The sequence below is a fragment of the Eucalyptus grandis genome, chromosome 11 (assembly GCF_016545825.1).
Source record: "Eucalyptus grandis isolate ANBG69807.140 chromosome 11, ASM1654582v1, whole genome shotgun sequence".
NCBI lineage: Eukaryota > Viridiplantae > Streptophyta > Magnoliopsida > Myrtales > Myrtaceae > Eucalyptus > Eucalyptus grandis.
The window spans coordinates 33,274,157-33,414,062 of record NC_052622.1 but is presented as its reverse complement, the minus strand read 5'-3'; the positions used below and the strand labels follow the sequence as shown (position 1 = coordinate 33,414,062).

The 139,906-nt window shown below is 40.4% G+C and overlaps 12 protein-coding genes, 1 long non-coding RNA gene and 2 pseudogenes across 24 annotated transcripts; 10 read left to right on the top strand and 5 right to left on the bottom strand.

The window, feature by feature from the left end:
- Nucleotides 1-2,666: 2,666 nt before the first annotated feature.
- Nucleotides 2,667-5,811, bottom strand: LOC104426143 (squamosa promoter-binding-like protein 13A). 6 transcript variants are annotated; one of them, XM_010039093.3, is made up of 4 exons: nt 5,623-5,811; nt 4,357-4,910; nt 4,026-4,159; nt 2,667-3,374 (listed from the first exon to the last, which is right to left on the bottom strand). In XM_010039093.3, the coding sequence occupies exons 2-4, from the start codon at nt 4,764-4,766 to the stop codon at nt 2,827-2,829; spliced, it is 1,092 nt and encodes a 363-aa protein (XP_010037395.1). In that variant the 5' UTR covers nt 4,767-4,910; nt 5,623-5,811; the 3' UTR covers nt 2,667-2,826. The 6 variants fall into 6 exon arrangements, with proteins under 6 accessions (XP_010037395.1, XP_010037397.1, XP_039161654.1 ...); XM_010039095.3 differs by having other exon boundaries at nt 4,357-4,886; XM_039305720.1 differs by lacking the exon at nt 5,623-5,811 and adding an exon at nt 5,096-5,612 and having other exon boundaries at nt 4,357-4,886.
- Nucleotides 5,812-9,230: 3,419 nt separating this feature from the next.
- Nucleotides 9,231-12,807, top strand: LOC104426142 (SUMO-activating enzyme subunit 1A). Its single transcript, XM_039305421.1, has 11 exons — nt 9,231-9,387; nt 9,532-9,628; nt 9,837-9,888; nt 10,032-10,227; nt 10,342-10,421; nt 10,544-10,660; nt 11,190-11,240; nt 11,515-11,581; nt 11,945-12,048; nt 12,160-12,264; nt 12,364-12,807. Exons 2-11 carry the CDS (start codon nt 9,546-9,548, stop codon nt 12,478-12,480), a joined length of 972 nt encoding a protein of 323 aa, XP_039161355.1. The 5' UTR covers nt 9,231-9,387; nt 9,532-9,545; the 3' UTR covers nt 12,481-12,807.
- An 829-nt stretch (nt 12,808-13,636) lies between these two features.
- Nucleotides 13,637-16,362, top strand: LOC120289989. Of its 2 annotated transcripts, none has more exons than XM_039305423.1 (2): nt 13,637-14,380; nt 16,345-16,362. In XM_039305423.1, exon 1 carries the CDS (start codon nt 13,713-13,715, stop codon nt 14,376-14,378), a length of 666 nt encoding a protein of 221 aa, XP_039161357.1. In that variant the 5' UTR covers nt 13,637-13,712; the 3' UTR covers nt 14,379-14,380; nt 16,345-16,362. The 2 variants fall into 2 exon arrangements, with proteins under 2 accessions (XP_039161357.1, XP_039161356.1); XM_039305422.1 differs by lacking the exon at nt 16,345-16,362 and adding an exon at nt 14,687-15,786 and having other exon boundaries at nt 13,638-14,380.
- Nucleotides 16,363-28,206: 11,844 nt separating this feature from the next.
- LOC104426139 (heavy metal-associated isoprenylated plant protein 7-like) lies at nt 28,207-30,687 on the top strand. Its single transcript, XM_010039088.3, has 5 exons — nt 28,207-28,557; nt 28,650-28,866; nt 28,997-29,202; nt 29,352-29,442; nt 29,848-30,687. The coding sequence occupies exons 1-5, from the start codon at nt 28,549-28,551 to the stop codon at nt 30,369-30,371; spliced, it is 1,047 nt and encodes a 348-aa protein (XP_010037390.1). The 5' UTR covers nt 28,207-28,548; the 3' UTR covers nt 30,372-30,687.
- A 9,851-nt stretch (nt 30,688-40,538) lies between these two features.
- On the top strand, nt 40,539-42,044 carry LOC104426138 (HVA22-like protein e). The gene is made up of 4 exons (XM_010039087.3): nt 40,539-40,702; nt 40,839-40,865; nt 41,480-41,608; nt 41,733-42,044. The coding sequence occupies exons 1-4, from the start codon at nt 40,656-40,658 to the stop codon at nt 41,881-41,883; spliced, it is 354 nt and encodes a 117-aa protein (XP_010037389.1). The 5' UTR covers nt 40,539-40,655; the 3' UTR covers nt 41,884-42,044.
- A 2,214-nt stretch (nt 42,045-44,258) lies between these two features.
- Nucleotides 44,259-46,971, bottom strand: LOC104427794 (11-beta-hydroxysteroid dehydrogenase 1A). Its single transcript, XM_010040829.3, has 6 exons — nt 46,735-46,971; nt 45,986-46,178; nt 45,794-45,879; nt 45,476-45,607; nt 45,032-45,196; nt 44,259-44,739 (listed from the first exon to the last, which is right to left on the bottom strand). The coding sequence occupies exons 1-6, from the start codon at nt 46,969-46,971 to the stop codon at nt 44,443-44,445; spliced, it is 1,110 nt and encodes a 369-aa protein (XP_010039131.2). The 3' UTR covers nt 44,259-44,442.
- A 7,994-nt stretch (nt 46,972-54,965) lies between these two features.
- LOC104427793 lies at nt 54,966-57,031 on the top strand (annotated as a pseudogene).
- Nucleotides 57,032-58,126: 1,095 nt separating this feature from the next.
- Nucleotides 58,127-60,301, top strand: LOC104426137 (11-beta-hydroxysteroid dehydrogenase-like 4A). The gene is made up of 6 exons (XM_010039086.3): nt 58,127-58,355; nt 58,450-58,642; nt 59,152-59,237; nt 59,370-59,501; nt 59,630-59,758; nt 59,865-60,301. Exons 1-6 carry the CDS (start codon nt 58,167-58,169, stop codon nt 60,072-60,074), a joined length of 939 nt encoding a protein of 312 aa, XP_010037388.2. The 5' UTR covers nt 58,127-58,166; the 3' UTR covers nt 60,075-60,301.
- Nucleotides 60,302-66,201: 5,900 nt separating this feature from the next.
- LOC104426136 (protein DEK) lies at nt 66,202-74,059 on the top strand. Of its 4 annotated transcripts, none has more exons than XM_010039084.3 (11): nt 66,202-66,960; nt 67,065-67,098; nt 68,766-68,845; nt 70,608-70,667; nt 70,870-70,983; nt 71,069-71,149; nt 71,243-71,320; nt 72,023-72,527; nt 73,233-73,330; nt 73,423-73,453; nt 73,529-74,059. In XM_010039084.3, the coding sequence occupies exons 1-11, from the start codon at nt 66,529-66,531 to the stop codon at nt 73,672-73,674; spliced, it is 1,659 nt and encodes a 552-aa protein (XP_010037386.2). In that variant the 5' UTR covers nt 66,202-66,528; the 3' UTR covers nt 73,675-74,059. The 4 variants fall into 4 exon arrangements, with proteins under 4 accessions (XP_010037386.2, XP_010037387.2, XP_018721169.2 ...); XM_010039085.3 differs by having other exon boundaries at nt 66,203-66,960; nt 70,873-70,983; XM_018865624.2 differs by having other exon boundaries at nt 66,204-66,960; nt 73,230-73,330.
- Nucleotides 74,060-86,098: 12,039 nt separating this feature from the next.
- Nucleotides 86,099-95,664, top strand: LOC104426135 (protein MICRORCHIDIA 7). The gene is made up of 20 exons (XM_010039082.3): nt 86,099-86,771; nt 87,088-87,162; nt 87,257-87,291; nt 87,387-87,465; nt 88,426-88,518; nt 88,603-88,687; nt 89,306-89,381; nt 89,660-89,788; nt 90,226-90,324; nt 90,407-90,508; nt 91,841-91,999; nt 92,079-92,174; nt 92,758-92,809; nt 92,886-92,997; nt 93,074-93,147; nt 93,285-93,667; nt 94,625-94,674; nt 94,776-94,863; nt 95,055-95,177; nt 95,295-95,664. Exons 1-20 carry the CDS (start codon nt 86,405-86,407, stop codon nt 95,379-95,381), a joined length of 2,364 nt encoding a protein of 787 aa, XP_010037384.1. The 5' UTR covers nt 86,099-86,404; the 3' UTR covers nt 95,382-95,664.
- A 1,425-nt stretch (nt 95,665-97,089) lies between these two features.
- Nucleotides 97,090-100,497, top strand: LOC104426132 (TPD1 protein homolog 1). The gene is made up of 4 exons (XM_010039080.3): nt 97,090-97,196; nt 98,078-98,408; nt 98,811-98,912; nt 99,801-100,497. Exons 2-4 carry the CDS (start codon nt 98,273-98,275, stop codon nt 100,142-100,144), a joined length of 582 nt encoding a protein of 193 aa, XP_010037382.1. The 5' UTR covers nt 97,090-97,196; nt 98,078-98,272; the 3' UTR covers nt 100,145-100,497.
- A 1,015-nt stretch (nt 100,498-101,512) lies between these two features.
- LOC104426121 (membrane-anchored ubiquitin-fold protein 3) lies at nt 101,513-104,367 on the bottom strand. 2 transcript variants are annotated; one of them, XM_010039073.3, is made up of 4 exons: nt 104,210-104,367; nt 103,810-104,026; nt 102,384-102,554; nt 101,513-101,910 (listed from the first exon to the last, which is right to left on the bottom strand). In XM_010039073.3, the coding sequence occupies exons 2-4, from the start codon at nt 103,937-103,939 to the stop codon at nt 101,855-101,857; spliced, it is 357 nt and encodes a 118-aa protein (XP_010037375.1). In that variant the 5' UTR covers nt 103,940-104,026; nt 104,210-104,367; the 3' UTR covers nt 101,513-101,854. The 2 variants fall into 2 exon arrangements, with proteins under 2 accessions (XP_010037375.1, XP_010037374.1); XM_010039072.3 differs by lacking the exon at nt 104,210-104,367 and having other exon boundaries at nt 103,810-104,203.
- LOC104426122 lies at nt 104,150-109,682 on the top strand (annotated as a pseudogene).
- A 2,344-nt stretch (nt 109,683-112,026) lies between these two features.
- Nucleotides 112,027-113,258, bottom strand: LOC104427792 (bidirectional sugar transporter SWEET12-like). The gene is made up of 6 exons (XM_039305284.1): nt 113,207-113,258; nt 113,067-113,103; nt 112,773-112,989; nt 112,543-112,701; nt 112,288-112,407; nt 112,027-112,182 (listed from the first exon to the last, which is right to left on the bottom strand). The coding sequence occupies exons 1-6, from the start codon at nt 113,256-113,258 to the stop codon at nt 112,027-112,029; spliced, it is 741 nt and encodes a 246-aa protein (XP_039161218.1).
- A 16,384-nt stretch (nt 113,259-129,642) lies between these two features.
- LOC104426124 lies at nt 129,643-131,617 on the bottom strand. 2 transcript variants are annotated; one of them, XR_721772.3, is made up of 5 exons: nt 131,468-131,617; nt 131,203-131,319; nt 130,217-130,485; nt 130,012-130,121; nt 129,643-129,809 (listed from the first exon to the last, which is right to left on the bottom strand). It is a non-coding gene; the product is annotated as an uncharacterized LOC104426124 (long non-coding RNA). The 2 variants fall into 2 exon arrangements; XR_005547724.1 differs by having other exon boundaries at nt 130,031-130,121; nt 131,468-131,616.
- Between the last annotated feature and the right edge of the window lie 8,289 nt (nt 131,618-139,906).

Sequence of the window (139,906 nt, the reverse complement as noted above, 5' to 3'; positions counted from 1 at the left end):
TCTGTTATAAATTATCATCCGTGACTGCTCCTGAAAGGTCACAGCTCAGAACATACTCGTTCGGACTATGGAAGGTTGGTTGGTGAAGATTCCTGATGCTAAAGCTAACTCTATTATTGCATTGGATTGTGGCGGCCAATCAAGTTTCAGCTAACCCATTAGATTAGATTAGATTAGATTAAGATTAGATTAGATGTATTGGTATTTCGTGGAGGGCCTTCCGCAATTACCTGGTCGGTACGTGCTCCCCAGTGGTTGTACCCAATCGGAACTGCCTTTTCCGTAAGCGAGAGCCATTCGGATTCCACTACGAACGTATGCTGTCTCCTACATCTCCCAGAACTCGTCGTGATTCGAGTCTTGACTTGTGAGTGGCTACGGCAGAGAGAGGAAGGAAACTAAATAAGAAGATACAATGATGGAAAGATTACAGGAGTTTAGCAGATCTTTTGGGGGCAAATTGGCAAGACCCGAGGTGCATCTTTTTCTCACGCCAATTTGGGAGCAAATCTCCATCGTCCTATTTCCTTTTGGTTGGACAGGGTCCTATGAGCTGACTCCCTTTTCCTGCCAAGGTGGGCGAAAGCGACCGCCAGGGTGGAAATAAATAATTAAATCCCGTCTTCTTGTGGAAAGTCTTCGGGCATCTAAATTTGCGAATCGAAATTTCGGTACCGGCAGAATTTTGTTTTATGGGGTTACTTGCAAACTTTCGATTTCTTTTTGTTGACGTGATCGATCTCCTTCACTTTCCAACAACTCTCCTTGGCACGCTCCTGAAATGCGATCCAACCTTTAGTGATTATCGGCGGGGGACGTTGCGAACTTAATAATAGCCGGTCCTCGTCAGAAAAAAGAGAGAGAAAAAAAGAGGCGTGATAGCTAGATCAAACCATCATCTCAAGCTTACGAGTGGATTTAGTAATTTGATTTAAGTAGGCTCCAAATATACCTGAGCTCCCAAAGTGATTGTCCGGTCGACAATGTAAAAGAGAATGTCCAATGGAGGCAGGCCGCGCCTCGTGATTTATTACGTGAGAGAGACAAATCGAACTGGTCAGTCCGCGCGATTCAATAACCGCTTACATCTATGATGAGCTGATGGTTCTCCTCCCACCACGTGAAATGCGTTGGGGGAAAAGATCGGACCTTGAGTGGCCGGGGAGGGATTAATTCGTCAAAATAATTTCGTGGGCGCAAGAATGATAGTGAAGATTTGGTGAAGGAACCTTTTTTTTTTGTGCGAGCTTGTTGCCCCACCTTATCGACCACTGAGAGGAGTTTCCCAGGAGCTAATTATGGAAATTATTTTAATCCTCCTTTTCTTTGCTGAGGTCCTCCCAATGAATCAAGCAACGATTTTGACATCCCAACCATTCACATTTCGTGCAGGCCGGAGGAGGAAGGAAAGGGTGGGGGCCTTCTCTCTTATATAAACCGTCCTCGCTTTCTGTTGTAGACATATGTATTATATCTATACACCTCAACTTCATCGATAAAACTGCGGCCATCAGAGATTGTCGAAGAGGCTCGCGGTGAGCCCCATGTTTGGTGCATCAATCTGATCCTGGTGGTGCAGGTAAGTCGAGGTTCGTGACGATGTTGGAATGGCTCAATCATATCAAATCTCCCAAGTGTCGAAATGGGTCCTTTAATCTGATTGAGCCGTGCCAATATCTTCACTTATTTTGCTTCTTTCCTGAAATCATCCGCCATCTCGCTTGTCATGCGTACCTTGGTCGAGCATGCTTGTTTTTTTCTTTTCGTCTTTCATTTTGTTAAGGCTGAGGATGATTCCTAGTGATTTCTCTGGTTCCCGTTATTGAGTTTGTTTCTACTGCAGTGTTCATAATGCGGAACTGCCCGTGTAAATTACAGTAGAACAGTTTGCTCAATCATGAAGCCATCTGGTCTTATGAAACCGTAGCCATGTAGTTTTAGATATCGCCGGTTGTGAGATTGGCAACATTGACTTTAGGTGGGTCAACAATCAATGATCGCTTGAACAGGGTGAATGCTAAATCCCCTAGTACCATGCTTAATCTAAGTACAGCATCTGGAAGTCGTGCATAGCTAAAAACATTATCGGAGGAAGGCAGATTTCAGCTCACAGAGCTACGAGATAACGATACAAATGGATTCAGGGAAGCAACTAGATGAGCGATTCTTTCTATCTTTTCCTTTACATAGCAGATTCTGACATTATAAGAGTTAGCAGTGGGAACCCATCTCAACTCTCTTCCCAGAAAAGCCAAAACTACAAGTAACGATGGGAGGTCAATTATGTGATCATGAAGATTGAATGCTTAGAAGATTCTACAGGAAAACGAGGATAACGAACACATATGGATTGAAGGTCAAAGGGCTAACCTGAATGCACTGGACCGACTAAATGTAGGAGGAATCATTGTGTTATTGCAATATAGAGGTATAACAACATTTAGAGTTTGTTGTTTCCTCTCATTTTAACTAATGAGTCGCTGCTTAGGATGAAAAGCCCATAATGCCGTACTTATCTTTCTTTAGTATCAGTTAAATCATATCCAAGTGATAAAGCATTTGAGATGTGGAGTTAACTGGGTAAACAAACAAGACTCCAAATGGGAGTCCTTTTGACTTTGCCCAAGTATAACATGTATCGTCCTTGATGGAGAAAGAGCGCAATCACCGAATCAAAACGGGAGGGCGATGTAGTTAATACTCTGAATTAGAACAGTTCACCAAAACACAGTTTACATACGAGAAAGAATACCACGATAATCTCTACATGAGAATGAATATGCAGTAATTATGCATCAGGAAATTCGGGAGTGAGCTTATAGCTTACTAGTCCCAGTGAAAGGGAATTACTTGAGAGGCTTCATTCCTTTGCCGTCCTTCAGATCCTAAGTGGAACAATCCCTGGGAATTGGTATTCCTTCCGCTGCCACTGGAAATGCGAACAGAGTCCAAGGGCTCTGAGCTGTGATTACCGCGGTGGGAGTTTTGGTGCGCCAGATGGCTGAAATTAGTTCCTGAAGTCTGCATCTGTGGTGATGACAGAAGAGAGAGAGCACAGTCCGATTCGCTGACTAGCCGGTCATAGAACATATTGCGGCCAAGCCCACCACTATCAGACGAAACAATTGTCCTAGGGAGCTGCTGACATACAGAAGATTCGGCAGACATTTGGCTGCTCAACACGGGATTATTCCCTTGCAAGAATTTAATTTGTTTGCCTCCCCCATATATGCTAGAGGATGACCCATATAGGTGTTGGTGGCGGGCATATAGAGCAGCCTCCTGTTCAGGATTGACAACTCCGGCCCATGTTGGGTTGCCAACAGCAGTAGTGGGATATACCTGTGAGTTAGATAGCGGTACTAATTGGGGACCTGAAAAAGATTGAATGAAGAGTCAAAGAAGCATAATAACCGACACAAATAGTCATGCTAGTATGAGGAGTCATTTACAGACTTCTCCTGCACTTATAAAGTGATCAATAGGACCAATCTGTCTGCTCATGGTAAGCTATCATTGGCAGATGGAAATTTGTAATAGAGAAGCCAGACCATCTAAGCAAGAGGCTAAAATTGCCAAGAATTGAAGATCTAGAATTTAGTTATTTCTGTTGGAATGTATGAGTATTCAACCAGCCATCATATAACAGATGGAAGAAGACATCAGGAATACTCAATTAGTCACTGGTTCTAATAACTAAGCTCATTCCTACCCAAATTGAGCTCCCTCAGAACCACTATTCTTAACGTGATCGAACACAGAGCATTCCCAAGTTCTTCTGACGGGATATCTCCTGTGGGCAGGACTAATAGGGGGAAACATACAGGTAAACAATAAAGTAGAAAGAGGTGGTCATTCCACTCCAGAAAATAAATCCCCTTGCAGATGCAATTTCTGCATGTATGGATCTTATGCCAGCTCTAATCAGAACCGAGTATTTATGAAATTGTCCTAGAGCCTGCCACGTGCTGGCATTACACATGGTACATTGGAGCTAAGAAAAATTACTACAAGCGGATCTTCACCTCGAAAACTGGAAAAGATGTCTGCTGACCGACTTAGTGGATCCGGCTGAGGTTTTCTTCGCCTTCTGTTATGTCCATCAAGGCGCTTCCTGCAACTCCTTTTGCCCTCATCAAATTCCTCCAGTGAATGGAACCTACAAGACCAGATATTGTTTAAAACATAATATTAGCCATTGTCGACTCCCATTCCTGTTGTTAGGAGCAGTTTCCATTTAAACAATCCACTTCAGACCGTGAGTATTATTAACAATGACGAAGCAAAACATTGGGTTTGAAGAATACGTTGAAGCATTGGTAACGATTTGAGACAATCAAAAAGCATGGTCAATACCTGCTGCATTGCTGACAAAACCTTTGTTTTCTACCATTAATCGTCACCTCGGGAGTCTTGGAGTGAACTTCGCAGACCTTGTGGCGCCTATGGTACTCTCTACAGTTACTAAGGTCCGCATTGCAACCGTCAACAAGGCAATGTACTGCCTGACCCCCACTGCTCGCCGATCGAGCCCTCTTCGACGACCCCGATGGAGACGATGCCATCTTTGAGACACCAGAGTCCTTCCACATATTTACCGGTTCGTTCACTGTGTTACTCATTTGACCCAGCTTCAAATCAACCGAAAATTCTCCTTTTGCACTAGGAATCCCATAGCTATTCGGCCCATCAGCTCCATGGCTGCCTGGCAGGGTTTCTTGGCCAAATTCAGTCAAATCCCAAGGAGCTTTCAGATTCCAATCCATTAAGCCTTCCACCACTTCAATTAAATGAGATTGTAGGCAAAGCGACTCAGAGACCTTTCCTCACCCAGGACGACCGAGCTTCTCTCCTTTTGCAAGATTGAATTCTTTTTTTGTCCTCAGCTGCATCAAACAGGGAGCAGAAAACTAAACAAAACAGTATCATCTAGCCAAATCAAGCACTCGAGATTTTCGTCTTTCTAAATTGCTGACGAACATAAAGCAGAAAAATTTCCAGTCGGCTGCTGGGGAAAGGAAAAATCTTTCGTGAGCTAGAAAGGAGACATTAAGGAAAGAGTTGCACAATGGGCAGCTCGAGGAGTAATCATTACCTCCAGTAGCTCTTTGTGATGTCTAAGTTCATGGAAAGCGTAAAAGAAAAAAGGACATCACAAGAACCGTTGGCAATAACTACAGGTCTACAAGTACGGTACAATAATGCTGCGGAAACGTTTCCCGGGACAATCGGAAGATCAGAGGAGAACGTACTAGGCAGAGATCAACGAACACATTTAAAAAAGAAAAAGAAAAAGACTTTCCAGGAAGAAGAAAGCGAGTAAATTTAACAAAACAACCTTGACTAAAATGTCCATCAACTCCAAGAGCGAGGAGTGCAAAAGAGTAGAGCAGTTGCGCACAGGAAGTCCAGTCCAGGATTAGAAAAGAAAGAGACCGAGCCCTTCTCTCTAACCATCCATTCCAGGCATAGATTCCACAAAGACCAGCACAATAAAGAATCAACCCGGAAAAGAAAGTAAAAAAAACCCAACCCAAGAAAACCCAAGAGTGGAAAAAGGTGAAAAAAAGAAAACAGGGGGGGAAAACAGGAGCTTTTTAAGGAAGAGTCACACCCACCCACCTGTTTGCTGCTAACAGAAAGCCATCCCAGCCCTCCACTTGAAGGGTTGCTCTTGGTTGCGCAGAAAGAGAAAGGGGGGATGATGGGAGTGAGTTGTCTTCAGTGATGTGGAGAGAAATCATTGAAGGAGAAGTTGGAGGAGCCAAAAAGGGGGGGCAGGGGGTCAGGGGGCAGGGGGCTTGATTTGGCTCTCCCCAGTCCACTTCAGTTGTTATTATATTATTATCTTGCATTCCATATGTAGGGTTTTTTGGTGCTTGGAAATGTGGCTCTTTTGCCTGGTGGGCTAATGAAAGCCGAGAGGAAGGGGACAAAACCCCACTGTTTTGTACCCTCTCCCAACGCTCTCTTAAAGAGACGCCAACAGTGAGAGAGGAAAGAGATGGCAAGGAGCCAAAAGAGAAAAGGAGGGAAAGGGAAAGAGGGGAAACAAAAGGCGTGCAGCGGATGATGGACGATGGGTTGTGACAAAGCGAGTGGCTGTGGCGTTGTGTTTCACATTTTATGGCATGTCTTCCTTTCGGTGTTCCTTTGCTTCAATCCCTTTCATCCGCTCCCTACTCATCCGTGTGAGTCCGATCCATCACGAGTTTGGATTTTGATGAAATCCGTAACGGGACCGGCAAAATCTAAAATGCAAGGATCCACTGAACATCGTGTCGAGGGACTGGGCACTCTAATTTTTGGTTTTAACCTTACTTGTAACCCTTTACCTGATGGTCCATTTTTCTACTTTTTCCTCACTAGTTTGGTCCTAGGTAAAGATGCTCGAATCGTACCGTGACATAAAAAAGAAGCGCTTTTATGTGTTTGGATTGCCGCGAGTGCCTTAATTTCACATTCATTCCCAAACGATATATTTTATCATGAGAATCGCCAATTCCTTCCCGATTTAGCTGCATAGAATGATTGTTTTTCACAAATTAAGAATATGCCGGCGGGAAAGTAGATGTACGGTGCAATCAATCTTGACAATACGATGTTGGTAATTTGATCCACTCTGTATCAAGTTGTGCCCTAAGCGAAATAATTCACCACAGTTTATATAAACATCAGTCGCTTTGGAGGTAGTTCCATGGTTGGCCAAAGGAAAGAACGTCTTTGCTCTTGCTTAACCTTTCCACCCGTTGATTCAGCACCTAAGGGTGAGTAGGCTGGTTGGTTGGTGGTCCCCCAAGGCCTACGGTTGCTTAATGCAAAACCAGACATTCTCATTTTCCTGGCATACCTCGCTTTAATCTATTAATTTTTTCTCTTTCTATTATAAGTATGCTTCCAGAGTAATCTAACCGGATCATCAAAAAGTGCGTTTCTGAGTTTAAGCACGCTTGCATTTTTAATGAAGACAAGACACCCCAGGCCCATCCTACCATGCCGCAGTCTTCTCTGTTCATCAAAGCATGGTAATTAAATTAATCAACATAAATTATAACTAGAGACAATAAAATTAATCTCGCCGACTTAATGGTAGCCCATGTTTGGTGACTACTTAGCCTGTACCTTTAGAGGAGTGATTCATATAAACGGGATGTTCTTACTAATGTAACCGATAGAGTCGATTAAAAGGATGTAAAGATTATGTTGCTCTAATCGATTTCTTATCACATTCGCTACGTGTTCTCCTCAATGCAGTTCACAAGGCACGATTAATTTGTGTAATACGATAATAGCATATGGGGAGCGAGCATGATACCCCTTTTTAAAACTTCGCTTGCAATGTGTTTGGAAAAAAGAATTAAAATCTTAGGGAAAAAAGGAGGTCGTCATTATTTTACAAGTAGGGGAACGTATCACGATAATTGTCTCTTACTACCGGGCGAGAGCTAAAGAAATTACTAAATAATCAGGAGCATAGACCCTCCTCTTGCGTGATTGCAACGTTGGAAAAATCAAATCAACTGATTCCACTGCATATCTCTACAAATCAATTATTTAGCTCGGTCCAACTTGATCAAGTCGAGCATTTATAAATCTAGCACAATCTTCGGGACTATGATGCCGCGTGGCAGCACCGCATACACTTAGGTCCCACATAAGTGGAATTCATGTCACATTAAGTTGTGATTAGGGATTATTTTGTGAGAGAAGTGAGGATTTTTGGAGGGTTGATGATAGAAACAAAGTTAATGCAAAGCCCAACCACCAAAACTAGGGGAGGGGGGGGGGGTGGGCAATGAAGATTGTTGTTGAGCCTGTCAGTAGGTCCCCAGCATTATATGACTTCGATGCTCTCTTTCCCTGACTTTGATTGCTCTTGTTCGACGCCACGTGTCCCCCTCGTAAAACTTCTCAGGAAATTCCCACATATGAAGCTGTCGGCAAACTATTCAACGCCCGGTTTCCTGTCTCTCGGTCATTTTCCCCCCCACTCCTCCAAAATTTCTGCCTTTTTAAAGCTTTGAGCGATTCCTTTTCCCACGATCAGACCAATCATTCGGGATTTCTTGCCTCCAAACGTTAATTTTCATTTCTCGGAAAACCGACGTGGGTTTTGGGTCGCGGAAAATTAGGACTTGATTAGGAGAATCTCCTCCCCTTTCTCGTGCCGGCTTTTATGTGGAAAAGTTAGGCCAAACTCAGTGGGTTAGGGCTGGAGTCGTGGGCCTAAATAAGGAATTGGTTTGCACGTGAAAATGTAAGAAATCGAGCATCCGAACCATGCACATGAATCCTTCTATTCATTTAGATTTTGTTTGTTTCGTAAAAATTAAATAATTCAAAAAATACTTTTTTCAATAAAATTCTTTTCATTGTGCAAACATAAAATCTTTATATTTTTAAGTGACATGAACAATTTGATTTTAAGTGGATTTTTCAAAATGATTCCTTCTTTGCGAAATAAAAGTCACTTTCACTGGCGAAATCAACAAAAAGAGAGGGGGAAATCGAACAAAGTTATGCAGGGAGCTAGTAAAGGCCGTGGATTTTCCACGTCATGGGAGCTCGTGTGACGGTCCAAAACTCCAAAAGGATGGCGGGCAAGGCAACACGGCATCTCTTCTTTTTTTCTTTTTTTCCACCACGTGCGGAATGACTCTCGGCGCACTCCCAAGAAAAATCAATCGAGCGTGCCCCCTTCCCACCAGAGCCAATGATCGGAAAAGGAAAGCAAAAAACGAGGGGTCTCATTCCACCGCACGGCCGAAGCGGGGATTTATTCTTTTCTCCGGGAAGCTTTCCTCAAGAACCGATTCTCCTCCTTCCGCAACCGGACGTGATTATTCCTGTCTTAATAACGCATTAACCCCCCTCTTTACCGAAATTAATCCCACTTAGATTTCACCTCAGCGCCTTTCATTTCTCGGGAAAAACGTAACATTTTTTTTTTTTTTTTGGACGATGCCAAACCGCGGCCGCCGCGGGAAGCGCCGCCGCCGCCGCTGGTCAGAGAGGATGCCCTTCGATTCAACGTCACCGTTTAAAACATGGTCCTTCTCTGGTGGACGGTTCGCGGTGCAAATTCAAGATCGATCCCCTCTTTTTCCATGGTAAAAATATACGCAAGGCTCGCCTTCTTTCGGGGCAATTTGGGCCGTCGTTACTCGGAAAGCCCAACAGGACAAGAAGGCCCAGGCCCAAAAACGGAACTTTCTCTGGTCAATGACAATGGCGGGTTCCGGTATTCGCTCCGAGCAGGAGAGAAGGAGAATCTTCGAAAAGGGAGGAGAACTGCAAAACCGTGAGCTCGGAGCCAAGTGGAGACTCGGAGATCCTTCGATTCGCTTCGCGTCGCGTTGGGAAATTGGGATTCCGTGCAGCATCAGTGTGAGCTTCTAGGGTTTCATTTCCGGCGGAAACGCTGCTGTTCCTCTTCTTCTTTTTTCTGGTCGCGTGAAATGCTGAGGTTGTTGTATGCGCACATTCGAACTTCGAACTTAGGAATGGCGTTTTTGCCGCAAATTTGTCCAGGTTGCAGCCAGGGGATGGACGGGGAGGAGTTGACGCAGCAGGAAACCGAACTCTACGATCGTCAAATTAGGGTTTGGGGCGTTGATGCCCAGAGGAGGTTCTCTTCTCTTTTTTGCCCCCCTTTTTTAACTGCTCGTGAGATCTCGAATTGTTTAATTTCCGTTGCCGTTTCTATGGTTCTGCTCGCGGGGCTTTTTTGAGGTCGATGACGGTGAAGAAAGTTGCCGTCTTTTTTGGTTCAGTGTTGATATCTCTGTTAAGATGTGTAATACTAGAGGTGATCGAGGTTGTTGTCCTATTTTCAGGTTGAGCAAAGCCAATGTTCTTGTCTGTGGAATGACGGGAACTGTTGCCGAGGTAAAATCCTTGCATTTTCTATTCAATTAAGCAGCTGTTGTTTGTTGTTCGCCGTGTCCTGTCGAAACTTGTATCTTTGTCGAGGCCATCTTTTTCCAGGTGTGTTACTTTGTGTTAATTGTCTATGGTTTTTTGGGGAGCAGTTTTGCAAGAACATTGTGCTAGCAGGAGTTGGGAGTGTGACCCTGGTGGATGATGGGGTAGTCACTGAAGCGGCATTGTCTGCCAATTTTCTGATTCCTCCTGATGAGAGCGTGTCTAAGGGCAGGACTCTTGCCGAGCTCTGTTGTGATTCTCTCTTAGAGTTTAATTCTATGGTCCGTGTATCGGTTGAAAAAGGTTGACTCTTACTAGACAGTTGCTTGTAGGCTTCCTTTTCCTGTATTCACGCTGTGCTGAGTTCTGAATAGCTGAATGGTGCTCTGTGGTTTCTCTATTTGGATACATCACTAGGTGATATATCGAGCTTTGGTGAAGATTTCTTCTCTAAATTTGACGTGGTTGTCATTAGTTCATGCTCACTGGCTACTAAGGTAAGAAGCTCTGCCCATTCAAACTTGAATCCTCTTGAAAGAATTTGAAAGCTCGGTTCATCAAGTATCAATAGGCAATTGTTGTTCTTGTTTAAAAGCCTCTTGTATTTTGTATATTGCAGAAACTGATTAACGAGAAATGTCGGAGATTGTTGAGGCGCGTGGCATTTTACACTGTAGATTGCAGAGACTCATGCGGAGAAATTTTTGTCGATCTCCAAAATTACAAATACACAAAGGTTGCAACTCACCCCTATATTGATCATGCTATACATTAGCAAAGTATATGGAATGGCTGTGCAATTCACCAAAAGCCTTACAAATTTTCATTTGAGTCCACATGGTACAGTTTTAAATGGTTAAATGCAGTTGGCCTTATTTAGTGAATTTGCAATATCAGCTAGTGGCAGGGTAGGCAATGAACATCGATATTTGTTTGGTAAGATGTCAAGCAGTACATTTTCTAATTTGTTTGGAGATTATACAGGGTTGGTTATTATGCATGATAGGGTGGAACAGGTGCACTTATGACCTTGTAACTTTGTGGAATTTGGTCTTAGCAGCATGAAGTATTGCCTGTGTTAATCGTCTTCTTGTTATTGCTAGCCTTGTACGTGAATTGCTTCAGTGGCATGCCTGAGACACACTTATCAAACAATGAGATTTTTGCACTAAACTTTGCAGATATGAGTTGCTTTGCTATATTCAATAATATTGATCATCAGAAATATTGATATCGTCACTTTGTTTTCTTCTCCTGGATGGCAGAAAAAAGTTGATGAAGCTGTTGAATTCGAACTAAAGTATCCTAGTTTTGAGGTATGACTGAATCATCCTAATCAGATGAATTGATGCTTGTCTCACTCTATTTATTTAGAAAATGTTATGGTAATGATGCCTATAGTAGTTAAAAGGAAAAGAAATAAACAATGATTGAACAAGAAATGCTTGTGAAAGCCTTTTCAGACTACTAATCGTGGATGATCTGTTACATATTGAACTGTGCTATCACTGGGTGTGATTTTGAAGTTATAAACAAGCTTTGAGAAATGTATGCAAACGTTGAGCTGTTTTTTCCCCCTTTATCACACAGGAAGCAATTACAACACCTTGGAAAAGGCTACCCAGGAGAATGGCGAGGCTCTATTTTGCCATGAGAGGTACATCGAGGTTATCCAAATTGCATTTAATCTGATTTTTCCTTGGGAACTAATGTATTTTGTTATTGGCCAGATGTGTAAAATGGTTTCTTTTGTTTACTGAGCCTAGTTGTCGTTCTTATCAATTGGCAGATGTTTTTACATTTCTCTTTCGTTGAGTACTAATACCCTTGTGTGTGTTGTCATATAAGTTCCTGTAGTCAGCGATTCCTGTGCATTTATTCAGTTTAGAAATTAGCTAATGTGCAACCTCTCTGTGCTGGTTACCTGATATTTCCTTTTATCATTTAAATGAAGAATGAATACTGTAAGTCAATTGTTATTTAATACTGCCAACTCTGTCTTCTTTCCCTACTTTTGCAGTCATCGAAAAGTTTGAAGAGGCAGAAGGGCGTAAGCCTGGCGAAACTTCGATTCTTGATTTTCCTGGTGTTATGAAGAAGAGACAGGAACTTTGCGAGGAAGAGGTGGGTTATATGGAAGCTGCATGTGCCATATGATTTTTTCGCAGGGTTCTCTCTCATATGTTTGATATGATAATTTTGTGTGGTTCTCCTCGTTACTTTGTGACCATGCAGTCATTCAATGAATCTCAAATTCCGGATTATCTACTAGAAAGATTGGTGGTTGGTACGAGAGAATTTCCACCAGTTTGTGCAGTCATTGGGGGAATTCTTGGACAGGTGCTATTCCTGTTAAATTTTTTGCATTCTGTTGCTATCTTAATGTGTGAGTGATTTCCTTATGCCCTTTCAACATATTCTGCCAATGCAACCATTTAGGAGGTGATAAAAGCGATATCTGGGAAGGGAGATCCTCTTAAGAACTTTTTCTTCTTTGATGCTTTTGATGGCAAAGGGATAATAGAAGACATATCAAATCCAGATGCTGCAAGCTGACCCAGCCTACATGAAAGGCTCTCTGGTTACTTTTTTCTCCTTTCTTTATTAGTGCTAGGAGTAGAGTTGGAATCTGAGGGCTATTATCAACTGTAACTGCCATTCCACCTAGGGAATTTGGAACTGCAATGACTGCTGTGAGGGCTATTTGACAATGTTGTTAGCCTATTTTTGGTCAACTAACCTTGGATTGCTGATGAAGGTAGTGACAAAGCATCATCTTCATCTCTGATGTAAGGAACCCGCCATATGTTTGAATTCGATTAGTAAACCCAGGGCGTTGTCTTGGTCTTTTACTATTCGAGATAACTGGAAACTTGAGAAGCAGTGCGGAATGTGGCAATCGTTATTGATGCATCAATGTGACTGTGGGGGGCCATGCTGGAATTTCTGTAGACGAAGGCAAAAGCAGTTATTTGGAACGTAAGGCTGTGGGTGAATTCTCAAAAGGATGGACATCATTTGAAGAAGTCTGTCGGTAGGGTTGCCTAAAGCCTCATCGTGCGGGAGGAGCTGAATGACGATGACCGTGTTACCCGCGCTGTGGGTCTAGATCATGATTCTGGAAATTTGTTGGTGGGGGATGCCGGGCCAGCAGCCAATTTTTCCACCAAAGTTTGAAACTTTAATAAAGCAAAACGGGGGGGAGTCACTTTAATATCCTTAGCAGGACAATTGAAAAGGGAAAAAATGGAATTTTACGGGAGAAGAATAATCATGAAAGTTTCCTTTCGACTTTATGCTGTCGGTAAGTTTAAACGTCCAGTGCCTCGCGTTAGCCAAAAATTTAGTTTAAGAGTAAGGGAAAACATGTCGTCTCAAGAAAATATGGAAGAGTTGAAACGTTCAAAGACTTAAGTTGACCAGATGATAGCTCGATCGAGCTGGCCGTCGCCTAGAATAATCGCCTGCGCGCAGATTGAGATTCTCAAGCTTTCGGTTTTAGTTTAGATTTACAAGATCGTAATTTATCGTCTCAAATGTCAAGGGGCGATCTCAGCGTGGATGATTCAGAAGATGAACTGAAGTCAGTTATGTAGTCGACAAGTCCTTCAGATTGTGCACGAGGGTTTTCAAAAGCCGAGCATGGATCAGTTAGTTTTATGCCGCTCCTATAACCCCGTTCCTCCACATCCCACGTTCGAAAAAAGATCCCCTTTTCTTCACCGTCACAACTCATCATCATCCGGAACAACTAATAAAGCAGAGAGACAGACCCCACAAAACCATGCATGCTTCGAGTGCAGAACCAAAAGGAAAGTGCCGACACCCAACTGTACCTCAAGTTCCAGAAGTTTGAATCAAGAGCGGAATCCTATAAACCATACGACCTCCGCAATGCCAATAAAACCCCGGTCCAAGTCATTCGGCTCCTGAGGAGCAACTCTCCACGAGTCCTCATGGCCTCACTTCAGCACGGATTTTGTAGGTTACCACCGCCCTGGAAGGGAATGGCAAGGCGCTACGACTCAGCTGCGGAAGAGACGGTGAGAGAGAGACGAGCCGCCATCGAGAGTGGCAGGTTGAAGGGAAGGAGATTGTTCGACATGCCGGACTCGGGAGATGGAGAAGCGGAGACATGCAGTGGGTTAAGTGGTGTAACTGATGGTGACAACGACGACGACGACGACGATGAAGATGACTGCTGTGATCAGATCAAGACAAGTGAGGAAGTGGTGGCAGCGGAGGATGGTGGTCGCTGCTTGTCATCATCGTCATCGTCTTCTTCTCTAGGCACAGGGGAAATAGAGAAGAAGAGAAAGATGGTAAGGGGGTTGATGGCGGGCGGGAGATGGATCGGGATGGTTTCGGTACTGCTCGTGGTTGCCGTGGTCGCCATGAGAAGCTGTGCAACTGGCCATGGAGGCGACGGCTATATGAATCTCGTCCCTACTTGACAGTTAGCATCTCCTTTCCATAAGTTTCCAGCTTTTGCTGTTTATGCTATAGTTCCTTTTGTGCATTGCATGCTGATGAAATCATAGTCACTGCCATACTTGCTGGGTTGCTTCTATTCTGGGTTTGTGGTCACCCTTGATTCGCTTCTCATGTTTCTCGTCTGCTCCCGCTTATTTAACTATCCAATCACAGTTCGTCAGATCACTCGGTAGATCAGATTTATAAAAATAATGTTAGATGCGCATGTGGTACTATATGATGGAGTCAATTCGATTCACAATGGAAGCACATTCCACCTTCAATTCAGGACGAGGAGGGAAGTTCATGAAAACGGCCGTACGCTGCTCAATTGACGGCCCAATTCGGCAAAAGCCTTCAATTCGAAATCAATGTTACTAGATGAAATGGAATGGACCATCTTCAACTTCGACTTCAAGCACCCAATTGGAATTGGGGCCATCTGCATCTGGAAAGCTGCTACAAAAAGCCCATCAAGAAGCCCAGCCCGTATAGTGCTCGGGTGAGCAAGACCCATATTCAACTCGGGGGCCTTCGAAAAGGATCACGAGAAAGGACGATGGGGAACGTACTCCCCAGCTGCACATGACCCGACAGCATCCTCGGATTTGGATTAAACTTTGCGGAGATTAAGGTTCATTCCAAAACATAAAACGTACGTAAACGCATATAATCAGCCGCATCTGCTCTGCTTCTGTTAATATTCCCTGATCACGCACTTAAAAACTGTTAAAATAACGGGTGTGTCCCCTATTCCTCGCACTATTCTCCATCTTCATTTATCTTGTAAGTAGCTTTTCACTGATAGGCGGGCGAGGACTAATAACGGGTGTTTATATTCCCGTCCGGGCCTTTCTTTTCATGTTGCGACTTTGATGGTGCGTGCATGCTTTGGATCGCATTGTATCGTATCAGCTGCGAGCGGGGTTCTTTCTTTCTGCATCACTCTCGCACCCCGTGTTTTTAGGTCTTCTCGTGGGGTACCACGATGTGTCACCGTGAAGCCACAATGATGTTACTGGGAGGGGTGGGGTCCAGGCTCTTGAACGGAGGAAATCATGGCGTGCATGGCCAATCAATCAAACCGACGTTTACCGTCGTGTGTTGTGCTTTACTGGTGCATAATGTGACGTTTGAGCTGCTTTAAGGTTCCATTATTTGTACGGTCCGATGGGGCTTGTTGCCCTAATCTGGCGTTGCAAGGCATGAGAAAGTTCGTCTTTTGGGTCTAGGATTCTTTTTAATCACGGGTACGACAAGAGAAGGCATCGACACGTTGGGTGCGTGTATCCTCTGGAATATAAGTTGGTCCAGATGGACTTGCGGATGGGTCGTTCATGAGTGAATATTTGTCATCATTATAACATGGATTTAACTTTTTTACCATCATGTCGAGGCCATCTTTGATGAGAACCTAATATTTCTGCACTGTCTTCTGTAGAAGATCAAGAAAAAAGGGGAAAAACGTTTTTACCATTATGTCGTGGCCATCTTTGATAAGGAACCTAATCTTTCTGCACTGGCTTCTGCAAATAGAAAAAAGGAAAGAACATAATGGTCGACATTATGTTTTTCTTCTTGTGCAAACCCTAATTTCATCAACCCCCCACCTGGACCATTGCATGTTTCCGTCGAGCCACGCGTGGGGTCTAAATTTGTGATCCTGAGATTCGCGGTAGCTTTCATTCTCAAAAGTGCCTCCTTCTCATTTCCTCTGAAGAGTGGAGATTTTGCTTCCTCGTGATATGTTTGGTGACTGTCCTCATAGGATGATATTGACAGAGAGAAAAATGACAAGAAATGAAAGATACGACGGTAATTTCATATTCGCAACTAACTGTCTCGTGTTTGAATCTTTGATCCTGAATGTTCTCCTTTCTCACTCTTCCTTTCTTATGTGATGGGAATCATTCTTTAGTTTATAAATGTCGCGTTTGTCTATTTCAGATTCGCGTTATCTGTCTTGCCCGCATTTACATGGGGAGAAGTATTAAAAGCAGCAAAGTGAAAGGTGAATAGGTCCTCCTTCAGTGGTTTGAACCTCTAAAATTATAGGTCCTGTGAAATCACTTCCGACCATTCCAAAAGTTCATGCCATTTGACAACAGCGTGGTTTAATTATCAAATTATTCTAACATGAAAGTTGCATATATAATGTAGCTAACAATGTCTTGTTCGTCTTAATCCGTTGGGATAACATGTAGTTTAAGTCCTATTATAGGAGAAAGTTACGGATGTATCATGAACCGTGATTCTTCCATGCTCTTGTACCTTTGTGAATGGAACTTGGTATCGTTGGGGACAAGAGTGAGTGATGTAGAGGGATGATATAGCTAGTTCGTGGGAGTGGCATCATGGTGTTTGTGCTAAATTTTTTAAGATAGAATGATTATATCTTTACAAAGTTTTGAAGGCAAGATTGGCCTCTCATGCACAAATTGATCAGGAGCTAATATCACTCTCCCGATGAGGTCACGGCATGTTGAAACCATTGTTGTACCCAAAATGTTTTGCGTGTCCTGTTTAAGGGACTAGATATTTGAGTTAACTTGGGTGTAGTATGATTCAATACTAGAACGTTATTCACTATATTGTTCTTTGGAACAATTGTAGAGTGAAGCTTGGCTTGGTGTTCTTGACTCATCAAGTGCCGCACGAGTTGTTATGTAGCCAAAGAACTGCTAGGCGGTGAAAGATGGTATTAGAGCGGGATCCCTTTGATAGGTGAGTAATTTGAGGAAAACATGTGATCTATCTAGTCTTATGAGAGCAAGAGAGCGATTGTTGGGGCCAAGAGGGCTTGGACAATGTGGGGCTCTCAATTAACTTTTACTATGGCAACGGGGTCATAGGAAGGAACCAAAATGCTCACTGAATATGGATGACATTCCTAGATCAATTAGTGAACTCAAGAAGTGGTTTGTTATCCCATTTACAATAAGGGGAGAACCCTTCATTAGTTTGCTAAGATTAGGATAAGCTTAGTAGTCATAAGGAAGTGTTGTTAAGGAAATGTAGTTGGTCGTTTATGCCACACTTGTCGGGAAGTATAAGTGACCGGGAGATTCATGAATAGCTTTGATCGGGAAGCTATTAGTGGAGTGGAGTGGCCTTTTCTATTGGGCGAGCGGTGCAATTCATGTAAGTCCTAGGGAGTGGATGTTGATGGTTGAGAAACACAAGGAAGCAATAGAACAGTTTGCAATGAGGGCGTTGTGGAAATGAATGGGAAAGAATGTCACGAACCGTGATTTTCCCGTATTCTCGTATCCTTCTGAGTGGAGCTTGGTGTTATTGGAGAGAAGAGTGAATAATGTAACTAGGATAATATAATTGGTTCATGAAAGTAATGTTAGGGCGTTTGTGCTAGGAGTTCTAGAATAAAAATATTTTATTTCTACATACCTCTAAAAGCGAGGTTAGTCTCCCCTATACAAACTAGTCAGGAGCTAATACCACTCTTTTAATGAGATCATGATAGGCTGAAACTAGTTGTTGTGCTTAGAATGTTCTATGTGTTTTGCTTGAAGAATTGGATGTTGGAGTTAAGTTGGGTGTGATATGATTTAATATGATAATACTATTTACTATATTGTTCTCTGGAACAATTATAAAATGAAGGCTGACCTAGTTTTTCAATTCACCATGTGCTACACGGGCTATTCCTTGGCTAAAGAATTGCTGGCCCGTGACGAATGCATTGATTGCACGACCCGCTTATAATGTAAACCGGCGCCTTCATTGTTGTAATTATGGTTAATGGATCAACGAATGCCAATAAATTAAGATACGTCTTTTCTATTCACGTATCTCTTTTGGATTCATGAATTTCTTAAACTTTTCTGTTCATGTATCTATTGAATTCATGAATTTTCTAGATCCATGTATCTTTAGTTTATGTATTTATTGAGTTCACGAATCTCTTGAATTCACGTATCTCTGGATTCGTGAATCTCTTGAATTCATGTATCTCTTTATTCATGAATTTCGTGGATACATGCGTCTATTTAATTCATGTATCTCTTTTGTATATGAACTAAAAATATCTATAAATAGATGGGAGCATAAGAGCTTCATAATGGTTTTTTGGTTTTTCGACTCGATTTCAAAAATGCTCGATATACTTTTCTACTCTTCTGAATTTTCTGAGTGTGTTGGTTCAATTGAACGGTTCGGCGAGTTACCGTTTTGCATAGTGCTAATCCAAACAGGTTCGAGGTGTTGTATCTTGGGAGGCATAGTTCGTGAATCTGCGGAGCACCATTGGCGGAACTAATTGCCTTAAGGAGATTCGGCTATCCGTACCTCACCTCCAATTTCATGTTCCGATTGCAATAAACAGTTTGTGTTTTATTTTTGGATTATATTCCAACAATCTTAAGGCAATTATTCACTCACTTTGTTTGTTGTTCTTGTCGGATTATTGAGATGGCTGGAAACAACCAAGTGCCCTTCAATGTCCCGAATGTTTCGGAGACGTTCCTATGGTCGATTCGACCGATGCTATGGAAGATGTTCAACCCTCAAGGTCTGAATTTGTAGCAGCCAATGCTACGGGCCCTTGGGCCAACACCATTTTGGTGGTGCGGGGTACAAGTCATATGACTGGTATACCTGGATCGTTTTGAACATAGGCCAAATGGCTTTTGGCTGCATTTTCGGAGGGGTGGTTTAACGAACCTTGCCTACAAGTGATGGCAACGCCTCCGATTCAGCTAATGAGAAACCGGAGAAATTTATCGGAGTGGGCTTTAAACAATGGCGTAGAAGATGTACTTCTATTTGACCATGCTCAATCGACGAAATATTTATCGGAGGTGTGCCCGATAATTAGTCCAAATGAGCAAGATGTCACGACGCTCGGTGCGTTGGAGGCTTGGAAGCATGGGGACTTCTTATGCCGAAATTATATCCTTAACTATTTAGTGAATTCTCTTTATAATGTTTATTGTAATATTGAATCTGCTAAACAATTATGGGAGTCCTTAGAGAAAAAAATACAAAACCGAGGATGCTTTGGCACCAAGAAATTTGTGGTTGCCAAATTCTTGGACTACAAGATGGTGGATTTTAAATCACATGAGTCGGGTTCAAGAATTGCAATTAATCGAGTGACATCTCGGCTGAGGGAATGATACTTAGTGAATCATTCCAAGTGGCAGCCATGATTGAGAAACTACCTCCGGGCTGATCGGACTTCAAAAATTATTTGAAGCACAAACGGAAGGAGATGAGCCTTGAAGATCTCATTTTGCGCCTCAGGATTGAGGAAGACAATAGAAGGAGTGCGAATCCTTCTTCGAGCCAAAGGCCAACGTTGTGAATCTTCCAAATCCAAGCAAGATAGAAAAAGGAAGATGTCTTTTCAAGGAAAAGGCAAGCAAAAGGAGCAGTTCGAAATTCCAAGGGACGTGTTTTATATGCAACAAGCACGGCCATCGTGCTAAGGATTGCAAGAAGCGCCCGAAAAAAGGCAAGAACGAAGGTGCAACCCAGAATCGAATTTGACAGAGCATGACAATATTGAGAGACTGCTCTGTGGTAATGTCTCGAAGCATCTCTCGTGTCGAACACTAATGGCTGGTGGCTAGACACGGTGCCACAAATCACATCTATGCAGATAAACACATGTTCTCATCTTATGAGAAAGTGAAGAAGATGAGAAGCTTTATATGGCTAACTCGCATCGGTAAAGATCATGCCGGAAGAGGAAAGGTGATCCTGAAGTTTACATCTCGGCAAGGAGGTCGCCTGTGAATGTCTTTGCATGTACCGGATATTCGGAAAAATCTAATTTCTGGCCCTATACTTGTCAAGAAGGGTTTCAAAGTTGTATTTGAATCGACAAGTTTGTACTTTCAAAAGGAGGGATGTATGTGGGGAAAGGGTACTTATGTAATGACCTGTTTAAGGCCAATGTGGCTGTCATTGATGTAAACTCAAAGTATGTGTACCCAAAGGCTATTAATAAAGAAAAGTCTTCGCCTTACACTTTATTGTGTCTCCTTATCTATGGCATGGTAGATTAGGACATGTAAACTATGGTACAATGAAGAGAATAGCAAACTTGGGGTTAATTCCAAGATTTGAGTTGGATGCCCGTTACAAGTGTGAGACTTGTGTTGAGGCCAAGTTTGCCAAGAAACCTTTCAAATCCATTGAAAGAACAAGTGAACCTCTACAATTAATCCATAGTGATCTATGTGATTTAAAGTTTGTAGAAAGTAGAGGTGGAAAAAGTACTTCATCACATTTGTGGATGATTGTACTAGATTTTGCTATGTTTATTTACTATCTAGCAAAGATGAGACTATGAGCATGTTTGTCAAGTATAAAACTGAAGTTGAAAATCAACTTGATAAACGAATCAAAGTGCTTAGGTCTGATAGAGGAGGAGAATACAGTTCAATCAATTTGAAAGAGTTTTGTGCTAGTCATGGAATAATTCTCCAAACGACTGCACCTTATACTCTACAACAAAATAGAGTTGCTGAACGATTGAACAGAACACTAAAGGAGATGGCTAACGCCATTCTTTTGAGTTCAGGTTTACCTCGAACTTGTGGGGGAAGCGGTTTTAACGCAAATTATATTCTTAATAAAATACCCCACAAAAAGACGGTAAAACTCCATACGAGTTATGGAATGGAAAGTTGCCATCCTACAATTTTCTAAAAGTGTGGGGTGCTTGGCCAAGGTGGCGATTCCTCCTCCGAAACAAACTTGGTTGGGACCTAAACGGTGGATTGCATATTCATCGGTTATGCTCAAAATAGTAGCGCATATAGATTTTTGGTTCATAAATCTGAAAATGCGGAAATTCATGTCAATACAATCCTAGAATCAAGGGATGCTGAATTTTTTGAGGATATATATCCTGCAAAAAGAAATCAAGGAGAACTTTCTCGAAAAGGCTTAGAGAATCGAGAATGCGAGAATGATGAAGTTGTGGCCAAAGAAGCCGAACTTTCGAAGGGTAAAAGGTCTCGAATCGAAAAATCTTTCGGACCTGATTTTCTAACATACATGTTAGAAGGTGAGCCCCAAACATATAAAGAGGCAATGTCATCTCCGGATGCTCCTTTCTCGGAAAGAAGTTGACAATGAAATCCATTCTATCCTAAGTAACCATACTTGGGAATTGGTTGATCTTCCACCGGAAATAAACCAATTGGATGTAAATGGATTTTCAAGAAAAACTAAAAGCTGATGGTTCCATTGATAAGTACAAAGCTCGGCTTGTAGCCAAAGGGTTTAGACAAAAGAGGGTCTTGACTACTTTGATACTTATTCACCGTCACAAGAATAACATCGCAAGGATGTTGATTGCTATAGCTTCGCTATACAATTTGCAAATACATCAAATGGATGTGAAAACCGCATTCTTAAATGGTGATCTCGACGAGGAGATTTATATGGAACAACCTGAAGGGTTCAAGGTCAAAGGACAAGAACACAAAGTGTGTAGACTTGTCAAATCATTGTATGGACTTAAACAAGCTCCTAAGCAATGGCATGAGAAATTTGACCGGGTAATGATTCAAAATGGGTATAGAATCAATGAGTGTGACAAATGTGTGTACACTAAATCCACTACGAGTTGGATATGTACTTATTTGTCTATATGTTGATGACTTGTTAATTTTTGGAGATAACATTGAGGTCATCAAAATCACCAAGAACATTCTCAAGAAGAACTTTGAGATGAAAGATTTAGGTGTTGCGAGATGTTATACTCGGCATCAAAATTGTAAAGAATTCGATGGCTTAGGTTTAACACAATCTCATTACATTGAAAAGGTATTTGAGAGATTTAAAGGATTTGGCATTAAAGATGCAAACAATCCTTTTCTTCCACACCTAACTTTAAGAAAGAACACTGGAAATAGTGTTAGACAGCTAGAATACTCTCAAGTAATTGGCAGCATCATGTATATCATGAATTGCACTAGACCTGATTGCGTACTCGGTAAGCAACCGAGTAGATATACCAAGAACCCGAGTCATGAGCATTGGAATGCTTTGATGAGAGTATTAGGATATTTGAAAAGGACAAAAGACTATGTTCTACAATATGACAAATATCCGGCTGTTTTGGAAGGTTATTGTGATGCAAAGCTGGATTTTAGATTCGATGAATCGAAATCGACTAGCGGATATGTGTTCACGCTAGGAGGTGCTGCAGTGTCATGGAAATCCTCTAAACAAACTCGAATAACACGCTCTACAATGGAATCGAGTTTGTTGCTTTGGATAAAGCTGCTGAAGAAGCGAAATGGCTTCGACATTTTTAGAAGATGTTCCAATGTGGCCAAAACCTATGCCTACAATTTGCATACACTTTGTGACAATCAAGCGGCAATTGCAAGGGCACATAATGTGATTTATAACGGTAAGTCTAGACATATTCGTTGTAGACATAACACCGTAAGGCGCTTGCTCTCAAATGGAATAATTTCTTTAGACTTTGTAAAGTCAAAGGAAAATATTGCGGATCCGCCGACAAAGGTTTGTCAAGAGAGCGTATAAACTGCGCATCGAGGGGAATGGGTTTAAAAGCCTTAACCCAATAAAGAGATTCCGGTGGAAACCTAACCTATGCGATTGGAGATCCCATGGACTAGGTTCAATAGGACAACACAAATTTTGGAAACTCTAGTGTAAGTATCTTGTCTCCCATTCCTAAGATGCAACGGTGCTTTCCTACGAGCGTTATTAAGGGTACGCTATGCGTTTAATGATTCCTATAACTTGGGATGTAACATCCAAGTAAGATATGGTAGGATATCTTTAATAGGAATGCACCTATATGCGTGGAGCTGGCCGACTCTATGAAAATCTTTAAAGGCTAGATTTTCTAAAGCACACACGAATCCCGAGAGGTTCAGGGCCGAAAGAACGAACACAACCGAGAACCAATCTTGAATTGGAAATACTCCGTGTGAGGTTTATTGTCTAGGCTTACACAAACAACGCGATTCAAGGCTTAGTCCATCGACTAGTTAAGTAAGTCCGATAAGCTTTCACTAAAGAAGGTTCAAAGCGAAAGCTACCTATCTTGATGCGGTTTATTTCAACAGCATGCTCGATTCCTTCGAGTCAAAAATGTTTTGTTGATCCATTAATGTGGGGATTGTTGTAATTATGGTTAATGGATCAACGAATGCCAATAAATTAAGATACGTCTTTTCTATTCACGTATCTCTTTTTGGATTCATGAATTTTTTAAACTTTTCCGTTCATGTATCTATTGAATTCATGAATTTTCTAGATCCATGTATCTTTTAGTTTATGTATTTATTGAGTTCACGAATCTCTGAATTCACGTATCTCTGGATTCGTGAATCTCTTGAATTCATGTATCTCTTGATTCATGAATTTCGTGGATACATGCGTCTATTTAATTCATGTATCTCTTTGTACATGAACTAAAAATATCTATAAATAGATGGGAGCATAAGAGCTTCATAATGGTTTTTTGGTTTTTCTCGACTCGATTCCAAAAAGGCTCGATATACTTTTCTACTCTTCTGAATTTTCTGAGTGTCTTGGTTCAATTGAACGGTTCGGCGGAGTCTGTTTGCATAGTGCTAATCCAAACGAGGTTCGAGGTGGTGTATCTTGGGAGGCATAGTTCGTGAATCTGCGGAGCACCATTGGCGGGAACTAATTGCCTTAAGGAGATTCGGATATCCGTACCTCACCTCCAATTTCATGTTCTGATTGCAATAAACAGTTTGTGTTTTATTTTTGGATTATATTCCAACATTCATGTATCAGCGGCATACGATATGATTGCATGAGAATAACTTCTCTATGTAATAATAGACTAGAAAGGCAATCACAGGACGTGAAAATGGGAAAATAGCTCACGCGCCCATCTTTGACGCTTCGCCAGATGCGATGATGCTAGGGACGGACTGAGACTCCTCATCGCCAGGCGGAACGCGTCTGGGGAAAACCCACTTCACATGCCAAGCCAGAGCAGAGGGGAACAAAGGCCTAATTATCAGGGTCGATGAAGAGCACGATCAGCAAGACAAAAGAGGAAAATTCGGATAAGGTGGAGAACCGCTCTTGGATCAGAGACGCCCACCCAGTTCCTTGCTGCCCTCGATTGTCTCGATAAACACGGACATGGTGATCTTATGGAGAGGACCCAATGATTCGAGTAGGGTTTTGGACCATGAGAAAAAGATGCACGGACAGAGCTTGCAGGCTCCATGCACTCCAAAGTAGGGAGAAGGCCGTCTCGAGTCGGTCGGCCATGCAGCAGGCTTTTATGTGGCTCTCCGTTGGCGTTAGGGTTTACCTCCAATCAAAACAGGGCCGTGATTTGACGATTCTGCTGAAAATGCTCCTTCGCTTCCCATGCACCACCTTCCATCACTAAAAATGTCGTCTCGTTCCCTAATCTTTGTCCCCATTTTTGGACCACACTTCTGCTGCTGGATAGAACCAAAAGAAAATACTTATGGGCCTGAAGGTTCAAGACGATTCATAACGCATAAACAAACTCATGCTACCATAAACTTTTTGCCAACTAAATTTGGGGGAAATTGTCCAAAAGTTATAATCTACTGCACTCTTTACCAATTCAACCTTAAAACTTTCAATTTTGTCAATTAAATTTTAAATATTTTCATATTTTATCAATTGGATGAGTCCAATCAATTTTGACCTAAAACTACATAGCACAGTTGGCGCTAACACTGACATTAAATTATTTTTTAGCCTTAAACTAAATGGACTCAATTGACAAAAAGCAAAAAGTTTTACAACTCAATTAACAAAAAGCGAAAAATTTTAGGATTAAATTGACAAGAGTATAATGGGTTTAGAACTTTTTGAACATGTTTTCTCTAAATTTGTATTTTAGCCGATATGATCACGTTGCGATTGCGCCTTACTATAAATATACATAAAGGAGCATAAGCAGATAATCTTTCTTTCTACACGTATGGTGCCGATCGGTGTCATGATCCAGAAAAGAAAAGGCAAGGATTAGCAATCATATATTATTCTTAATGATCAGATCGGTGATGAATAACTAAAGAAAAAAGAAGGGTTGGTCTTATCCAAGTTCCTAATGTTCCACTGTAGCTGCGTAAAGGGCTCTAAATTATATAAGCCTTTCGAACAATCTCAGAGATCGTTGCACTCGTATATCTCATCCTCAATCCTCCCGATAATTAAGAAAATTATTTAACCCAAAATCAAATCAGGTCATATCACCAACGTCACCCCACCCCCTCACAAAACCATATCCTTATACGTGAATCTGACCCAACAACGTCCTTTTTCTTATGATCCCACTTTGCACCGTTTTCGTGACATATCACATCTACAAATATTATCCAATGTGAACTGAGACGTCGGCAACTCGCCCTTTCTATCATCGTTTCTTGGAATATTGATAAAGTACACTTGAAATTTAATCCTCTTCGTGTTTCGCTGGGATGAATATGGAGTGAAAATAGCACGAATAATTTCCTAGCGATCTCGAATTTTAAACAAGTTCTTAAAAGGGTTTATATCAACTCTCGTTTGGATTTTGAGATCCCTTAGATATAAAACACTAAAAGGGTATTTTTTTTTTCTCCTAGGACGCCACTTGCCTAGTCTGTTACTGCATTTCGAAATGTTGGTAAATGCAGTTGAAGTTCGATCCTCTTCCCTTTTCGTTGGGATGGAATACGGGGTGGAAATGAAAATGATTGATCTTCCTCTCGATCTCTCTAACGCTTTCATTCTAGAGAGATCGTGAAATATCGAGCTTAGGGATGCCCCAGTCACCTATGCCATGGCCGAGTCTAGACGACTTGTTTCACATCTTGATAGGAATTGTTTGATGATGACCTGTGTGGCTATTTTCGATGTATGACGAAGATGATAGATTGAAAGCTGCGCACGTTTTCTAGCTCCTAAGCTGAGGTCCAGTTGGCTCATAGCTTGAATTGCAAACCTAGCTGAATAATGAATGTCCTATGGTCTGTGGTGTCTACGTAGCTCGAATGATAGGAATTATAGTTCATCTAAGCATCAAACACGTCTGGTGGCGCATTAGAACCAAATCTATCATAACTAAAAGTCATTGTTCCCAGCAAATAAAAGGAAAAGCAAATAATTTGTTAAGAAAATATCCTTCATATATCGATGTCTTTTCACCTCATAGAAGATTGCCAGAGGTTCATGCACTAATCTACGATCGACTTGCAAGAGTATGTGAACTTTTTTTCTTGATGAGTTTTGCTCATTCATTTTCACGAACACGTACCCTCTCCAGATAGTGACGTCCATTCCTTTGATTTCAGGTTTTGATTCAAGTGTATTTCTCTTGATAACCAGACAAAAGTAGGTAACACTTATCTTTCTGCGAGAAAAGAAGATGGGATCGCATTTAAAAGCAGACGACATACCTTCTCTGGAAAGGGAAAAGAAGGCAAGAGAAGATCATCATCGGAGATACGTAGAGAACATGGTCGAAATTGACAAGTGATTACACTGTTTTAGCATTTGTAACGCGGTGGGTCGAATTATTGAACACTTCCAACAAACTAACGATGGCGGTTCGAAAGTTTTGATGGAATTTAACTTATACAATTGCAGTAGGCAGTTTAATTACAACTCACTTATTGAAAACCAGGATGATATTATGTTGATTGCATCGTACTTAAGGAAATCTGAAGCAATAATTGCTATTGCTATATTGCAGAGCTAGGGCAATTAATTGTCATTCATAAACCGAAAATAAAAAAACAATTGCATTTTGCACTGAATTTTCGTAAATAGGGAAACCCTACAGATAATGCGAAATGGTTGCTCTTCATGTGCTAGAAACTTATGACATGCATTATGAGTAGTGTAGATGAGACCCATTTCCGCGATTGTCGCTAGAATATGATAAAGCAAGGAAAATTATAAATGGGCCATACAACTATTATATGTCGTTATTTTCGGGAATAGATGGATGTGTTATTGCCGAAATGCTCTTCTCGCCCTTCCACGAATTATGAACGTTACACATGTGTAATTGAGGTCGCATCCATCCCATATACAAAGCAAATGCATCTACACTTTTCAATTTCAACTTTGTACGCAGTTTCATCGTCGCCCATTGGGAAAATAATTAATGCGAAATAATGGTCGGACCAATACCTAACTTTTTTTTTTTGGGGGGGAATGAATGATGCCAAGTAATCTTAATTGCCCCGAAGAAAAATTACCGATATCCTAACGCAGCAAAAACCCCAAGGCAGCGGTTTCGGAGTCCCCCCCGTTTTGAATGTCCGTTTTGTCTTTGACCCGGTCAAATCTGTGGATTTTCATTTCCCATGAGCATGAAGTCGAAACAACTCGAAGTCTCTCTCCAATTGCTGCTTAAAAAACGATAATTAGATCATACCCTTCGGAACTTAGATTCTCCAAATCCCGAATCCCATGAAACTAGCCGCTTAATTTAACCACAGGCCCACAATTAACTAGTGGGGTTGACCGTGGAGTCCTCAAAGGTCAAGAAGAATCGAGTGTCAAATCTCGGCCGTTGATTGAAGAAGGCGAGTAACCGGGAGATGCAGTGACGGTCGAGTTTTTTTTTATTAATTTCTAGCCAGCTAACGGGTGATTTATTACGTAACTTAGAAATGGGTACATTATAATTCCTAAGGTAGACCTTTTGAACGTGAGTAATTATTAGTTTGAAATGCGAAGGCAATTTTTCCATCCAACGAATCCCACTAATTTCTAGAGGTTGCAGTAATAGGCACGAATTTTACTTCCGAAGTTGCTTTGAACCTCGGGGAGATGACGACCCAGGGGGGATGTAACCTCCGGGCACCATGTGTCTCAAGCGCATTCACCCTGCGGTGCACGTGCCCCCTTATATAAAGCCACGTAATCGGGCGGAATGGCGAGCCAGATGCTGATGTTGGTGGTGTTCGTGGTGCTGGCGATGGTGGTGGGAGTTGCGAGCGAGATCTAATGGTCCTGAGCAATTTCTGGTAGCCACTGCAGCAACACCAGAAGAGAGAGAAAGAAAGAGAGAGGCTCGAATCTTATCTCCACCCTAGCCCCAAGTGTCTCCGTGCCCTTCTTCTTCTTCTTCTTCTTCAAGTCTTTTCGTCTGAACCAGGGTTAAACAGAACAGCCCCAATGGGAGAGGTCTTCTTCTTCGCTTTCGAAGCTCTGCCTTCGCTTTGCTGTTTGTGGGTTTAGTGCGCTGATTCCTTTTTGGTCTGCGTGGGTTTGTGCAGGAGGAGAAGAAGCCAAAGGCTCAGGAGGAGGCCAAGAAGCCGGAGGAAGCGAAACCGGAGAAGAAGCCCGAGAAAGCGGCCGATGAAGAGAAGGGAGAGAAGAAGGCGGAGGAATCTAAGGACCCGCCTCCTCCTCCGCCTGAGATAGTGCTCAAAGTGTACATGCATTGCGAGGGCTGTGCTCGCAAGGTCCGCCGGAGCCTCAGCGGCTTCGATGGTCAGTTCTCTGAAGCTGCCGAATCTGTGATTTCGACCAGTGCTCTGCTTCTGAGATTCGAATGTTTCCTTCTTTCCGTTCGACTATTTTAAGGGGGTGGTCTTTTTGGTTTTGATTGATCTTTCTGTAGGAGTGGAAGAGGTGACGACGGACTGCAGGACGCACAAGGTGGTGGTGAAGGGAGAGAAAGCAGATCCGCTCAAAGTGTTGGAGAGAGTGCAGAAGAAGAGCCACCGACAAGTGGAGCTTCTCTCCCCTATTCCGCAGCCACCTGCTCCGGAAGAGAAGAAGCCTGAGGAGAAAGAAGCCCCCAAGCCCGAAGAGAAGAAAGAAGAGGTCCGTCTCTTTCTGTTGCGTCAAAGGATTCAGCTTTCTGCGACTTTGGGGTGTCTTCGCTTTTCATTTGATTTCTTTCTTTCTTGTTCCCTGTTCTTGCCATTGTTCTTTTCCTGATTCTATGTTTCTGGGCACAAAATGTTGCTCAGCCGCCGCAGGTGATCACGGTGGTGCTCAGCGTTCACATGCATTGCGAGGCCTGTTCTCAGGCAATCAAGAAACGCATCCTCAGGATGAAAGGTGTGAACTTTTCCACCTCCGACGTCATTTTTTGTCATGCTGTCTGCGTATTTGACGATTTCGTAATTTGATCGTTGAAAAAGAAAGAGAACGCTCCTTTCTTTTCTAAATAAAAGTTCTACGCTTTACTTTGAATCTCTGTAGAAAAGGAGTTCGCTCTTTTCTTTATCTATTTCCAAGATCGATCAGAATCCTATTATATTTTCAGATTCAGGGGAACACCCGTTTGATTGGATTGAATAGTGCGTCTCTTATTCAAATTGGCTTTCCCCTTATGACCGAATCCATGTAATTAAATATCTCGACAAGAAATTCCTCCAGTCAACTCTGTATCGACCCTTCTCTGCACTCGTCAATCCAAAAGCCCGATCCTGACCATAACAAAACGGGTCCTGGTCGTTTCAGGGGTGGAATCTGCTGAGCCAGATCTGAAGAGCTCGCAGGTGACGGTGAAGGGGGTTTTCGAGCCACCGAAGCTGGTGGAGTACGTGCACAGGAGGACGGGGAAGCACGCGGTGGTAGTGAAGCAAGAGCCAGAGAAGAAAGAGGAAGAGAAGCCCAAAGACGCCAAGGAAGAGAAGAAGGCGGAGGAAGGAGGAGGGGACAAGAAGAGCGAGGGAGAGAGCAAAGACAAGAAGGAAGGCGACGCCGCCGCCGAGCCCAAGGCGGAGGCCGCCGAAGAGGGCAAGGTGGTGGAGATGAAGAAGCAAGAGTACTATTACCATCCACACTTGTACTCTGCCCCGAGATATATGCCCATGCCCATGGATTTCTACGCACCTCCGCCTCAGCCTCTGCCCCCGCCTCCGCCACCATACTATTACAATCAACCTCTAATGGCTGCACCGTACAATCCCTACGCTCAGACGTACCCTCCCCCTCCCCAGATCTTCAGCGATGAGAACCCTAATGCCTGTTCTGTCATGTAAAAACAGGGACACCCCGAGGGTAGAAATGGGAAATGAACCTTCCCCATCCCCCCCCTCCCCCCAAACCTTGTCCTGGTCCATGCTCTGCATGTGCCCTGTCCCCTGTCCTGTGTTTAAAGGCATAAAATCTACAGATTAAGATGTAGAGTTTTGTTGTACTCTCTTCTTTTTGTACTACCCTTTTCCTTTCTGCCCCCTCCCTCTCCCTCTCTCTCTCTCTCTCTATATATTATAAAAAGAGAAGTTAAATGTCATGTTAACATAGAAAAATAATAGCACCATGACATGAAATACAGAATTCTGAACCTTTTTGGGACTCGGTTAATCCTTAATGCATTCCGGGCTTCTGTTTTGGGATGGTTGATGTATTGTTTAAGTGTTGAGATTCCTAGGCGGGTCTTCACTCGTCACGCACTCTGTTTGGATCGGGGCAAGTGGGTTTTGGGTGGTTGCTTGAGCGAGGGAAATGAGTGAAACATGGACTTCAAGGTCCCAAACGCAACACATGTTTCGCCACTCACCAGTACTGGTTTGGTGTGCGTGTGGTGAGTGGTGGATAGATGCACAGTACATGTGCCCACCGAGATCACGTTGGCAGAATTTTTTTTTTTTTTTTTTTTTAAAAGTCATTTCGATAGTCGTTCGTCAATCGTTCGGTTGAGATGAAACTTGGAGCGTAAAAAGATGTCGGCCACTTTATCGCTTGTTAAGATATGCCCGGCCTGTTTTAGGGATATGGGGAGATGAGACAAATCAGGTGGTGGGAGGTCAGACATTATTGGTGAAGAAACTGTTGGAGGATTGAGATGTTTAAGCAACGGGTGAAATGTAATCGTGTCCTCGTGAACTTTTTCGCATTTAGAAACTATTGCAGCGTGTACCAACTTGCAATAGCTTACAAACACCTTTTGAGAAGCCATGTCCTCTAAAGTCTAATTGCAATGTAGTTTTTAAGTCAGTGCATTACTACGTCTATGAGTTGACATCATTTCGCCACACTTACATCTGTAACCATAGCTTCAGCCACAACAGATATCAAATGCATTTTCATTCTTTCTGGCAATGCTCTCCGCTTTGTGTCGAAACACTCATAAACCGCGAAGAGATGTTTCCAAGGAGACTTTCTTCATTGGTCTCCACGTCGTGAAATTCACCATCTTTAAGCGCCCATATTGGTAAGCGTAATCCGATTTCGCTGGGGTCATCTTAGAACACCGGAGCTATTCCTCTTTGCCTCGGTCTTTCATGCCCGTGACCTAAATTCCACTTTATGCCCGGCCTACTGTTCATAAAACAGGGTACTGACTCGATAGATCCTTAAAGCACAAAAGACATATAAATGCGTCTGCCACATGCATCATATCAGGATACATGCGATAAAGATATGGAGGGGGGTAATGCAATAGAAAAGAGGAGTGAGAGAGGCCTTTTCCTTTCTACAGGGCAATAATGGAGGAGTGCCAATTACAACTGCGAATGCTCAGAAGGCCTGCACTGGCCATCTTATACGGTTTGGGGCAAGCAAGGTGACGTAGTGATGACTCTGTACGGGCTCGTTTCAGGATCGAATGCCAAAGATTTGTTCCGGGGGTCAGTGCTGGTGAAAGACATGGCCACCGTGGTTAGGTGAAGGCAGTAACTTCTCGGTTTTGCAGTTTATACATTGATTGCGGCTTTGTCGAGTGCCTGTCGCAACAGTCCTCGTACGCCCCCTTCATGCCTCGTTTACGCAATTCGTGTATCCGATGGAAAGATCGAGGGGTCCATCGTGGATCGCTCGGCCATTTCCTGAGAGATTCGCCCCGTCTGTTTTCATTTTCTTCCCTTCCCCTCGTTTCAGCTTCGGCCGTGTTTAACTGTTCTGTCGAAATCCATCAGTAAGCTTAAGATCGATATTTGACTGTTTGCATGTATGTATTTGTCAATGTTTTATCCCCTCTATAAGTGAAGCTTTGAAGGTCTCGACACCCGACATAAGATCATCCTCCTGACTCTACCAAATGTCCATGCTCAGAGACGTCGTTAAGAAGGGGTGATTGGCATACATGTTACGGAACATAGTTGCCAGCATCATATGACACGACATATCACTAGTCCTAATCATGACGGTATGCTCGTACTGTACATGTTTAGGTTTTGGGTTATGTCCAAGCCACTTTGTTGACCTTTTGGGATTCGATGAACGTACGAAGATGAGTGTCCAGGGAAGCTTGTATAAAGAATGACGTGCTAGAGGCCATTTAGGATGAAAAGGTGGACGAACACCGTACTTCATGGTTATCCTTATCCCAAGATGGAGCGAAAATACCCGCAAAAAGATAATGGGTGACAAAACTGCTGAATCGATAAGTCAAATGAAAATGAAATGGAAGATGATGTAGAGCGTTGGCTAGCGCGAGAGGTACCAATGTCAATTCAGCTATGACTTGGAACTTAGAATTTATCCTAATATCAATTCCCAACTTTTTAAAACCTAAAATTGACTCTGCATATTTTGGAGTATGAAATCTATTTTGTCACAAATTTTAAGATTAATTTAAGAGTTTATCAAAATTTAACCTATACTTTAAATTGAATAATTGCAATGAATCATTATTTATTATGATTATTATTTGAAGTTATAATTTATTAACCACAACTCATATTTAGGTACACGGAGAATGTGAAATTTTAACAAAGTAAAATTCTTATTCATAGATATATCAAAAATTGAAGTTCAAATTAATGATTCCGGATTACGTGCATATTATTTGATGCCATAAAATACAGCGAAAATGCAAGATGACTTGTTATAGGTTCTAGCATGTTGAAACGATTTACCTTAATTTTGAAATGAACCTAAAATTTGTCTATCCTAATAAGTTGTCTAATTTTTCGAACCTAAGGTATGTCTTGAAATCTCAAACAGGACCGTTGTCATCAATCCGATTTTCTGATTTCCTATTTTATCATGAAATCATGTTCACTCCTAGTACTGGCCATTTTGTGGAAAGATGAAGCAAGGCCAGGCCTTTCTCTCGTTTTCATCAAAACCTTGCGTCACCTCCCACCCTCGTTTTGCTTTCTCCACATCTTTTCTCGCTTTTGTCCTCTCTCTGAAAGAGAGTTTTAAAACTTTCATACCACCGTCATCGTCACCATCATCATCGTCCTGTACAAGGTTAACCATGAGAACTGGAGAATGAGCAATGATATCATGTTGAAGCGGCGAATGCAAAGAGACAAGCCAAGGGTGGCGGTGTCGTTCCAACCAAGAAAGCAGAGAGGGGTCGCATTCTGCTCCTAATTCTCGTCCTACCCAACGCCACGATCCATTATAAGACCAAACGGAGGAGGGGACCCATTGGCAGGTTTCGCCTCCTCGCCCCTGGACCACCTAATCTCCTTTTTGCAAAAAAATAATGCCAGTCCATTCTCGAATCTTAGGTCTCCCCCCATATCCATCGTGGCGAAAGAACAAAGGTTTCTTTTTTACCAGAAGGGGTAACTAAACAGCTGGTGGATATGCTCGATAATATATAAAAAAAAATTGGTTTCTAACTATTGATTGCTCAATATAAAAGAAAATGAAGTATGGGTTGGACAATATGTATTTTCTTGATTTGATTTATTAATGAATATGATTAATATTAACGAAAAAAATTTAAATTTTACCTACTACGATACAAATATCACGAATTTTTTTATCATTAAAATTTTTCCTAAAAAATTTCGAATTTATAACATCATAAATATATCATTTGTGAAATTGAAATAGATGGTATATATATATTATGTTTTTTTCGTGATACAGAGACAATTTTAAATATTTATATTACAGTAGGAAAAGTTTTTTTTTTTGGGGTTGTTTGCGCTAAAGAATATTACAAAATTAAAGATTTTATTGGCGTTTAATGAACGTAAGGGAAGAAAATTAAAAGAATTGGGAAAAGGGGCAAATCCCAAAAAGGAGTGGCCAAAGTTATCGTAATCACACACAACGAGGAGTCTCGAAAACGTTGAGACCGAACTCCAAAGCAAAACTCCAACTCCCTTTTCTTAAAGCTTTTAGATTTGCCAATCCAAACCATCCACCTCTTGTCTTCTCCCTCTTCTGCTTCATTTTTTTAATTATCATTGTATCAGAATAGCAAATATTCTCTGAATTGGACCACTTCAAATTTCGGGGCCCTTTTCCCTTCGACCTCTTAAGGCGCGATCCATCACTAACGAAACGAAAAAAATTTCATATTAACGGCACGTGCCGATGCGGGCACTGTTTGCGACTCTATAGGAGGAGAGTGTGATTAGGGTGAGCTTTTGAAATTAGAAGAAATCGGCTTGGGTGAATCTATAGCATAGAGTAAATTAGGGGTGAGCATGATTTAAGGATAAAATTTGAAACATAAAATCGGAACCTGTCCCATTTCACGTTTCAAGGTTTGCATGATAGATTTCAGTTTTTAAAATTCGGGCAATCTATTTCGATGGATAAAATTTAGATTCCTTATAACTTAGTATATGAAATAATTTTTATAATTTTATTGGTTTATATCATCGCGCATTCAATGATGAGTATATAATCTGTATCATTAGTTAGAGCTTTCATTTTATGATTGAGACTTTAATTTTGTTAATATTTAATATTTTTTGTGTGTTCAAATATAAATGATACGAAGCCAGGCCGAGGACTTGAAGTTTCGGCGCTGCGGCCGTGGCCCCTCGAGCGGGAGAAAAGCCGGGCCGTGTGACCCACCTTGGCTCTGTTACGACGGGAATTGTAAAGTACGAATTATTCAATTTCACCTGAGCAGAGGAGAGAGAGAGTGGGGCCGCCACCCACTAAATTCGACTGACAAGGCTTCACGGCTCCACTTTGGATTCACCTCGGGGGGGATGATGGCGAGAACCCCAAAAAGAGGAGAAGGAAAAGGCTGATCTTCCCTCGCCCTCTCTCTTTTCACTCGCCCCACTTACGACGGTGATGATGAGGCGGTTGATGGCTATGAACGCTTTCAGGCAATAGCTTTGCTCCGCTCTAGCTCGTTTTTTCATGTTGTCTCCCCTCCTTTCTTCTCATTTCCAGGAGAAAAAGTAAACTAATTAATATCACGAGAACCACCGTAGTGACCGTGATGATTTGTGCTTTACTACCTCATCGTTAAGAGAATAGGTTCGAATCTTCAGGCGCTAACATAACTTAAGTGAGGGTCCCAGAGGTGGGTTATTGGGCCAACTCTCCCGAGAGCTAACAAGTATTGACGGTTGGTTCGGGTGTATCGCACACTTTACGGGCTTGGTGGGCTACCTAGCTTTGTCCTCGATTACCAAAATAATAATAATAAAAATAATAATAATAATATCATAAGATTTATATTTATAATAAATTTACTCAAAAATTTTAATCCCAAAACACTCCAAATTGATATAGTTTTAATAAATATATTTATTCGATAAATTTACTCTCTATTAATTTATATTAAAATTTATTATTAAATTGCTAAGTTATATAACACGCGATGGTTGCCTATATATTAGGTTTAAAATTTTACTCTCCACTTATTCCAATTATATCATTCTTTTTGTATTAATCAAATTTAATGAATGATATTTAATTTAGAGTTTTTTTTTTTGAAAAATTTATTATAAGTATATCAATTTAGAGATATTTGTGGTTATTTAGAGTAAATTTATCATGGATGTACCGGTTTGAGATTTTTTTAGTTAAAAAATTAATTCATAATAAATTTGTTATAAATATATTAGTTTGAAATTTTCGTTATATTAATTCAAAAAAAAAAAAATAGTATCCCTCGTTCTCGCGATGAGAAGCATAACCCTTCTTCTCAAATATGCTTTTTTTAGAATTCATGAATTTTATGTAGGTAGAATGGGTTTGAGTTTATTGTGTCAAGGTCAGCTTGCGCCGTTTGATATTAGACGTCTCTCGACGCACTTAGACGAGTTTGATTCTTCGAGATTCTCTTGATTTACTGATTAACCTTTTGATTTACTTATAACTTAATCGACACAATAATTGTACCGGATTCTGAAGAATGCATGTGGGGAAGTGGCGGAATACGAAAACAGGTACTGCAGCCCATTTTAACGTGCCTCAATGCACTTTTCTTTATGGGGAGTAAAAAGTCATGAGAATGGGAAGTAGTGCAAGTGGAACTGTTTAGGAATATCGTTAAGTGGTGAGGACTAACCTCGAGTAACTTATTATTAGACTTGTCAAAAGGACGTGTTGGGTCAAGTCAAAAAAGTTGGACGCGAGTTAACCCAATTAATTTATTTTTATGCAATATAAATTTAACGATTCATGATCAATTGAATTATATATAACTTAACCAACTTAACCCATAGAAAAAACATATTCAAACTACGGCGAAATATAGAATGAGCGAGTGTGATATCGAGTGAGGACGATTGAAAGTGAATCATAGAGGTAGATCAAAATAAGTTGAGAACTTATTTAATATCCACATGAAGTTCATTCATTGAACATAATTAATCCAAATAATAACATAATCTATCAAATATGAGTTAAGAAATGGATTGATGAGCTGATTCATTTTGATAGGTCTACATATTACACTTACTTTAGAAATTGGATCTTCAATGTGTCCAGAGAGTTGGTGAATTTTATAAATGGCCCATTCTGCGCTTTTACCTTGATTGTGAAATGATAGGCGGGGGTCCCCGCCCCCCAAGATTTTGCTTGAGGGGTCGAGCCCACGTGCTTGGCCTCCATCGTATTTATCATACTTCGTTTACGTACAATCCCCATTTCCGACGTCGTACTCTTCGCGCACGAATCACGACAAAGGGCCAATGAAGGTGGCGAACGGTCCAGGAGGGAAGAGGAAGGGAGATTATGAGGATCTACCGACCAGTACTTGCTCATTTATTACTCCTTCTCATTCTTCGATCCAAAAGACACTGCGAGCGCGACGCGTTGCCTAGAGATACAGACCTGGCAACGTACGACTCGTTGAACGTTCGCCTCGGAGCTGCGTCGCTCTCGCCGAGGGCGGAGCTCTTATCGATGTCGGAATGGTTTTGAGGCAGCAGCAGGGGGGGGGGGGCATGTTCTTGGACTTTTAACGTGACGTGAAGGATAAAAGAAATGGTGGTGCTGAGTCAATGCCGAGTGGATTCTTGGGGGAGTTTGGGGGGTGGTTGCTGCTGGTGGGGCGTCACGTGGTGAGTCTGGTGACACTGATTACGAATTTTGTCAGGCCTACCGAGCCCGCCATCCTAATTTTCAGCATCTTCGTACCCGCCCGCCTTACTGTGCATTAAAGTATATGTTGGGTATGCATTGCGCCGTCGCTGTCTCGATTGCGTGATGCGAGTCATGATAAGAATGAATGGAAATGGAGGATTTGGATTTGGCTTTTGGTCCCTCACCAGTTGTCCCCGGGAGCTTAGAACCCTCGACTGGGCTGCTGTGGAGAACGCTCCTCTCGACTGTGGGGACATGCGCAGAGGAATCGACCCCTGGCACCGTGCAAGCCGAGTCCTTGTCCAAGTTCACGCGGGCTGAGCTGACGATGGGATAGAGCTGATGAATCGCTGCGTACGAACCAATGACTGAGGGAGACAAACGAGGGAGTGGCACAATTGATGCATTAGGCAAGCCGATAAGGGGATGATCAATAATTGATGTGTGCGTACCTAGTACAGCACAGTGAAACAAACAGGTGCAGAGAAATCACATATATGTAAATAGCATTTAAAAGATAGTTTAATGTATTATTTAAAATGAGAGGGATGACGAAACCAACCATATCTATTCATATTTGAAATGATTTATTTTAGGGTAAATATAACCAAAAATTCTAAATTTGTCCACCATAACACAGATGCTCCAAACTTTTTTAAGACCAAAACCTATATATCTATACCCTCTATTATAGTTCAATCCTAGGTGTATGTGTGACACTAATATAAGTTTTGAGTTTCATAAAAAGTATTTATTTGTGCCATAATGAATAAGTTTATGATTTTTAGTAACAAGAGAAAAAGTTTGAGATATTTAATGTTGGGTATAGTTTGGTTTTTTTATTATATTAATACTTTAGTTTATAATTCAGATGGCGGAGAAATGAAAAGGTATTTTGCAAATCTAGGTAATTGTTATTGATGAGTCTTTATAAGAACTACTTTAGTAGAATGTGACAAGTATGATGCTACATCATTACACAGAAGATAACAAAGGTGAAAAGACTTTAGTTTATAATTCAGATGGTGGAGAAATGAAAAGGTATTTTGCAGATCTAGGTAATTGTTATCCATGAGTCTTTATAAGAACCACTTTAGTAGAATGTGACAAGTATGATGCTACATCATTACACGGAAGATAACAAAGGTGATAAGACTGCGCACGAGGCTTAATACACATTTCTTTTCGCTCCCCTTTTCAATTATTTTTTGAATTTGTCGACAACCGCTACTGTGAGAGAGAGAAGAGTTATGTACATTCTCTCTCAAATCATTTCGAGTCACATGGGATCTCAAGCTACGGTCGAGAATGAGAATGAGAATGACGGATTGAGATTTAGGTGGGCGAGGCTTGATCGATTCCGTAATGCCAATGATCATCCTTTTATACTCTACCTTCCCTAGTTCCCTTCTTTTCATCCCTCTCGTTTTTTTTATAGGCACCAAATCGCTGGCTTCCTCTCATGAAAAAGGGGGAATTCCCTATATTCCCTGCCATTACATCGACGCCGGTCTTCGACGGGATTTTCTGGTCAAAGTCCCCTCCAAACTATTGTTGACAATTATTATCATTGCATGTTAGCGGATGGATCGTAGGACGTGAAGGAGAGACGCCCACATGGAGTGTTTGTCGACCGAGAATGCATGAGATTGGAGGCATCACGTGGTTGGTTCCATGCCAAGGCCCTCGCGAAACAGTACGACCGAAAAGATGTACGCAAGACAAAAGTACTCCTATGTAGATCTTTTTAGGGTCTTTGATTCTTTTTCTTTTTCTTTTTCAGCCTCTTCGTGTGGCGGACATTTGTGCCTCTCCTCGTTCTCTGGTCGGGCCATAGGGGCAGGTGGCCCACGGAATTAACGTGGACCATCCGAAATGGGTCGGCACTCGATAGCTCCTATGAATCTAAAAGATCTACAAAAGGGGTTGTTGACTTGATGACGTGGAATCGGGCCGGTACTTTTGTCATCTTGTACTGGGCCGATTTCTATGTTTGATTTGTCTTAGAATGACCCTTCTGGGCTAGTCCACGATGGGCTCCGTCCTTCAGCATCTGCGACCAAAGGGCTTAACCAAAAGCCTATCGACTTCTTACCTTTTCTTTGAAGAATATTTGGCGCTGACCATGACAAAGATAGAACCTACGGCCTACGGCTCATGTCTCGTGTACTATGAAATCATGACTTACAATTCTGTAGAAATCAGTTGATAACCAAAAGATGAATTATTCGAGAGTGGGAGCGAACCTCTAGAGCGTAGGAACCAAATAAGTGTTGCCAGAGGTGTAAGAATAATTACAGCCCACGTGACGTTATTTATTAATGGTTTAATAAATATATAATCGCTAAAATGTATTGGCTATAAGAAATTACGATCTAATAAAATGGTACAATTTTCATTAAGAAGTTACTGCTCTCTCGAAAATGTGTGAATTTTATGAAAGTTAAAATGCGCTTTAATGAAATGCGCCTCTTAATAGCATGCATAAATAAGAGTCGGCTCTTCTCTCCACAAACGACGTGAAAAAGAACGTTGTATTATATCCTCCATTAAATATAATGCGTTAAAAAAAGCATGGGTCGAGAGAGAAATTAGATTTCTTCATCTTTTCAGTTTTTCCCGCAACAAAGATTTCCAAAGATTTTGCTATAGATAAATGTAATCTTCATCCCTTTTATCATGAAAATCAAAGATTCTATGTTTTTGAATTTTCTGCATTTCAGAATTACATTATTGCTTACACGAGGGTGGAGACTTGAGGAAAGAGCAAAGGCAGGGAGAGAGACAGGGGGAGGCTTGAGAGCTGAGGAAAGAACAAAGGCATAGTTGTTGCCTGTCCGAGAAGATGACGATGCATCTTGCATGCGCTCATTCACTTTCGTGGGCTACTTTCGTTCGCGCGATCAAGGCAGAATCCGATACCAATCTCTCTCGCTATATATGCATCACCATATCACCACATCTTTTGTCCTCCAGTCCTAACTTTCTTGACCACGAAATCGGCCTGCTCAGGTTCATCAAAACAGAGAAACGAAAGCAGAGAGAGAGAGAGAGAGAGATTGAGAGTGAGAACAATGGGTCAGTTGTGGACAACGTACAAAAGCTTCCGTGCACTCGCAGGGTAATCTGGCGCCTCACTTAAGTTGATCCACATTGATTATTTACAGATTTTCTTCTTGTTTTCTTAAGTAACTGTCTCTGACACGTACTTTCTTCCTTGTGTTTTTTCTTGACATCGATGGGAAAAATTCATCCAGACCAGTAATCATGCTGTTGTATCCTTTGTAAGCAAGTCCCTCTCTATACTATTCAGTTATTTCATGATTCTTTTATATAAAGAAAACAATAGAATCAATAAGACTACTTAGTATAAAGTAATTAATACTAAGTACGTTGTTATGGATTCAAAATTTGATTCATGAAGTAGTAAGACAAATTATCAAACAGACAGTTATGAAAATAAGGTCACGTTCAGTTGTGTAGACATTTTTTTGGCCCGACTAGGCCTAGAATTTCTAGGATCAATGTTTAAGAATTGATTTATATTGAACTAAATCGTGGTCAACATGAAGGAGGGTTACATAGAAATCTCCAAATTTCAAGATAGCTCAATGCCTAGCGCTTGAGTGCATTTTGAGTCTCGAAATCACCATGTTTCTTCCTAATTTAATGTTTAATTAGGTTCTTCAACTTTTTTATGACTTCCTAGAGTACCTAGTGAATTATCATGTTCTTCAACGTTAATATTTTGTGTTTAGGCTTCTTGGGCACACGTCTAATGAACAGATTTTGCCACATCCTCTACGAATCAAAGTTGTAAACGATCTATTTTGATAGACAAAGCATGAAACTAACGACTACTTACAAACGTACGTGGGTGTGGAAAACGCCTTTTCAGACAAGCATCGGTAATGGCCATAGAGAGCAGACCGATGAACGTGGCAGAAAATGAGCAGTGGCTCGCTTACTGGATCCTGTACTCGTTCCTCACCCTCATGGAGATGCTACTCCAACCCCTCTTGCAATGGTACCTCTTCATTCTCTTTCTGCATCATTGGATTTATTATTTTCCGGTGCGGCGATCACCGATATTGTAAGGGCTAATTGATGATGCCTGTGTCTGGTATTTGCATGCTCACCTCACTGTTTAGGATACCGATATGGTACGACGCGAAGCTACTGTTCGTGCTGTGGCTGGTCGTTCCTAATTATAAAGGGGCGGCTTTTCTTTACGACAAGATCGTGAGAGGGCATCTGCTGAAGAAACTCGGACACTACACAGACCGTTACAAGTCGTTCTGATGATATTTCTTCTACTGACACATTTCTCTCCCTCTTTGCTCCAAAGTTATTAATTGTGTACTTCCTCATGATTTGGCAAGAAACTTATCAAATAAAAAGGGTTTGGCTTTAATACACTGAAGACCAATATCGATTATCAAATAAAGTAGACATTTGCAGAACTCCTCCAGTACATTTTTCCTTTTTACTTCATCGTTGATCCTATTCTTGGGGATTTGCTCGTTTTTAATTGGGACTAGAATTCAGCCAAATCAAATAAGGTGTTGAGGCCGAACATGGACCGAATAAGCATTACTATGTACATCAGTCATTGCCACTTCTTCCTCTAACTCACATCATGCGATCCGGTCCCTCTCCTTACATATTCGTATGCTATTTGATTATCCTAGCACAAAGCATGGTCATAGAATAGAAATTTTTGTTAAGGGTGTCCTCTCAACATTTGCTGAGTAATCAACTACATAAAATTCTCACTTTTCAAATAAAAAATCAGTTAATCCACGCATATCTCGATAAATGAGGGAAAAAATTGGTCGAAATACACTATCAACAATTATAGAATTATCAATTACAAACATCATATGACTGCTAATCGACCGAAGTAATAAGTCCAATCATTGAAGCAGGATGAATACCATTTTTTTTTAAGAGGGTCACGTCCATCCGTAGTTGGGGTTCTCTAATCATGTCTCTAATTGGTTGAAAATACATAATGACTTCTTATATTAGTTAAGTTTGTATGCGAGCAATATTCATGACGTAACCCACCAATCATCTTCCTGATTGGAGAAACTACAACCTGATAGGAGCTCAAAGAGAAAGGCATATTTGAACTCCTTCATCGTTTGTTGGCCAAAGAGTATATTATACTCATGCTTTTACTTGAAATTGTGAAAATTTAATACGTGTTTATAACACATTCTACTCACTAGATGATATCTTTTTCATCACTCAAACTTCGTCTATATAGATACTACCCCCTTTATGTTGGAGATCAATCACCAACGCCCAAACCCGTTTACTTGCTATTTTCACCACTTCATGGATACCACAAGATGGTTGAGAACTTGAGATTGTCTCCATCTCAAACTCAAGACGGCCACCCTCTTAGACCTAGATCCAATAGTGTGTTGCCACCACCTGGTGGCGTCGCCCCCATTACCCGGTTGTTTAGACGCGCATAAGTAATTAAGAGAGAGTAAATTGGTTTTTCAAGAAAACACAAGTTCTTGCCGTGGAACAGGGGCAAGCAGAACCAATGTCGACCTCGCTCCTTCAACAATGATGATTATCTTTCTCAAGACCCTACTATCTTCCTTCAAATTATGATTCCCTCTTTTCAACTCAGAATTGACTTTGTAAGCTCTTTTCAGTTTATGAATTATCTTGTCAAATGCATCTTGGAAATTCTCACTGGTAGGTGTAGAATTAGTAAATGTAAATTGCTCCCCTTAGCTTCCCCACCGTGGACCATCAAACATGCATTTGCAACTTAAGCTTCATTCTCACTTGATCAACTTTCAATGTACTATACGTGGACATTAGGGCCTTTTTGCCTTTCATTGATTTGCCGAATTCCGTCTTGCGCAAAGGGCATTTGGACTTCACGTGGCCGGTTTGATTATCCTCGAAGCGTGTAAGGTTTCCTCTCTTTTCACCTTTGAATGTTTGTCTATTTCCACTTGAGCGGTCATACGAGTTGTAATTCCTTCTTCTCTAACCTTTCCTTTGAAGGAATTCCTTGAATTTGTCAGTAAGCATGGCTACATGTTCTTTGTCCTCCTTATCCGTTGCTTGAAAAATCTTTCTCGATGCCATTATCGACCTTTAAGACGATTGACCTGTTCATTTTTCTGATCAGAAGAATTTAAAGAGACAATAAATTGTTCCAAGGTCAAGGTAGTGAGACCACGTCCTTCAAGTATTGCAATCCTTTTAATAATGTTGTCCGTGAAAGGGAGTGACCATCTCCTCCACTAATTGTCCCAATAATACAAGTGCCGCATTGTTAAAATGTAGAGCTAGCTGCGGCATAGAGCTGACTTCCTCCTACGACAACCCTTCTATAGACTTAACTATCCGACTCTCCATAGTCATTTCACATCACACCTTGTATGCACAACGCAATAGATCTGCCCTCAAACTATAAGCGACCTCGAAGGTTTACATCCCCGTCAGTTCAAACATTTAACCGAGTAAACTGTATCAGTCTTTTGGGAAAGTAGATTACTAGATTTATGGAAGGACTAAAACGCACAACAAAATCCACTTTCAGATCAACAGTGAACTGTTGCGCAACCTCATCCTGTGGTTACTCCACATGTAATTTGAAGGGCTATGAAAGTTCTCTGAATTCCATGCAGAGCAGAGACCGCAGAGCAGACACAGTGAGCCAAAACCACAAACTTCACGAAACACAAGCTATCATAAGATTGTGATTTCGTATGTACATATGCTTTTTCGACTAAGATCACAGAATTCACAGGCATGAGTTGACTTTATATGCTTTTAAACACTTAGTCTTGTCCACATGTTGGATGACATAGGCAATGACCTGGTCTAGCGACTTGTTTCGGTGAGGTCCGGGAATTGGACAGATGGAGGATAAAGGAATGGCTTTAACCCGGTTAGCTCCAATATTTTGAAGCTGAGTGCATTCCTCTCAGAGATCTCGGTTCCGGCCACCAACAGCAACCAGTTGCACCATTCAAGTACCTCGGGGCAAAACACCTTCCAGTAGAAGGTCGACTTCACCCACGCCGGTTCCGTCAGGTAGTTGTCCCCACGGCATGCCCCTTTCACTATTTCCTCCGCCGCCGCTCCCACCGACCTTATTGGCATCACCCCGATTTGCACCTAAATAATAACATGAATACCCACTTACATTAACTGTTTTGAGCAGTCGGCACACATGATAATGACGGAGTGATTGAACTTGGATTAATCAAATCAAATGATGGAGTAATTGAACTTGGATTAATCAAATCAAATGATGGCGTAATTGAACTTGGATTAATCAAATCAAATCAATTTCATGAGACAGAGAAAGCTCATCCCATGCTGGTTCCGTTTAGGCAAGGTTCTGATTGAAACTGCACAAATATCTTAGATGATATAAACTCTATGATTGTACGCGAGAAAACCTTACATCTCTCAGTTGAGGATCCAAAACCATGCGGCCTTCTTTAGAAAGGAACTTTCCTTGAGTCATTTCCGATTCAATCAAGCCTGGAGTCACAATGGTTATGGTAATCTCCGATCCCAATTCAGTCCGCAATGTCTCATAGAAGCTTATTAGCGCAGCCTTGCTTGCCTGAGGAGATCCACTAGATTAGAACAATGAAAATCACAACCTTCCTAATGAATTCCCAAATTTCACAGAACCGCTTGAGTTCAGTGTTAAAGAGTTAAGCAACGGATAAGGAGACAGTACCTTTCTTGCTGTCAAAGCAAAAAATTCCAAAACCAAAGTGGCTTTTAAAGCGAACAAGTTATAAGTAATAAGAAAAGGCTATATCATAACAATTATAATTTGACTGATTGAGGAATGCACATGAAGTGATCTTGCCATCCTAATTAGTCAGTGACTTACATTGTAGAAAGACATTCTTGGGGCCGGAAGCCACCCTGCTGCCGAAGCTATCACTACAATCTTTCCTCTGCTTCTCTTCAGATAGGGAAGAGCAAAGTAACTGCTATACACCGAACCCCAGAAATTTATATCCTTCGCAAGTCACACATCAAAGGCATGCTTATCAGATTTAAGTTCCCAATTCCCAATCTTCTTTTTGTCTGAAGAAAAACTTGAGCTATGTATTGCAGGATCAATGGTTGAAAATGACTTCGCTTTACTGTAATTCAATCAGAAAGGGAGATCAATTGATGGACTTATATCAGATATAACTTATACCATCACAGGGGCGAGCTTAGTGATGTCAGGGCAGTCTTCAAACATGCACATGGGAGATACCCCAGCATTAGTCACCAGGTGATCCACTGTCTCGACATGAACCAAATGACATCAAATCATTCGCTAGTATCAACTCAATGATCAACATATTATTACCAATGAAAAGATTCTATAAAAAAGTGACGTGCTTACAGCGGCCAAAATGGTCAATTGTTCGATTGACAAACCTCTCACAATCTTCGGCCCTAGTCACATCTCCACGGATGACAACCACGTCAGGAGAGCCCAATTGATAAGCTATGTTGGCCACATCAGTCAAGCGGTTCTCCCTTCTCGCAACCAGTGCCAAGCATGCCCCTCTCTTTGCATACGAGTATGCGAGATGCTTAATCCACGAGATTAAGTCACAGAGCATTAGTAGCAGATGCAAGACTCAAAATATTCTAAATGTTACTCTTAAAATTGCTATGCTAAGGGATGCGATAATTCTACAAATGGACATTTAACCAAATACCGCATACCGCATACAGAAGCTGATCGTACAATGCATTGTATCTCTCTTGTATTAATGGGCCGAGATGCACAAATTTTTCAAAGGGCTAAGATCCACACGATCTAAGGGTTGGAGATGTTGGAACAATTACCCCACTCATTTTTCGATGACCTACTAATATATCTTAAGCTTTTATTTTTAAATTTTGCCCAAGAAGAATTAAGGAAAAAATACAAGAGAAGCTATCATCCACATTTCCTTAATTTTTGTCCATAATTAAGAAAAATAATAGATAGTCGTGCGGTTATCAAGAAATGATTTGTTCACATACATATTTTGAATACAAAAGGCCTAAAAGTAATTACTTAGATTAATAAGATTTACAGAAACACATGATTAATTATTAACTGTACTCCCACATAAAAAGGGTCCTAGAGAAGAGACGAACCTCGCCGATGCCGGAGGAAGCTCCAGTGATGAGGACGACTTTGCCGGCAACGTCCTCGCTGAAGGCGGAGCGGAAGGCGAAGAGGAGGAGCTTGATGAAGAGGTAGGGCGGGAGGATGAAGAGGAGGGCGGCGGCGGCGAGGGGAGGGAGGCTGCGGTTCAAGTACGCGTGGATCGCATCCGCGGCTCGTCCCGTGAAGAAGTGGTATAGGAAGGTGGCCGCGGAGATGATGTCCATCCTTCAGCTTGACTTCGGAAGCGGGAGTGCCTCTGCGGTTCCTAAGATGAGCGAGCGAAGTTCTGGAAACGTAGCGATTTTGCATGGACTGGACTCGACACGTGGGCTTTGGTCGTCCCCCGGTCCTCTGTCACAGCAGGAGAACGAGACACGGAGCTGACTTGGGTTAGTACAGAGACGATGACGTCGTAATTTTCAGATTGTCGTTGTTTCTCAAATTTAGCAAGTGCGTGGTTTCTTCAAGGGCTAATCGGTTCCGATGCGGTCCAGTGCGATTCCGTCTTGAAACGAAATCAGAACCGGACCAATTGGTCCTAGAACCGGTGATTTGATCCGATTTTGGTTTAGTTTAATGGAACCGGTCATTTTTTTCTTATTTCTTGATGTTATACGTTATAAAGAAATTTTAAAAAAAATGTTACTTATTTTTTTGAAGAAGTAAAAATATACATAATCAGTCTTATCTATTCTCTTTTGGAATCGAGAACCGAACTATCGGACACCGATTCCACTTTTAGGAATTAGAAACTGGACTCAACTAACTGATTCAGTCTGATTCGGGCAGTTATCAATTTAGGTGGTCCATTTTGCACACCCCTAATTTCTTCGTCCCTAACTCATTAAATAAGTGAGTTGAGCTGAATTTGGATCCGGTCAATAATGACTAGACTCAAAGCGACATATTTATAAATAATACAAATTTAACGATCTATATTTGATCAATCCTTTTTTAGCAAATTTTCTTGTTACACTCTTGTCACTGGAAAATGAATGGCTTATCGAGTTAGTTAGAAAGCTTAGGAGTTAGATTATGGATGAGAGTATGAATATGAGGTGAAAGTCCGGCCTCATCCATAAATTGTAGGAAAAACTGATGAGAACAAATAAATTTGTTTGAGGCGTGCAAGCGTAAGCACTGTCCTTAAGGATAATTCCGCCCCTCGGAGTGCGAAACTTGGTGCGATAGACTTCTAACGGCTATCCTCCCAAGATACAACAAACCTTCTTCTATATTCCGCACTGAATATTAGAAGGAACAAAGACAACGTCTGTGTATAACCCAACAAGGAAAAGGAAATGAAAGATTTCAAAAAGAAAGAATATTTTCTGTTTCATTCAGTGTGTATTTTTAATATTGCCTTATAAGATTTTATATTCAGGCAAAATAGAGTCGTTAAAAGAGCCGTTGTAAAATAATGAAGGATTTATTTGAAAAATAAATTAAACGTTACAAAATGATTGAAAAGCTGTTATATGACCGTTAAGAAACCGTTATGTGACCGTTAAAAATAATGATGGTCTTCAATGCGGTCATAATTTTTATGGAAGTTATTATTGTAAATATTTAAAAATCTTATTGAAATATCCAACACTCCCCCACATATTTCAAAATATTTTGAAAATAAAAAATTAATATGATGCTGGGTTATTGGAGTGCAATGCATTAGAACCGGTGCTTGTTAGGCTATAAACCAGCCCTAGAAAAAATGAAATATAATTCACGAAATTTTGGTGAAGTTTGAAACTTCTATGAACCAAAAATTTCTTTTATGAATTATAATTTTCATCAATCACATTGCACTTCCACAAACTTTGTTGTTCAACGCAGTTTTGCGCTAATAAGCCATGCGCGTGCTTGGTTTATTCATAAGTGTTTTAGAGAATTTCATAAAAAATTCTCATAGGAGCGGCCCCACTCCACACTTATATAGGTGATTCCATCAAGTGTATTTCGCAGCTTAATACACCACCAATAATGACTATGGAATTTCATTAAGAGCTTAGCTCAACCTCTTTTTTCTTTGCAATTTTGCACCATTCTCATCTTAGAATGGACAATAATTTTTAACAATGCATCACTAAAACAACAAGTGACTTGTTATTACTCAAATGAACCTAATTCATGGGATCGCCAATCACATAGGTTGGGTTACCATCACTGTTGCTTTTCCTCAATTGGCTTAAGTCCCATTCCCCTCGATGTGTCATAAATTAATTTTATTCCCAAAGGATTGGCCAAATTCACTTCTGACTTTACAAAATCAATGGATATAATTCATTCTTTAAGCAACTGCTTTACTACATCATGTCTCAATCGAATGTATCTATTTTTACCATTGAAAGTTCTATTCTTTACAATGGCTATTGCCGCTTGGCAATCACAGTGTATGACACAGAAGGTGTCGATTTCATTCCCAAAGGAATATCCACTAAGAGGTTCCTTAACCACTCAGCCTCATTGCCAGCCAATTCTAGAGCCACAAACTCTGACTCTATGGTGGATTTAGCAATTATTGTTTGTTTGGCTGACTTTCAAGTTACAGCACCTCCACCAAGGGTGAAAACATATCTACTAGTGGATTTTGTCTCATCCGAATCCGAAATCCAATTAGCATCACTGTATCCTTCTAATACAGCGGGAAATCTCCATATAAAATATCATAATTCATAGTTCCTCTCAAATATTTCATTAATTTGCTCAAAGGAGTCCAATGATCATCATTGAGATTTTGTGTATATCTACCCAGTTTACATACAGTATAAGCTATATAAGGTCAAGTAAAATTCATCAAATGCATCAAACTCCCAATAATTTGAGCATACTTAGACTGAGCCACACCATCTCCTTTATTTTTCACTAATTGGATATTATAATCATAAGGAGTAGTCACAGGTTTGACATCAAAATGATCATATTTTTTAAGTAGTCTCTCCACATAATGCGCTTGAGTAAGCATTAGACCACTATCACTCTTTATGATTCTAACATCCAAAATAATATTAGCTTCCCCCATGTCCTTCATATCGAATTTAGAAGTTAAAAAACATTTTGTTTCATTCACTACATCAATACACGTACAAAAAATAAGCATGTCATCAACATATAAGCTAATAATTATAGATTCACCATCAATAGTTTTTGTGTATACACATTTATCTACTCCAATAGAGAAAAATCCATTACTAACTAGAACATCATTAAATTTCACATACCATTGCTTTAGTGCTTGCTTTAAGCCGTATAAGAATTTAACAAGTTTACAAACTCTTTTTTCTTGGTTAGGAAAAATACAGCCCTCAGGTTGCACCATGTAAATTTCCTTTTTCAAATCACAATTTAAAAAAGTTGTTTTAACATCCATTTTGTGAACAATAAGTTTGTAAATAGAAGCCAAAACAATTAGAACACGAATTGATGAAATTCTTGTAACTAGAGCAAAAGTGTCAAAATAATCAACATTTTGTTTTTGAATAAAACCTTTTGCAACTAATCTTGTTTTATATTTATCAATAGAACCATCAAGATTATAATTTTCTTTTAAAAATCCATTTACAACTGATTGATTTTGCACCGGATGGTAAATCAACTAATTTCCAAATTTGATTTTGTAAGATAGAATCAATCTCAATTTTTATAGCTTCTTTCCAAAAATTGATTTCTAAGGAATATATTGCTTCAAAATAAGTCAAAGGATCATTATCAATAAGATAAGTATAAAAATCATTCCCAAAATAAATTTCTTTCCTTATTATTTTGCTCCTTCTCAGTTCATCATTTGAATTTTCAAAAACGTTTTTATGAAAAGGTGCAGGAGAAATATTATCAACACTTAATGGAAAAATATGCTAAAAAATTCTGCATTTTTTGTCTCAACTATAGTATTATTATTAAGCACATCACTTTTTAATACAAAAAATCTATATGCGGCACTATGTTCAACATAACCAATAAACATGCAATTAGATGATTTAGAACTTATTTTCATTTTCTTAGAATTAGGAAGCATAACTTTAATAAGATACCCCCACATTTTCAAATAATTTTAAATTAGGACGATAACCTTTCTAAAATTCATAAGGTGTTTTACCTGTTTTCTTATGAGGTATTCTATTTTGGATGTGACATGCAAATAAAATAGCTTCACCCCATAAATTATTTGGAGCATTAAAACTAACAATCATAGAATTCATCATCTCTTTCAAAGTCCTAATTTTTCTTTCAGCTATGCCATTAGATTCAGGGTAATAAGGAGGCGTAGTTTTATGAATTATTCATTCATTTTCACAAAATTTGTTAAGCAATATATATTCTCCACCTCTATCGAATCTAATTCTTTTTATCTTTTTATACAATTGGCTTTCTATCTTAGCTTTATACAAAAGGAACATATCAAAAGCTTCATCTTTATGCCTAAGCAAATAAACTTTAGTAAATCTAGAATAATCATTAATGAAGGTCACATAATATTTTTGACCTCCTCTAGTCATAGTTTGTTTCAAATCTCTTAGATTAGTATGAATTAAACTCAACAAATTAGATTCTCTATTTATAGAAATATAGGGCTTTTTTGTTAATTTTGTTTCGGCACATATTATACATTTATTAAAACATGGGTTTTTAATTCCAGAAATTAAACATTGTTTTTGCATTTTTTTAATATAAGAAATACTAACACGACCTAATCTACCATGCCATAAATCAACAAATTCAGCCAAGTAAGCAAAAGCAGTAGCATTTTCATTAATAACATTGGAAACGTTAAGAACAAAAAGTCCTTAATTACAATAACCATTTCCCACAAAGACGTTATTTTTTGTCATTACAATCTTATCAGATTCAAATGACACATTCACGTCAACCTTTCCTAAAAGCGCTACTGAAACCAAGTTTGCTCTTATATTAGGGACATGTAATACATCATTTAGTGCCAAAATCTTGCCATAAGTGAGCTTGAGAAGAACTAAGAACTTGAGTTGTTCTTGAATCACCGAGATAAATAATTTCTTCTCCCCTATTGGTGTGTAGGAGGAAAAGGCATTTTTGTTTGCACAAATATGCCTGGTAGCACCTGAGTCTACCACTCACTCTTTCACATTGGTCACAACATTGGCTTGGGAAATAATCGCAACAATTATATCATTAGAGTCATATGCTTTAACCAAATTGACTTTTGGTTTAGCAGAATTATCATTTCCCATTATTCTCTTTCTGTAGTGCGCTGCATAATGACCTAGTTTTCCACAAACAAAGCAAAAGCCTTTCTTTTTTAAGGTGGGGTGAGCAACCTTGGTTTGTAATCAGGTTTTTTGTTATAATACCTATTTTGGCGATATTGAAATTTACCTTACACCAAATTTGCCCTGGTAACAATTTCCTTAGCTTTGGCAGCTTTGATCTCCTTGCGAGTTGTATCCTCAATGATAATATTCATGATCAAATCGGCTAGTGACAATTGCTTGTCCTCGTGCTTGAGTTGTTGCTTATAGTTATTCCAAGACTCAAGCAACTTTTCAACCAACAGGCCCGCAAGAAATTCTTCTTGTAAATTGATGCTTTCTACCTTCAAGTCCTTCACTAGCTTGTGATATTCATTGATTTGTGTCTTGATCTCCTTATCATCGGACATTTCCGATCGATAATAATTTCCAATTACAAATGTTTGCCCACATCTTCGGCAGTGTACTTTGCAATCATGGAGTCCCATATTTGTTTCACTTCCTTGTACGGACAGTAGATATCAAACAATTCATTAGAAAAAGTACTAATAATTGTGTGCCTACGTATCTTATTAGCGTGTATCCATTGATCTTGAAGCTTGTTATCAGTTGGTTCGGCCTCCGTAAGTGCGAAAGCCACACCATGCACATCTACAATAGAGAAAACCCTTTCTTGCCACCTTTTGAAATTGTTGCCATTAAAAACTTCGATCTCGATATGTCGGGAATGGTTTGGTATAGGACATATGTGGTAGTGGTGGTAGTACAACTAGACTGGTGGAGATTGAGGCATCAGCAACAGTATCAACTTGATGCTCTATGGGATTTATCCTTAAGATTGTAGGAAAAACTAATGAGAACAAATAAATTTGTTTGAAGCTGCAAGTACAAGCACTGTCCTTAAGGATAATTTCGTCCCTCGGAATGCGAAACTCGATGCGATAGGCTTCTAACGGCTATCCTCCCAAGATACAACAAACATTTTTCTATATTCTACATTGAATATTAGAAAGAACAGAAACAAGTTTGTGTATAACCTCACAGGGAAAATGAAAGGAAAGATTTCAAAAAGAAATAATATTCTCTATTTCATTCGGTGTGTATTTTTAAGATTGTCTTATGAGATTTTATATTCAGACAAAATAGCGCCGTTAAAAGAGCCGTTGTAAAATAATGAAGAATTTATTTGAGAAATAAATTAAACGTTACAAAACGATTGAAAAGCCGTTATATGACCGTTAAGAAACCGTTATATGACCGTTAAAAATCATGATGGTCTTCAATGCGGTCATAATTTTTATGAAAGTTATTATTCTAAATATTTCAAAATATTATTGAAATATCCAACATAAATCATTGAACGGATTGGGCTTTGAGTTTTTGCTCATACGAGGGAATAATCGAGCAAATCCTCCATCAAAGCAAGAGGAACAAAATCTATCTCGCAATCTAGATCTCGATATATTGGGCTTGATGAAAACCCATACTAATTCATTTTTTTATTATTATTTATCTTCCAAATTTACATACTCAGTTGACTTTGTCGCTCTTAACGCATTGAGCAATTATTGCACCATCAATTAGTGCATCCACGAATATAAAATTGAAAAAGGGTAACACGTTGAAGGAGTTGTCATTCGATTGAGTTGGCCGAATCAAAAATTTGTGGCAGATGACCATTATGATTGTGTGAAATGGACAATAATTGAGACGCCGGAGTTGAAGCAGGCCAATCTTCATCACCATCGTCATTATAATAGATCCAAAGATCAAGAAGCCTAGGCCATCTGCTGGAATGGCGAGGATCAAGCCTCATCGGCAATGGAAAATGCCTGACCTTGCTAGAAGCCGCAAGGGTGGCGTCACCTAAGCCACCTACTATATTGGTGAGGGTCGAGCCTCGCCGACCCTACCTTTGGCGGATGACTGGCTAGAGGAACAAGGAATGAAAAAACAAAAAAAGAAAAGAAAAATTAAAATATTATTAGAAATTATTCATGTCAATACTTATAGTGCTACATAAAACTGTTAGTATTCGAAAAAATTACCAAAATAGTTTTAAACCTGTTGCAATTTATCCAATTCAATCCTAAACCCATTTTTTTTGTCAATTCAGTCCATTTAACCAATTTTGGTCGACCAATCAATGCTAAAGTGGATAATATTTTAATAGTATTTTATTTTTTCACCACCAGCTAGGGGGAGGAGGAAGAAGGAGAAATTAAAGAGAGAGAGAGAGAAAAGGAAAAAATAAAAAATTATTAAAATATTTGTTTATGTTTGCATCACCGACCAAAATTAGCTAAATAAACTGAATTGGCATAATTGCAAATGTTGTATGACTAAATTGGTCAAATAAAAAGGATTTTGATTGAATTGTAAAAAAATTGTAATAAATTTAAAACTCTTTTGGTAATTTTCTTATCGGCATTCATGTCGACACCGCCACCAAAATTAGTATGATGAATTGAATTAATGCAAATATAGAAAATTTATAACTCATCAGGCAAAAAAAAAGGAGTTTATAATCGAATTGATATAATTATAATAAGTTTAGGATTTTTTTTAGATAATTTTTCATCGTGTATTGAAAATCAAAATGTTCATTTTTTCTATAATGAAAAATACTTGAGTGGCATCACAGAGTCACTTGTCCATGTAAAGATACAAACACGCGGCATGACATAAGCGGCCATGCTATTGAGTATGAAAAGAGAGAGGGCGGCGACGTTGACGTTACCCTACCCTCGACTCCTTAAATTTGCTTGAAAGAGGCTCGAGGCTCTTCAAAGTTTAACAGAATTGCCTCAACCTCAACCCTCTTGTAATAGCTCAGCTGATAGCTAGATAACCGAAACCCAGATGGATCTAAATCCACAAGATCTTCAACCTTTTGTTCCCTCCGCTCGCGATCCTCGCCCTTCTCACCTGGTTACCCGTTCACATCGCCTTCATATTGCTCGGGCTCATCAAGAGATGTTTCGTGCATGTCGAGGATGACGTCGCCAGAAAAGTCATGCTCATCACCGGAGCAGCCTCAGGGATTGGCAAGGTTGTTCAGTCCGTGCTCTTATGTGCATAGAGACTCGGTTATTAGCTATCGCATTGTGATTTGATTTCGAACTGTACATGAATGGTGTTTGCAGCAAATAGCAAATGAATATGCGAGCAGAGAGGCGTGCTTGGCTCTGGTGGACAAAAGGGAGGAAGGCCTCGGGGTGGTGGCTGAGATAGTGGGTATGCTCGGGTCTCCGGACGTGATCACCAGCGTTTCGTTTAGCACACGGTGAACCACTTTGGCCGGCGTAAGTTGTCTCTGCTTTGCCATTTTACATTTTGTTTGACCTTATGAATAGGCTATACGTCAAATAGGCAAGGATTACGAAAATCCACACCAGTTAGTAGGGGTGTGCAAAATGGAACACTTGGACGGGACCAAACTAGCCTATCAGTTTCTATTTTTGAGAGTGTCGGTCCGGTTCTGATTCCTAAAAGTGGAACTAGTGTCCGCGTGGTCTGATTCCCTCAAATCAAATCAAACTGACTACTCATACTCTTTTGTAAAAAAAAAAAAAATTCAAAAAAATAAAAGTGACTAGAAATTTTTTTTTTTTTTCACTTCTTCATAATAGAAGTCATCAAATAGTGGGAAAAAAAGTGACCGGTTCCATTGAATTGGAATTGGAATTGGAACCAGACTTGATCAGCGATCTAGTCTGATTCTCAATCCTAGGACCAATCAATCCAGTTTCACCTTGGAAACAAACCGACCGGAGCATATCACCCAAACCTATTGGTCGAGTTTGATGAGTCTTCTCCAATGGGCTGGGTAGGCCCACAGAGTTCCCGCATATGAAATTTTTGAGCCACCGGATCACGAAGCAGACCAGCCGCGGGGATGCATTCTCGGTCACGTGCTTAAAGCACATAGGAAAAGATCCGAATCACGTCGAGATACGAGATTCAAATTCTTGTGATGTACCATCCATCATGGATTTGAAATTCAATCTAGAAACGGGTCGTCCGGCATCGGACTATTACTTAACCAAACATATGGCCCGGTGATGAAATGAGGATCAAACAGGGAAGAAATCATTAGCTAATTGTATCATTGCTTCTTTACTATTTTCATTTCCTATCCTTCTGTTGTAAACGACAGTGTTGATTTGTAGTGGACCATTTGATAAGCAACGCCAGGATCTTGAAACGAGGCCTCTTCGAGGATCTTAGCCCCAAACCGGATTACACTCGCGTTATGGTATTTCATTATATCCTTCTTCTAATGTATAGGATATACAAACGTGCTTGTACGAGCTGTGTTTCATCCTTTTGCTTCTTTCATTTCGTTAGGATGTGAATTTATGGGGAACGGTCTACGGGACCCATTACGCGATTCCTCACCTTAAAAAGAGCAAAGGGAAGATTGCGGTTATTGCTTCCTTTGGAGGATGTTACCCCACTCCAGGAATCTGCTTCTATAGTGTAAAGTTCACCCTCTCTTTCCCTCTGAATTCAACATTCCAAATCATCATTCCTTCAGCTATATAACTTGTAGATTACTTGAGATTTGTGGGGGGTGGTCTAGGCTAGCAAGGCTGCTGTCATTAATTTCTACGAGAGGTTGAGAACTGAAATCAGGGATTCTAGGGGCGTAACGATAGTAACACCTGGACTCATCAAGTCAGAAATGACAATGCCTCGGCATTCCCCAAAGGTAAATATAGGGGTCGCGTCCTTGGATCTGAGATCGTTGGTATCAAGAATTTAGCGAGTGTGATGGTAAGCTCACGACAGATTCAACTCCTTTTGAATGAACGACAGTTTAAATCGGGATATATTTCGCCGTAGTCCACGGAGAGAGCTGCGAAAGCGATGGTGAGGAGCACGTGCCACAGGGACATGTACTTGACGGTGCCATTTTGGACGAGCGTCTTTTATCTGTGGAAGGTCCTATTTCCTGAGGTCACGGAGCGGCGCAATTGCTGGAGTTACATCACCATGCCAGGGGCTTCAAGAAGCACGAGGGCTCGATCTCGAAGGGTCGCCCTGCCGTCCATTGAAACATAAATCTGTCGACTGTCATTTTCCTGAAGGGTGTTTTCGTGTACATGACATGAACACTGAACTTAGAGACGACGAGTTGGGTTTGTATACTTTCGAACGCTTACTCTCGGCGACGTGTTGGACGGCATACGAAATGACCTGGTCTATCGACGTGTTTCGGCGATGTCTGGGAATTGAACAGACGAAGGATGATAGGAATTGCCTGACAAGGCTGACCTCTTGCGTGTTGTTGTTTTGCTGGATGGTATATAGCAAGCCTCGTCAGAAAATGGAAACCGCACGAATATCTTATACGATGTATACACGAGAAAACCTTACATCGCTCGCAGTTGAAGATCCAGAACCATGCGACCTTCTTTTGAAAGGAACTTTCCTCGAGCCGCCTCCGATTCAATCAAGCCTAGAGTTGCAATGGTTATGGCCATCTCCGATCCCAATCGTTCCTCAATGTCTCGTAGAAGCTTTATTACGACTCTCTTGCTTGCCTGAGGTGATCCACTATATTAGACCCGCGAAAATCACAATCTTCCTAATGAATCACCAAATTTGACAGAGCTATTTGAGTTCAGTGTGAGGAGTTTAGCAACCCGTAAATGAGACATTGTCATGGTAAATAAGTCCCAAAGCTAAATCAACAAAGAGTTGGTGGCGATGACCAAAGCATTTAAGCAAATTGAGTGATAAGTTATAGGAGATGATTATTTCTTAACGGATTTTACTAGCATAATAGTCTTTAAAGTACCGTGAGAATAATAGTCTATTATAAGTCATATATTCTTAAAGAAGTAAGTCCACAATAATTTATAATTATTTATGATTTGATTTTTTGTTATCCAGAATAGATTGTTATTCTTATGGTGTATTAAAAATTGTCACGTAATCATTTCTCTTTTTTAACAATTATAATTCAAAGCTATTGCTACCGTCTTTCCTATTGAATAAGGAAAAAGAAAAAAGGGGGGGCTATGCTATTGAATATGAAAAAAAGACAGTGGGCTGCGACGTAGACGTTAACTTACCCTCGGCTCCTTAAACTTGCTTGAAATAGGCACGCAAGCTTGGTCAACCAAAACTCAAAGCCTTCAAAGTTCAACAGAATGGTCTCAACCCTCTTGTAATGCACCAAAACCCAAATGGATCTGATCCACAAGATCTTCAACCTTTTGCTCCCTCCGCTCGCGATCCTCGCGCTTCTCTCGTGGTTACCCCTTCACGTCGTCTTCGTATTCCTCAGGCTCATCAAGAGATGTTTTGTGAGTATGGAGGATGACGTCGCCGGAAAAGTCGTGCTCATCACCGGAGCAGCCTCAGGGATTGGCGAGGTTAGTCAGTCTGTGCTCTTATATGCATAGAGACTTGGATATTAACCGTCGCCATGTGAGTTGATTTTGAACTGTACATGAATGGTGTTCGCAGCAAATTGCATATGAATATGCGAGGAGAGGGGCGTGCTTGGCTCTGGTGGACATAAGGGAGGAAGGCCTCGGGGTGGTGGCCGAGAAAGCGAGGCTGCTCGGGTCTCCAGACGCGATCACCATCGGAGCGGATGTTTCCGACGACCACCACTCCCAACGCTTCGTTCACCAGACGGTGAACCACTTTGGCCGGCGTAAGTTGTCTCTGCTTTTGGTATTTTATTTTCGTTTGACCTTATGAATAGACCATACGTCACAGGCAACCATTAGGACAATCCCCATCAGTTAGTCAAGCTTGGTGAGTCTTATCCAATGGGCTGGGTCGGTCCACAGAATAGACAAGAAAACATCAGCTAGTCAATTCCCGCAAATCTGACCCAAAAAAAAAAAAAAACATCCGGCAAATGAAATTTCCGAGCCGCCGGATCTGAAGCGGACCAGCTGTGGGGGTGCATTCGAAGTACTGTCTTTAAAAGCGTGTAGAAAAAAAGTCCCAATCACATTGAGATACGAGATTCAAATTCTTATGATGTTTCATCATGGATTGGAAATTCAATTTAGATATAGAGGATCCGGCATAGGACTTTTATTTAACAATTGAGAATGACACCGTAATAAAGAAGAAATCATAAGTCGATTGTATTCTTGCTTCTTTTGGTGGGGTCGAGTATCTTTCTGTTGTAAACGATAGTGTTTATTGCAGTGGACCATTTGGTAAACAACGCTGGGATCGCAAAACTTGGCCTCTTTGAGGATCTTAGCCACATATCAGACTATACTCGCATCATGGTATATCATTATATCCTTCTTCTATTGTATAGGATATGCAAGGATGCTTGCACAAGCTGTGCCAAATCCCACTCCTTTGTAGCTATTTTTCTTATCGAAGGCGTTTCATCCTTTTGCTTCTCTTTTTGTTAGGATGTGAATTTCTGGGGAACGGTCTATGGGACAAGTTACGCGATTCCTCATCTTAAAAAGAGCAAAGGGAAGATTGCGGTCATTGCATCTTGTGCCGGATGGTACCCCGTTCCAAGATTGTGCTTCTACAATGTAAAATTCACCCTTTATTTCCCTCTAAGTTGAACATTCTGAATCATCATTCCTTCAGCTATTATACGAAAAATTACTGGTTGAAATCGTGCTTATGTGATTCGCATGAGATTTGTGGGGTGGTCCAGGCTAGCAAGGCTGCTGTTATTAGTTTCTACGAGACGTTGAGAACTGAAATTGGTGATTCTGTGGGCATAACGATAGTAACACCTGGAGTCATAGAGTCAGAAATGACAATGCCTCGGCATATTCCAGAGGTAAGTAGCAGTGCCGCGTCCTTCGATCTGAGATCGTTTGTATCAATAATTTAGCGAGTGTGATAATGAGCTCACGACAAATTCAACTCCTTTGAATGAATGACAGAGTAAATCAAGATCTATCCTGCTGGAGTCCACGGAGAGAGCCGCAAGAGCAATAGTGAGGAGCACGTGCCGTGGGGACATGTACTTGACGGAGCCATTTTGGATGAGCGTCTTGTATCCATGGAAGGTCCTGTTTCCTCAGGTCACGGAGTGGTGCAATCGCTGGATTTGCTTTACCATGTCAAGGGCCTCGAGAAGCGCAAGAGCTTGATCTTGAAGGGTCACATTGCCTTCCATACAAACATAAACCTGTCGACTGTCATTTTTCTGTAGGGATTTCGTGTGCATGACATGAACACTGAACTCAACGACGAGCTGGCTTTGTATACTTCTTGAACGCTTACTCTTTTCTAAGCGTTGGACGGCATAGAAAATGACCTGATCTAGCAATGTGTTTCGTCGAGGTCTGGGAATTGAACATGTTTCGGTGAGGTCTGGGAATTGAACTGATGGAGGATAATAGGAATTGCTTGACAAGCTTGACCTCTTGTGCATTTTTGTTTTTACTGGATGGTATATAACAAGCCTAGTCAGAAGATGGAAACTGCACGAATATGTTATATGATATATACGCTTCGATAGTACACGAGAAAACCTTACATGTCTCAGTTGAGGATTCAAAACCGTGCAAGCTTCTTTAGAAAGGAACTTTCCTCGAGTCATCTCCGGTTCAACCATCCCTGGAGTCACAATGGTAAAGGCTATCTCCGATCCCAATTCTGTCCTCAATGTCTCGTAGAAGCTTTATTACGGCTGCCTCGCTTGCCTAGGAAAACCACTATGCTAGGACCATGAAAATCACAACCTTCCTAATGAATCGCCAAATTTGACGGGGCTATTTGAGTTCAATGTGAGGAGTTTAGCAACCTATAAATGAGACATTACCTTTTCAATTGTCATTGTAAATATATTCCAAAGCTAAATCAACAAACAGGCAGTGGCGATGATTGAAGTATGAAAGTGTCACTGGTCAACAGTTCATTTCTTTGGCCATAGAATAGGCCATGCGGCGCCTGGTGAGTAGATAACATGAGAGCAGCCTCCCTTCTATAGTTATTTTAGAAAACAATATAGCAAATAGCATTCTCATATTAGATCATACTACACGCAACTTAACTCAAGTATATAGTCCATCAAGCGAGACAACCGATCACTTTAAGCATAGTAACTAGTTTCAACTTACCATGATCTCATCTGAAGAGTGATGTCAATTCCCAATCAATTTATGCATAAGAGGCTAGCTCATCTTCAAAGATTTAAGATGTATATAATTTTTTTATTCCAAAACTCCTATCACCAGTCAATCCGATGCTACTTCCGTGGACCAATTATATTTATCCCCTTTGCATCACTCAGTCTTCACCCAATAACTTCAAGCTCTACTCACAAGGGTACGCAAGTACAATAATTTTTCACACCATAACAAAAGCATTATTAGTGGATGCAAGACTTTATTTTAGGGTATGCTGAAACTAGTCTTCAACTTGATATGCTAAGTCGTGTGACGTAGTATTTCCATACATGGACATTTAACCAAGCGGCCCATACTCAATACGCAATAACTAAGGTAATCATAATATTTGGACAAAACAGGTAATCATAAGACGCATAGCATCTCTCTTGAATTGATAAGGGTGCAATATATATAAATCGAGAAAATTATCAAAAAATTCCTCATTTTATTATACTTTCCCAATTTAGTCCTAAATCTTTTAATTGTGCTTGCTGAATCCTAAACATTTTTACATTTTGTTGTCCATGGTCAATTTTAGATAGAAATCACTAACGTGAATACTAGTCATCCTACTTAGAATGACTGATGTTGACTTTGACATGTTAATAATATTTCAATATAATTTTTTTTTTCTTTTCTTCTTTTTTTCTTTTTTTCCCCTTCCCTTCTTCCTCCTCTAGCCGATCACCATGCCTCACCGATGGTTGACGATCAAACTAAGGCAAGGCCCAGCCAAGTTGCCCCTGTCGACCTCTAGCCCATTGTCGAGGCCTAGCATTAGCTAGAGAAGGAAGAAGGGAAGAAAAAAAAGAAAGAAATAAAGAAAAGAAAAGAAAATATTAAAACATTATTAAAAATATCTCCATTAGCGTCAACCGTGCCATATAGGTTGGCCAACGCCTGCATCAGTTATTTTCGATTAAAATTGGCTGGATGGACTCAATTGCCAAAATGTAAAAATATTTAAGACTTCATTGGTGCAATCAAAAGATTTATGATGAAATTGATAAAAATGTAATTTGTTTAGGACTTCTTAGATAATTTTCCCAATAAAATTTTATACAAAACTTAACATATCGAAGTACACAACTATTAAATATTGCACCAAACAACCAATGGAACAACACCAGCCAGCCCCCCTCACTCTCCATGCCATTGCATCCATGATAGGGACTAATCGTGGAACAAAATTCTTAGATGATGCTCGTGCATATATGCCCTTAGTTACACGTAGGATCCACGGTATCTAAAGCGGGGCCGCCTCGCGCCTAAGAAAGATTGGGGATGTGGTGGACAAATAACAATTGGCCCACTCATTTTTTGATGACCAACAAAAACATCTTAAGTTTCTTTTTGTATATATTCAATTTGGCCCCCGACAAGAATCCCACGCATACTACAAGAGAAACAATTATTCCACATTTCCTTACTTTTTGCCCCCATGATTAAGAATCCTAATAGACAATGGCGTAGTTATTAAGAAATGATTAGTTCACGAACAAATTTCACGTCGTGGCCCATTATTTGATATACGAAACGCCTAAAAAGGTTTACTTCGATTGATGAGATTTACAAGAATATATCACTGATTACTAAAGTTTGCCCCCCACTTAGAAAGGGTTCTAGATATCACGAGTTCATTTTTTGTATTAGAAATGTGGGAAAATTATTAAAAAAAATCATAAATATATTATAATTATGCAAATTTAGTCATAATTTTTTTTTATTAATTGAGTCATAAACCTTTTGTAATGTGCCGATTCAGTTTATTTGTCCAAATTTAAGTGAGCGATACTAATGTGGACGCTAGGCCACCAACGCCGATTTGGACAATTTTTTAATAATATTTTATTTTTGAATTTTTATATTTTTGCTTTTCTTTTCTTTTTCCTCTTTCCTCCTTCCTCTGGTCGTTAGACTAAGGCAGCTAGCCAGTGGCGAGTTGGGCAAGGGTGAGCTCAACTAGCCGGCTGGAGGAAGAAGGAGGAAGGAGGAAAAACAAGAAAGAAAATAAAAATTTACAAAAAAAATAAAATATTATTAGAAAATTATCCACGTTAGCATTAACTCACCTCCACATTAACGTTGATAAGGCAAATCTGGTCAAATGGATTGAATTTACATAATTGCAAAAGGTTTATGACTTATTTGGCTAAAAGAAGAAGTTTAAGATTGAATCGATACAATTATAACGTGTTTATGATTTTTCTAGTAAAAATTTTGATATAGAAATCACGACATCATAATTTTAAAAATTTTGTCCAATTTTTCAACCAACACAATTAGGTTCCTCAAATTTTAGCAAATTCATGGTGTCGTCTCTGCTAGGCTCGTCAAATGAGTTGATCACGCCGGGTTTTAATTTTTTCAAAAACGATATGACCAAAATTGACCCACTCTAATGCAATACAAATTTAATAACTCATACCCAAAATGAAATTCATTTGTAGCAAAATTTCTCCTTAAATTGTTACTATTGAATAATGGGTGGTTCCATAAATTAACTCATCGAGTTAGTGATGGAGCTTGGGGGTTGGATTATGGATTGGGGAGTAAAGGTGGCATTGAAAATTAGGCTCGAGCCATCTACAGATCATTTTTTTTTTTTTTTTTGCTATACATAGACGAGGGATCTTAATGTATTGGGCTTGATTAAAGCCCAATTTATGTTTCTCTCGTGACAAAGATAAATCCGTACTAATTTATCTTCTTTTAATCACCTTCCAACGTTACAAACTTCAGTGGACGAGCGGGCTATGAATTTGTTAGACAACAACATACTTGTTGATCTTAATGTATTGAGCAATAATTGCATCATCAATCATCACATCAGCGAAAAGAAAATTGAAAAAAGGGCAATGCATAGAAAAAGCCGTCCTTGAATTGGCTCGGTCGAACAAAAAATTAGTGGCTGACGATCCTTTTGATTGTGTAAAAAGGACAATAATTGACACGCCATAGTTTATGCGCGCCAACTATATAGAATCGCTTCTCCCGTGTCTTGACAAATGCGTTTTTCACTCTTGCACTCTTGCTAACTTTCAAGAATATTGTCTAGAGTAGGAATCAGAGAGACTTAACATCTTCTCGACAACACTTAAATTATGTTTGACAGTTGGGATAAAATTAAAGACATGATAAAATTCATCCTATCTCTTATTTGGTGTTTGCTCAAAACAAGATAAAAAGTTGAACATAAGGATAACATGGACACGATAAAATTATCTCATGGGGAGATGAGATAAAAGTTGACAGGGTTTCTAATATTTGTAAAAGAAAAATTATTTTATTCGAATGACGATATTGTAAAACTAAAATTATATTTTAATATAAATAATATTTGAATTCTAATATAAGATATCAAAATAACAAAAAAATTGCAATGTAATTACTTAAATTTAATATTGATTTAATATTGTTTTTATTTATATATTCGAATTTAATTATATTTTATATATAAATTCAATATATATTTATATTTACTACATATTTTAGGTATTTTAGGATTTTTGGCACATTGCTATAGTTTACTATTTAATAAAATTTTGTTAAAGAAAAAAATTAATTTAAACAGAGAAAAATAAAATAAAATAGTCGATAAAAATAAAGTAGGCAAGACTGTCATAAGAGATTTTTACATTATTTGTTCTATTCATTTATATTAATATGCTATTTATACAAAGTAATATATATAATATAATGTGAATATATTTGATTTTATTACTTTAATCACTAAAGAATCAATAAGATATGGCAAAATTCATGAATTATATCTTTTTTTATCTAATCTTATTATGATAAAAAATCCAGACAACCAAACGCAATATCAAATTCTCTTGTTATTACTCCAGTCAACTATATCACTTATGGCCGAGTTATGTCAAATTTATATAGTTGCAAAATCACATACTACACTTGGACTGTGATAAGTGTATTATCTGGAGTGATCTTCATGCGAGAAGGTGCTAATCGATATGTAGCGCGGCACTATTTACATGCAGATTTATCAACCGTTATAAACTTCAATAGTCGTCACATCTATATGTAAAAAGTGCCAATTGAGAGGTCTACCTGTTTTGCATCCCTAATTCTGCAATAGACTTAGTGAAATACGGCTCACATGCTCGTTCAATCATAACTTAGCTTATGTTTTATTTTTATTTTTTGGTTGTAGCTTATGGTTAAAATATGAACTGTTGCACACTTAAATACATTCATAGAATATTTAAATTAACTTTACGGACATCATCTAACACGGACGATCATCTCGTGGTGGTTGTCCTCCTTTACCAATTTTTTTCTCCTCCCCATCATGCACAAGATCTAAGGGTGCGGGATGGCTATTGTGTGAGGTGGTTGGGAAGGATAACAGGCATCGCGTTATGGTTGCTATTGCTGCTTATCTTTCTCTCACGGAAGCGCGCATAGTTACGACTCAAATGGTTGGCGACTCTCATATTTGACATCCGACAATGGCGTGCTCACTACTAGGGGGGCGGTTCCCCTACTTAGTCAATCATCCTAAGGGGTCTTAGACCCACGCTATAGCACGCGTGGTGTGCATTGGTCATCGCGGCTTGAAGATACAAATATTTTTCATTTGTTTACTTGTTTTTCCTCTGTTGACTTGGTGCTTGCTAGGCATCATCCCAAACTATGTATACACGACAAATTCTTTTTAGTAAATAACGGGTTTCATACACATCACAATATATAGATCATATTCTTATTCATGTCAAAGTGTAATGCGTCCGTGGACCGATTCTTTTCTTTATGCTCGATTCACGTTTACTGATATTCCCAGCAACGGCACTAACGCTGCACATTTCTGATCAATCATGGTATGTGCGCATGAATGAAAATGTGGTTGGCATTCTCCGGGACCGGCCTAGCTCAGCCCTTTCTCAGTCGGCCCACTCTTTCGACGGTCGAGTTTTATCCAGGGATTTGCGACCGGATTCGTCCGAAAAGTAACGTAACGAAGAAAGGAAAATAGGGAGGAGGAGGAGGAGGAGGATTTTGAAAATTTGGTGCAAAAGAGAGAGGCGACATAATTAGCCATCGAAGCGCGATAAACAGAAGCACGAATTCCAGCTCCCTTTTTTTCATTTTGAACCGCGCCCGCCCTCGCCCAAAGTTTCACTCCCTCCCTCTCTCCTTCTCTCTCTCTCTCTCTCTCCCTTTGCCGATTCCTCAGATCCCCCCCCACCTCCTTCCCTCCCTACTTCCGCTTCTCGATAAACCTCGCGCGCGCGAATCAGAGCAGGTCGCCCCTCCCCCGATCGCTCCTTCCCCTCTCCCGCCCGTCAGATCAGATCGGATCCGGCCTCCTCCTCCTCCTCGTTCTCGTTGTCCTCCTCCACGCCCCGCGCCTAAACCCCTCGCTAGGGTTTTTGCGCCCTCGCTTCGTTTCGTCCCTCACCTCTCCCCCATGGCCTCCGGAGCCCTAGCGGAGACCGCGGAGCCCGGCGGGGCCGCCCCCGTCGACGGCAAGGAGGAGCCCGCCGAGAAGCCGGAGGACGAGCCGGAGGAGGCGGAGCGAGAGAAGGAGCCGGAGATCGCTTCGGAGGCCGAGGCTTCCGACGAGAAAGCGGACGACGAAGAAGACGGCGACGGCGACGGCGACGGCGACGACGACGGCCCGGAGGAGAAAGGGAGCGAGGAGAATGCCAAGGGGAGCTCCGCGGAGGAAGAGGCGAGCGGGCGGAAGAGATCGAGGAGATCGCGCGGCGGGCTGGCGGGGAAGAGGAATCCGGCGACGCCCGGGGTCGAGCGGCCCACGAGGGAGAGGAGATCGGTGGAGCGGTACTCCGCTCCCGCCCTCGCCAGGACGCCCTCCAGCAAGGGGTTCTCCATCGAGAAGGTAAGGGGCGGAGTAGCTTCGTCCTCTGCCTTGGATTTTTCAGTCTTCTTTTTCTCATTTTTCTAGAGGGGATTCTTTTTATTAAAGGCTTGTTGGTGTTTCAGGGTCGCGGAACTCAGCTCAAGGACATTCCGAATGGTACGTTTCCAGCTTTAATTGTTTGCCCGAGTTTTACAGTGCGTCTGCTGGCTCTTGGCCTAGTAATACTCTCGTGGAGAGTTATTTGTTATCTTGATATGCCGCTTCGGTGTCTCGACCTGTGTGAAGGCTGATGTTCCTGTGAGGATGGTCTTGGCATGTTTGTCGCATTTTGCATGGTGTCCGTGCCTTAAGAATCTGCATGCTAGATGTAGTCTTTATGCCTGGAGAATCTGCATCCTAGGTGTTATCAAGCTTTGTAGTCATGTTTCTATGTTTCTTTTTCTGGTTACTAGTTGCCGAATATTGGCGTTTGAATATTCGCTTATCGTCATATATACGGTTGCTTTGCTTGAAATCCAACCATCTTGTGGGTTGTAATGACGATAATTATCATCTATTGCCTCACCTGAGCTTCTGTTTATGAACTTTTGTGTATTTGATTTTTGTTGAAAGTGTGCAATTAATCATCCATCAATATGAGTAATCAGGGGATGTATATCTTCATGAACATGAACATGAACTATCCATCTCAGGATTTCTATGATTTGAAGTAGCAAAATAGAAATAGAAACTACAATCATTGGAGAAACGAAAATTGGTCAGCATTTAATGCTGCTGAGAGTGATCTCCTAGATGTTGCTGCTGCTTGCCGGCACATTTGTCATTTCTGAACTTGAACTAGCATAAATAGGTGCTTCTACAAGAGAGAATTTTTTTACTAGACTTACAAAACATGCCCGACAGGTCACCATTTCAGTGCTCATTTGGCTTTCTAAATTTTAAGATGCCACTTGTAATATAGAGAAAAATCTTAGTGTGACTTGCTTGTTTCTGGAGAAGGATTGGTCAAATGAACCTATTGTTTAGGGTTTAATGTTTCATCATTATATAGGTCTAACATTGACTATGATTATCATTCTGAAAGCAGTCAAATGATGTGATATATAGGGACTATTTACTGTTAGGGCAAACTTATTGTGCTTTTAACATGGGCCGTGGTTCATTTTCTAAATGAAGTCAAATAGTAGTGATATATAGTGACTGCACTTTGAAAGTTTAGGGCAAAGATGGTTCTGCACTAATATCAAACTTTGTTGACTGAGCAAGTAAATAACATTGTCCAGTGTCGAATTGTTAAGTTGTTTGTATCAAACTTAACAGCTTGCTTAAATTTGAATCGTTTTTTGATTCATATTGTGGTTCGATTTGTTTGGAGGAGAATACTGCTTTGTAATATCATATGACTGATGAAGTTATTATTCAAACCAGCATTCTAGAAATGCAGAGCAAGTTAAGTTGGCTTAATAAAGAAATGTGCATGTTGGTTGGGGGGTCTGTTAATCTAGCTTTCTGAATTTGCTCTCTCCGATGATTGATTAGATTGAAAATGTTTTGCCAAAATTTCTAGCAATTGCTTTCTTGGTCTGAAGATATATAGATGTAAATGCAATCCTTTTTTATTTTGGATGCAAAATTTTTGTAAATGTAGGTATTTTACTTCCTTATTTTTGCTTGAGGGATTCTTGAATTTTCCTTGCTTCCATTTGTTTTTGTTATCTTGTTGTGACTGCTCTTCAACCTTGTAGACAACACTGTTTAAATTTTATTTCTTTCTGTTTACAGCAGCCTCACCCTTTTTTTGTGATATTTTTTTAACATTTCAGTTGCATTCAAGTTATCGAAGAGAAAACCTGATGACAACCTGCAAATACTTCACGCAATACTTTTCGGAAAAAAAGCTAAGGTGACCTTCCAATTTAATTATATTGGCTAGATTTCTTTTATGCCATTTTTTTGGGGTATGTAGTTATACGGAGAGGCTTAAAGACTTGCCCTAGCCTAGTCTAGTGGCTGTTTACTAGAATCACATAAATTATGAAGTTACCAGTTTGCACAGATAGTTTTGCTTTTTCAATTGATTGACAAAGCAGCTGCTTAGATCAGTCCGCACATAGGTTTATTCTATTTTTTTATTTATTCATATCTCAATAAGTTAACACACTTGTGTTTGAGAATCAATTTAATAGCCAAATCATATTATTGGCTGTTTCACTACGATTGAATTATGTACCACTTGGGGATATTGCTCGCAAACTTTTGCTCCCTGTGGGTTCATATCATGCTTCATCAACTTGCAGTCCAAATTAGTGAATTACATACTTTGTGAAGATTTAAAAGCCAAATAGAGTATCCATCATTTCTTAGTTCTTATTCCCTCATAAACCTTGGATTTATCAAATTGCAATGTAGCTTTTGTATGATCGGGGTGTCTGAGATGACTTTTGTTTTAGCAACTACAGAGAAAGCTATGACAAGTTTGAGAAGGCCGTTGTATGATTGGGTATCTGAGATTAATTTTGTTTCAGCAACTTTGCCAGAAAGCTGCATTGTTGAGTTAGAAATGTTGAACCGTGTACTGCACTATCCTTTAGCTCCAGATTGGGACTGCACTCTATTCTGCTGTTATTTCTCATGCATTCAGCAATTAAATTGTCCAACCAGTTCTTGAAGTCATTCTTCTAAGGCAATCAGATGACTGACATCTCCCTAGGGTATCTTAGGGCCTACTTGGTTTGAGTTCTCCAAATTTGTCTTTTCATTTTAAATTGGGAATGAAAACATGCCAATGCAGCACTCCTTTTTTTCAATTTTTAAGTGAAAATGTGAACACACCTTTTTGGTGTTTCCACACCTTTTCAATCTGAAATCAAAATACGGTTTTTATTTTTGACTGAAGCCTTCTACTTCTATTTGTGTTGCCAACATATCAAGTTTTTCACTTGATACATTTTCTTCAAGTCGATCTCGGATTTCTTGAGCCAAGTCAGAAAGAAAAGGTAGAGAAAATGGTCTCTTGAAATAAAAAAAATTCAGAAACCATGAGAGGGAAAGAGGGAAGACAATCTCAGTTTCATGAGGTGGAAGGGGCGATGTCTGCTTGAGGGGATTAACTTGAGCTTTTACATAGTGAGAGGGATGATGTGATGATTTCCAACTGCTCTCTCAAGTTGGTGAAATCTTGGCTTCAAAAAAACAAAAGCATTTTTACAAACTAAAAGGGCCCTTAGTTTTCCTTATACATGCGATCAATCAGGTTCTCTTGAGGAGAACTAGATGAATTGAACATTTCGTGTTAGTTGTGCTTTGTTGTATTTCAAACAGTTGAGGTTTTGGGAGGAGGAGCCGATTAAAATAGCTGTGAAAGGACATATACTTATATGGAAATTATGATACTTGTTTTAATAGTTCTGTAGTATATTTGCTGTAGGTACTAGACTAGGTGGTAGAAGGGGCGCACATGTAGGTCACAAGTGTATTTCCAAATGGTTTGTGAGACCAATGTTTTTTTTCATCTTGATCGAGTTCTGGACAATTTTTCTTTGTTGAGTGTACTGCTATTTTGTTACATTCTTATCATAATTATTGCATATTGATGAAAGTTGACAGCACCTTTAAATGTTGTCTCTGTCTGTCACTTGACATCATACATGTTGTATTATATGCAGGTGCACAGCTTGAAGAGAAACATAGGCCAGTTTTCTGGCTATGTGTGGACTGAAAATCAGGTATATCCCTTTTCAGAGCCTTCTGGTTTGTAGTCTTTTGCATCTACATATATCGAATTGTCTTGGCTTGTTTAGTGATCCCAGGAGATAGGATTATTTTGGAGATTTTCTCTGTGTATGCATTTTAATATTTGGGAAGATGTTATGAATTTCATTTGAAGGAGTGTGGATGTTCCCTTCCGATTCTTCATTTTTTCTTTAGCAGGAAAAACAGAGAAGTAAAGTGAAGGAAAAACTCGACAAATGTGTCAAAGATAAGTTGATTGACTTCTGTGATGTGCTCAACATTCCAATAAATAAGGCTGCTGTGAAGAAGGTATGTGATGATACAAATGATTTTTGTTCCCAGCTTCCTGTTTGAAATGCATTTGTCCTTCTATATTGGATTGGGCATTTTCCAGGAGGAGCTTTCTGCAAAGTTGTTGGAATTTCTGGAATCACCGCATTCTACTACTGATGTTTTGCTTGCTGATAAGGAACAGGTACTAGTATTATGCGGTGTTGATTTTGTGTCTATCTTTTGTATTTATTTTTTCTTGATGAGGATTCATATTGGGCTAATGTTAATTGAGAAGGGCCAAAAGCGTAAGAGGAAGATCACACCAAGCAAACCTTTAGTCCCCGGAGAAGCATCTAGTACAATGACAGAAAAGGTTTCTTTCTCTCTTTTGCTGGTATTCAATATGAAGACCATGCTCGATCTGCCTTCTTTACCAAGTGCCAGTTTTTTTTTTAATTATTTTTATGTCACTATTTTTCGTTCCTTTTGTTTCCAAGTCACTGTGTGATTGCTTGAGATGATACTCAGCTTAGCGACGTTACTGATGTTGTTTATCTGTTTAGCCATCCTCAGTTTAAGGAAGACTGATTTGGCGGGATTTTGTCTATTCATTTCACCTAACACCTATGATTCCTGATCTAATTTTCATTTTTCAGCAGTGTTATTATGTCCATATAAGAACTGGTAGGGACATCAGCATAAATTGCCTGGTTTAGGGAGAGACAAAATATATCAGAGTTAAAGAGCATTTGGTTCTAAACTAGTTCAGTAATTCCACTTTTTGTGTTGCAATGTTTAGTATTGCCTATTCATCTCGTCTCGTCCTCTCAAAAAGAGACCTAGAAAACACTGGTGATGTAACTACAACAGTGGCCAGAGAAAAATAATGTGCCAGCAGGATGTTTTCCTATCACAGAGCATTAAACATATAAAGGTCATCTCCATTTGGGATTGATTTCGTTGTTGTTGGTGCTTTAAGCATTTTATTTTGTCTAGTACCGCCCTCTTACCATTTGTCTCCTTTGATACTTGGAAAGCACTTGTAATTTTAGTTTCTGTGTATCATTTTCTGTAGAGACAAAAACAAGCACCTGACTCTGTGAAGAAGTCATCTGAGATTGCTTCAGAAGAGGATGATGATGATGATAAAGGTGACAGTAAGGAAGTCAAGGACAACTCTGATGCAAACAGTGATGATGATATGGTGTCAAAAGAGGAGAGTGGTGATGAGAAGAGCAAGTCAGAGGAAGAGGATATGCAGGAGGAGCCAGCGTTGAAAAGTTCTTCCAGGAAAAAAACAAAGGAGAGCTCAGTGTCCAAAACCAAAGATACCTCAGTCTCTGCCAAAAAGGTCACTCCTGCAAAATCTGCCAAGAAATCATCCACCTCAGCCTCAAAGAAGAGTTCCGTAGATGGGGTTGGTAATAAAAAACCACTTTCTAAGTCAGAAGGATCCAAGTCGAAGAAACAAAAGGTTGAAAAGAGCAATCAAAATGACCAAAGTGTTTCCTCAAAAGCGAAAACCTCTAGCAAGAAACAGTCCGCCAAACCCTCAACAGAGGCTTCAGTCAAGGATCGAGGTAAGCATGCTTGCCCTTTGTATCCTGGTTCAAGTCATGTAAGATAGATGATAGAAATGTCTGATATACGTGAATAATGCAATCCTTATCACAGTTATGAGTATCGATCCTTAAGGACTTTTGCTAGTTTTACATGTAGAGAAAAAATGGGAAGATGAGTTTGTTGGTCGTATGATTGATGGAACTATAAATTTGTTACCTAGACTGTGTCGATAATTAAAGATTTTTTATATTTTGGACATCAAGTAAAGTGATGCTTGCAATTTTTTTTACACAAACTATGTATGGATTCCTGCTCTAAATCTTGGGTCTGCCACTGGAGAAGAATATGCAAAGTTAGCTGGATGTTCTTTCTCATGTGGTCATACGAACTTCTATATCTTTTTTGGCAATGCTTGTCACTGTCTTCTCACTGTCATTTCTTCTTTTGGTCGAATGTTCTTTGTAAGATTGTATCTTGATTTTCTGCTTAATTGTATATTGTTATTAAAATTTGTTAAATGGTCTACATGTGTGCATTGTAATGGGCTGCTAAAACATTTTTGTTGGGATTCTTTTGTTTTGTAACAGAACTAAATATTTGTGGTCCATTGTTTACTAGTTCGTTACTGCGTGTTTTATCGGTTCTTCATTTTGCACCTTTTTTAATCAGCTGAGAACTGAATTAACAAATCGTAGTTAATGGTGTCTTTGTTCATATAGTAGGGAAAGGCAAAAGTAGCAAAAAGGCGAAAGCTGAACCCAGCAGAGAAGAGATGCATGCTGTTGTCGTGGATATTCTCAAGAAAGTTGACTTCAATACTGTACGTTTAGTTTCTAAATCTGTTATTCCATTGTTGAAATGTTTCTCTTTTTTATGCTTTCCTAAACCTCACTCATGCATTGTATGATGCAGGCAACCTTATCCGACATTCTCCGGCAACTTGGTATGTTTCTTTTATGCAGAGAAGGCTATATAATCTTCTGTTATGATCTTGACTAACAGTGCGTGCAAACTTCAGGTACCCATTTTGGTGTGGATCTGATGCACAGAAAGGCAGAAATTAAGGATATCATTACTGAGGTCATAAATAATATGACCGATGACGAGGATGAAGGCGATGACGAGGAAGCGGAGGATAAGGCTGATGCCGATGACAATGAATGAGAAGTGAATAGGATCCGATTCTCGAGTTTGATTTAGTTCATCAGAATTACAACAGGCATGGTAATTTCTAGGTAGATTGTAGTTTCTGCGAGCAAACCAGATTGGCCAGTTAGATATTGTGAATTAGTTGGAAGAGATCAGTTTGTACCATATAGCTCCAGACTGGCTTTTCACAGGTAGAGTTCACCTTGCTGCTGATATGGTTTTTTTTTAGCTTAATCCCTCCTCCCTCCCCCTTCCAAGATTTTCCTCCTCAAAGGTGTAAAATGAATTAGCGGACGGGGACTGCCTGTCGAGATTGGTTAACATTGTGAATGAATTTTAGACATCAATAATGAGGCAGCATCTTGTAGACTGGACTAACCATGAAGTTATCTTTTCGGTGCCTACTTGTCTTTTATATCCCGTGGGGCCCGAACCAGTCTTGACGGTTTACTTTCTGGAGTTGGGTTCTTTCTCTCTCTACATACCTTCAATCGGCGCACACCCATTGTTAAGTCACAGGTTCTGACCAAATATTGAGCAGCTTGCCTCATCACGTCCCACTCCAAACATTCAATAAATTTATGCGCAATTTCATTTGTAGTCTTAACAGGGGCATGAATGTCACCATTGGCGGTGCTAAAGTCCGCCTCCTCCGGAAAATCTTAATATTTTTGAGTCTATAAAATATAATTTGAGCCATTCTAAAAGATTTTGAATATAATGAACTTTTCAATTTTATTCATGATATGTGCTTTTTACTGATGGAAATAATAGAATGGATAAAGAATGCGATGAAACTAGTGTCATGGATTGGTAGTTTCCTTAGCCGCGGATCAACCCATGCGGTGTCTCATGAATGAAACTCGCTAGTTTTCCTTCTATAGTTGTTCTAGTAAACAATATGGTGAATAGTTCTTTTATATGAGATCGTACCATGTCTAGCTTTGCTTAGCGTCTAGTCCATCAAACGAGATAATGGCTCTCTTTAGGTTTAATAACTCGTTTCGGCTTGCCATAGCCTCATCAGGAGAGCACGGGAGGCCAACCCTCTCTTTAGGTTTAACAACTCATTTCGGCTTGCCATAGCCTCATCAGGAGAGCACAGGAGGCCAACCCTGCCTTTAGAGCTTTTAAGTAATATATTTCTTCTATCTTAGAACTCTTAGCATCAACTGTCTTGACGCCACTCTCATGGATTAGTTATGTTCATCCTCTTTATACTCTTCACTCAATAGCCCCAAACTTCACTCCCAAGGATTCACGGGTGTAGAAAAATCATAGACCGTGACAAACTCCCTTACTCAATTTCGCAACACCCTCGTTGCGGGCTATTCTGTTGCTTCCCTATGTTTCCCTAACCATTAGTGCCACTCCTTGGGACTTATATAGATGGCAACGCTTGCCCAACAGAACATGTCATTCCACTCCATTGCTTACTTCCCTTGATTAAAGTTGTTTGTGAATCTCCAGTCACTTGTGCTTCTCGACAAGTGTAGCACCCCTAGCCAACTGCACCCCTATGGTAGCACTTTCTTTTGCCTACTAAGCTCCTCCTGATCTCAGTAAGTCAATAGAGGGTCCCCTCGGTAGAAACGTGATCGCAGACTTCCTCTTAAGATTCGCCCATTGATCTAAGAACATTATCTCCATTCAGTGAGCAATTCAATTCATTCCTATGCCTCCATTGCCATCCTAGAAGCTAGATGAGAGCCACACATTGTTTGAACCCCTTTGGCCCCAGTGATCACTCTTTGCCCTCATAGGACTAGGAATACCACAAGCTTTTCCCCGAATCACCCACCTACCGGAGGGATCCCCGCTTTGATACCATTTGTCACGGGTTGGTAGATTCCTTGGCCACCTATCAACTCGTGTGGCGCCTGATGAGCGAAATTCGCTAGGCCAGCATTCCTTTTATAGTTGTTCTAGTGAACAATACGGCATATAACTCTTTTATATGAGATCGTATTATGCCCAACTTCACTTGGATGTCTAGTCCATCAAGTGAGACATCAGTCCTTTTTAGGTTCAACAACGGGTTTCGGCTTACCATGGTCTCATCAGGAGAGCGGCATCAGCTTCTAACTAGTTTGTGGTTGGGAGGCCAACTTTGTCTTCAGAGCTCCTAAGTAATATACTTATTCTATTTTAGAATTCCTAATACCAACCGTTCTGACGTCACTCTCACAGACCAGTTGTATTCATCTTATCTCGGTCCTCACTTTTCACTCGATAACCTCAAGCTTTATTCCCAAGGGTTCACAGGTACGAGAGAATCACGCACCGTAACAAACTCCTCCACTTAATTACGCAACACCTTCGTTGTGGGTTGTTCTGTCGCTTCCCTAACCATCAATGCCACTCCCTAGGACTTACGTAGATGACAATGCTCACCCAATAGAATAGGTCACTCCATTCCATTGCTTGCTTCCCTCGATCAAAGCTGTTCGCAAATCTCTAGTCACTTGTGCTTCTTGACAAGTGTGGCACCCCTAGCCAACTACCTCCCAATGGCAGCACATTCTTTTGCCTACTAAGCTTCTCCTAATCTCAGCATGCTAACAGAGGGTCCCCTTCATGGAAACATGATCGTAGACCTTCTCTTAAGATTCGCCCATTGATCTAGTTCGGTGAGCAATTCAGTTCCTTCCTATGCCTCCATTGCCATCCTAGAGGCTAGATAAGAGCCACACGTTGTCTGAACCCTTTGGCCTTGGCGATCACTCTTTGCTCTCATGGGACCAGGAAGACCACAGGCTTTTCCCCAAATCACCCACCTACTGGAGGGATCCCTACTCCGATACCATTTATCACGGGTCGATAGTTTCCTTGGCTACGGATCAACCTATGCAGTGCTTGACGAGCGAAACTCGCTAGGCCAACCTTCCTTTTATAATTGTTCTAGTAAATTTATACGAGATCGTACCACACTTGGCTTTGCTTGGGCGTATAGTCTATCAAGCGAGACAACAGCCCTCTTTAGGCTCAATAACTGGTTTCGGCCTGCTATGGCCTCATCAGGAGAGCAGCATCAACTCCCAACTAATTTGTACACGGGAGGCCAATTTTGTCTTCAGAGCTCTTAAGTAATATACTCCTTCTATTTTAGAACTCATCTTGACGCCACTCCCGCATACTAGTTGTGTTAATCATATTTGCGTCCTCACTCTTCACTTGATAACCCCAAGCTTCATTCCTAAGGGTTCATGGGTACGAGAGAATCATGGACCGTGACACTAGCACCTTGGAGGACAAATACGGTGAAAATGAGGCCAAGAATGGACTCCACATGTTGAAATATCTTAGAACATGTGACGGATTATGATGAAATTCCAATATATGGCTTTAGTGTAAAACGCACAATGGCACGGATGACATAAGATTGTTAAAGCTAGAGGTAAGCGATTATAAGATTGATTCAAGTTCCACTTAGAACTCACCTGTCAAAATTGGATCTTAAGAATCTACCCTACATACCTTAGAATTTAGGACTTATCTCATCATGGATTTCAAAATTAGTTCCTAACGCTGCGCATGACAACGCTTCTGTTCCCGGGAAGAGTTTTTTTTTTTCAGAAATAGTTCTTTTCTATTTATGCTCCGGGGAACAATTTATGAGTAAAAGAACCCGTTTGGTAACGACACAATTTATATTCTTGGAATATAAAAAGAATAGAAATGCGTTTGGTAATGCAATAATTTCTTTTTTGTATTTAATCATTTTTTTCTTATCGACGGATCGCTGCCGTTGCCCGCCGGAGGTCGTCGGCGGCCGACAGCCGCGGTTGCCGGGCCGATGGGCTTCCGGCGGCGATCGGTGGTGATGGTCGGCGGTCGGCGATCGTGTAGTGGCGACGGCCGCGGTCGGCAGCGGCGACGAGCGGCGGCGAGGACGGTCGATGGCGATGACCGGCGGCGGCGATCGACGGTGGCCGGCGGCAGCGGTGGCGGCCGGTGGCGGCCGCGCGATTGCTGCGGCGCGGCGGCTGGCGACCGACGGCGGTGGGCGGTGGCTGCAGGCGGTTGACGATGGTCGTGGCAAGAAAAGGAAATAAAAGAAAATTAAAAAAGAAAATCAGCTTATTTCTAGAAATTGTTCCCGGGAACAAGTAGCAACTTTTTTTTGCTTCTCAAAACTGTTTCGGGAACAAAAAATTAGAGAAATTGTTCCCGGGAACAAATGTTTTACCAAACAGGTTTCTGTTCTTTTTTTGTTCCGGGGAACAAAAGAACAGAAATTGGGAGAAACAGGAGCGTTACCATGCGCTACCTAAGTCTATTTAGGCTCTATCTGTATCCTCAATTAAACGATTGTAGTGCATCATCAATTTTAATGAACATCAATTGCAATCAAAATTTATTGACCATAAATTATATGAAATATTAACAAAGTAAATGTCTTAGTCATGAATATACTAAAGATGAAAAATCAAACTAGTTGTTTCATATTATGCACTCATCATCGGATGTTGTGGAATATTGCAAAATTGCATGAACATGGAATAAAAAAAATACAAATACTTGCTATAGGTTTAGATTCCAGGTTCTATCCACATGGAATCTATTCGTCGGAATAACCTTCCCAATTTTTTGAACCTAGAAGTTACCTTACATAACTTGGAATCTAGAATTGGATCAATTTCTTGGTTCCTGATTCTACCTAGGAACTATGCTCACCTCTAGTTACAACCAATATAGCTCTACAGGCGCTTCCTCTAACAATAAGAGCTCTAATACCAAGATAAAAATAATGAGGAGAATTATGTAAGGGGAAAATTATCAAAAAAGTCTTAAATGTTTTTTTAAATTTTTTTTTTTGGGCCAATTGAAATCTAAACCTATTGTATTTGTGCTAATTTAGATTATTTGATCAAATTTGGTTGGCTGGCACTAACGTGGATGCTAGCCATTTTACGTGGTGTTACCGACGCTAACGTAGACACTTTTTAAACAATATATTTTTAAAATTTTAAAATTTTAATCTCTCTCTCTCTCTCTCTCTCTCTCTCTCTCTCTCTCTCTCTCTCTCTCTCTCTCTCTCTCTCTCTCTCTATTTATTTTATTTTATTTTAATCACTTCCTTCTTCCTCTAGCAAGTTAGTGGCAGCGACCGACCAAAGGTAGGGCTAGCGAGGGAGCTCGTCGGTCTTGGGGAAGCCTGGCCGTGTTTGTGCCAGTCAAGCCTTGGCCAACCTCTAGCCTCGACAGATCTGGTGAGGGTTGAGCCTCATCCAGCCATTGGCAAGGCTCGAGCCTTCGCTAGATCTGTGAGGTCGAAGGTTGAGACCGTGAGTAGCCTCTATCAAGGGCTCGTTGCTAGTGGTTGGGCAAGGCTTACCCTCACTAGATTTGGCTAGGTTAGGTGTAACATCTGGAATTTTCTATGTTCAATAATAATATTTAAAATATAAAGATAAGTGTTATTTAGTTTGAAGTCATAAAAGTTGTTAATTTTGCGAGGGGCAGAAGGAAAGATAATTTTTCGTTACCCTAGTCATCGGAATTCGATGCGTTAAGCTTAGTGATACATATTGACATGTATATTGGGGGTGTTGAGTAATGGTCATTAATTTATCATCATATTAGTTTAAGTCCTCAAATTACATATTTGAAAATTCAACTTTCGAATTTGATAAATTGAGATTTTTTTAGCATTCGTTATTTTCATCAATATTAGTGAGTTCAAAATATTTTTATGATTTATCAATACTTGAAATGAACATTGATTTCCTTGTTTATGTATTGATTTACTAGTATTTGATAACTAATAAAATATTTACTTTGGAAGCCATGGAAGTGAGCCATTTGTCTCTTTTTAATTTATACCATCTTCCTTCATTTCTCCACCAAATATTTTAAGTCACATGTCCTTGGTTCATGGCATTGAACTTAGCTTAGTGATGACTTCATGCATTACGTCATCTATTTCAACCTTAGCCGATTAATGTCTTAATGATTCACTCATTTTACTTGGTCAAGAAGCATTCTCTCAAAATATCTCTCATTTGGCTACTCATATTAGGCCACTTGTACTCTTTGGATTGAAGCACAATTCTCATCAGTGCACTTGTGGCTTTTAACCCAAAGTTATTATCATTTCAACCTTGGTTATTTGATCAAGCAACCAAAAGTGGCCATGCATGACATTTTAATCGCATTTCTGATTTATCCCATGTGTCTTTTAACTCAAGTTTGATTTTCTAAATTCATCTCGCTTGCCCGTATTATTGAATGGAGTCATGTGATTATGACACTTGTAAATTTTACTTGAACATCTCTTTAGCTCATAATGCTCCTGAAGACTCATTCATGTATTTACTTACCAAAGAAGCTCTGTCTCTCTTTCTCCAATCAAAATATCTCTTTTTAGCCACTCTTATCAAGCCACTTGTGGCTTTTGGATTGGAACATCTATCCTTCTCTTTTACACCTAGTGCTTTCAACTCAAGCTTGTGATTACTTTTAATCTTAGTTACTTATTCTCATCTTTTTTTACTTCATGAAAGTCTTCCGAGAATATCTACTCTTAATTGTGTGAAGCCATTTCAAGAATCCAAGTTCTAATTAGAGAGCTTTAGCTCATTCTTGCAAAGAAAGAGAAAGTTCCATGCCACTTTCCTTCCCTTCATTTTCCCAACCTATTCAAGCAAATGTGAATGTCTCACGTTTGTGTTTCTTTCTAAGTATTTAACCCCTCACACGTTTTTTTCTTAAAGATATAGAGCTTGGTAGTGATGAGGACATGGATTGCCTCAAGAAATTTGGCCTTAGTTCATTAATGCTTGGAATGATTATAGCTTATATTTGGCCACATAAAATGAAGTCATCTCTCACTTTCATAAATATCTCCTTCTTTGGCTTATGACAACAAGCCACATGTGATTATAGCCCTAGCAATGATTATAGGGGCCACATGAAACCATTCCATTGGAACACTTATCTCTTCATTTATTAAGGCAATTAACACCAAAATTATGGTTAGATTCATCTCATCCCTTTCTTCCTTACCTTGATTGATAGAGGGCTTTTGAAAAGAACTCAAGACCCTACTGCGCTCATCAACTCATTTCTTCAACTTCCGTTTTCAATTCCCATGAGTAAAAGCAAAGGCCCTGCTTTTGTGCTGTTGAAACTTCTAGTTTCATGTTTTCAAGTAATCACGAGGTGAATTATTGTATTTCCTCTTCATCTTAATAAATAAGTTTTGTTGCTTACAAAGATTAAGGGTTATTGATTGATATTCTTGATCATATTGCTTTCAAGGTGTTTGAAGCTTTGATTTGCTCAAGTCATTTTCAAGGTAAGTAAAAACTTTAGGCGCCAAGCTGTGTTGATCCAGTTAGTGTTTTTGACTTGATCGGTTGATATGTGTAAACTTAGTGTAAGTTTGTCAGATAGGGATGTGAATTTGTTATAATAGTTTGATTTATTTTGTTGATTTCGTACATGGCTAGAACATGTTTGATTGTTTCATTTAAGTGCGGTGACATGCGGTATGTGATTACTAGAGAATGATACGCATAAAAACGTATTGTAAAATGGATGCCAATTGTTGAAATAAGTGTTGGGTTTCATTCTTGATGCACAAAAAATCATGCTGTATTAATGATGTGTGCATGACTTCATATGACTAGACATGACATGTAATGTAAATTGTGACTTATCACCTATTTAGTGGTGTGTGATAAAGTCCCGGAGATGAGATGCCTTGCTGTGTAATAGAGATGCCTCGAGAATTGTTTATGGATAGCTCGGGAGTCGATTTCCCCAATTGTGGGAGCTAGATGCCCCGTGGGCAGATATTGCCTTAGACTTGAGATGCCTTACCGTGTGATCTAGGACAAAGTACAACCCAAGTACTAAAAGTTAGGAAAATGATACTTAAGTGCCAAAATCAGAGCAAAATGGATCATTTAAGTATCAATCCAACTAAATTGTTGACGTGTCAATTTTCCGGCGAAATAAGTGTAAAATGGCGTCGTTTTGCACACCGACGTGACTTGGAAAATGCAAAAATGACGTCGTTTTTTTTTTGATGTGGTAATAATTAATAAAAAAAATTAATTAAATTAAATTTAAACCTAAATTTATTTAAAATATTTAAAAAAATAAAAACTCAAAAATTAAAAAAACAAAAAGGGGGGTGAAAGGAGGCGGTTAAGGTTCGAGCCTTCGCCGCCTTGAAGGGCCGGCGACAAAGGGAGGAGGGTCGGCCGGGTCACCGGATTTGGGTGAGGGATGCGACCCTCACCCCGCATTTGGGGAGCGCTCGCGGGTCCTCGCCATTGCCGGGAAGGGTCAACGATGGTGGGGGAATGTCGATCAAGGTCATCGAACCCCGGCTAGGGGTCGACGGTGAGGGCTCGCGAGCCCTCGCCGCATCTGGGGCGAGGGTCATGGCCCTTGCCCATATTTGGTGAGGGTCGGCGACCCTTGGCCTGGCCGGTGAGGGCCGCCAACCTTTAACAAGATTCGGCGAGGGCTTGCAGGCCCTTGTTGCAAGTCGGCTAGGGGCTGGCAATCTAGGCGAGGGCTCGCGAGCCCTCGCCACCGGTCGACTAAGGGCCGGCGACCCTGGCTGACCCTCTCCCCTCCGTCATTGGCCCTTCTCGGCGGTAGTGGCGGGGAGGCGGTGGCGGCGAGGGCTTAGCTCTCAGCCGCCTCCCTTCGGCCCTCCCCCCTTTTTGTAGTTTTTTAAATAAATTTAGTTTTAAATTAAATTTAATTAATTTTTATATTAATTATTACAACATCAAAGACAAAATAACGTCGTTTTTGTATTTTCTAGTCACGTTAGTGTGCAAAATGACGCCGTTTTACACTCATTTTGCCGGAAAATTGTCATATCAGCAATTTGGCCGGATTGGCACTTAAGTGATCAATTTTGCTCCGATTTTGGTAATTAAGTGTCACTTTTCAAACTTTTGGCACTTAAGTGTCCATTCGTGCTAAGTTTTAGCACTCCAATGTCCGTACCTCGTGTGATCTAGATGCCTTGCATGAGTCGGGATGCCTCGGGATGTTTAGAATGCAAATTAATGATGAACATGATGCATATTCATTCATGTGCATATACTTATAAGTTGTTAATGCTTGGTAACCATGCATCACGAAATATCATGTCATCTCTTTGCATCTCCATGTGGATAACGGTGAGACACTAGGTGATATTGGTGCATCATGAATTAATATACCACTCTTTGATTCTTTAGTGAATGAACTATCGTACTGAGGTTAATGTTTTGATTGGCATGTGAGGTAGCAAGGAAAGGGTTGCATGGGTGATTCATGGTCATCTTGCATGTCTTTGAATTCATGTTGTTTGCACCAAGTTGAGTATTAAGACAATCTCTCACCTTACATCTAAGGATTTTATTTATCGGATTTTAGCTCATCCCTTATTTTTTAGATTCGTTGGATGGTTCCTTTGGACATAGTGATGGAGGGGACAAGTTGATATTGGAGGTCATTAATCCTTGAGTTGGATGATGATTTGGTTAGTATGACTGTAGTGGTGTTAGGTGACTCTGTAGATTGTTATGATAATAACCACTGGTGTTTGTATGAAGTTGAAGACATACGCATAACTAAACTCGTGCAATTTTCTTGTGTGATGTTTGGTGACATATTTTACAGTGCTTATGTATACTTAATTATGATTATGAGTATAAACGGAAATGACACGTGTAGCATGTGATGTATCTAGGGCGTCACATTAAGCCTTGCCCACGTCCAGCGAGGCTCAACCCTCGCTAGATCCAGCGAGAGGGAACCTTGCAAGCCCATCCAGTAACCTGAGTGAGGGGCCTCTAATCAAGGCTTAACTGGCGAGGTCGAGCCTTGCCTAGCCATTGCTAGGCTTCCTCGAGGTTGGTGGGGTGTCTGTCGACCCTGCCTTTGGCCTGTCATTGGCGGCACTCGACCGGAGGAAGAAGGAAGTGATAAAAAAAAGAAAGATTTTTTTTTAAAAATATTATTAAAATTATCCATGTTAGCATCAATGGCGCCACGTAGGACAGCTAACATCTGTGTTAGCATTGACCAAATGAACTAAATTAGCACAAATAAAATAGGTTTATGACTCAATTGATAAAAAAAATAAAATAAGGACCAAAATGATATAATTGCAATAGGTTTTTGATAAATTTCCCATAAGTTTTGTATATTTCTCTGTGTTTTGATGAATCATGGGATGGTATCACAAGATATTACAATATCAATTATAATCACTCAAAGATATGCACAATCTTGAGAGATATGGAGAACCAATGAAGATATCTTTCAATGATCTTAAATAAAATTTGATTAAATGAGCCAATTTTGAAGTATAATATTTCACGAACAACGAGTTCAGGGTACATTATTTGGCCAAAAAAAAAGTCCAATGTTTTCACCAACTGCAGGTTTGGGGTACATAAAGAAGCTATAGGTGTGTTGCGTGAAAGTTCCGTCATCCATCTCCTCTCTCCTGTATTTTTGCTCTTCCTCTTTCTCCTTTTTCACTTGATAGGTGGTGAATTTCTGTGTCCCTCGTGGGCATCATGTCTTCCCAGATTTTCACCATCTAAAAAGATGAAGATCACAACTGTTTAGGCTTAGCTTGTTAAACGGTTGAGATCTGTTACATTTATCTAACAATGAAGGATTTGACGGGTCACTGTGTTTTGCATAGACTATAACTTGACCTGTCAAACCAAAGCAAGGCATAGGCAAAGGTACTAGATCACCGTATTAGTTTCCATATATATGATTAGAATATATTTGACACACCACTTAAGAAGTTTGTGAATCCTGAATAAAATGAAATGAAATTCAATTTCAAGCTACTAGATTTTGAGTAGAATTGATTGTATCAAACTTGTCTTACATATATATATTTCGCAAGATTGATACCGTCCATAAAATAAGATATTTCCTAATTTGAGTAGGTTACCTAATTTGAATGAATAGTTTCCTAATTCAAATAAGTTTTCTAAAGGGGGTTTTGTGTTTTGGATATAAATATCATATGTAAGATGAAATTCTACTCAGTTATTAGACTGGAATAAACAAAAAGAGTGGTAGGTCTTCTCTTTGCGAGTTTTCTAAGTGAGTTTTTGGGATGAATTGTGAAATACTCATTTGTTGTGAGTTTTTTAATTGAGTTTTCTGTGGTATACTGTATAATGACGCCTTATAGGTTTTTGCTTCAGGTATAACCTATGATTGGCAAACAGTGAGTTTTGCACTCTTTTGGATTTATGGTGGAATTATTGGTGCTGGTTTTTTTCGGCGGGGAAGTGTTTATCGTTCATCATCGATTTTTCTGGTAATTTATTTTTCTCGCGTTAGACAAAGGCTGCGAGATACATCAGTTCCTGCATTGCTGTCACAACAGTCTGTCGTGTTTATCCGTATAGCACCTACCCATGCAGAGGTTAAGCCATAGTCCGCACGGAGAAACGTAGACTCGTGACCTTTCATGTATTTATGGTAGACATTTAATTCGTCAAAATAAAATTCCGAAAGTAACCTTTTCCTGTTCATAAAGTCAATCTTACTACTTATCATCCAGAGATCTTTTTCCCCCAAATTTATTTGGAAAATCGAAACTTTTTTATCGGGAGGAAACAAAACTCCTCTTGTTTTCACAATAGCATAAGACTGCGTATGACAAAATTTTTGAAATAAAATTAATTTCGATCAAAAATTGATTTTTCAATTTTTATTTCGAAATTGAGAAATTACAAATTATAATTTCTTATTTTTTTTTAAAATCTATTTTTGGAATAGATTTCTATTTCAAAAATTTATATTCCAAACCTATTTAAGGAAACGAAGAAACAAAAAAAAATAGAGAAATAAAAATATATGCGCACTCATCACCCGTGACGGCGGTATAGTGGTTGAGCGCAGGTTTTTTTCAAAGAGATTCTGAGTTCGAATCGCTGTGTTGTTTGCCTTGCGAGAAATGAACCCATGACTTACTCGGGGATCGTGGTGACTCTATACTAAGCGGCGCATGGATACAAAAATAAAAAATAAAAAATCATGCGCACTCTAAATGTAAAATTCAAAAATCGAAATAAAAAATCATAGTCGCCACCGAAATAACTAAGCGCAGTAATAATATATGTAAAAGAACAAAAGTGGTCAGGTCTAGGGATGTGAGTGTACTTTTACAAGTTATTTTAAGTACGGATGCTTGCTGGGCAAGGAACCAGGAACAAAGAAAAAGAGATCGTACGCACCGCCTGAGACTCGCCGTCAACGCTGACGGAGGAGGCGCCATTTCCGTCTTCTAGTCGGGTCGGCGCACGCGCCTCTTCGGATCCTCCTCGCTTCGACTGTTGGCGGTTGTATCCACGGGCGCTCTCGGAACTTATTACTATTATTATTATTATTATTATTATTATTATTATTATTATTTATTTATTTATTTATTTTTTTTTTCGGTTTGATCGTAAACACTCTCGCAGGACTGGACGCGCTCTGGAAATTCCCAATTCCAATTCCAATTCCGATTCGATCCTTTGGAGAAAGATTTTCGCAGAGATTCTCGATCGTCCTTTCCTTCCCCTCCGCAAGAGTCCCACGCGCCGTCGCGATCGATCCCGGTCGCCGGTCGCCGGTGGCCGCCGGATTCGTCGCCTTCTTCGCCCTTCTTCTCCCTCGTGTTCTCCGCCGTGGGTTTCGCCGCCAGGCTGCGGCGGTTGTTTCCTTGATTTCTTTCTTTTTTTTTTTTTTTTTTTGGTCTCCGAAAGTTATGGACGCTCGCGTGAAGCAAGAGGCGGCGGCGGCGTCGTCCTCCTCGCGTAGAGGCATTGTCTTGGACAAGAAGCCTCCGCCGGCCGACCTGCCGTTCATCGACCTCGACAGCGGCAGCAGCAGCAGCAGCAGCGGCGAGTCCGACGACGACGAAGGCCCCTCCAAGAAGAGGAAGCGGGGCGTCGTCCTCCCCGAGGGCTTCCTCCAGCCCCTCCCGCCGTTGCCGCAGCCGGAGTCGCCGGCGCCCGGGCCGGCGTCGCCGCGGGCGTTGCGGCAGCTCCCACAGGCCGGGGCGGCTATTAAGCAGTTCTGGAAGGCTGGGGATTACGAGGGCCGTCCCGGTGGGGGTTGGGATTCCTACTCAGGTGACGTTTCGTTTCGTCTACTTGCCGCAGTTTGTTCGTCTTGTTGCTTCGGTTTTGATGCTAAGCTCGTGGTGGGGAGAGGGTACATTGCATCGTTGCTCCTGTTTCGTCGTCGTTTTGATTCAATCAAAATGCGTGCTTAGAAATATTTTGAGGAATTATTCAGTCTTGGAATGCATGTCGTTGTCAGTCCTAGGTTGGAGCATCGGTATCTTGTTTTTTTTTTGTGGTTTCTGGCTAGAAAGGCCACGCGTTTCTTTGGGTTCCGTTTGTTTGTGTTACCGGTGCATATTCATATGTCTATTTGATGATTCAGGGGGCATTGATCATGTCAGGGTTCATCCCAAGTTTCTACATTCTAATGCAACCAGTCACAAGTGGGCTCTTGGAGGTAAACTTGCCCATCTTTCAAACACTGATCATCTCCGTTTCTTGAAGTTAAGATGTCTTTAAGCTTATACAAGCTACCTGTGCATCCTTTGCAGCTTTCGCAGAACTTTTGGATAATGCGATGGATGAGGTGTGCGTAGTTCCTGTATTTATTTCCAATTATGTTGTGGTTATTTTCGGACTTGCTATATCTTTTTTGTCTTTCCTTCCTCTGTCTTGATTCAGGTTTCTAACGGGGCAACATATGTTAAGATAGACATGCTAAAAAATAGGAAAGATGGGAGTAGAATGTTGCTGATTGAAGGTAATTTGCTTTGCTTGTTTCTTTCTGTTTCATTGCATCCTTAGTTTTCCCTTCTGAAATATATGGTTTTGTTTGGGATCGTATTTTAATCTCACGCTATGCACCTTTTGGAGAGTTGTACCCATTGTCGATGGTATTTAGGAAGCATGGTGGCAATCAATGGTAACAAATGCAATTGTGTACCAACTTCTGTAGTGTCAAGACCTTCAAGAAAAGTGGGCATCGGAAATAATTGATGTGTACTCAATTTTATGAGATTGCTAATCTTGTACTGTGTGGTATCTACAAGTGGAGTAGAGCCTGGACTGTTGGTATATATTGAATGGGGAGCAATTAGGACATCTCTGTGCATTGATGATATAGAGAAACTTTTATGTCCATGGACATGCGGAGGTTATAACAGTATACATGCAGTAGACTAAGCAACCATCTATGGTCATAGGATGCTGGGGAAGTGATGAGCTGGACATGAATGTTTTTGCTATTGTGGAAACATCAGGAATGACCATGAAGATGACAGAGACATCATGGATCTAGTCAGTTTAACACATGTGCTATTGGAAGTGACTGGGTGTCTGTTTGCACATTCTTTTCCTTCCTTTTCTGCTATTTTCAAACTGGACGAGGTCTTCACTATCCCTGGAGCATAGTGAATAAAATAGATAACTACTGTATAATCTATATCATAGATCTCAAACTGTTCATTTTGTAGCATTGGGAATTGCTTATTAGACAGCTGTTGGAAGAGCTGCGCGGTCTTTTGAGTTTTTTTTGTCTTTTTCTTCAGTTTATTATCTTAAGTGACGTGATTTTGTTTCTGTGGCATATTTACTTCTAATATGATTCATGCACAGTATATCTGTTATAAGTTTATTTGGCGGGAACCTTTTCTATTATTTGTCTAAGAGTAGGTTGTGACCCTTACTCAAATGATGACCTTTTATTGTCCTTTAATTGCAGATAATGGTGGTGGCATGGATCCAGATAGATTGCGGCAGTGCATGTCTCTGGGGTATTCTGCTAAAAGCAAAATGGCAAATACAATTGGACAATGTAAAAATCTTTAGGAAGAACATTTTTATGATTTTTTCAAGTTATTTGCTTGATAGCATGGTGTTATTTCTTTTCCAACTGCAGATGGCAATGGATTTAAAACGAGCACTATGAGGCTTGGGGCAGATGTGATAGTGTTCTCAAGATGTCGTGGAAAAGATGGGAAGAGGTTTGTATTCAATATATTCAATATTTCCAAAAATAATTCTTGCATCATTTAATCTGCTTAACACATATATACTCCCCACACTTCTGGTAGTTCTGTTAAGTAGTCATTGCACAAAATTTCAGATATTTCCAAGAGTGCCGTTATTGTCAAATGGTCCTCAAAACTACCTTTTAACAGTTTGAGCCATTGCGAAATTATCTAGTTTCCTCCGTCCTCAATTTTTCCTGGATGTTCACTCAATTATCTGCAACTTTTTTCTCCTGGAATGGCTTTGAATCGTCAACTATCTTTATTCTTTTCCCTAGTGTTTTCAGATATGAACTTTTTTGAGAATTTAGGTACTGCTACAAGCCCACAGCTTTCCCCGTTACTCACCTGATATATGGTTCTCCTGATGTATAAGCATGCCTTCCCAATACATCATATTGTTAATGCTCTTGTTAGTGTTATTATTTAGGACACATATGGCTTGATATGTCTTGTTTACATTCTACTGACCTACTTTTTCTCTGGTCTGTTCTCCTTTCTGAACTTGATTGCCTTGTTACCTTTGATGTGCATTTTATTCTTGAGAAAATATAGTACTTTCTTTAAGTAAAATTTGGACTTTTCTCTCAGTGTTACACAGAGCATTGGGATGCTTTCTTATACATTTTTGAGGAGCACGGGGAAGGAAGATATTGTAGTACCCATGGTAATGACATCTCAATCTACTGTTTCTTCTTTTTTTTTTGGTCGACGATGTACATCTACCTTTCACTTTTTGGTAAATTTCTTCATACTGGTCTTTGGGCTAGTGTACTAGGCTCAACACTATTTCAATGAAGAGCAGTGCATTTTTTTCTATGGGTCTGATTTATCTTTTCTGTAGTATTTTGACTAATTGTATACATTTGGAAAGATGATACCAAATAATAACTCTTTGGATAAAACACCTAAAAAATATTTATTATTAATCTATGTATGGAACAGCTCGATTATGAAAGACGTGAAGGCAGTTGGAACCAGTTGATACGGTCTTCATTTAGCGATTGGAAGAGAAATCTCGAAACAATAATACAGTGGTCTCCCTTTTCCGCTGAGGAGGATCTGTTTCAGCAGGTATTCCCCTTCCCCTTCCTGTGAATTATGCTTTGATACAATATGTCTCTCTGGCTGCGATTTTTATTTTATTTTACTTATTGTTGGTAACTTAAAGCTTTCTTCATCACAAGATCAAATATTGTGAGCTACAATGATTCTTAATATATTTTAAATTATGTAACTTTGGCGCATTCTTTGCCGAATCCTGGCTGACACTGACCTAAAATAAGTGTGTTGTTATTTGATGTAATGTGTTTCTCTTAGTTTTGGCTAGTCAATGAGGGAGTCTTTCTTGAAAGTTTTAGCTGCGTCTCTCACGAATGTTTTACTTGTGCATATCGGGTGGTATACAAGCTATTTTGCTTCTCTGTTTGGGTGTATTGTCTTGATATCTACCAATCACTGTTGGCAGCTTGATCACGTCTTTTACCTTTTGTTTTATTACTTTACTACAGTTTAGTCTGATGGGAGATAATGGTACACGTATAATTATCTACAATCTTTGGGAAGATGATCAAGGATTTCTAGAGCTTGACTTCGATGCAGATCCATACGTGAGTATCTTTCGTTGATGTTTTATAGACTACTAGGTCTTACCACTCTGTGTCTGATGTGCATTTTTTTTACGAGTCTCAGGATATGCAACTTAGAGGGGTCAACAGAGATGAGAAGAACATACAAATGGCAAAAAAGTTTCCCAATTCTAGGCATTTCCTGACTTATAGGCACTCCTTGAGGGTAAGTGGTGGTTGATGCTATGCTATGTCGTGTGACTGAAATTAGTCATTTCAAAATTTTAGTCTTACTTTAGTTCCGTTGAATGCATCCTTGGCTTCAACTAGATATGTAATTAGTAAATTGATGTTGTGTCTTCATTGCATTTGCACTTCAAGCAGCATGGATAACCTGATCTTGACATTCTTGCAACTATTTAAAATTACATAGATAAATTGCAAATGTGAAGAAGATTTTCTCAGTGTTTATGGGCATTTTACAGTAAATTAATCAAACAAGCAAGGAGCTTGAAAGACCCAGTGCCAGTTTTCACTGGGCCAACATTTTCTACTATCTGTAATTTTAGGGTTATATTTTTGAATTATTTAGGACATCCAAGTTCTGCCATTCAGCATTGACAAGAGTGTGGAATCCATGTCAAGTCATGATGGAAAATGTGAATGATAGATCTGATTTTCTGTATAGCAGGAATTCCAAAATTACTTCAACATCTTAGTTTTAACTCCTGCATGGTACACACTAAAAAATGCATGGATCTGTTTTATGTCCATATTGTACATGTTTTAATCGATAAATCGGTAAGACACTCATTGGTGAAGTTATGTCAGGAGTGCTTACCATGCTAGTACCGCTCTGTGGAGCTTAATAAGGCTCTAAAGGTTATTCCTTCCTCTTGTTTACTTGTAAAAATTTATCAAGTGGATTTGGCAGCTTGTGGGCTGCTCTCAGTCCACATGCATGCAGTTGTTGTCTTTAAATTTGTATGCCAACCTCTGGAACTTTGCCAGTGAGGATCATTACAGCCTTTTATTTTCATTTTTGACTTTTTTTTTTGGTTTTGATGATTTTTTATTGCAAATTTATTATTTTAGCTTCAAAGAATTCCTTTATTGATGGAATGTCAACTTTCTAAGTGAAAAATCTAGTCACTAGTGAGTTGCAGGCTATATGAAGAGGTGAAGGCATGATTAGAAAATGCCAAATTTGCTCATTGATGCCAGCCCTTTCTCAGATGTTGGGGGGATTCAGTTTGATTCTGTTGTAATTATGTCCCCTGCATCCTGAATTTATGAGCCACTCAATTTCCACAAGGCGGCAATAACCAGAGCAAATTTATAACATTAGCAGCTGTGCATAGATGTCCACTAATCAATGAATATACTATTTTCTTTCACGAAGAGTGTATGCCTTTAGCTCTTTTCCTCTCAAAGTCTATAAACTTAATTTGTTTGGTAAGAAGTCATGATTACAATGATCCCTGTGTGGTAACTAGCTTCATTATCTCTCTCTCTCTCTCTTGACTGACATTTTTACTTGTTTTATTTTTATTTGAAGAGTTATGCTTCTATTCTCTATCTGAGGATTCCCCCCAGGTTCCGGATGATTCTTCGAGGGAAGGATATTGAGCATCATAATATCGTAAATGATATGATGTTATCTCAAGAAGTTACTTATCGACCACAACCTGGTGCGGATGGAGTTTATAAAGACACTGTAATGCTTCTGAACAATTTTCTTTTGGCTTTTGCTGATATTCCTAGTACACCTACTTATGTGCAAAGATTGTTGTCAGATGGCTGCTGTTGTTACAATTGGGTTTGTGAAGGATGCAAAGCATCATATCGATGTCCAAGGATTCAATGTATATCACAAGAATCGTCTGATTAAGGTTCGTGTTCTTCTGGTAGAAATGATTATGGCACTGCTTGAACTTCTTTTTGTTGATGATGCTAATTAGAATTTCGTTACCACTTTACTATCTAGATGGCAGTCACAGAAGGTTGGACTAAATGACACCTTGATGCCTTTGTTCATGGCGTTCTTGTCTTATAAGTGGTCGATCATTTCTTTCAGTGGTTCTTTTACTTTGTGTATGTTTGTTTGGACGTTTGAACCTCTTTCTATGTTTAAGGTTCTCGTGTTACTTGCCTGATGAAGGCCTCCGTATGCATCATTGTCAGAATATCAGTTATTATTATAAAATTGTGATGTCCAAGATTCCAAATAGCAACATTGAATCTAGTTGCTCGGATCATTTCAGACTGTGATCTTTTTCCTCTTGTATGTTGGCATCTTTACTGTGTGTTGTAGCAATCCCTCTGTTCTATTTATGTTCTCTATTGGGTTAGTTTGGCAGTGAATCATGGTTTCTTGTTAATTCCTTTTTGAATTTTATGAGGATTCTCAAGTGCTCTGATTTCTTCCTTTATATAGATGGAATTGTAAAATGACCTCATCCATTCTTTTTGCAGCCATTTTGGAGGCTTTGGAATCCTGCTGGAAGTTGTGGTCGTGGAGTCATAGGTTTTTCTTTGGCTTTGATATCCAACTTTTTACTATGTGAAATATGTATTTTTAATATGTTTCCACATTGGGCCAGGTGTTCTGGAAGCTAATTTTGTGGAACCAGCTCATGATAAGCAAGGATTTGAGCGAACGACAGTGCTTGCAAGACTTGAGACACGGCTGGTTCAAATGCAGAAGAACTATTGGTATACATTTCTCCATTCCCATCGTCTTCTCCTCATTAGAGTTACTTGTTACTAATTCCCTTTGCTGATTTTCTAGGAGGACGAACTCTCCTCGAATTGGCTATGCTTCATTAGGCAATATTAGACTCCCTAGTGAATCTGCAGGAGGAGGTAGACATCGCATTTATGTCATTTTCCTTTCTTTGTCTCCCTTTCAGCTACAGGATTTATTTAAAATGAATTTTGTAGATCATATTCATGATTCAAAATTATGATTAGCCTCTTGACACAAATGTTTATCCTAGTAGATGATTCTCCTGAGCCACAAACACCTTCAAAATCAGGAAGACATACTGTGTCAACCAGTAAGCCGACCGTACAAAGTCCTGACAAATTCTCTTCACTCTCTAAAGATGGAAGGCATACCTCTTCTGGAGGCAAAACACGGATGAGCCCCTGTTTTGAATCAAGGACTTTGAATTTACAAGAATTGTCTTCATCCCCTTCTACAGAGGCTGTCAATGGGGATGATGGGTCACTTCACCAACCTGATTCAAATGGTGGTAACCACAAATCTTCTGTAATGGGCCTCCAGACTTCTTCAACGCTTGTATGCTTGGGTGATGACTCTGACCTTAATTATGATTCAGGTGGAAAAACCAATGGGTTGAGCACGGCAGCCCCTCTGCAGGTAATTTAGCAATTTACAGTTCTTCGTTTGGATAGTTCTATGCATGTCATTCTGGATGCTGTGAGGTGTCATCTATAATTATTAATGCAGGAGGATTTCGTAGCTTCTTTGGTAACTTATTTGTGCTCAAGTCATTAATTTTGCTTTGAGCCCCTTATAGAAGCTTTTTGGTCGTTAGTCAATGTACATATTTTTCCCCTTCTAGAAATAGGAGTGGAAGGCGACTGACAATTAATGTATAATGATTCTTTGGGAGATAGCTTGATGAAGATAAGATATTACTAATCTTCCATTTATGATGATAGCAGAGGAGATTTATATATGAACAGTCAAGTTTGACATGGTTTGTGTACTTTTGACATGACAAGATGTAAAAGTAGGCATGTTGTCCTAGCAAAGAGTTGCCCCAGCTGAATGGATTGGGAGGGAAGGACTGAAGTTCAATGGACACGAGGAAACTTAGGAGTATTGATGAAAAAGTATGAAAAGTTGTTCAAGAACTTGTGATTTTGGAAACTATTTCTCTGAGAACCATACTGTCTGAAAATTATAAGGAGTCGAGTTTTTACATCTAAACTTCATGAAGATGGTATCTACCTTTGGCTGTCAGTGCTGTGTGAATTCTTGTAAATATTGTTCTTGTCACAGTTCACGGCTTATTTACATGCCAATATGTCTTTGTTTTGAGTTGAACCAAAGACCCACCCCGGGGGGGGGGGGGAGGATGGAGATCAAGATGACCATCCATCCCAGCTTACATACCTGTTCGTCATAGCTGAGATGCATATTTATGTAAATGTTAATAGATTAGTGCCTACTTGAGTCTTTGAACCGCAGTCCAGCCTGTGCAATAACCAGTGGGTTTAAAATTGGGTGGATAATATATTTATATTGCTTCTTCCAGTTTTAAAGTTTCTTGTGATGCTTGCTTATTTAATTGGTTTGTTTTTCTGGCAGGTAGTAGATATAGAACAGTTGAGAGAAGAGAATCGTCAGTTAAGGGAAAGGTGAATGTGATGTGCTTTACCATCATGCATTGTGCTTGGGTTTTTCCTTGTCTGATTAATTCTCTTCATCTAATTGATTTCCTTCCTGTTGCTGTTTACAGATTAGCACAGCAGGACGGAAAAATTTTGAGTAAGTTGCAGCATGATTTACAGACTGAGAGAGAGAGGTGCAGAACTCTCGAAAGTCAGGTGAGTACTCTGCCATTTTAATGCCAAGATGTTATAACTTGCGACGTTCCTTCAATATGGACTCATTACTCTGAAATAGTCTTTAGAGTCTAGGTCTCAAAGTTATCCAAATTAATGTGTTCCTCAAGTCTTCCTTTTAATTCTCAGTGAAGTGTGTCCTGACCACTTTCGTCTCTGTACTACTATATCAGCTCCAAGAAGCCCAACGAAAAATAGAACAATTGAACAGGGAGCAAGAAACTTTAATTGATATTTTTCAAGAGGAAAGGGAACGAAGAGAAGCTGTTGAGCAGAACCTGAGGAAGAAGAAGCAGGTCGACCCTAGCTTCGTTAAAATATCACTGCGCTATAATATTTTCTTATTCTTGCTGCTGTTGGAATTGGATGGTCTCCTGACTTTTTTTTTTCCCTGTTCATCTACATTTCTGTAGGAGGCTTCTGCTACCATCCAAGATTTGCTGGACAAGGTGAAACTACTGGAAAAGATGAAATCTCCCAATGGAAAATCACAATCTTAGGCATCGGACGTGGGTGGCTAACTGCTTCTTGTTTATAAACTCTGATCTACTCTTTTGTAATTATGGTCAGATTCTGCTAACCCTCTGATTCTAGAGCTCCATTTAGTGTAGGAAGAAGTAGTCCATTTAGGTGGGTGGTGTCACGAATCTATGGTCTCATGATGTGCTCAAGCCACGATGTGCTGACGCGATTCTGCTTATGCTCAGAGTTGGGCCCCCATTTTTTGTGTCACACCCAATTTTTTCTTCTAAGGTAATGGTGCCTTGTTTTCACTTAAAAGGAGACTGTGGAGGTGTAGTGTGAGATGATGGGGTGGAGTGCTGTAACAGCGGCTGCGCTTGTCATATGCGCCTGGGAACAACTCTGTTGATTGACTTGTGTAGGGTAGGCGAACTTTCGTTGGTCAGTCTTGAAAGGCTCCTTGAGATGGTCTTTTGTTTGTTTTTCAATTGGCACCAAGCGACGAACGGCTTCTGGCTTTAGAAGTCCCGGGAAATGAAGAAGAGCAGAGACCATTGGATGGTATGATACTCGAAAAATCCGTGGTCTTTCGATCGGTATTAGAACGGGCGGCGTTGTTGTACAGTGTCAAGACCTTCCGTTCCAGCCTCTGGCCACTGTGATATGGGATTGCGAGCTTATTGAACCTTTGAGATTGTGCCGGAGTTGCTGCGTTCTTAGTTTTATAGGTGGAAGTAAGGTGAGGGAGGACATGTTTTTCCATATATGGTCGATGCAGGCTAAATTGACTCTAGAGAGAAATCAATCCCCGTTTGATGGGCCTGAGTCAGTGAGTTGTATCTTGTTAAAGCCAAATCATTAAATCGAGCGAGAACATAGGAGCCAAGCCTTGTCTATCCGTCGTAGAGTAACTGCTCAACTTACTTCAGCATTGATGGCGGAGTAAAATCGATAATAAAGTAGAAATTAAGTGAATATTTCCGTTCTTTTTAAAACATAATTTTTATTTTTGGGTTGCGACTGGTTGGGTTTAATAGAACACGAAACTCCAACCCTCTTGGCTGAAAAAAAAATGAAAAGGAACATGTCGCTAAGATTTAGCAAGGGAATCCATGATCTTTTTCCCCTTTATTACCCTGCAGATTGAGGTCGAGAGTTTGGGATCATTTAGTAGATCTGAAAAGAAAATAAAAAATTGCAAAGCCAAAATAAAAAATTGCAAAGCCAAATACGAAAATGAATGAATGAATTAGATGAAAGATGAAATTTGAAGGCTTTATTTTTGTATTTTACGAAAAATGAATAATTTGAAAATAATTTTCTGAAAATGATGATTTGTATCGATTACAAAAATAGGGAAAGAAATGAATGAAGGAAGAATATATTATTATCCGTGAAAATGTTTAAATTACCATTCAACTTTTCGTCAAATAAAGGAATCTTTTCTAATTTAACACCTGCGTTGAACTTTTATTTTTTTGTTATTCAAACTAGATGAATGATTATATATTCCCCTGTAGCTGTCTAACCCGAGACAACCGAAGCATAAATCATTAAATGAATTAGTTGGGTGTCGTTCCACATCCAATTTATGAAAGCGCACGCCCTCAAGTGTGTTGTTAACTAACGAATGCCACGTGCGCCATAATCTAATTTAATGATTGATTACTACACAAAGCAAAGCAAAGCAAAGCAAAGCAAGTTAAGCCCTCCCTTCCCATTCTCACCCCCACTATAACTGAATTCCGTAAACCCTAAAAAGGCTTCTTCCGCCAGTCTCCTCCTCCTCCCCCTCCCATGGAAGCCATTGCTGCCGCCCTCGTCCTTTCCACGTTTGCAGCACAACAACGAGAGTACGTACATGCTCCTTCCTCTCTCTGCGCTGCGCTCCACCCCATGTTTGCAGCGATTCTCCTCCTCTTCCCCTCTCATTAATGCCTTCTGTCATGGGTATCATCCTCCTCTCCTGCCGCTTCCGTTCTTCTGTTCCAACAAAACCTCCTTCCCTCTCTCTCTCTATCTCTATCTCTCTCGTACTGCTGTGCTGTCTGTCTCTGTGCCTTTGTCTGCGCGCCTGTCTGTCTGCGGGTGTGCGCTTGCTCGTGGCTTTGTGCGGAGAAAGGAGTCGCAGTTGTGTACTGAGGAGGAGGCGCTGCTTTGTCGACTGCTGCGTTGTCGCGCAGTAAATTGTGGCTGCCCCTCCCGACCCATTTTCTCCGCCTGCTTTTTGGGTATTTTTTTTTCTCTCTCTTTTGTACCTCCGCATTCAATTTTCCCGGAAATGTCCGCGTTCGTTTTCCACGGCTCGCCTGGATTTGTGCATGGAATCCACATTCTTCGCTTCCTCGGCTCTGTCCTATATGTTATATACGCGGGTGTGTGTGTGTGTTTTGCCTATATTCGATTCGGTTCTGCTGAGTCGAACTCGGGAGCCACTGCCCGTGGTTTCCATTTCCATGTATCTTTCCACGAGCTGCGCGGGCGTGTCGCATGTCGCCGTCGCTTTACCCGTTTTGAGGTCAAACGCTCGCCCTGCCCCCTGCTTTTAGCTTTTTCGGCTCGTGGATCGACGCTGCTCGAGCTGCAATGCTGTATCTGCATTAATGCTCTCTCTCCCATCTCTCCCCCTCTCCCTCTCTCATTGACGGTTGTTGCTTTGACTGATTTGATATCTGATTCGTACATATTCCCCTCGTCCCCCTCCCTCTCATTCCTAGCTCTTTCTTCTATGCAGGTTCCTGTAGCCGAAGGGTCCTCTCATTACGCCTCTCCCTCTCTCTCCCTCTCTCTCACTACTCTACCTGTGGCTGGCTGTTGATGGTGGTTTAGGGTTCCGAGCCGGACTGAGTGTTGCGACGGAGCTGCGCGGACGGTTTTGGGTGGGTCTTTTTCCTTCTCCCACCAGTGAAGGGAAGCGCTGTGAACTTGGATGTGGCTGCGATATTCGTTTCTTGACCTTGATTCTGGCTGGACAATGGAGAGTTTCTGGAGGCGGCGTCCCGTCGCCATCGCTTTCACCGTGTTGCTGGCGACGATGGTACTGCTCGCGGTTGCGGTTATTGGAGGTGCGCATGATTGCGTTTTCGGTCCTCACCTTTTCTCAGATTCTCCCCCCTACGCTTTTCTTTTCTGGGCACATTCTTTTGTGTCGATACGATGCATGTCTGCATATGCACGGGCATGGGGGTTTTACTGCGCGTACGTTTTCTCAATAAAGAATTCGACGATCTCGAAAGTGGGTTCGGTTTTCTTTCTCCTTTTCCCTTTTTCTTTGTTTTTTTGTGTGTGTCAATGGCGTCTCTGGGGGACATGGAGGTCCCTCTCTCTCTCTCTCTCTCTCCCCTTGTCGTTTTTCCTTTTGCAGCAGCGAGCCGTTGTGGCGAACTTTTCGTCTTACATGTGTTCCCTTTTTGAGGAATATTCTCCTTGTTCTGTTAAAGATACAACGATTTCTCCATATATTGCAGGAGGTGTGATCGACGGGCACTGGCCATTTCAGTCGAGTCTAATGGCTTCTAAGGGAGACAGGCTGAGGAAATCTGCACTGCACCGGAAGCTACTTCGTCTCGGTAAGCTCCACACCCTCTGAATGATCCTCCATTCAAGCTTTTTCTGGGTCGTGGGTATTTCTTCTTCTTCGTCCTCCTTTGTGGGTCATAAATTCTGGGAGGGATGGATAGGAGTGGAGGAGACCCAAGTCCTTTCCGGCATCTGCAAATTCTGGGTTTCCACGGTAGTTTGTCTATAGCCTTTCCTGGGTTTTTCTGAGAATGATCAGTCCTTCTGGCATAATGTGCTCGCGATGCGAACGTTGAATGACACCTCCCTCCAAACACAAATCGCTGGAAACGCTGTTCGCTCAGGGTTCAGACTGGCTCGGTGAATACGGCTCGCCTGTCAGAGGAGGTGCACGTCTAGGGAATTCCTCTCCCGCCCCGTTCTAACGTGCGCCGCTTCGTACTCAGGGCCCCTCCAAGAAATTCATTTCTTTATCCTTTTCTTTCTTTTCTTGTTTCGATCAATGTCGCTTCGATGTTCCATCATTAATTGCTCGACTCTCTATGGAGACCCCGCCGTGCGCATTACTTAATAATGCCCGCGCATCCTAGCATATAATGATTCATGCTCTAGCTGTCTCTCGGCCTCGCCTAGGGATAAGGCGATTTTGAATTTCCAAGGCAATGGAAAAGGGAGCCTCGGCTTTGAAGGGTCGTTTTCCTTAAAGCGAAACGCGCCAGAAAAGGAGCGGAAAAGGTCCGACAACTGTACGCCCTTGGCGAAAAAGTCGACAAAGCAGTGATAAATATCCCTGCCCTTTGGCTTTTGCTACATTGTAATAATTTCCCTGCGTTTCGTCTCCAAAAAAGGCCATTCTTGTCTGTTCGACGCGGTCCCCCCTCGTCCGTTCTCGCCGTAATAACTTTATCCTGATTTTGTGCCCTTTTCGCTTTGCGCAGCATCGGCCATGGAGGAACCGAACCGGATGTGGGGGGAGAGATGTAGCAAGGCGGACGTAGTGATCAGCCAAGGGCCGACGTCCCCGCTCCCCAGCGGCATCCCCACCTACACCGTAGAGATCATGAACGCGTGCGTGACCGGGTGCGACATCTCCCGCATCCACCTCAGCTGCGGCTGGTTCAGCTCCGCCCGCCTCATCAACCCGCGGGTCTTCAAGCGCCTCCGCTACGACGACTGCCTCGTCAACGACGGCGAGCCCCTGGCCAACGGCGACACCCTCTCCTTCCAATACGCCAACACCTACTCTTACCCTCTCTCCGTCTCTTCCGTCTCGTGCTCTTGAGGGGAAGGGAAGCGGGGGAAGACGACGACGTCCCGCGTCGACGACAGTTTCGGTGTTCATAGGATACGGCCTTTTAGTTTACTTGCTTTTGGTTTTGTAACGTTTGTTGGTGCCACTGACTTTGTGGAGCTAGTTGCTTTGTTTGCATGGTGGTTGAGCGGTGAATACTGAATAGGATTCACCTTGTATTTTGGTCCGGGCGTGGAGTAGGCTCTAGGACACGGCAGAACGTGCTGCCGGAGCTTACGATGATCTTTTCTGTTTCGCAACGATGCCATTTTGTGGGGGGCGCAGAGTGTAAATAGCTTGAAACAAGAACACGTGATTACAGAATGCTGTCTGGTTTGCTGATGAGGGAGAAAAATGATGATAGTTTTGATCAGCCTTCTTCTACCTTTACCACGTGTTCTTGTTCTGTTCCTGTTCTGTGTGGGCCGCCTGTATGAAATCTTCCATCGCTCGTTGCTCATTGGTGGAAAAAAGTTGGGCCATGCATATTTAGCTTTATCGTATTAATTGCAATGGTTATAACACAGGATGATGGTAATTCACGACAAACTGGCCAGGAAAAAGGGTTCTATGACCAGTATGTTATTTGAAATGATTTCGAATCATATAGTTTCATTTGCAATGTTGCAGTAATCTGGTATGATGGTGGCGTAATATGCCTTCTGTTTTGCGTTTCGGCCTCGCCATGAAATACCAAACAGTGGGCGACGGTATATGACAACGCTCCAAGTTCAATCCCTGAGGGGTCGACTCTTACATATATCCCTCGCCATGAGTTGCATGAACTGGTCAATGTGTCGTTCGGTCTACGGTCTCCGGGAGGGAACTGACCCTTCTCCATAGCACTAGGGTGCAATGAGAATGACCGCAAGCGTGGATCGCAAACCCAGCCCATGAGAAGCTAAATTCTAAATTGTCTTCATCAGAAAATTTGACCCAAGGTTCTCTTTGGGCTCATCGGCCATTGGCCTTGCGTTTGGGCATAGGCCTACCGGGTTCGTTTGTGTCACCAGTTGGGCACGAAACATGCCGATTGGAAATAAGGCTGAAAACTCGAAACGCAGTATCACAGGCAAGCGCAGTTTTGAATTGTGCTCGAAGTCAGCTCTGTATTTCACCTAAATAAAAGACGTATATTGCTGCAAACCATCACGTAACAACTAGTTCGCCGGACAATCTGGCGAGTACCTTAATTAGATAACCAGATTCTAGATTCCTCCTTAATCTTCATGTCAAAGTCCATGACTGGGAAGCCAATGGAACTCGTGGGGAGTCGGTAAGAAGCACAACTTTTCTTTGTTTTCCGAAATAGTTAGTAATGATTTGCCCACAGATAACAACCACATGACATTCATCACAGCACGAAAGACCGTCTCTCTTTAAAATGTGATAGCATTCATCTTCATCCAGGGCTCCATACATCCGACATCTCAACTATATCATAAAAATAACACTGAAGAACTGTGAACCGACGGTAGGTATATGAACTTATGCTAGCACTACTCATTGACGGCCATCAGATGCGCTTACCATCCAAAACTTGCAACAGAGATGAATGATACAGCAACATTTAGAGTACATTAACACATGATTTGCCCTATACACTTATACACTTCTGAAAACAATTGAATGGTGGGTATCCCCAGCAGCAAAGCAGTGATGCGAATATAAACTATTTTGAGAGGCTACACATATATGCTCTCACAATACGGAGCAAGCGCAGACAACTTTCCTCGGGGAATCATCCAGTTTCTTCTCTGTTTCAAAACAAGTCCACGTGTAAATCGAGATGAAGACTTGTCAATAGGCTGATAAAGGAGTTTTCACTACTACTACGAAACTCTCAAAAAGGACTGAATTCTCCAAGAGAACAAGTCTACGGATTCCAGATTAATAACTGAGTCATAGTCTATGAATAAAAGATATATGCTTGTTCACTGTAAGTAAGATCTAGTTCTTATCTCACAATGACAAAGCAAATGATGAAGTCTGACCAGAAATACTAGACATCACATAATAAGTTTCTTCTCAGTTCATCTCTAGACAGGCGAACTTGGTCAATGAAGGAGCTTCTAATCCGCATATGAACCAGATACAGCAAGCAGATAAAATTTGTCTGAAGTAACTTAGTTAATAAAGGTCCTTTCTCACTCTGTAAAGCATGCTGATATAACAATATTGCCAATCAAACCTTCGAAGCTATTAGATGTGACAAAATAGTAAAAAATACCTGCTCTTTTTTTTCCTAAGGATGACTGTACAACAACGTGCATTATAATTCCTCCGCCGCCAACATCACTGAAAGGCATTTTGCACTGACCAATTGTCTTAGTGTTCTCCAAAACTTTACCGGCACTTATCAGTTTTATTTCACTTGCTGCCTTTGGTATGACCGTCTTGCCTGAGGAACAATGAACAGTACAACCTCAGCGGATAAAAAACAGTTCTTAATCTACAGCAAATTAGCTACACAGAAAACATTCACTGGAGATCAAATCCTTAGCTAGGGTTCATGTTATCCGCTGAATAGTTGTCCACGTACACAGATGAAATTCAAAATGCAGCTACAGCTTACAGAAAAATGCCTGATCAAGAATAGACTTGCTAACATGATTCTCCTACATTGTATTGCGAGCAGACGAGGTTTGAGGGTTTTCCACATTAAGTGAAATGATGCTGATACATTCATCAATACAGCCAAGGCCAGGCTATGTCTTCTCTAGGGCTGCAAATGCCCCCCTCAGATATCGTTTTATAACAGAACAAGAAACAAAGAAAAATCAAGACTATATTACGTCACTCTCATTGCCCTTAAATTAATCCAAATTCTGCCTGTCCTTGCCAGGGGACACCTTCCTTAGAAAAATATCTGCCTTACGATTGCTTTCAGAAAAATATGTTCAGTACATTACTTGTTATCCGTATGTAAACATCTTTCCCCTCTCTTACGTCTATGGGACCACATATCATCACAGGCTTAGCCACTAATGTTATAGAGCCACTTCCTGCCCCCAACTTCCCAATGGCAGGCGTTTAACAAATGCGATTGCAAGTGGATCTGATTTTTCCTTGCACAAGAATGTCCGCAATCAAACCATCAGGGAAAAAAAGGTTTGGAATCCATAACAGAGATCAAAATAATGGACAAGTCCGAGCACGTGTGTCCTCGTGTTTTGGCACATGGGCTTGCTTGTGATTCTACCTTTTTCTCGTGCCACAGGTGGATTTGTTTCATCATGTCACATTTATCATGCAAACAGCAACGAGAGAGACAAAAACACTCACACAGAGACGATTACAACTCTTCATGATAGCAACATGAGTCATAAACCTTGTGGTCGCCGGCAGTCACAATGATGAAATTTCAGGTAAGTTTAAAGCAGGGTCATCGTTAACTTAAGAAAAGGCCCAGTACTAGACATGATCTCGGCTCCTACGCAGTTCCTACATTCCACAAGAAAGCAGCCCTTGAACTCGGCTTAAAACAAGAAAAAGTCCAAATAGTCTAGGATGGGTGCATGACCTTGCTAAGCTGTTTTAAACTATATCACCAATCTTACAGATCATATCTGAAGAAGATGAAAAAACCGAATGATAAGGTCATTCAGCACAAACCACATACTGAAACGAACATAGGAAGGAGAGGTGGAGGAAACCTTTGGGCCAATCGGAGACAACTCTCTGCTTCAACATATCGATGGTGGATGCCGATGAGAACTGGAAGGGACCCATGTCCGATCCATCGAACAATCTGAACTTTACATCCACAAATTCCTCTTCCCGCATTTCCGCCTCCTCCTTCTCGATCACTCCCGCGTGCCCGTCTCTCTGCTTCGTCTCAGTTCAACAGGGGACCTTGTCGGATCACTCCATCTGAATCAGCGAAAGGAAGTGGAGTCGATGGATTGAGTAGGCAAGCAGGAAGATGAAAAGCCGGGACTTGATGAACTCGCGGCAAGCGGAAATCAAAGATACGGCGTGGGAAAGGAAGCGAAGATGGTGTTTGAGTTTAAGGGTATTGATGGGCAAGAAGTAGCTCAAAGAAACATGTCATACCTTGGCAAGTTGGTGAAGCTAACGACCGAAATGCGACTGCCTTTCGTTCGGAAGATTGGTGTCGGTTTGTTGGCGAGTCACCAAACGAGACAGGAAACGAAGACCAAAATCCAGATTAGAATAGGGTCGGACGGACAGACGGGACGGGACGCTGGCAACGACGTCGTCTCGGCCCTGTTACTGCAGTTCCCGCTTACCTCAGGTGGGATAAAGGAAGTGCCTTTTGCTTTGACGCATCATATACCTCCCCAACGCCGTCGTTTCTAGCCGGTGGATGGTCGCAGGAAAATGAAGAGGAACAGAAAGGAAGAAGGAGGGGGAGGAGGGGGAGGTCGTGTGGCAGACTCCGTTGAATCCTCCGGAGCGCCAAGATTACATCTTTCGCGAAGGTAATTCTCAAGAGAGTATTTTTCTTTCATGGGACATTGTTGTAGGGATTCTTGCTAGTAGAGGGAGCGAAAAGAAGACTGATTTATTAAGAGAATGCAGGGAGGCGTTACGTTGCACCATACCACTTCGAGTTCATCTCTCATGTGAGTCGTCCGCTATCTCGTCTTTCTTCTTCTGGAGTGAAGTGGTCTGCATACTTGTGATCAAACTTTTATTTTGTCTAGACCCACGTTAAGCCCTTCTGCGCTTCAACCTGGAGCTCTCAATTTGGCTAGTTTTCTTGTTATGAATTATGATGTATTATAGGTCAAGAGCCGCTGGGCTGGCAAAACCATCGTGGATTTGTTTGCCCACGAGTTCAAAGGCAGACCTTATGAGTATTATGTAAGCATTTTCTTCGTTGCATAACGAATGTTTAGTTCTGCATGTGACCATGACTTTTAACCATGCCTAGTTATAACCTGTAGGTCAGTGCTGTCGAATGTGGACGGATACAAGTAGGGGGGCGGGTAGTTCCTGTCTCTTACATTGTAAAATCGTCTGAAAAAATAAGCCACTTTGTACACAGGTTGGTTTGGGCTTTACACTTGCTTTCTCTCCTTATCAAATGTTGCTTTTCAAGAGTCTGATCTAGCGATGATATATACCTTTGGCTGCATCAGTTTCTTCTGCTTAGGTTCCCTTTCTTTACCTTTTTTGTTTCTTCAGGCTTCTTTATTCTTTCTTCACCCACGAGTTAAGAATTCTAATCTTAATTTACAGTTTTTTTCTAGAAGTTTTAGGGTATTCTTTGAATATGTGTTAATGTTGATAAGGTTGTAGGCATGAGCCTCCTGTGATGAGCCATGTGTCTCCATCCTACAGAAAGAACCGGATGTGGTGACTGTTTGTAAGCCGGCATCTATTCCAGTAAGGAACAACACAATTATGTTTTCCCTCATTTCAAATGTACAACAAAAGAGGGATTTCGTGTGGATTTTGCATGAGTGCTGTAAAATCACTGATGAGATTCAGAGAGTAATATGGTTACAGCAGCCTTGCTTGGCCTAGCTAGCTCTTTTGGCCTTATAGGATATGTTTATAGATATTTCGACTTGTTTATAGGTGCATCCGTGTGGTCAGTACTGTAAAAACACTGTGGTTGGCATCCTTCAGGCAGAGCATGGGCTGGCACCCCTATTTCGTATCCTAAGTAGCTCTTTCCCATGCATATGCATTCTTGGCTCTATCGAAATCAGATTGGGCATATTCTGTTTCCTTGTGATTCTTGATGTCTATCATTAACTCTATTTCCATCCTCTGACCTCTATCTGGCGTCACATCCACATTATGGATTTCGTACGTCATCCTTGATGTTATAATACAAGCTGTTCACCGACTAGATCGCCTTGTCTACTGGACTCCTTATATTTGCCAGAAATGCGTCAAAAGCAGATCTTTTCAGGCAACAGGTGAGTGTTGTATTGAAAGCGTGCTTTGGAACCTTTACTAATGTAAATTCCTATTAGCTTCAATACTATGTGGGTGGTCAATTGCCTAAATGGAAGTGGGGCTCTCTTACATTTACGACAAGGGTAGTGGTAGTTCTCTGAGCATGCTGCTGTGTTGCGACATCTTGTTCATCGGTTGTAATATCGTCACACAGTGTCTTGTACATCTACTTTATGGAGTGACTTAAAGAGGTCATATATTTTCTTTCTGTGATGTGCATTTCCTTTGTATATATCTTAAGCCTGTAGAATTCTAATCTGTGTGTGGTGACTGTTTTTCCTAATACCAGTAGTGCTATCATGTACTATTTCTGCTGCTGACTTCATTCCCTTGAGTAAAAATTATCTAGAATATCCTATTATATACTTACATAAGTTTTTCTTTACTTCAACATAAGAAAAAGTATTCTAGTCTTAGGGATTGCTTTATGATTGCTTATCATACTTTTTCCTTAGATATGGATTTATATACTTTCTTTCAACCCTTTGTAAGGCTTTGTGAGATTATTATCTCCTAGTTTTTTTTTCTTTTTTCAAATAAAATAGAAAGGTTAGAATTTTCTGCTTCTTCTATCTCATAATTAAGATAGAAAAATGTTAAAAATTAACAATCGAAATGAAATATTTTCCATTATGAAAAGTGTTTATACATCATATTCGTGTTGTGGCAAGGTACATATGATACTTGGCCTAAAATTTAAGTTTCAACTGACATTTAATATCTTCAGATTGAAGGTGGTTTGGTGCAGAAACAGTATATTGCAATGGTGGTGGGTGAATTTCCTGAGAATGAGGTATCTCTTGCTTCAATCTGTTGATTTTGGAATATGCACTAAAAGTGGATAATTTACGAACTGAAAAATCCTGCAGTACGGTGCTACATGAGGGAGTTTAACCCTGAAGAATCAGAATTATGAGATGTTGAAGTAGATGTACTCAATCTAGCAATGTGATTTCTTTTTTCCAATTCGACTATTTTCTGTTTGTTTGTTGAGTTGTCTTGAGAAGAGGTAATGCCGAAAGGGCAAGTCTGCCCATATTCTTTTTCTCCACATAGATTTTAGTAATTATAAAACTCCTTTTGAGTGGGAGAGGGTTAGTTGTTAAAAATCAACTGCACATCTTGTGTGACATCTTCAGTTATTATTGATGAAAGATCCAGCCGTGGTTTCCCGTATCATTTTATCAAACCCAAGGAAGATCCACTTATTTATGAACACAATCAACTAGTGCCTTTTCGTTTAGGTCCTCTCTTCAGAAGATCCTGGAGGCTAGTTAGATCGTGTGAGAAAGTTCTAGAGAATATGGTGTCAGAAATGCGTTCTTATTAGTTCTCATCTGATTTACGTTTTCTGGGGTTTCTTGTTAGCTGGAGGTCAATGTCAACATCAATTACGATGCTCGAGAAGGCAGGAGCACAGCAGAGGTGAGTGTCTGCTTTATTTCAACCTTTTTCTGAGTTTAAATTTATGTCAATCACTTTATTACGTGACGTCAAGGAAATGAAACTGAGCATCTGCGTGTTGGAGAAGGGTCTTGAAATTATGGCTTTTTGATAATGCTTTTGAATGAAAATTATGTCATGCCTTCCTTGTGTACTGATTTCTTCTCCTTTCTTTCTTTTTGCTCTCTTTCCTTTGTAAAGGAAGGTTTTTGTGGCTTACCTATATGAATTCATTATAGGGTGCAATTTTGAATGTTATCAGAGTGCTATAAATGGAAGCTAATGCCCTTTCTTAACATTCTTACAGAGGCATGTAAAAATAACTATATAGTTTTTGTAGATATCCATTTATGATGGTCTATCAATACTTTTTAGGAGCATTCATATACTTATGAGCCACTGGACTGTTTTCTTGGTGATGCACAGCACACTGTTTGAAATGGAATTGAAAAGTAATGTGTGATGGTAATCTGAACTAAATTCATCAGAAGTTAAGAGCTCCGAGCTCGTGACAGTGCTGGCTAATGCAAAATCTGTGAGCCTTGGTATATGAATCAGCAGATCTAAATACTGCCAGCCAAAAGCAAGAAGCCGCAGTTTCCCTATTCATTAGCATATATGCTCTCTCACTTTACCAGATCCTTTCGAGCAATAGTATGTGATTTGGATTTTATATGGATGAGTCGTCATATAAAGGCTTTTTAATCTCTAAGGAAATTGAAAATGGTGGTAGGATTTCATCTGCCACCCTTCTCCTGGTCCACGTGGCATGGTATGTGGCAATGTATGACTGCTCTTAGAGCTTTCTTTTCCTTCTACATTTAAAATACGTCTGCCCTGACTGTTTCATAGTCATGTCTTCATTTCGACCAGTAAATTAGAGCATTGGCAGTGAATGTAATAATGTACTTACTGCCATTAGTCTGGTCAATATCATCTCTTTTTACAGGCAGGTGACCCTACTTGTGATACTGCGCTCTTGAAAGGAAAGGCCGCTTGTACAAAGTTCACAAGGATCAGCACCAATGGAACTCATAGCATTGTTCTCTGTGAATCGGTCACTGGAAGAACTCATCAGGTAAGGCAATATGATGCTAAAGGATGCAAATACCATGTTGAGAGTCTGATGCGTCCTATTTTCTATTCCATAAGCAGCGAACCTTCCTGGGTTGTTTTTCCTTGATGTAGCCAAGTCAATTGCATGCATAGATGTACCCACACATACAGGAAGGACATTGCATTTACTGTTAACTTCTTGAGTTGTGCGCTTTCTTTTCTGCACTTTGTCTCTCCATAAACCCTGTCGTGCTCATTTTGTAAGATACTTTCAGTTCCTGCTTATTATATACCTCTCTGCATTTGGTTAAGTCAGCCTGTTTTTTATAACATTTAATTTGTAAGGTTTATTTGATATATGCTAGTATTTGCAGCACTTTCTTCTCTCAACCCTGCTCTTTATGTGCAGATACGAGTCCATTTGCAGTTTAGTGGCCATCCAATTGCCAATGACATGCTTTACCTTTCTGAACAAAGGACCTATCCTTCAGCTGAAGGAATGGTTGCTGATAAAGCTGCTGGTTTGTCATCAGAATCCAGTGTTTCTGATATTAGGCAGAATGATAAGGAAGAAGAGCCTTGCATTGAATTTAGTACTGACCCTATGTGCACGAATTGTCCGAATTTAGCTCCAAAAGGGTGAGTGTTCCTCCTTTTTCCCATCTTGGGTACTTGTCTTTACTCATATTCTGGTTGCACACCCTTGCCCGTGCATATGATAGAGGACCTAAGATTTGATTTGAGTGTCTGCAAAATGCAGATATGATGGGAGTGAGGAGGGATTGTGGCTGCACTGCATACGATATTCTGGACCTGGATGGGTCTATGAGTGCCTCTATCCAGATTGGGCATCACTTGGCTAGCCTGAGAACATTCCAAATTTTCATCTCGAGGCTGTTTTCTAAACTTGCTTGAAAATTTTAGCAAATTCACATTGTTAAGTTATTTTAATTGAGTTATTCTTTTATTTTCAGAGTTTATTTCTTTTTTACTTACATAAGGGTATTATGGTCATATACAATTTGTATTTAATATAAACACAATGGGTGTAGGGTTTCTGTTACTACAGAAATCTACAGCCCCTTCTTTGTTTCTTTCTTTTACATTCTCCTTCTTCTCCTCTTCTCTATTCCTTCTCTCTTATTCTTTCTCTCTTACAATTTGTTGTGGGTTCTCTAATCAGCTTTGTGACATGGTATTAGAGCAACTTCTAGAAGGTGATGGTACTTTCTCTCGGACACACCATTTTGCTGAGGGGTATAATTTTAACTTGTTTGATGTATAATGCCAAGATTAGAACAAAACAAAGAAATTGATTTTTGTGTATATTCTAAAGCATTATCTGTTCCCAAAATTTTAAGGGATGTATTAAACTGATTAGTAACCTCCCGATGAAATAATTGAAAAACATGTAAAAATTTAGAGTGGTCATGAAGCATATAGAGCTATATTAAACGAGAATAATCATCAACAAAAGTAACAAAATACTTAAAACCATTTCTACTAGCAATATGGGAAGGTCCCCAGATGTCCGAATGAACAAGTTCAAGTAAAGTAGATGCACGAGAATCATTACGACTAGGAAAAGAACTACGATGATGTTTCCCAAGTTCACAAGCCTCACACTCAAGAGTAGTAACTTAAATAAAGATAAATGCCTTAAACGAGAATGCCATAATAGGGGTAATAGAATTAGTAGCTAGATCGTTGGCATCAGCAGTAGAGACACCATTTAGACAGTAGAGTCCATTACGCTCTTGCCCTCCACCAATCATCTTCTTTGTTTGAAGGTCCTGGAAAACGCAATGAGATGGGTGAAATTGAACAACTAAGAGCTTTAGTTAACTGACTAACAGATAACAAATTTAAAGAAAGATAGGGAACATGTAAAATAGAGGAAAAATTCAGTTCAGTGATTTCCAGATGTGGTAACAGATAACAAATTTAAAGAAAGATAGGGAACATGTAAAATAGAGGAAAAATTCAGTTCAGTGATTTCCAGATGTGGTTTCCACCAATGTTATTCTAATAATTCTATTTTTGTTCGCAAGAAGGAATTTGGTGGTCATTTTTGTGGTGTATGTGGATGATATAATTGTCTCTGGTAGTGATATGACTAGCATTTATGAGGTTAAGTCCTTTCTTTAGCAGCAATTTCAGATTAAAGACTTGGGAACTCTAAGGTATTTTCTGGGTATTGAAGTTTTACGAAGTAAAAAAGATATTTCTGGGTATTTTCTTAGGTTAAGTCCCTTCTTTGTTTCTTTCTTTTACATTCTCCTTCTTTTCCTCTTCTCTATTCCTTCTCTCTTCTTCTTTCTCTCTTACAATTTGCTGCGGGTTCTCTAATCAGCTTTGTGACACACATAATGTAGCTAATTACTTTTCCAAAGAGCCTTGAAAGAATCTGATACAGTGCGAGGCAATTGCAAGCCTGTGAAAATTGTTTCAACTACCGCAATAGTGTGTATTCCAATGCCAAGTGCATGCCCATTGGTTGTAGAAAAGAGAGCTTCCTCATCGGTGAAATTGCTAGCGTTGAACTCCATGTTTGTAGGATGAGAACTAACTGTTGTTCCCGCTTGACAGAAGAAACATTTTGCTGTGACTCAATTCTTTTATTGTCAGCCTGATTGAGGAACTGCTTTTTGCTTTTTTTTTTCAGGGGGAAGTTCCTCTGATCTCTCAGTTTTGTATCAGGGATATCTATGGTGTGTTGGGAGTACTTTTTAACTATGATTTTGTGTAGTAACTGGGTTGACGGTCCGGTTGAGTCTGGGCCTAATGTTACGTGCTATCCTTGGTGAGTTTATTACCCACCTGAGCAAACTTCTCCCTAATTGGAATCAGAGTAAGAACTTATGATGTCATCTCAGGGCACGCATTACGTGACCACAGTTACATTCTGATGAAGAGGCAAATTTACTCAATGAATGTAAAAGGGTGTCCCAGAGTGTCTGGGATCTTAGCTCATGATCCTAACTGGCTGGATTTCTAAGGAAAAAAATGTTTCATGAGCGGACAGACCACATGGCCTGGTAAGTAGATGATATCAATCAATCAGCAAAGAACGCAGAGTAGCTGAATCTCTTTCTCAAAGAGTAATGCGTCTGATAACTGTGCTATGAGGAAAAACAAATTGAACATTCACAAACAACAGTACACCGCGGAAGGAACGAGAAAATTAATTACCGGTGGCCACTCCATCTGAAGTTTGACAGGCGTCTAAGTTACTCATATGCCTGATCAGACTTTTTTTGTCAGCAGCCCCCTAGCCAAGCACCCACACGCCCACGGACCCTTCCATTTACATATTATTTACATAGCAGAAGCAACGAGCAAGCTAGCTAGGGGGTGCTGACAAAAAAAGTCTCATCAGGTATATGAGTAACTTAGACGACTGTCAAACTTCAGATGGAGGGGCCACTGGTCCTTTATCAGAAAGCTTCAATAAAGATGATGAAGGCATGCCCATTGCAACTTTGTGTATCAGAGCTCAGCTTTCCAACACTGGTATCATTATTTCTCTTCCTGTATATGGCATGCAGCGCCATCTGAAGCACTCCAAAGATGACTCCTAACACGTTTGGACCCTATATATGCACGTACACATGTTAATACTGTTCATTCAGGGGAACGGAGATAATATTGCCACACCTCGCCATCTTGATTTTAACACGTAGATGAACCATGCATACCGCGACATACAAGTCCTTGAGGAATAGGCCGTATAGGAGCCAAGTCACAGCACTGAGCATGAGGAAGAACGATAAAGAAAAGGGCAAGAACTCCACGCTCTTGGTACGTATCACCATTCTCTGCACACACATATGTAAACTCACATGTACGTCGAAACCAAAATACATGTCATGCACAACTTGTGTCCTAGATTGACATGCAAGACAGGCGTTCTCGTGCAGAAAAAAGGAAGGAGTCAGATAGAAGTAAATTACAATGACGCTTAGAGGAGCAGCAAAGACTGCAGCAGAGAGCGCAACGCAAATCCACCCAACAAGTTGGACCCTCGCCGATCCCTTTGCCAAGAAGTGGGACAGAAGAAGAATGGAACAATACCCTCCGAAATTCAGCAACAGCAGTGTCAGCGTCATCATCTGCGCATCCACTCTCCAACAATTAGAATACATTAGGTGTGTTCTTCACGAACAACGCTGTAGCTACGTACCCTGGCTTGTTTAGGAGCATACGTGAAGTAGAGAGCGATGTAGATCGTCTCTATGGCGCATCCGACCGAGTTGACCATGAGGAGCAGGAAAGCGCTGGACTCGGACTTGAGGGACGCATAGTACAGCCAAAGCATAGCGCTGAACAGAGAAACCACGTATGGAACTGATTCAAACCCTTCAGTTGACTTCTTCCTGCATATCCTGCAGAACGTTGGCCTGCCAAAGGAGATTAAATAAGTCCTAAACCTTATTTTGGTCAGTGTGCATGGAGTGAGAAAGAGTTAGAAACTTACACTGGGGCCATAAAGACCATGATGGATATGATATTACCTGCGACAACAATCATCCAAAGGTTGAAAAACACGTCAAAACAAAGTCATCGGTAGTTGTTCGATAGTAATTATAAAACAGTTGGATACCGTGTGTAAAGTACCTAGAACTCCAAAAATAAGCACCCAGGGATTGTCAGTCGTGAAGATGGCCATTTTCCCACTCTCTTCCTCTCAGAAATTGAAGATATTCAAATGGAAGATTTCGAAGCTAAAAACAAATAAGGCTATGTTGAGGAAATTGTGCTCACGTAGGCCTTACAATTTATAGAGGAGATGGAAGGCAAAAGTTATGCTAGAAGATATAATTATTTATGATGGTGGTTGATTGAAGAGAGAGCTGTCCGAAAAATTTTAAACCTATTACACGACAGACAATTAAGTCCTAAACTTTTCAATTTGCTGAATGTAGTCTTTAACCTTTTGATAAATTTTAAATGTAATTTATCAGGTTAATTTAAATCGAAAATTATTGACATGGCAGTCTAGTCAGTACCAAAGATCCTATGTAGGACAGTTGGCGATTGACGTGGATGATATTAAATGACACAATTTCATTTTGCAATTTTTCTTTTAATGAATTATTTGATTCTTTTTGTTTTAATGCACTATTCATCTTTTTTGTTCATCGGTCATCAAAGCCTTGGCAATGGTTTGCGAAGGTCATCGGGCACAAGCGAGGGCAACCTTGGCAAGGGCATCACAACCTCGCCAAATCTAGCGAGGATTACCTTAGCTTGTGGTCGGCGGCTTTAGCCAGATTTGGCAAGGGCTATGACCCTCACTTTTGGTCGGTAGAGGATAAAGATGAGCAATAGAATAGGAAAAATAAAAAGCCAAAAATATTGAAAAGAAGAGAAAAGAAAGAAAGAAAGAAAATTTAGATATTCTTGGTTCAATGCAAAGTGATGTCGTTTCATATAAAATTGTCCATGTCAACTATCAGCCTGGTTTTAATAGAACCGTTATGTCAGTGATTTCTACCCTAAGGTTTAGGATTATATTAGTTAAAACTGGTAAGTTTAGGAATGAATTTATTGTTGTACGAAGAACTTATGACTTTTTATATAATTTTGGTGTTGACTAAGTGGTGTACTAGACATGAGCTTATCATGTCAATAAAATTATCGATTACGTGGATGGCGATAATATCTTTTAATATTGCAAATGGAGATAAAGATCTCGCCTAATAATTGCAGGTGGTATGACGTAGTAGGTGATTGTGCGCCCGTACGCGACCGCAGCACCTTATCATACCATAAAGATTCAACGCTTTCTAGGATCCAAAGTCACTTTTGATTACGTGACCACATTCGTTGAACTAAAGTTAATATCGCCTAAATGGAATTTGGATTAAAGGACTTTCATGTGCTAATTATACTAAAATTGATTGACGTAATTGATATATTAAGTGATGTAATATTATATTCATCCACTGTGTCCCATTTATTTAAATGCATACTTACAATTTGCTATGTCATTTGGTATATCAATTTTGCATATCACATTTTCATATAGCTTATTTATACAAATATCAACATATGTTTCGGTATATGAGGGCCACAAGTTGGCAGAGTGCGTGTCAAAACATTCCTAAGAGTAATTCAATCAAACACAACCTCATCGTAAAGTAAGTGGCTTTTGTATTTTCAATTATTGAGCATGATAGCGTGCCTTGTTGTCCATGCCTTTAATGAAAAAGTACTAAAAAAGTTCTAAATCTGTTGTACTAGTACAAATTCAGTCATAAATCTTTTAATTGGATCAATTTAATCATAAATCTTTTTACATTAGTACTAATTCAATTAATTTGGTCAATTTAGGCAAAAAATTACTAATGTGGATGTTAGTTGGGAGACATGGTGTGACTAGCACTAACATGGACATTTTAAATAATATTTTAGTAATTTTTTTTTTTGCATTTATTGAAATTTTAAACTAGTTTATTGAAATTTTTTTTTTTTTCTTTTTTTCCTTTCCCTTCCCCCTTTCTCTTCCTTTTCTTTTTCTGGTGGCCATCACCGGCCACCAACCACAGCCATGGCTAGCGAGGTCACACTTGTCAGCCACAAGCAAGGATTGGTCTCACCAAGTTGAGGCTGAGCGTTAGCCGTCTAGGCATGGCCGCAAGGCCCCCATTGCCGATCTGGCAAGGTCAACCCTCGCCCCGGTCAGAGCTACTTTGCTGTGCCTTGCCAGGCCTCGCCTAGGTGAGGGCGAGGTCTAATGAGGCCCGACAAGCCTCGCCTTGGCCATGGTGAGGTCAATCTCGCATCGAGAAGGTTGACCCATGCCCAGGCATAATATTGATTTTCCTTCCTATTATCGTTGTTTTATTGTGATTATATATTGATTTTCTATATAGACATGTCTTCATCCACATTTAATTATATATTTATGTTATATATTAATATGTCTTCATTGACATGGCAATCTTAGATACTTAGAAAAAGTTAAACTAAACAAGGTGTAGCTTACGTTTCTACTTGAGTGATAAGTTAAAAGGAAAAAAATTAATTTACAACACTTTATACAATCATTTGGCCATCTAGAAAAGAATGATTTAGTCAAAATAATAGATGGGTAAGTGCATTGAAAGCACCAAAACTTGTCATGAAAGTTTAACGAAGTTTTAAAACTTTCAAAAAGTACAATCGAGTTTTAAAATTTATCAAACTGGTCCAATTAAATCATTTTGCTAATTGCACTTTTAAAAATTTTAGAAATTGATTATATTTTTATAATAAATTTTAAAACTTTCCGTGCACTGATCGTAATTATTAATAAACATGAAGTGAGAATAAAAACAGAATTTGCGATAGTAGCATATTGAACTTAGTATTTAAATAAGTAAAGCTAAATTTGCTGCGAAGAAAATTTGACTCTAGACATTAGACAAAAGCGAAGACATATAATAGAGAAAGTTTCTTTTGACCCTTACCTATATACCAAGAAGCTATGTTCTAGGAGCAATTACACGACTCTCTGTCGGTCATCAGGATATGTCGAATGTATTAGGTTATGTTAAATTAAAGAGCCTGGTACATTCTATGAAGATCTCAGGTGGAGCGATGCATACACTAAATGTCGAAGGATTGGGATGAGTCGGTTCACAGCTAGATCTCCACTTGGCCAATTTGGGCAATCCTACAGATGTCAAGGGGATAACCATCGATCCATCCATTCATGGAGTGACGTCTTGCCATCCCCGCCCTATCTTTTTCACACACCCTCCGCCAAAAATGGGGGACAGGTCGTTTCAGATCGATCCGCGTATCACTTTTTCGCTATAAGTGCCGAATCATTTCGGGTCTTTATATCGTTTCTATGGCTAGATCCATTAAACATGTGGGTCGGGTCGGGTCATAAATGATCCGACCCAAATCGACCAATTTAACCCGTTTATGATCTATTTATTATAGTGCAAAATTTTTTACCCATACCCAACCCGACTCATTTAACTAAACTTAAGAAATTTTATTTTATATATATTATTTTTTAAAAAATGTATTACTAAAATAGTTTTATACAACACAAATTTAATGGACAATTTATATAATTTTTAAAATAATTATTTTAAAAATCGAATTTTAATTATTTTTTATTTTTAAAAAATTAAAATTATATTTATTTTTATTTTTAAATATAAATATAAATATTCTTTTTATTTATTTTATTTTTCTTATTCTTCTTTGGCTAGCCACCGACCACGACGATAGCCGGCGATTGGCCACGGCGAGCCTTGAGCTCGCCTCTCGGGATTTGGCGAGGCTCGAGCCTCGCCGGCCTTGACGAAGGCTCCGCCTTGCTAGATTCAGTGAGCTTGAGCTTGCCTGACGCCGGCAAGCTTGAGGCTTGCCTGGCCGGTCACCGGCCATCGCCATGCCAACAATCGGAAGGAGGAAGGATAAAGAAAAAAAAGAGAAAAAGAAGAAGAAAAAAGTAAAAGAAAAAAAAGAAAAAGAAAAAGAAAAGAAATTTTAAAATAAAAAATTATAATTTCGATTTTTATAAAAAAATATTTTTGTAAATTTAAATAAAGAAGATAGAGATTATAAAGGTTTTGGTTGAAAATGGGTTCTTAATCCAACCCAAGACCCACTTAACACTCACCTATCTTTAAGTCTTTAATTTTTGAAACCCATTTAACTACTTTTTGTCTAAAAACAAGTGACTTATGTATGATTCATTTATCTAAAACCCATTTTATCACCTCTACTTATGGCAATTGGCTAACCAAGGCTTTAATTTAATGATATCGTTGCGCTTTATCGAGTAGCCCTTTTTGACCGTGATATCGGCATTAACCTTATCGCGGATTGCATGCGTTCGTAACGTGCGTCTTATACGAGAACATGCAGGAGTATACCCTTGACATGTAAACTCTCCTCCCAGATTCGTTCGATGGTATTTGAGATTGAATTTCGTGCGCCAAATTGCTGGAGAGCTCTCGATGTGGGTAGGCTCGGTTCGAGGTTGAGTGTGGAATTATAATATGAGATGGCCACTTGATGGGATAAGAGCTGATAAGAGTCTCTAACGATTACCCGGCAACTGTGGAATCATTGGTGGTGTTGTATATTTTAATTAGCAATTGGTATATGCTTCGCTTTTGGCTTTAGTTATTTATGTGATCTCTTTCTATAGTGGGAGAAAATTGTTCATAAAATCTTAAATCTATTACACTTTGCCTAATTCAATTTTAAATCTTTTAATTTTGCTAGTTGAGTTGTATAATTTTTTTGACAATTTGCTTGTTGAGTCAATTTGGCCAATTTTTGTGTGTGGCACCGCTAGCATGAAAGTGGACAACTTTGTTATTTTTTTTAATTTTTAATTTTTCTTTTCATTTTTTCATTTGCTATTTTTTAAAGTAGACAAATTTTGTAACTTTTTGACAATTTACTTGTTGAATCTAGGTAGGCGACAATTTTGGCATTGTGGTCGCCTACCTAGATTTTGGCATTGTGGTCGCCTACCTAGATTCAACAAGGACCTTCGCACCCTCACCCACAATCGGCAAGGTGATGGCCTTGAGTAAAGCCTTCGTAGTGGGCGAGGGTTGCTGGTGACCCTCGACGGCACAGGAAAAAAAAAAGTAAAGAAAAATAAAAAATAAAGAATAATTATTTTTAAAAATTACAAAAAATTATTACGTTGGCATCACTTTGGATGACTGGTATCTATGTTAGCAATAACCTAGTTTGTTGAATGGACTTAATTGTTAATTAAAAAGTTTATAATTCAATTAGCAAAATTATTTAGACCAAAGTAATATTAGCAAACTTGAAATGTTTAATATTGAATTAGCCAAAGTGTAATAGATTTAGGTCTTTTAAAAGAAGTTTCCCCTCTATAACGGTTTCGCACGTGCCTGTGGGAATGTTATGATTGGGAGGAGTATCATTGTCCAAATTAATAATGAAGGCGTCGTCGATTGCGGAAAAAGGTTTTAACTTTTGAAGCAACAATGAGGGCGAGGTACATCGATTATTGAAGTAACACACTTTGCCGCAAATCCATTACGAGGACATCTGTTCGACAACGACACCACCCTGATGTTATCTATCAGTCAACGCCGCAATTCGACATTGAATGAAGTTCGAGTTAGGACCCTCCATTTGTAATTCGGGATCATGTACTCAGCCTGAGTTGAAAGCAATAAGACCCTAACAAAGCACTTCCTCGAAATGAAGGGAAAATGATAAGAGAGGGAAACTAACGGAATCTCGACATTCAGGAAACGGTATGAGAGTCGAAGGTTCCATCCAACATGAAACATCTCCTTTAGCAAAAGAGATTTGCGGTCTGGAAATAAGTGCTTGGACGTCGGGACATGGAGTGCGTAAATTGGCCACCATTATCGTCTGCTAAATGTTTGGATAATTAGTAATATATTGTTAGGTGATTGACGTTGAACGGGTGCCCCTCCTAATCTTAGAATTTGTACGATCACACGTGGTTAATTAGTGGGTCTTTGGTCTTGATGGTAAGGCTGAGTTGCAACATACCATGCGCGAGGTTTTATTTGATGAATCGCGTAGCTTAACATCAAGTTCTATGTTTCAAAATATTTAGATGTTAAACCACATTTTCATCTAACGGTTTAAGTTTTTAAAATAGTTGATAAAAGTCTCATAAAATTACAAATTGTATCGGATTATGAGGTCTTGATTTAAAATTTTTCTAGACCTCTATTTGTCTTCTCAATTGCTTATTTCCACCCTACGCATGAGGGGTAATAGATTATTCAAATAAAAGCTAAAAGCTTGTGTGCAACTTTAACGGGGCTTTACAAATACGTTTTCCCCAAAGTCTCCTAATCGCGCGGGTTTCAAAAGTAAAGATACAATTCAATGAGTCACGACGAAGGGCCCAAGGGCACGCGAGAATAACCAAGTAGAGAAAAGAGACCTCCAAACGAGGATGTAGTTAGGCAAGATCTCAATCGGACTGGGACTGTCCACATCTTCATGATTCGTGCCTACCTTTGAAGGAACGGCCGTCTCCGTACGTGCATTCTCGTGTCCAACCTTGTTGTATACGAAGATCTATGCGGCAGGACAACGAGCAGCACACCAATGTGCTTAGGTTTGGGTCTTTTCCTTTTCCTTTTAGTTGCCGATAATGCGTTGCTTTCTGGTTGCGCGCTCATTGGATCATATCCGAAGCAACTCTCCGAATTGGTTCTATGAGAAAAGAGTTCGGTACAAACAGGGCTTTCCTATGTACGAACTTCGTCAAAATGTCCATCTTTGTAAACCACCAATACAAAACTTGATTGAAGAAAGTTTTCTCCGCCGAGGGTGGAAGAAAATATCGCCCAAGCAAGATAGTAATCGTTCCAAGCCCCTTGTGTTTATCATTGTAAACCGAGTCAAAGTTACCCGTGAGTACGTAGCTCGGGCCTTGGTTCGATGATATATTACTCGATCAAATCAACTTGTTTGATCTAGAGTCGAGCTCAATCTGCTTGAATTTCATATCGAGTCAAGCTCAAGCTTGCAATTATAATTGTGATAAAATCAAACATAGAGTTCCTTGAAGTTACAAAGTGTATCCACACACAACGAAAATCCAAGGAAGATATTTGGGCTTTATGAAGCTCTAGAAGATCGAATTTCTTTAAGCTCAAGCCGAGCTTGGTAAAACTTTATTACGTGATCGAGCTCAAGTCAAGTTTCGAGCACCTGACCAACGTGCCCTTCAATAAATTACACATTTCCAAGATCTTTTTCCCAACATTAAAAAATGCCGTCCATTTTCACTCAAATATTGTCAAAAGTGGTGTCGGAAAGACTTTTGGCGGCTTATGTGCACTAAATAGTGCAAGATATGTTATTTAAGGCCATCTAGCCAGTTATTAATGCCATCAATTAAGTCATTAAATCGCTATGACCACCAATAAGGGAAAGGCTGGAAATAAAATGCTGGGGGCACAAGAACTCTGCTGTAGACTGCAGTGGTGACTCAACCCAAAAGCGTCGCTCGACTCGATTGGCACCCGAGTGCCTGACCAAACTATTGAAGTTTCACATACTGATGAGTAGATAATGAAGAAAATTATTCACATAAGTAACTAATCAATTAAGAAGAATCGGATTCATATATGAATATAAAACACCGAGATCAATAAGTATAGTGGAATTAAAGCGTACCTGTTTAAGCTATTACTTTACTTGAAGAAAAATAGATTACTCTAATACCTAGACATTTATTGGGATGCTAGATCTTCCTCTCGAAGACCTATTTCAGTATAGTAGCTTTCAATGGGATTAAAGCAACCGATACCCTTTTATAAGCTAGAGAGGGAATCTAGCAAATCCTAATCAAAAGTGTGTCAATTGAGCCATTCCTATTACGGGCTTCAGTTAAACACAATTGCCTACACTTTGTTGTTCAATTAAGCCCATTATTAATAGATGCCAAAACTCAATTCAATAAAATCACTCTAGCGTTTAACAAATATTGGAATATCCATTAACCCGATTATTTAAAATAGAAAATTAATTAATTAATGTAAGCCCATATTATAAAAAATTTCTAAGAGATAATAGATATTGCCTCAATGTTACGAAGCTATGTCATCCTTAAAGAAGTGCAACGGGCTAGAACGAGAGGCTCGGATGGAAGTTGTGCCAAGCTTTTGAATATGGTAATCTCATGCCAGATGATATGACTCCTCCGCTAACACAGAACCCGTATCCATTTGACTTTTATTGAAACGTCCCTCATTGAACGACGCCGACGATGATATGGTTGTTTATTAGCTTTCCGAAAGGTGGGCTTCTCTGCTTTTAAAGGAGGTAGATCACGACAGGCATCTTTCACGGCCAATTTCGATTTAGGTCACGAATCATGATCTTCATATGTGAATCACGGCAAACTTGATATTTCTTTTCGAAATATGGATCCAAGAGATAGTAGAATGAGTTCATTTATGACAGGAACGAGACAAGGAAGATTTTAATTACTAGAAAAGACATTGCAATTCTAGAGCACTTATGCACGTGGTGTTAATCTCCACTTGCATATACAAGTTATGACGCGTGCATTAACAACATAGAAGAAAGAACTTAATTAGCTTACTAGCTACTTGAAAGACAACAGCAGAGACATATGCTGCGACTTAACCCGGGTCAAACTTCACATGAACCATTTGCAACTGGTCTATTATTGGAAGCTTCCAAGCTTATCTCACCCTCGTATACATCGTCTTTCCTCTCCTTGATCTCATCAACGTCGATGATGCTATCGTTAAAGGCGATATTGCGACTTTAAGCATCGGCAATCGGCGTTGCACCATCGAAATAATCGGGTTCCTCCAAAACCATCACATTCCTCTTCCTATATATCAGATAGAGTCCCATCCGAAGCACTCCAAGGATAAACCCCAATACGTTTGGAACCTATGTAAATGATCATACATATGTTAATGATTGTATATGAGAAATAAAGCGACCGTAGTCTCCATGACACACTTTTTTCTCTGGGTAATAGAAAACTCTTTTTAGCATAATTTCTAGTATTTGTTGAAAGTCGATGCGTACGGTGACGTGGATATCCTTGAGAGATATACCATATAGGAGCCAAGTTACATCGCTGAGCGTGGGGAAAAATGAGAGAGAGAAGGGCATGAACTCTACGCTTTTGGTGCGTATCACTGTTCTCCGTGCAATATTCGTCGAAAATAATTGTCATGCAAAACTTGTCTCACATAACTCAGTAGTGCATCAAGGAAAGTATAACTAGGGAAAAGTAAAAGGTAAGAAATCAAGAGTTATTCCAATTATTCACCACACTTAAAGGAGCTGTGAAAACGATGATGGAGAATCCAACACAAAGCCACCCAAGAAGTTGGACCCTGGTTGATCCTTTTGTTAATTAAAAGGATGAGGAGAAAGGAACAAAACCCTCCAAAGCCCATCACTATCTACTTCATTGTACAAACTTGCATGCACGTGTTATAGGTCGATTGATTCCGATGATTCCTATCTGTGCGGCCTTAAGATTTGATCCCAAGTTAGCCTTACACATGTACACAGCTCACAAGAACAAAGCATGAGAGTGAAGCTCAAATTATATTAGCTTGTGAACAAGAGTGTACAAGTGAGGGGAAAGGGTCCCCTGTTTATACAAGTATGGGCTGATTCTAGCTGTTGATCCTCTTCGATCCAACGGTCGTATTTGAATATATACAATCATTATAAGGTTGCACCAGAAGCTCAAGAGGCCCTAGGCCATGGGTGAACTCAAGGGATGTTTGCCATGGGTCTACAGGGTCAGTTTGTGGGAATTGAAGGGTCACCTGACACGAGGAAGCCGAATGGTCGCTAGCTTCTTCTTGCGTTGCTCATAAGCCGGCTCTATTGCTCATGGGTTGTTTGTGGGCGCTTGTGGGCTTGTCATTGTGTGGGACATGACCCTTCATTTGGACGTCTTGGATCATGCTCGTCCTTGGGCTGTGTCGATCTCCCCCATCTATTCGAATGACACCCTTGTCACTTTTTGGCATGGAATGCGTCGATGTGTTTCTTGAACTGTAAAGAGTCTCGGATGGTTCCCAACTTGTTTCACTCTCTAGAACACCTTTCCATTTAGGGTGAGCAGTTCCCGGTTCCGGTTCGGTTCCATCTGGAACTTGGAACCTACCATCAGGTATAGGTTTGATGCGGGAGCATCCAACGTAGCTCCATGGACCAACTCGGAACCATCGATGCTTATCCAAGCCAATAAAGAAGTTGGGCATTATGTGCTTCGATGGATCATTTTGAATGAATAATGTTAATTACTTTGTGGTATATCAATAGGTATCATTAGGAGGCCATTTTTGATGTCCCGTATGACCAATTGAAGAAGCTTCAGAAGGATTATTTTCTGGTCAAGGGAAGAGGTCGAATTTTGCGAAGGCTAGAGGTTCACGGAAAGCTAACGGTTCGAGAATGTGGAAGGCCGAAGATTAAATGGCATTTAGTTCCCGTGATAGTAAAGGCTTTTTATTATGGCATTTAGTTCCCGTGATAGTAAAGGCTTTTATTAAGTTCCTAGCCGTTTTTATGCAGTCCAAGAGTCGAACATTTCAGTTTCTAGGCTATTAAGGTCTGTTTTTAATATGTATTAAGGTTAAAATCCTCCTATAAAGAGGGGAAAACTATCCAATGTAGGAGATACGAATTTCATGAATGAAAATGGTGAGATTTCCTCTGCTTGAGTGAACTCCTTTGGAGAGTGGATAACTCCTTTCGGTTTCTTTATCCTTGGAGCGTAGATCACTCCTTGGTGGTGAGCCAAGAAGCCCTTTATCCTTGGCTGGTGGAATCTCTAGGCCTTGGTGGTGAGCTTCTCCTATCCCGAAGTGCTTTATCCTTGGCTGGTGGAAGCTTTAGGCCTTGGTGGTGAGCTTCGAGATCTCGATCCACATCCTCGGTTGGTGGCGTGGCCTTTATACCTTGGGAGGAGATCGTTCTATCTTTTCTTATTCCTCTTTGTTTCTTTACCGTACACACTAGTCCATAGACTTAACCACAAAAATCCCTTCAAAAAAATCCCCGTTCTTGAATCACTCACCCCATCACGCATCAAAATATTGGTATCAGAGCTCAAGGTTCAACTCATTTGAGTGATTCCTTTCTTTCTTTTGTTACAAATTCCTTATGGATGAACAAGTTCCTAGAGGCTTGACTCTGGAGCAAGCGCACAACGAAAGGCGAGATCGTGCAATCCAAAATCTTCAACAACAAATGGAGCGAGTCCTCAATCTTCTAGAGAATCCGGCGAGACAAGGACAACCAGCAAGGCGTCCCAACGAACGGAATCGACGTGACGATTCCGAATCTCGTCAAAATTCTGATGGCGATTCCGAGTCCACTGGAGACAACCGAACGATTCTGCACTCTAGCGATTCTGAATCTCCAATTCGAAGACGAAGACGGAGAGGGAGGCATAAGGAGGATGAAAGAGACATTAAAGTGGAGATCCCTGAGTTTGACGGTAATCTTAATCCCGACGACTTTGTGGATTGGCTATACAAAATCGAACGAATTTTTGACTTCAAATCCTATTCGGATGAGAAGAAATGTAAGGTTGCTGTCCTAAAGCTGACCAAATATGCTTCTCTATGGTGGGAGAATCTAAAGCATCAACGAGCAAGGGAAGGAAAAGGCCGAATCAAGTCTTGGGAAAAACTCAAGAAGTTGATGAAGAAGAGGTTCTTGCCCGACAACTATAAGCAAGATCTCTTCCTCAAACTGAACTCCCTAAGACAACATGGGATGAGCGTTGAAGAATACATTCGTGAGTTTGAACAACTCAAAATGAGGAGTGAAATTCCAGATTTTCCCGAGCAAACCATCGCTCGTTTTCTTGGCGGCATGAATCGAGAAATTGCTGATATGGTTGAACTTCAACCGTATTGGTCCTTTGAAGACGTATGCAAGTTAGCCATAAAAGTCAAAAAACAATTGAAGAGCAAGAGGTTTTCCTCCAAACCTCAACAAAGGCGACATCCTATTTTAAGGGTGCTTCGTCAAGCAAGGGCGAGAGTACGTCGACAAAGACAAAGGCAAGGGAAAGAATGCAGAGCCTTCTAAAGAAGTCCAAAAGAAGTTTGAAGGTGATGCAAGGAAATGCTTTAAGTGCCATGGTTTTGGGCATTTACAAGCAAATTGTCCAAATCGGAGAGTTATGACTCTTCAAGAAATTGAGGAGATCAATTCGGCACTTCAAGAGGCTGACAATGAAGACCAAAATATTTCTGAATCAGATCGGGAAGAAGAAGTTGTGGAGAAAGCTGATGATGGTGAGCTGTTGATCATCCGAAGAGCCTTACCTGTTGAAGTTTCTCCAAATAAAGAGCAAAGGGAGAATATATTTCACACGCGTTGCACTATTAATGAAAAGGTGTGTTCGGTGATCATCGATGGTGGGAGCTGCACCAATGTTGCTTCGACAACTCTTGTCGACAAGTTGAAGCTTCCAACAACGAAACATCCTCAACCATACAAGCTCCAATGGCTCAATCAAGGGAATGAACTCAAGGTAACCAAACACATTCTTATAGCATTTTCGATTGGGCAGAACTATCAAGATGAGGTTGTATGCGATGTGATTCCTATGGAGGCATGCCACTTGTTATTGGGTAGACCGTGGCAATTTGATATAAATGCTATGCATGATGGTCGGAAAAACACATACTCTTTTCATAAGGAACAAAATGCATTACTCTTTTACCATTGAGTCCTTATTCGATACATAATAATCAACCTGGGAGGGAAACACTTGTAAGGAAAATATGTTCTTGAGTGAGACACGGGTTGAGAGAGCCATTAGCAAACAAAAGAATGTTTTTGCTTTGCTTGTGGTCGAGAAAAAGAGTGAGATAGAGCGACCCATACATCCAAAAATGCATTGCTTGTTGAAAGAATTTGCAGATGTGTTTCCGGAGGATTTGCCACTTGGATTACCTCCCATAAGAGGTATTGAGCATCAAATTGATTTGATCCCCGGTGCTCCGCTACCAAACAAGCCAGCTTATCGATGCAATCCGGAGGATACAAAGGAGTTGCATAGACAAGTCGATGAACTTATCCTCAAAGGATACGTTCGAGAAAGCATGAGTCCTTGTTCTGTTCCGGCTCTACTTGTACCTAAGAAGGATGGTACATATCGAATGGTGTTGATAGTCGGGCCATCAACAACATCACCATTAAGTATAGGTACCCTATACCTAGACTTGATGATATGCTTGACGAATTATATGGTTCTTCTGTGTTTTCAAAAATAGATTTGCGGAGTGGTTATCATCAAATCAGAATGCGAGAAGGAGATGAATGGAAGACGGCTTTCAAAACCAAGGGAGGCCTTTATGAGTGGTTGGTTATGCCATTCGGATTATCTAATGCACCGAGTACCTTCATGAGACTTATGAACGAGGTTCTTCGTTCTTTTATTGGTCGATTTGTCGTTGTTTATTTCGATGATATTCTTGTTTATAACAAGAACGAGGAGGAGCATATCTCTCATTTAAAACAGGTCTTTAATGTTTTGAGAGAACGAAAACTATATGCTAAAATGGAGAAATGTGAGTTCTTCTCTCCAAGCATTGTGTTTCTTGGTTATGTGGTTTCTAAAGATGGAATCTCTATTGATCAAACCAAGGTGGAAGCTATGAAGACTTGGCCGATTCAAGTCCATTTCGATGTAAGAAGCTTTCATGGACTTGTTTCTTTCTATCGACGTTTTGTCAAAAACTTTAGTACCGTCATGGCTCCTATAACTGAATGCCTGAAGAATGGTGCTTTTGAATGGACAAAGGCTGCTCAAAACGCTTTTGACATAATCAAGCAGAAACTTTGTGAGTCCCCTATTCTTGCACTTCCTGATTTTGATAAAGTATTTGAAGTTGAGTGTGATGCAAGTGGAGTTGGTATTGGTGCTGTTCTAGTGCAAGCACAAAACCATTGGCATATTTCAGCGAGAAATTATCTGATTCCAAGAGGAATTATTCAACTTATGACAAAGAGTTCTATGCCATTGTTCGAGCTCTTGATCATTGGAGTCATTATTTGAGGCCAAAGCAATTTGTCCTTCATTCCCGATCATGAGGCGCTTAAGTTTATTAGTGGCCAACGCAAACTTAATTCGAGACATGCAAAATGGGTAGAATTTCTTCAATCCTTTTCTTTCGTCTCAAAATATAAACCGGGGCACACTAATGTTGTAGCAGATGCTTTATCGAGAAGATATTCTATGCTTGCGGTTTTGGACTCTAGGATTCTCGGATTTCAATCAATGAAAGAACTTTATTCTGAAGATGCGGAATTCTCCTCTATCATCAACAATTGCAAGCAGGGAGTTCAAGGTATATATTCTTTGCAAGATGGGTTTCTTTTTAAAGGAAATCAATTATGTGTGCCGAAGAGTTCTTTTCGCGAATTGTTGATTCGAGAAGCGCATGGTGGAGGATTGGCTGGTCATTTTGGTATTAACAAAACTCTTGAGGTTCTTCAAGAGCATTTCTATTGGCCAAAGATGAGTGGAGATGTGCATGCTATCATCTCAAGGTGTGCAACTTGTCAAAGATCAAAAAGCCATTTCCATCAAGGTTTGTATACTCCACTTCCGGTACCATTGCAGCCCTGGGAAGATGTTAGCATGGATTTCATTGTGGCTCTACCAAGAACTCAAAGAGGAAAAGATGCTATCATGGTGGTCGTCGATTGGTTCTCTAAAATGGCTCATTTCGTGCCATGTCACAAGACCAATGATGCATCTCATATTGCTGAATTATATTTCAAAGAGATTATCCGCATTCATGGAGTACCAAAGACCATTGTGTCGGATCGTGATTCCAAGTTCTTAAGCCACTTTTGGAGGACTCTATGGAGAATGCTTGGTACAAGACTCTTATTCAGCACAGCTTGTCATCCCCAAACGGATGGCCAAACGGAGGTAACAAATCGTACTCTAACCACTCTTCTTCGTGGTATGGTGAGTAAATCGTTGAAAGATTGGGATTTAAAGCTTGCGCATGCTGAATTTGCTTACAATCGATCACCAAGTTATACTACTGGTCGATCGCCATTTGAAGTTGTGTATGGAATTAATCCTCTCACACCCATTGATTTGATTCCAATTCCGTCTAACTCTCAAGTGAGCTTTGATGGCAAGAAAAGAGCTGAATCAATGAAGAAGCTCCATGAGCAGATTCGATCCAACATTGAAAAGGCCAACGAATCTTACAAGAAGAAAGCTAATCAACATCGCAAGAAGACTCAATTTCAACTGGGCGATCTTGTATGGCTTCACTTGAGGAAGGAGAGATTTCCATTTCGTCGAAAGAACAAGCTCATGCCTAGAGCTGACGGTCCATTTAAAGTTATTCAGCGAATTGGTGACAATGCTTACAAGATTGACCTTCCAGGAGAGTTTGCAGTTTCGGCAACCTTCAACGTGGGAGACCTTTCTCCTTACTTGGAGGATGAAAACCTTCTAGATTTGAGGACAAATCTCAAACAACCTGGGGAGGATGATGCGGGAGCATCCAACGTAGCTCCATGGACCAACTCGGAACCATCGATGCTTATCCAAGCCAATAAAGAAGTTGGGCATTATGTGCTTCGATGGATCATTTTGAATGAATAATGTTAATTACTTTGTGGTATATCAATAGGTATCATTGAGAGGCCATTTTAGATGTCCTGTATGACCAATTGAAGAAGCTTCAAGGATTATTTTCTGGTCAAGGGAAGAGCTCGAATTTTGGGAAGGCTAGAGGTTCACGGAAAGCTAACGGTTCGAGAATGTGGAAGGCCGAAGATTAAATGGCATTTAGTTCCCGTGATAGTAAAGGCTTTTTATTATGGCATTTAGTTCCCGTGATAGTAAAGGCTTTTATTAAGTTCCTAGCCATTTTTATGCAGTCCAAGAGTCGAACGTTTCAGTTTCTAGGCTATTAAGGTCTGTTTTTAATATGTATTAAGGTTAAAATCCTCCTATAAAGAGGGGAAAACTATCCAATGTAGGAGATACGAATTTCATGAATGAAAATGGTGAGATTTCCTCTGCTTGAGTGAACTCCTTTGGAGAGTGGATAACTCCTTTCGGTTTCTTTATCCTTGGAGCGTAGATCACTCCTTGGTGGTGAGCCAAGAAGCCCTTTATCCTTGGCTGGTGGAATCTCTAGGCCTTGGTGGTGAGCTTCTCCTATCCCGAAGTGCTTTATCCTTGGCTGGTGGAAGCTTTAGGCCTTGGTGGTGAGCTTCGTAGATCTCGATCCACATCCTCGGTTGGTGGCGTGGCCTTTATACCTTGGGAGGAGATCGTTCTATTTTTTCTTATTCCTCTTTGTTTCTTTACCGTACACACTAGTCCATAGACTTAACCACAAAAATCCCTTCAAAAAAATCCCCGTTCTTGAATCACTCACCCCATCACGCATCAAGGTTCCTCATTTTTTGAAACCTGGAACCTACTCTGTCACAGGTTCCAGGGTCGATTCTAGGTTCCAATAGGTTTTTTTTTTTTTTTTTTTTTTTTCATTTTCAAATTTGAACTATAACGAAGAAGGAAAGAGACAAATCAAAGCTTCTATGTCAGCTCAAGCCAAGATCAGAAAAAGGATGGCAACTTAGCCACTTTTGTTGTGACAATTGACAAACACAAGAAAATCACTGATGCAAGCAACAAGGAATGCTAACTACTGTCCTCCTGCAGAATAATTTAAGCATTGAAGGCTAATGAGCACAAGTGTAAAACATTCAAATAGCAAGGGGAAAATTCAGCAATGGCAAACAGATTAGTTACAAGTCATGTAATAAGATATTTTCTGGACTTTTTTTTCCCATAGAGAAATTAAGGTAAGGCCAAAAATAACATCTTAACGAACAAATTGGAGCACAAGCTGACTCACCATTTGGCAAAACAAACACCTTTCTTGTAGTATTCAGCAGACCTTGAAGCCAATCCATCCAAGCCTTGGCACCAGGATTCATTATTGGATCCAGGAAGAGGAACCAAACCCTTTGGACAAAGAGAGTGTACCGATGATAAGCACATTGACAATGACAGTTTCTATTTGACGCATAGACATTCAGGAAGGGCCCCTCAAAGCAAACCTTGTCAACTTTAATACTTGGAACAATTTTCTCCTCACGCAAGCAGTCAACAAATTTCTTCCCATCTGTTGTCGATTGGTAAAGTGTCTCCTCAAACAAAATGGCACCAAAGATGTATTCACCCAGACCAGGCGTGGTCAACAGAAGTTGTCTATAAGCTTGACAATTGACCTCAGTATTGTCCAACCCGATGGATGCTAACCTTTTCCCACAGGTTGCATTTGACTCATCAATGCCAAGGATACCACGACCAGAGATATAATGGATTTCTATGCATAATGAACCAAGAAAAAGCTCACCGGACTGGTAGAATATGTTCACAAACATCTACTTTCAATAAAATCCCACTGTGAGTAGATGATGTTTGAACTCTTAACTTGGGGAAAGAATTACTTGACAGTCTCTCTCTCCCTCTCTTACATAGACTAACAACAGTTGTAATTTATTACAAGATCAGATAAAGGGAAAAATGTTTCGGTAATGCACTACTACTCATCGGACATAAGAATATATTATATGTTCAGATGACAAAAATATGAAGCTGCATTGCCAGAAGACAATAATGATAGCAAAACTCAATCTCATAATTCCAAAATAACAGGGACCAAATAGGATAACATGAGAGAACACTTATGATTAGAAGCTTATGAAATTTAAAACTATGAGGTACGCCACCTCAGGGGAAGACAGAAGGAATTTGAAACACCCCACAGAGTTGGCTGTTTTGGGCCAAAGTACGAGAAATCCAGCATAACAGGCATTCGTAAACACAAAAAAATCCTCGCTTTTCAGAACCCTTTTGGGTACTAGTACCAAGATGCTTAATCACGAAACATGGTACCAAGAACCAGCATCTAAAACTCACAATCATTGAATCAATCACTACACAAACTACTAGAAGTGATCCTATCCAAAAAGGAAGTTCCGAATCAAGCAAAATCGAGCAACCCAGCAACATAAGAGCCAAATTGAAGAGAGAAGCGAACCTCGAGGCGAGATGTGAGGACACACACTTGTATCACTTGCTGGCGTTCAAGAACGAGCCTCTGGGCTTATCGAGAACCGCGGCGTACACCTTGATGTCGTCCTTCATGAGTTGATCTCTGCCATCGACAACAACGCCGATAAACATCCCAAACAAGCAAGGGGGCCCAAGATACCAAATCGACCGATTGATCCCTCGCACGAAGAACCGAGAGAGAGAGAGAGAGAGAGAGAGAGAGAGAGAGAGAGAGAGAGTTGAAGCGTTACCCGGAGATGTGGGTCTTGCCGGAGAGAAACTCGTTGAGGGACTTGAGGCCCGAGTCCGTGTGGAGATCCAAGAAGGGGATCGCTCAATTCATCGAGAAACTCGTCGACGGCAAGTAGCGTGAGGCAGGAATGGGAGAGGAAAGAGAACTGTGAAGCGTGAATTGAAAAGTGAGAAGGGTAAACGTAAAATTAATTTAGGCGTTTTTGTGGAACCTTACCGGTTCTTGGTTCCTAGAAAAAGGGAACTGGGAACCGGAACCGGTTTCTTTAGAACCGGTAACCGAACCGGACCCTCTAGTGCGATTCCTCGGTTCCCGGTTCTACACGGGAATCATGCTCACCCCTACTTCCATTGGACCAGGTATTCCTTCTTGGGCATCCAATACCTCTTCAAGATGACTCGGTCCACCATGATGTACTCAACGTTTTGATTGTTCTAGGTTTTTGCCCCAAGGGGTGCCGTTGTGATTCCCCTCGGCCTAGGTCTTTCTTATCTACATAGAATGTTTGAGCATATTCACATGGAACATTGGATGTACCTTGAGTTTGGATGGCAAATCCAGCTTGTATGCAACTTTTCCGATCCGTTGCAACACTAAAAAAGGACCTTTATAGCAATGGATTAGTCCTTATGCACGTCTTGATATTGGAGGACCAAATGTAACTTGACTAGCACTAGGTTACTGACTTGGAATTCCATGTCCCGTCGCTTTTTGTCAGCCCACTACTTCATAAGCTTTGTGGCCTTGTGTAGATATGCTCGCGCCAAGTTCACTTGTTTGTGCCATTCCTTTGTGAGCTTGTACGCCGGTGGACTACTCCCCTGATAGCCTGAGGCAACCATGCTTGGTGAGAGCGGTTGTTGCCCATTACGATCGTAAACGGGCTTTGGTTTGTGGACTCACTCCACTGTATGTTGTAGGGGAATTGGGCCACATCGGTTAGCTTTGTCCAATTTACTTGCGTGGTGCTCACATAATGCTGGAGGTATATTTCGATAAGTGCATTCACCCTCTCCGTCTGACCGTCAATTTGGGGATTGTGGAGAAGTTGAGGTTTGACCTTAGTAACTTCAAGAGCTCAGTCCAAAACTGCTTAGTGAATCGAGGATCCTGATTGCACACGATCATGCGTGGTATCCCTCAATACTTGACGACATGCTTGATGAATAGCTTAGTCGCTTTCTAGGCTGGGCAATCTTTAGTCACAGGCACGAACTTTGTGTATTTGGAGAACCAATCCATAACGATTATGAGGGTCCGACATCCTTTAAAACTTGGGCAAAATAATAATGAAGTCAAGGGAGATACTCTCAAATGGACACTCCGAGACAAGCAATGGTTCAAGGAGCCCTGATGACGACTGTTGTTTGATCTTGCCTTATTGACATACAAGACATGTCCGCACATAAGCTTCAACGTTATCCCGCATGTGAGACCAATAATATTGATCTTCAATGAGTGTCATGGTGTGGTGAATTTCCGGATGACTTGCCCATTTGGAGTCATGGCACTTGTGTAGTACTTCTTTCCTCAACTTCTCGTGGAGTGACACATGAAGCTGTTGTCCCTTGGTGTAAAAGAGGCCGTCCTCATGCCATAATTGCCTTATCTTGCCCTTCTACACGTACTTAAGGAGCACTTGGGCTGTAGGGTTGTGCTCGAGCCCTTTCTTGTTACCAATGATCCACGGATAGTTGCGTCGACTTGCTATATTTGCCAGTTCCAACTTCCAACCAAGGCGTCCGCCATGGAATTAGCCATCATTGGCTTATCCTCCAGCACATAATTGAACTTGACTAAGAAGTTTTGCCACCGAGCTTACTTCAAACCGAGCTTCTTTTGAATTTGGAAGTAGCTCATGGCCACGTTGTCCATCCTCATGATGAATCAGGATCCCAAGATATAATACCTCCATGTATGAAGGCAATGCACCACCGCGATCATCTCTTTCTTTTGGACCGAGTATCACTGCTCGGTATCATTCAACTTTTGAGATTTGAAGGCAACCGGGTGCCCATCCTATATAAGGACACTACCGCTAGCAAAATCAAAGGCATCGGTTTCTACCTCATATGGCTTGGCATGGTCAGGCAACATGAGCACTATGTCTTCGGTCATGACCCGTTTCAATTGATTGATTGCCTCTTGACATCAATCCATCCACTTCCATGGCCTTTCATTTTCCAACATATCCATGAGTGGCGCAATAAGGCTTGAATAGTGGTAAATGAAGCGTCGTTAGTTGTTCGCGAGACCAAGGAATGATCTTAGCTTTGTCACCTTGGTCGGTGGTTCCCATTCAACGATGGCACAGATTTTAGCCACATCCATTGACACTCGTCCCCCCCGGATGATGTGACCGAGGAAAAGAACTTTCTCTTGTGTGAAGGTGCACTTCTCACACTTCACATACAATCATTCTCCTGCAAGATTTGGAAGACTTGCCTTAAGTATTCGATGTGTTCTTTGAGAGTCTAGCTATGCACGACAATATCATTGAGTACACCACAACAAACATATCAAGGAATGGGTGGAGTACCTTATTCATTAGAGTGTAGAACGTGGCCAACATATTAGTCAAGCCGAATGGCATGACGAGGAAATCGTATGAGCCATAGCGTGTCACGCACATGTTCTTTGGCTTGTCTCCCTTGATGATTTGAACTTGTAGTAGCTCAATCGAATATCAAGCTTGGTAAACCACCGAGCTTCCCCAAGCTAATCGAACAGGTCTGTAATGAGAGGGATTAAATACTTGTTTTTGATGGTGAGCTTGTTTAATAGCTGCACATCCGAAGGGATATGTCGTGCTTCTCTTGGAACATGACTAGGGCATTGAACGGAGCCTTTGGATGGTCAAAGGTATCCTACATTGAGCAACTCCTTGAGCTGTTTATGCAATTCTTCCAACTCGGGTGGCGCCATGTGGTGGGGTGCCATGGTCAGTGATTGAGCATTGAGCACGAGCTTGATCCAATGGTCCACCTCTCTTCGAGGCAAAAGCTTCTTGGGCAAATCAAGCGGCATCACATCTTAAAACGAATCGAGGACTTAGGTCACCTCCTTTGATGTGTCACCTCCCTTCACGTTCTCAGTCTTCAACGTTGCCAAGAAGGTCACCTCACCCTTCCTTGCTCCCTTCGATAGCTACATGACCGATAGCATCTTTCTATCGCATTCCAACTCATGATGGATCAAGACCATGCATTGGCGGTGTTTATAAAGGATGTATATGTAATCTGCGAATGACATAATGCTCACATCGATCCTTTTGAGGAATCCAAAACTTAACACAAAGTCATAGTCGTCAAGGGGGATTATCTCGATATTTTCTTTATTGGTCCATGGACTAAGATGGAGCTCTATATCCCTAGCTATGCCGTTAGTCAGACTTCCTTGGAGTTTACTGTTTTGAACCAATCGGCTCCTCCATTTTCGGCCAGAAGATTCAGTTTCTTAGTGGCCTCTTGGGATATGAAGAGGTTGGACGCCTTGGTATCCACAAGCGCCCTCATCGTGGTATTTATGATTTTTACATCCACGAACATCATGTCTTTGGGTTCCTTCTCCTTCTTGTTTTGATCGAACAAGGGTTGCGTAGTGAACCCAACTGTGCCTCCTCTCGCGGCTCGTCCTCCTTGAATAGGGCTACTAGTTTGCCCCTCTTGGGACAATCTCGAGCCATGTGAGGATAATTGCAAAAGAAACACTTGTGTGTGCACACCTTCATTTGTCCCCATCCACTCGACTACAATTGTGTGTTAGGTGTTGCCGTCAGTAATTTGGCTTCATTCGGGCGATTGAATCTTTCTTGATCTTCCCCCCATTGGCCTTGTCCTTTGGGCGAGAATTAGACTTTTCATGGAAGGTGACTTATACTCCACAAGGAACTTGACCACGGACATAGCCCTTGCAAGATCCGTCACCTGGCATTGATTGAGCTCTTGCTTGACCTATGACTTGCGTCCACTTATGAATTGGTGATATGCCTCCGTCTCGGTCATGGACAAGATTTGGAGTAGAATCTTTGAGAATCGCTTCACATAGTAGGGGTGATCGGTCCAAGATAGGTAGGTTCTAGACCTAGATCTTGTACTTGATCTTGTTATAACCGGTTCCTCTTTTATGGACTTTGTACTCGACCCTGTTTCCATTGGATCATGTAGTTTTTTTTTTTTGAATAGATCGGATCCTGTAGTTGAACCACCATTTTTTTTTTTTTTGATTTGGTTCCAAGGTTAATCTTGTTTCCACTTGAACTTGTTTTGTAACCACTCGATATCTTATACGGTTTCGAATTTTATATTAATATGCGAGAAAACAATGTAATCCTCCTAATTTGTATTGAAACATTAAGCACTTGTAATCATTATGTACATGAACTTTTTGATTAAACAACAAACTAGGGATCCATAAGGCTAATTATCATAAACAAAATCATAAGGCAACGCAAAAATCTTAACATTGCATAAACATTAGCAATAAACATGGGTATGATATTAGTCTCATTCCTGTAATGAGTATTGAGAAGTGCTATGGTGGGTCTTCCTCCTCTTCTTCTACTAGCTTTGATTTCGAGAGTAGAGATGTGGATTCGTGTGTTCTGCCAGTTGAAGGAACAATTAACCCCAAACAATTAATTCCAAATCCAACGCCATCAACAACAAAAGTAGCAACATCAACATCAACGGCATATGAAAAAAAAAAAACGCAAACTTTTCACTAAGCCGAGGCAAAAGCTCGCATAGAGGATCACATGGAAGAAACCTAGGCCGTCTTGCACGTGTAGTAGATTGCTGCCTCCGTTTTCCCTAATGTGTATTCCGAGAAGGCTTGGGCCCACCAACCACGTGAACCGCCGTTGCCCTTGCCACCATTTGATGGGAAGGCCAGAGGGGGCGAGAGCCCAGTGGATCCACCCATCCCCACGATCTTGTAGAGCCTCGACATGGCAACGATTCACCCGATGCTAAAGCTCTTTGAGTTCTACGACTTCTTCGCTCTCTCCCACCTTACCCAAACCACTCATAGTGAGTTCCCATATGAGCAAAAAAATGCAAATTTTTCCACCAATCTGACAAGAAATCCAACTCGGAAAGCACCCCCAAAGAAAAAGAGAGGAACTAAGCTTCAATTTGAAAGAAAAGTCCAAAAAAACTAAGGAAATTTGCAAGCTTACAAATGAGAGAGCCGGTGATAGATGAAATAGAGTGAGAGGGAGCCAACGATGGATGGATTGAGGAGATGGATGAAAGCGAGCGAGGAAGAGAAACTCAAGAATGATGAAGGGAAAAATGCCGCGCAAGTTTGCGAGAGATAGAAAATCAAGGGAAGAAAATAGGGTTTTGGACTTTTGGGGTTGGGCTTACAAAATCAGTTCCTAAATTGGTCCAATCGATCCGGTTCTCAGGTGGGTATTTACTTCGAACCGGTTCAAACTAGTTTTGAATTTTGGGAACCAATTCTTGGATCGATTTCAACAGGAATTGGTTCTCGACCCTATTTTTCAGATAGGCTGATTTGGTTTTTGGGTATACGAAGTCCAGTTGCACACCTCTATCACATAGTTGCAAATTGCGCCATTTTGTTCAAGATGTTTGAGTTCATCGTGAGCTTTATGCTTCACATATGTGGGATAGTAGTTCCGTTGAAATTCCTCAACCAGTCAAGCCCATGTCGTGATAGGGTCACCGGACCTATCATCTGATCGACAACGCCACAACAACTATGCGTTATCAACTAAATACATGGATGCGATGTTTACCCGAGACATCATCGTTGATTTATGTGGCCTAGAAGTATTGTTTTATGTACCACATGAAATTATCCACGTCCTTGGCCACTTGCTAGCCCTTGAACTCCCTTGACTTGGGTGTGTCAGTATATGAAGTATCGACACTCTGTATCGACACTCTCCAAGAGTCTTCGTGTCGTGTCGGATACTTTGACACATGTTCGACACTCTCCGACATTGGTTTACACGTGTTGGAAAATTCGATACCTGGTCAACTTTCTCGACACTCTCTGACACTCGAGTTGAAATTTTGACACATGAGTTTTTGACACGTGATTCTGATATCGATGTCAATTTTAAAAATTCAATAAATGAGATGTCAAAATATATATGTGAAAAATAAAAACAATAATAAAAATAATAGATGGAGAAAGAAGAAAAACTAGTATTATTTTCCTTTATGACTCCCACTTCTTGTGATACACAATTCACTCCTTAAGTTTTTTTTTTATTCTCTGACAACATATCTAATATGCCAGTCTAGAATATGGATCGTTTGTTTTTTCTCCAAGTTTTATGAATCATTGAAATAGAGTTGAATTTGTCAAATTGAAACAATGAATGATATTAATAAATAGCGGATTAATGTTTTTAGTAGATATTCATTCTAGGCTTATTTATTTATTTATTTATGAATTTTATTCAAATTAATTTAATTCAAATAATTATAAAAATGATAATTTATTATGCATATATAAAAATATATATTTAATATATAACGTGTCCCAACGTGTCGAAATTCTCTATTTTTTGAGAAACGACGTGTCGGCGTATCATGTTGTGTCGTGTGTCGTGTCGCGTGTCGTGTGTCAGTGTCGGTGCTACTTAGGTGTCAGTAAGTGAGCTTGCTTGCATGGTGACCACCTCGTTCATGCGTGCCGCTTCAACCTCCGCGAGGTTGCCTTTGAGCTCAGCAATCTTCATGCACATGGCTGCCATCACGGCCTCCCAGGTCTCATTCCACTACTACAACTTATGGATGAGGGACCCCAGCACCTTGACGCAGAGCTCTCCCATGCTGGTGTTGAGTTCTTGCACCTTGGCCAAGAACTCTTCCCTTTCAGTTTCCGCTCCCTCAATGGTCTGGTTTAGGTTGTCCACCATCCCTTGGATGTTTGTGACAGTCTCCTCTAGAACCGTCATTTGGTTCACCAAGTCACCTTTTGGATCCTTCGAGCTTGAGACAACATGGTTCATCTTCGATTGAGTGACCTTCTTGATCAATCTTCCATGATCCTCGCGATCTTTGCCTTGAACGATCACAACATCGGAATGAGGATTAGCCATTGTGCTTGGAATAAAGGCTCTAATACCACTTGTCATGGGTTAATCAAATCGACATTCCCTATCTGTGCGGCCTAGGATTTGATCTCAAGTTAGCCTCACATATACTAAGCTCATAAGAATGAAGTATGAGAGTGAAACTCGGATTGTAGTAGCTTGTCAACAAAAGTGTAAAGTGAGGGGGGAGAGTCCTCTATTTATACAAGTACAGGTCTGATCCTAGCCATTAATTTCTCTTTGATCCAATAGTCGCATTTGAATATGTACAATTATTACAAGGTTACACTAGAAGCTCAAGAGGCCCTAGGCCATGGGAGAACTCGGGGGACATCTGTCATGGGTTTGTAGGGACAGTTCATTGGAACCGAAGGGTAGCCTGACACAAGGAAGCCCAATGGTCAAGGGCTTGTTCCCACATTGCTCATGGGCTGGCTCTCGCATTGATTATAGGTTGTTCGTGGGCACCTCATAGGCTAGCCCTTGTGTGGGACATGGCCCATCATTTGAATGTCTTGGATCATGCTCGTCCTTGGATTGTGTCACATGCATGCACATATTTATAATATTAAAAAACCTTCTTTAACAACGAGTACTGTCACATATCAACCGTGTATGAATTGTGACGATATCACGTAAACATGATCGGATAGGTAACTGTGTACCTTGGCTTTTTAAGTAGCATAAGCAATGTAGAGAGCAACATAGACGGTCTCTATGACACTTGTTGGTAATTTGTTTATAAAACAAATGAAGAGATGCATTGTCCCACATCGAAAAGATGTGAGTGCGCACTTAGACGAGATTTGTCACTAACCGATGATTATTAATTTTATTTATTGAAAATTCGGATTTATTTTTATAAAAAATTAACTATAAAGTCTTGTTGAAACAGTGAAACTATTCACGAAAAGTTATGGTTATTTTTTATTTATTATTATTTAATTCCGAATTTTTTATATATTTTCAATGTAACCTTTAAGACGTACTTGTTCATAAAATGTTATCTTTGTTCTTTTGCAACCTTTTAAAGGGTTGACTCTATTCAAAAGACAAAAATAAGTACGTTTGTTTTGAGATAAAAAAACATATCTTCTTCTATTTTTTTGTTTGCTTTCGAGAAAAACTACAGCAATTGTTTTCAATTGTTTCCCATGAGAGACTCTTGAAAAATACTAGAATTGTTATCTAGTATTCTCATATGAGACTTTGTTGTATCCTGGAGGAAATTTGCCGGTGACCATTAGCAACTTTGTGGGGCAAATAATTCCTTAAAGAAAGTGATATCACGCCTCAAAGTCCGACTTGAATATTCTAAAGATCCAATTTCATTATTCTACTCAATTCGAAGCTCTATTTTCC

Bases quoted from the DNA above. Each gene is read 5' to 3' on its own strand.
- LOC104426143 (XM_010039093.3), bottom strand. From the start codon at position 4,766: ATGGATTGGAATCTGAAAGCTCCTTGGGATTTGACTGAATTTGGCCAA. The intron at 4,160-4,356 runs GTATTGACCATG...CTGGTCTTGTAG, and splicing joins TTTTGTCAGCAATGCAGCAG to GTTCCATTCACTGGAGGAAT. The intron at 3,375-4,025 runs GTGAAGATCCGC...AATCTTTTTCAG, and splicing joins CATCTTTTCCAGTTTTCGAG to GTCCCCAATTAGTACCGCTA.
- LOC104426142 (XM_039305421.1), top strand. From the start codon at position 9,546: ATGGACGGGGAGGAGTTGACGCAGCAGGAAACCGAACTCTACGATCGT. The intron at 9,889-10,031 runs GTAAAATCCTTG...TTTGGGGAGCAG, and splicing joins TGACGGGAACTGTTGCCGAG to TTTTGCAAGAACATTGTGCT. The intron at 11,582-11,944 runs GTACATCGAGGT...CTACTTTTGCAG, and splicing joins GCTCTATTTTGCCATGAGAG to TCATCGAAAAGTTTGAAGAG.
- LOC120289989 (XM_039305423.1), top strand. From the start codon at position 13,713: ATGCTTCGAGTGCAGAACCAAAAGGAAAGTGCCGACACCCAACTGTAC.
- LOC104426139 (XM_010039088.3), top strand. The intron at 28,867-28,996 runs GTCAGTTCTCTG...ATCTTTCTGTAG, and splicing joins GAGCCTCAGCGGCTTCGATG to GAGTGGAAGAGGTGACGACG. The intron at 29,443-29,847 runs GTGTGAACTTTT...TGGTCGTTTCAG, and splicing joins ACGCATCCTCAGGATGAAAG to GGGTGGAATCTGCTGAGCCA.
- LOC104426138 (XM_010039087.3), top strand. From the start codon at position 40,656: ATGGGTCAGTTGTGGACAACGTACAAAAGCTTCCGTGCACTCGCAGG. The intron at 40,703-40,838 runs GTAATCTGGCGC...AAATTCATCCAG, and splicing joins AGCTTCCGTGCACTCGCAGG to ACCAGTAATCATGCTGTTGT. The intron at 40,866-41,479 runs GTAAGCAAGTCC...ACGCCTTTTCAG, and splicing joins ATCATGCTGTTGTATCCTTT to ACAAGCATCGGTAATGGCCA.
- LOC104427794 (XM_010040829.3), bottom strand. From the start codon at position 46,971: ATGGACATCATCTCCGCGGCCACCTTCCTATACCACTTCTTCACGGGA. The intron at 46,179-46,734 runs GTTCGTCTCTTC...TCGTGGATTAAG, and splicing joins CTTCCTCCGGCATCGGCGAG to CATCTCGCATACTCGTATGC. The intron at 44,740-45,031 runs GTAAGGTTTTCT...GTTATTATTTAG, and splicing joins TGGATCCTCAACTGAGAGAT to GTGCAAATCGGGGTGATGCC.
- LOC104426137 (XM_010039086.3), top strand. From the start codon at position 58,167: ATGGATCTGATCCACAAGATCTTCAACCTTTTGCTCCCTCCGCTCGCG. The intron at 58,356-58,449 runs GTTAGTCAGTCT...TGGTGTTCGCAG, and splicing joins CAGCCTCAGGGATTGGCGAG to CAAATTGCATATGAATATGC. The intron at 59,502-59,629 runs GTAAAATTCACC...GGGGTGGTCCAG, and splicing joins CAAGATTGTGCTTCTACAAT to GCTAGCAAGGCTGCTGTTAT.
- LOC104426136 (XM_018865624.2), top strand. From the start codon at position 66,529: ATGGCCTCCGGAGCCCTAGCGGAGACCGCGGAGCCCGGCGGGGCCGCC. The intron at 70,668-70,869 runs GTATATCCCTTT...TTTTTTCTTTAG, and splicing joins ATGTGTGGACTGAAAATCAG to CAGGAAAAACAGAGAAGTAA. The intron at 71,321-72,022 runs GTTTCTTTCTCT...CATTTTCTGTAG, and splicing joins CTAGTACAATGACAGAAAAG to AGACAAAAACAAGCACCTGA.
- LOC104426135 (XM_010039082.3), top strand. From the start codon at position 86,405: ATGGACGCTCGCGTGAAGCAAGAGGCGGCGGCGGCGTCGTCCTCCTCG. The intron at 89,789-90,225 runs GTATTCCCCTTC...ACTTTACTACAG, and splicing joins AGGAGGATCTGTTTCAGCAG to TTTAGTCTGATGGGAGATAA. The intron at 92,000-92,078 runs GTAATGCTTCTG...GATTGTTGTCAG, and splicing joins ATGGAGTTTATAAAGACACT to ATGGCTGCTGTTGTTACAAT.
- LOC104426132 (XM_010039080.3), top strand. From the start codon at position 98,273: ATGTGGCTGCGATATTCGTTTCTTGACCTTGATTCTGGCTGGACAATG. The intron at 98,409-98,810 runs GTGCGCATGATT...CATATATTGCAG, and splicing joins CGCGGTTGCGGTTATTGGAG to GAGGTGTGATCGACGGGCAC. The intron at 98,913-99,800 runs GTAAGCTCCACA...CGCTTTGCGCAG, and splicing joins CCGGAAGCTACTTCGTCTCG to CATCGGCCATGGAGGAACCG.
- LOC104426121 (XM_010039073.3), bottom strand. From the start codon at position 103,939: ATGCGGGAAGAGGAATTTGTGGATGTAAAGTTCAGATTGTTCGATGGA. The intron at 102,555-103,809 runs GTTTCCTCCACC...ATTGTTCCTCAG, and splicing joins TGTCTCCGATTGGCCCAAAG to GCAAGACGGTCATACCAAAG. The intron at 101,911-102,383 runs GTATTTTTTACT...GTTTTGAAACAG, and splicing joins CTTAGGAAAAAAAAGAGCAG to AGAAGAAACTGGATGATTCC.
- LOC104427792 (XM_039305284.1), bottom strand. From the start codon at position 113,258: ATGGCCATCTTCACGACTGACAATCCCTGGGTGCTTATTTTTGGAGTT. The intron at 112,990-113,066 runs GTAAGTTTCTAA...CTCCTTTGGCAG, and splicing joins ATGGTCTTTATGGCCCCAGT to GCCAACGTTCTGCAGGATAT. The intron at 112,183-112,287 runs GTATGCATGGTT...GTGCATATATAG, and splicing joins TCAAGGACTTGTATGTCGCG to GGTCCAAACGTGTTAGGAGT.